At 42.9% G+C, this 144,179-nt stretch overlaps 1 long non-coding RNA gene and 1 pseudogene across 4 annotated transcripts; both read left to right on the top strand.

The window, feature by feature from the left end:
- Nucleotides 1–39,686: 39,686 nt before the first annotated feature.
- On the top strand, nucleotides 39,687–115,953 carry LOC149119791 (uncharacterized). Of its 4 annotated transcripts, none has more exons than XR_016227135.1 (3): nucleotides 39,687–39,933; nucleotides 44,514–44,715; nucleotides 115,738–115,953. It is a non-coding gene; the product is annotated as an uncharacterized LOC149119791 (long non-coding RNA). The 4 variants fall into 4 exon arrangements; XR_016227132.1 differs by lacking the exon at nucleotides 115,738–115,953 and adding an exon at nucleotides 83,517–83,857; XR_016227134.1 differs by lacking the exon at nucleotides 115,738–115,953 and adding an exon at nucleotides 55,699–55,984.
- LOC138848050 (palmitoyltransferase ZDHHC5 pseudogene) lies at nucleotides 72,892–75,754 on the top strand (annotated as a pseudogene).
- Nucleotides 115,954–144,179: the final 28,226 nt, after the last annotated feature.

Raw genomic sequence — 144,179 nt, 5'->3', positions numbered from 1 at the left:
GGCTACTAAGGATATTTGTGGGAGTGAAACAGCTGATAGGAGATCTTGGTCTCTCTTCTCTCTCTGCCTTTCAGATAAAGTTAAAATAAACAAAAAATTAAGAATAAAATAAAAATTCCGCATGCTTTAATAAAATCTAAAGTATTTAAAAAAACAAGGGCCATAAATGATGAGGAAAAAAGTAAATGTGGAACTTGTAGTGATGTGTCCAACTAACATGGATGAAAAGGCAATAACAACTACTCAAAGGAGATCTGAAAATTCTGAATGTGGTGAGAACCCTAAGCAATAAATTAATGCAGCATCACACATGTAATATAATGAATGAATCTGCATAAAATGCTTTCTCTTAAAATAAGATACAAAGCATAGACAACTACATATAAAAAACCATTGTAGATTTTAGGTCTTGGTTTTCCCAAAGAAATCTTTTATTCAAGGAATACGAGTTTCATGCATTTTGTAAATACCACTTTAGGAATATAGTGATTCTTCCCACCATACCTGCCCTCCCACCCACACTCCCAACCCTCCTCCTCTGCACTTTTCCATTCCCAGTCCCATTCTCCACTAAGATTCATTTTCAATTTAATGTTTTTTTAGAGCTTTGTCCTCATGTATGCCTATTTTTGAATGTGAATCACATACAGGACTAATCTAAAACTACTTTAAGCATACTGCCTGTTGCCTCACCCCATATTTTATTTCCTTTTTAAAAATTATTAATATATCTAATGAAAATCTTGTGCATCACTTGATTTATATCCTGATTTATGGATTTTGACAATAAATTTTGATGTAATTTTGTTTTAGACCCAGAATGGAGAGTTTAGAACAATGTGAGAAGTTCAGAGTACTCTTCTGCTTTTCAGTTTTATCTTATTTGACTAAAAAAATAAAATACAAGCAAACATTTCTTCTAAAGTGTTTTTTAATGAGTATTAGAAATCATGATTCAAACTATTTGCTACTTAAATAATTTCATTTGCCCACCTTACAGAAATGAATGTGTATGTAGTACTTCCATACAGGGTTGGTTAATAGACTTTGTAATGGCATTTAAAAAGCTTAATGACACCATTTGCCCTCATTTAAAAAATAAAATGTATAAAAACTAAAGATAATTGTGTAAGTGTGTGGATTATCCATGAAAACATCTGGAAAGTTTATTATCTGAAATCCAAATGAATGAGTTTTTCTCATTTGGAGTGCTTTGACATGTCTTTTTTCCCACTTACTATGACAAACCAGTGTATATCTTGTAGATTCCCATCTTATGTTGTTAAATGAGGTTTGGGTTAGAATAGTACTTTTCTACATAGGATTCCAGATTCTAAGTGTATATGAGAGTGCTTATGAGGATCCATGTGCTTGGGTCAGAGTATGAAAGAACTTACTTAGAATAGGGCATGCAACTAAAATATTAACATCATTGACATTAGCAGTACTGTTAAGTATATTTGAGTCTTTTTGTTTGGTGGAGGTTTATATATTGTTTATTTTACAATGAATTTCATATCTGTGCACAGTGCTGGTATTTCTTTTTCTTTTTCTTTTTCTTTTTTCTTTTTGACAGGCAGAGTGGACAGTGAGAGAGACAGAGAGAAAGGTCTTCCTTTTTCAGTTGGTTCACCCTCCAATGGCCGCCATGGCTGGCGCACTGTGGCCAGCGCACCGCGCTGATCCGATGGCAGTAGCCAGGTACTTCTCCTGGTCTCCCGCAGGTACAGGGCCCAAGCACTTGGGCCATCCTCCACTGCATTTCCCGGGCCACAGCAGAGAGCTGGCCTGGAAGAGGGGCAACCGGGACTGAATCCAGCGCCCCAACCGAGACTAGAACCCGGTGCACGCCTGCGGCACTGGTATTTCTTTTGCTTTATTTTTAAGTACAATCAAATTTCACAAGGAAGAAACATCTGTCAATGGATGCATCTCAGCATAGACAGCAATCCAAATAGTAAAGTTGGGAACTCTGGGTTTATGTGTAAACAGTGCCAGATATCTATGAGAGAATGGATGATAAAAATCTTTTTTAAAAGATTTTGTTGATTTTATTTGAGAATTAGAGTTACAGACAGTGGGAGGGAGAGACAGAGAGAAAGGTCTCCCTTCCATTGGTTCACTCCACAAATGGCTGCAATGTCCTGAGCTGTGCATATCAGAAGCCAGGAGCCAGGCACTTCTGCCTGGTTTCCCATGTGGGTGCAGGGGACCAAGGACTTGGGCCATCTTCTACTGTTTCTCCAGGCTGTTGCAGAGAGTTGGACTGGAAGTGGGGCTGTTGGGACTAGAACCAGCACCTATATGGGATGCCACACCACAGGCGGAAGATTAACCTACTGCACCACGGCGCCGGCCCTGGACTGATCAAAACCTTTAATGTCCACTCAATTAAATTTCTGATTTCAATATTCCAAATTTTGGGTCGGCAATGTGGCATGATGGTAAATCTGCAACCTGTGGTACCAACATCCTATAGGTATACTAGTTTGAATCCCAACTGCTCCACTTTTGATACAGCTCTCTGCTAATTCACTGGGGAAAGCAGTGGAAGCTGGTCCAAATACTTGGACACCTGCATTCACATGGGAGACCCAAAAGAAGTTGTTGGATTCTGGTATCAGATTGGCCAGTCTCAGGCCATTATGGGGAGTAAACCAGGGGATGGAAAATATTCTTTCTCTCTTTCTCTCTTTCTCTCTTTCTTTCTCTCTCTCTCTCTCTCTCTCCATCTCTCAACTCTGCCTTTCAGATAAATAAATCTTTAAAAACAAAAATGTACACAATTTAACAACTGCAGGTGTGATGGTTTAATTCTTTTTAGTAATAATGTACAAGCTTAGAAAAAGTAAGTTAAGAATCGCTTTGAATACTAGGTGATAAAAAAGCATCAGAAGATTGCATAACTTATATGCACAAGGGCACATTGAGACTATCCATATGGGATGCTAGTACTGCAGGTGCCCCACAAAGCATTATTATTATTAAATTGATCACATATGAAAATGCAATAGATTAATTACAAGCAAGATAAATAATTTTTAAAAATCAAGTTAAGTTTCCCAAACAATTAAGTGAAAAGGACAAAAAAAACCCACAAAATTTATGTGTTAAAAAGAACTTAATAAAACTCAGTATTTATTTATTAATTATAACTATTATTTAATAAATATAAATTTCCAAAGTACAACTTAGGATTATAGCGGCATTTCTCCCCATTACCTCCCTCCCATCTGTAACTACCCCATATCCCACTCCCTCTCCCATCCCATTCTTTATCAAGATTAATTTTCAATTATCTTTATATACAGAAGATCAACTTAGTATATACTATGTAAAGATTCAACAGACTGCACCCACACAGACACCAAAGTATAGAGTACTGTTTGAGTAGTAGTTTTACCATGAATTTGCATAGTACAACACATTAAAAAGAGAGAGTCTACATGGGGAGTAGGTGCACAGTGACTCCTGTTGTTGATTTAACAATTGACACTCTTATTTATGGTGTCAGTTTCACCCTAGGCTCTTGTCATGAGCTGCCAAGGCTATGGAAGCCCCCTGAGTTCACCGACTCTGATCATATTTAGACAAGGCCATAGTCAAAGTGGAAGTTCTCTCCTCCCTTCAGAGAAAGGTACCTCCTTCTTTGATGGCCCATTCTTTCCTCTGGGATCTCACTCACAAAGTTCTTATTTTAGATCACTTTTTGGGGGGGCACAGTGTCTTGGCTTTCCATGCCTGAAATACTCTCATGAGCTTGTTAGCCAGATCAAAATGCCTTAAGGGCTGATTCTAAGGCCAGAGTGCTGTTTAGGACATCTGCCATTCTATGAGTCTGCTGTGTATCCTGCTTCCCAAGTTGGGTCACTCTCTCCTTTTTAATTCTATCAGATATTAATAGCTGGCACTAGTCTTGTTTATGTGACCCCTTTGACTCTTAATCCTATCATTATGATCAATTATGAAAGGAAACTGATAACTTTGACTAGTGAGATGGCATTGGTACATGCCACCTTGATGGGATTGAATTGGAATCCCCAGGCACGTTTCTAAATCTACCATTAGGGGTAAGTCTGGGTGAGCATGTGCTGAACTGTATATCTCCTCCCTCTCTTATTCCCACTCTTATATTAAAAAGGGATGACTTCCTTTCAGTTAATTTTAAACACCTAAGAATAATTGTGTGTTAATTAGAGTTCAACCAATGATATTAAGTAGAACAAAAAATTATTTAAAGGAATAAAATAGTAAGTTGTTCCTCGACAGTCAGTACAAGGGTTGATCAAGTCATTGAGTCTCATAGTGAACATTTCACTTCAAAAGGTTTCCTTTTATGTGCTCAGTTAGTTGTCACAAATCAGGGAGAACATATGATATTTGTGCCTTTGGGATGGACTTATTTCACTCAGCATGATGTTTTCCAGAATCCTCCATTTTGTTGCAAAAAATGGATTTCATTTTTTACTGCTGTATAGTATTCTATAGAGTACATGTCCCATAATTTCTTTTTCCAGTCTTCTGTTGATTGGCATTTAGATTGATTCCAAGCCTTAGCTATTGTGAATTGAGCTGCAATAAACATTAATGTGCAGACAGCTTTTTATTTGCCTATTTAATTTCCTTTGGGTAAATTCCAAGGAGTGGAATGGCTGGGTTGAATGGTAGGGTTATATGCAGGTTTCTGAGGAATCTCCAAACTGTCATCCATAGTGGCTTTATCAGTTTGCATTCTCACCAACAGTGGATTAGTGAGCCTTTTTCCCCACATCCTTGCCAGCATCTGTTGTTAGTTGATTTCTGTATGTAAGCCAGTCTGACTGGGATGAGATGAAACCTCACTGTGATTTTGATTTGCATTTTCCTGATGGCTAGTGATCCTGACCATTTTTTTCATGTGTCTGTTGGCTGTTTGGATTTCTTCTTTTGAAAAATGTCTATTTAGGTCCTTGGCCCATCTCTTAAATGGGTTGTTTGTTCTCTTGGGAATTTTCTTGATCTCTTTGTAGATTCTGGTTATTAATACTTTATCAATTGCATAATTTGCAAATATTTTCCCATTCTGTTGGTTGCCTCTTCACTTTCCTGTTTCTTTTGCAGTACAGAAAAATCTCAATTTGATGTGATCCTAATTGTTAATTTTAGCTCTGACTGCCTGTGCCTCTGGGGTCTTTTCCAAGGAGTCTTTGCTTGTGCCTATATCTTGCATGGTTTCTCCAATGTTCTCTAATAATTTGATGGTGTTGGATCATAGATTTAGATCTTTAATCCATGTTGAGGGGATTTTTGTGTGAGATGTACGGTAGAGGTCTTGCTTAATGCTTCTGCATGTGGTAATCCAGTTTTACCAACACCATTTGTTGAATAGACTGTCCTTGCTCCAGGAATTGGTTCAAGATCTTTGATCAAATATAAGTTGGCTATGGATGTATGGATTGATTTCGGGTGTTTCTATTCTGTTCCATTGGTTTACCCATCTGTTTCTGTACCAGCACCATGCTGTTTTGTTCATAACTGCCCTGTAATATGTCTTGAAATATTGTATTGTGTTGCCTCCAGCTTTCTTTTCATTGTACAAGATTGCTTTAGTATTCAAGTTCTCTTGTGCCTCCATATGAATTTCAGCATCATTTTTTCCATATCTTAGTAGAATGTCTTTGGTATTTTAATTGATATCTCATTGAATCTATAAATTTTTTGGGAGAATAGACATTTTGATGATATTGATTCTTCCAATCCATAAGCATAGAAGATTTTTCCATTTTTTGGTATCCTCTTCTACTTCTTTATTTAAGATTTTGTAATTTTCATTGTAGAAACCTTGGACATCCTTGGTTAAGTATTCCAAGGTATTTGATTATTTTTGTCACTACTGTGAATGGGCTTGAACTTAGGAGTTCTTTCTCAGCCATGGCATTGTCTGTGTATAAAAAAGCTATAGATTTTTATGCATTGATTTTATATCCTGCTACTTTGCCAAAATATTCTATGAGTTCCAATAGTCTCTTTGTGGAATTCTGTGGATCCCCTAAATAAAGAATCATATCTTCTGCAGAGAGGGGTAGTTTGACTTCTTCCTTCCAATTTGTATTCCTTTAATTTTTTTTGCTTGCCTGATAGCTCTGGCTACAACTTCCAGAACTATATTGAATAGCAATGGTGAGAGTGGGCATCCCTTTCTAGTACCAGATCTCAGTGGAAATGCTTCTAACTTTTCCCCATTCAATAGGATGCTGGCCATTGGTTTTAGATAAATTGCCTTAATTTTATTGAGGAATATTCCTTCTATACCCAATTTTCTTAGAGTTTCATCATGAAAGGGTGTTGTATTTTATCAAATGCTTCCTCTGCATCTGTCCCGGTCACTCCTCTTCCAGGCCAGCTCTCTGCTGTGGCCCAGAAGTGCAGTGGAGGATGGCCCAAGTCCTTGGGCCCTGTACCCCATGGGAGACCAGGAGAAGCACCTGGCTCCTGCCTTCTGATCAGCGCAGTGCTCCAGCTGCAGTGTGCTGGCTGCAGTGGCCATTGGAGGGTGAACCAATGGCAAAGGAAGACCTTTCTCTCTGTCTCTCTCACTGTCCACTCTGCCTGTCAAAAAAAATAAAAAAAATGAAAGGTAGAGTTACAGAGAGCCAGAGGCAGAAAGATAGAGGTCTTGCATCCACTGATTCACTCCCCAGATGGTCACAGTGGCCAGAACAGCACTGAACCAAAGCCAGGAACCAGGAGCTTCTTCTGAATCTCCCACATGCATGTAGGGACCCAAGGAGTTGGGCTATCTTGTACTGATTTCCCAGGCCATAGCAGAGAGTTGGGTCAGAAGTGGAGCAGCCAAGACTTGAACCAGTGTCCATATGGGTTGCCAGCACTGCAGGTAGTAGCTCTACCTGCTATGCCACAGGGCCAGCCCCTATTTCTTTTCAGCTTCCTACTGGAGGGGTAGGCAGGGAATTAAAACATCAAAAAAGAACTATAAGGTGTAATTTTCAGTACATATGATAGAATATACTGAGATAATACATAAAATCTACAAATAAATACAACTTTAAAAATATCATGCTGCAGTGGCCTGGGGTTTGCATGTCAGCCAGGCAGGGTTAGCTGCAGTATGTGAGGCCTCTGCAAAAGAGCTAGTGGCAGGCCAGGGTGACCAAGATGTGGAGGCTTTCTGGGCTGTGTTATGTCTTGGATATTCTCTACAAGAGTAAGGGAAAGTCACTAAAACTTTTGAACATCAATGGCAAATGTGCAGTCACCCCCCAACCAGTGAGTGTCAGTCTAGTGGTGCCCCCATTCCTCCAGATATCAGAGAGAGCTCCTTGGATATTGAGAAAAACCCACACCCCTGCCCAGGTGTTCAGTGTAGGGGTACAGCTAGCCTGGGCAGCCTCACTTGCTCTGCCTTCCTGGGGCAGGGCTTAGAATTCACAGGGAATGTGTGTGTGCACCCAGTCAGCTATACCACCCCAGTGACTTCTGGCTCTGGGGTGTTTGGAGGAGGATAAGAATGGTGAAAGAAGTTGTAGGGCTGGGCAAGTACAGGAGCAAACTGGAGAGGAGAGTCTTCCTCAACAAGATAGATCTCAAAGTGAGGCAAAGTGTCCATTGTAATTCTTAACTGTAGTGTTGCACAGTATTGAAATGGTCCCCAGTGTCCTTACTCACAGGGTCCACAGTCAAGAATTCTTGGCCATCTGCCTGGTGCCCAGGTTCCCATGAGTATGGAGATCAGGGAGAGCCAGGGAGTCCAGAGGTTCAGTTGGACAAGCCAACAACATAATGAGCCTAAATTTCCTCACCTGTGAAGTGGGTCAGGTTAGCCAACAAAGTCCCTGTGAAATCAGTTTGCTTCTGATCCACCTGCCTACCCATCTCCCCTCTCCATCCCCTTCCAAGTGGGCACTGACCCTTCAAGCCCACAACTCACTTTCCAGCTCACTAATAGTTCAGACCCATTGGGGCCCAGCCACTCTCAAAGTTAGAAATTATTGAATGCAAGATCATAATTATTTTAAACACAAACACCAACCACAAACATAAGGCACCAGCAATACATATATATTTTACCCCACCTCCTAGGTCCTAAACATCTTCCTTACTGTTTCTAAAAGGCTCAGTTAAGATTCATGAGGAATTGAGAACCTGGTGTCCAGGCCTTCGTTCTCTGCTGTCTGCCATAATCTGGCCTAGTACAGCTTGGGAAACAGAAACACAGTGTCCTCTCTAACCATCTGTTTATAAGCCACTTACATCAGTCAGGGAGCAGTGTGTGTGTAACATTGCAACCCAGGTAGTACGTATATCACATTGTTCCATAGTGACATAGCTGGAAACAGACCTCACAGCACACTCATTTGTGCCATCATCTTGGATCTTTTCCCAGTTTCTCTTTGTTTTTAAATTTGAGAAATAAAACATTGAGAAATTCTATGACAATAAGTAAAAAATTCAGGTCCTGGAAAATAATGTTTTCCTTCATTTCAAAGCATTCTTTATTAGTAATAGATTTGAAAAAAGTGGCTTAATATTTTGAGTGACTGAAATAAGAAAATGCTTGCTTCAGTCTCTTTTTATGAAAAAAAGAATTAAAATTATTTTTGTGATATAAGCAGCAAAAGTAGGTTTCTTATGAAATTTGTTTTACTGTAAAGTGGTTCATCTGTTGAAAAAAAGAAAATTTTTTGAGATATAAGCAACAAAAAAAAGTTAGATTTATTATGCAGTTTCTTTTACTATAAAGTGGTTGGTCTGTTTTTTAATTTGAACAAATAAAAGAAGTTTGCCTACTTGCTGGATATGCTTCAGTATAACCAGCCATGAGTATTGGCTGCAAGGTTTTGGAAACCTGGATCTCAGAGTCACTTGGGGATTCTAAAGTGTTCCAAAATCCACTGCTTTCCAGGTACATTAGCAGAGGGCTGTATCATAAGTGGATCAGCCAGTACTCAGACTGGCACTCCTATAACAGATGCCTGAGTCCCAAGTACTGTATCACAATGCCTACAATTTTATAAAAGAAACATGTAATAGGAATTCTAAAGTAATAATGAGTATTGCAGCCAAAATACCACTTCTTTTATTATTTGGAATTGCATTAAATCTTTGGTGGATTTTTCTAAGAGCCAAAGAAAATGTCATTGATTTTTTAAATATTAGTCTTGGGATTAGTTTGCATGAGACACCTCACTGAAACAGTACATGGTGGCCATATCTGCTCTGAGGCAAGTACATCAACATTTCATAATCCTTCAAAGTAGAAAGATCCTGGCTCCTGATGGATTTGTAGGAAAATTCTATAAAATAGGGAAATGTGTACCAACTTTTTAACATTTTTCCAGAAAACTGTCAGAATACATGGTCTGAGGCTAGCCTTCCAGTACCATGAAACAACTCAGCAAGAATACAGCAAAAGAAATTACAGACCAATATCTCCTTTGAGCATACAGGCAGATATACTTAACATAATATTCTTAATTGAATCCAAAATGAATGAAAATTGTGATACTTCATATACATCTGTATTGCAGATATTCAAGATGTGAAAAAATAAAAATTTTTAATTTGATCCATCAATTACATCGACAGACCAAAAGAGAAACATAATTTGGTCAATTTAATAGATCGGTAAATAAATCCATAGATCAACAGAAAAAAAGACTTCAAAAAATGTAACACACCACTGATCTTGAAGTAAATGAAAAAATATATGAAAATTGTCAGCAGCTAGAATAGGGGAGTAATTTTTCCCTCGATTGATAAAATTTCTAAAATCAAAGGCTAATTTATATTCTATAAATTATATTAAAATGTAGATATGATGGCATTTGGTGAAAACATTAATTGCAACTAAATTGAAGTGAATGTAAAACTATAAAAAACAATGATGTATAAAAAGCAGCAATATATCTACTGGAATAGTTTTATGATAAAGTGTGAAGAATAGTACTGGAAATTTTCATTGATAACTTTGGAGTCATAAAAATCAAAGAAGGCAAAAGTTACCTTAGACAGACAGAAATTTACAAAAATTTGAATGGGCTGATGACATCACAATGAAAATGGAAACCAAGACTGCCACAGATTCACAATATCACTACTGTTTTACTAAGATGTTACTGATACACACAGGTTACAGGAGTAGACTGAAAAACAAAACAATAATAAAAAGGGATGCCCATGTTATGGAATGGGAAACACTATGAATACTGTGAGAACCAAAAAGTGTTTTTTGAAAGGAACAATGGTGGTATTAAAAGCAGATATAGGGAACTTTGTTAGTAGTTACATTAATATTGGAAAATACAAAAACATCTCAGAAACTTAAACAAAACAAAACCATGCCAGATTTTACAACATATAAAGAATAAATTCAAATGTCTAGAGTTATACTATCAAAGCTTTAAAATCAAAGGCAAACTTACAGTTCCATAAACATCCAGAGTTACCTGAATATAGTGAACGAACACAGCAGACTAACATCTCCATGAAGCTCTGCAAATGGCAGTTTCCAGGAAACCTACAGGATTCTTAGTTGCTGACTTGACAATCAAAATGCTAGCGAAGCAATCTACAGTTTCATGGCTCTGGGTTGGCTTAGATTAAGATATTGCATATATGTGCTAGTTAAAGATATAATATCAACAAAATAAGGACATGCAGTTGTGAAAAACTATTGTTATTACTGAGAAAAAGTTAATAATTGGGAGGGGAGATAATGAAAAGAGTAGATATAGGCAAATTGGCTGAAAACCACACAATTACAATTACATTACAAATGAATATAACAGAAAAAAAATTCTAGAGTTTTAGTAATCAAAGATTATGCCATCTATTACAAAGTTGAAGATGCAAAATGGCAAGTTGATATAGTCACTGTTTGAGATTCCCTTTTCCCATATTGGAGCACCTGGCTTTAGTACCATCCGTTCAGAAATAATGATCCACCTTACTGCTAATATACCTTGGAGGCACTAAGTACTTAATTTCCTGCCTTCCATATGAGAGACCCATGTGGAGTTCTGTTTACTGGCTTTGGACTGTCTCAATACCAGTAGTTATGGAATTTAGGTGGGCATCAAGTGGATGGAATACATCTCTCTCTGTGTTCTAATCTCTCATTTGTACACTCTGCCCTTAAAATTCTTTTTCATATTTCATTATTTATAACGGCTCAGGGAAACCATTTTGAATTTGTCTTTTTTTTTGTATTTTCTTATTTCAATATTATAAGGGTTTCCACAGTTGCATCCATTTTTTTGCAAAAGAAAAGATGCCATTATTTTTATGGCTGAGCAATATTCCAACACACAAATATTAAGAGAGTACAAAAATATAATGTATATGAGTAAAATTGATATTTTGAGAATTTATTCTTTTTTACAGCCTTTTTTACTGTTGTGGAACAGGTTTTTTGTGTATTTTTTTTTGGTCTTACTATCTGTTGAATTCTTTACTTAATGGAGGGTTAATGTAACTAGTATAATATAAACTAAAAATATGTCATTGTAAAATTAAAGAATAAGAAATGAAGGAGGAAGGAGGGTGAGAATGTGGGCAGGAGGTAGGGTTAAGGTGGGAAGTATCACTATGCTCTTAAAGACATTTGTCCACCTTATATAAATAAATAAAATAATAAGCTAAAATAAGATCCATAACATAGATATTAAAACAACTCATTTCCATTATCCAGAACTATCATACACTTTCAAAATTAAATGGTAAACAAGTCTTATAAAAATCAAAAACAAAATCTGTAAAATATGTTATCTGGAAAGAGTGAATGATCAGGTATTACCTAATTTTTATCTGAACAATTGCATTCATAAAAGTTGCAAACATAGGGTTACATAATTGCAGGGAGGTTACAATATATTATAATAAAGCCAACATAGATGTTCTGCAGCCTCACAGTACCAGGATTAGCTTGAACTAGATATTATGATACACAAAAGTGGTTATAATTTCAATGGCAGAAACAAAATGGTAAGTGGATGAAAATGCTGATATACATATTGTGATGACTGAAAAAATAAGTGGTTTGTTAGAAGCAACAGTCGACTGACAAGCCAGTTTCAGATAAAGTGCTGAAAAATAGTCATTTATAACTATAATAGTGCTGGTCACAGTCTCTCTCAAGCGCTCACCATACACTGCTATACACTGCTTCAGAAGCAGGAGGCATGAAGCTGTAGCAGTTTGAATATACACAGCATACTGAAATCTCTCAAGCATAAAAACTGCACCTAATTTGCCATAAAATTTTCTTTCTTCAAGTATTTGGATCTGAACTCAAGCAAAGAAAATAATGAACACCAATGATTTTCATACTATGAAAATAGAAACAGGTTAACAGTTGTAAAAATCTTGAAAAATATGGAGTTTATAAGAATGAGAAATGCATTTCATAAGAAAAGGCCATAGTGGATCTATTTCATTGGGGCTGTATTTGTTTTTTTTAATTTAAGATCTCTGTCTCTTTTTCTTCCCCCTCCCTCTTTGTAACTCTGCCTTTCAATTAAGTAAGTAAACAAATCTTTAAAAAAGATGAACAGATGTGGCTGCACATACCCAAAGGAATAGATACACAAAGGGAGAATGTTGGATACATGTAGTCTCCAAGTGCAGGATTTGACTGGTACTGAACAATCAGTGGTAGGATGACAGCTGCACTGCAGTTATTTTCAGATCAGTGGCAACCCTCAATTCCACAATCCAACTTGAAAAAGTTAGAATTTAGAATTCTCTTTTCCCACTCAAGCATTACCTGAGCCACACGTACTGAAAAGGAACTAAGAAGGAGGGTCTCAAGCACATGTAGTCATCATTCAGTTTCAAACAAAGTCAGAGCTTTAAATGCTAGGGTTAGTCTGAAAGATATCAGGCACTTTTAGCTTCTCAGGGAACACACACTATATCTTTATTTTTTGAGAAAGCTTTTATTTAATAAATGTAAATTTCATAGGTACAACTTTTGGAATATAGCAATTCTTCCCCCCGTACCCACCCTCCCAACCCCAGGTCATCCCACCTCCTACTGCCTCTCCCATCCCATTCATCAATAAGATTAATTTTGGCCGGCGCCACGGCTCACTAGGCTAATCCTCCGCCTAGCAGCGCCGGCACACTGGGTTCTAGTCCCGGTCGGGGCGCCGGATTCTGTCCCGGTTGCCCCTCTTCCAGGCCAGCTCTCTGCTGTGGCCAGGGAGTGCAGAGGAGGATGGCCCAGGTGCTTGGGTCCTGCACCCCATGGGAGACCAGGAAAAGCACCTGGCTCCTGGCTCCTGCCATCAGATCAGCGCAATGCGCCGGCCGCAGCGCACTGGCCACGGCGGCCATTGGAGGGTGAACCAACGGCAAAGGAAGACCTTTCTCTCTGTCTCTCTCTCTCACTGTCCACTCTGCCTGTCAAAAAGTTAAAAAAAAGATTAATTTTTAATTATCTTTATATACAGAAGATCAACTTCATACTAAGTAAAGATTTTAACAGTTTGCACCCACACAGACACACAAAGTACAAAGTAATGTTTGAAGACAAGTTTTACCTTTAATTCTCATAGTAAAATTCATTAAGGACAGAAGTCCTATATGTAGAGCAAATGCACAGTGACCCCTATTGTTGATTGAACAATTGGCACTTTTATTTATGATGTCAGTGATCACCCGAGACTCTTGTCATGGGAAAGCAGTAGAAGATGGCCCCCGCACCCATTGGCAGACCAGAGGAAGCTCCTGGCTCCTGGCTTCAGATTGGCACAGCTCCAGCTGCAGTGGCCATCTAGGGAGTGAACCAGTGGACGGAAGACCTTTCTCTCTGTTTCTCCTTCTCACTGTCTGTAACTCTAACTCTCAAATAAATAAAATCTTTAAAAAAGAATTATAATTCTCTATACTCAGCTGCAAGTAAAGCCAGAACAAGCCTATGACAACATCTGAGAAAATTTGTACTATGAGGTTCCTGAGTTAAAGGGATTTAAGTAAATAGATGTGGTTGATTTCCAATGAATCTTTATTTACAAAAAAAGGTGAATCTTTTTTTTTTCAGAATATCTTGCATGCATGTTATTACCCATTTTACAGAGACCAATGTGTACCACACCACAAATTTTTCAAGTGGAACTTCAAATAAAACTTTCAAATGTTTAATTACAAAATAAGATTTCTTTCTGCTTTTTTCTTTTATTTTTTAAGTAATTCAAAATCTAATTATGATTAAGAAATTTTATACTTGACTAGGGTAGAATTACCAAGTCTTTAAGATTTTCAAACATTTTATGGTATCCACAAATCTAAGCAAGATGATAAATAGTGACCAGCATTATTCAGATTCAACAGTCGAAATACAAAACCTGGGGTTCAGCAGGTGCAGCTCTTTCACCTCTATCTCTGTCGTGCTCACTGTCACAAATAAGAAGCAGTTCCAGACAGGCTTGGATTCCTGAATTGCTGCAATATGATGGTCTTAGCCTGATTTCTTCTGTGGTGAGGACTCCCTTCTCTCCTCTTTGGAGTTTCCAATCATCAGTTATCATTTTCCTTGTATCTGTTACTATTATTATTTACTTATTTGAGAGGCAGAGTTTTAGACAGAGAAAAGAGAGAGGCAGCTCTTCCATCATCTGGTCCATTTCCCAAATGGCCACAATGGCCAGAGCTGGGCCAATCCCAAGCCAGGAGCCAGGATCTCCTCTGGGTCTCCCATGAGTGCAGGGGCCCATGCACCTGAGCCATCTCCACTGCTTTTATAGGCCATTATCAGGGAGCTTGATTAGAAGTGGAGAAACCAGGACACCAACCAGTGCCCATATGAGTACCACAGGAGGAGGATTAGCTTCCTATACCATAGTGCCAGTCCCATCTCCTTGTCTCTTAATCCAGTCTATCTGCTAAATGGGAAACAGAATATTTCCAGTTTAATGTCATCTCAACAGTCATTCAAAAAATTGTCATGTAACATTATTTTTTTATTGTTACATGCCTTTTAAATCTATAGCCAGGGGGCCAGCATTGTGGCATAGTGGGTAAAGAAACTGCCTGTGACACCAGCATCCCTTATGGGTGCTGGTTCAAGACCTAGCTGCTCCAATTCCAATTCATCTCCCTGCTAATATGCCCAGAAATGCAGTGGAGGATGGTCCATGTGCTTGGGCCCCTGTACCATGTGAGGGATCTGAAACTCCTGACTCCTGGTTCCAGCCAGAACATTGTGGCCATTTGAGGCATGAAACAGTGGAAAGAAGATCTCTTGCTCTTTCTCTCTCTTTCTCTGTGTAACTCTGACTTTCAAATAAATAAATAATTCTTTTAAAAAATCTTAAATCCACAGATAAAAGTAAATAAAATACTCTTCATATATTGTATGTATTTTAAAAATATGGATAAGAGGAGCTAGCAGGTCTAGTAGTTACATGCCTAAATCCTACATTACAGTGCATAAGTTTGATATCTTCATCCAGAACCATGCTCCAGTTTCCTGTTACTGCAGGCCCTGGAAACCAATGGTGATGGTTCAACTAACTGGGTTCCTATGACCCATTTGGGAAACCTATATAAAGTCCTTACCCCACCTTAAGTATTGGCACAATCTTGACCATTGCAGATATTTGGGGAGTGGACCAGTGACAGGGAGCTTTAAGCCTAATAGTTGATTTTATTCTGCAGCCAATCTTTTCCAACTACCTTGATACACAGAAATCTTTTCAAAACCAGACCATCCCTGAAATCTTCAGTTTGCATGCTCACACGCTGATGCTTAGGTGTTCAAATATCTAATTTGGTCACAGTAGTCTGGATAACCAAGGTTACATGTTGGGGTGTGCAAATGAAAGGAACAACAGGACATGGGGTCTCTTCCTCCAGAAGGTGTGCACAGACTAACCAGGGGTGGTTTCTTTACTGATAAGGATTACAACAGCCTACTGTAGAGAATGTGCATGTGTTCATAGAACTAAGATTTCTCTGAAACACGTTTAGCAAGATATAGTAGATAAACATTGTGAGAGTCCTGAATCCACACTGGCCTGAGGTGTCTCCCCCACTCTTTCTTGGCATCAGGAAAGCAAAAACACAGAGGTGTTGTGCTTATGGAGAGCCTCATCATTGCCACAAATCAGGCCTGAGAGACTTTCTGTGCCTCACTATTCCCACAATTGCCCCCAGTTATAAATCAGGCAGACATCCTGTGCCTCCTGGTATCAGGTATCTTCTCCAGCTGCTCCAGCCCACATCCCACATCCTTTTGTTTGGCCTCTCCAACCTATCTCCCACCTCCCTTGGGAAAAGTTCCCTATAAAACCCCAGCCCTACACCTGAGCCCAGAGTGCCTCTCCCTCTGAGGATACTCCTGGCAGTTCTTCGCCCTAATAAAACTTTTTCTTTGCTCAGCATGGTCTTGGTTGTAGTTCCCAGTCATGGTTGCAAACCCTAACAAGCATGTCTGAAAAAGCAGTTGCATGTTCTTGTGAAGCCTACGTTCTCACAAGGGCTCAATGCTCTTCTTGTTAGTAGGTCATAAGCTATCCTTAATCAGTACCTGAGGTCACACTCTGTGTACTAGGAAGAAAATGTCTTCACTAAGAGTGCTCTGGCAGAAATCTTATTCTCCACAGTTACACTTTATCATCTTTACAAACCTGCCTGGGAACAACCAGGTTGACCAGATCTGAGTCCACTGTGTGTGTGAATGAACGTGACTGTTTGCTTCATATCTAATGCTGTTCCTCTATTTTGGATTGCATATATGTTTGTGTGCTTATGCTTTGATTCATAGTAATTCCTCATGTTATGGGATTTATTTGCATTGAATACAAACTGCAAATAAAATAAATGAAATGTTGAAAAAGAAAAAAAGAATTTATCCAAATATTCCTATACATCCAATAATTTTTTTAAGTTTAAATTGGTGAACACAAATGAATAACTCCATCTTGCTCTTCTATCCAACCCTCTCATTTCTCCCTCACTCAATGTTGCTCAACCTCTCCCAGTACCTCTAACACTGATTGAGCTCACTGCAGGAGTGTCTGTCTCCCCACTGCATTGTGAACTTCTGCCTTCACTCAGCTCTATCTCCTGTGGTCACCTCTGACTTAAATTCACTTCGATCACTCCAATGGTTAATGAGGGAATTATTTCCTTAGCAATCCCATGACATAGAAGAGAAAAATCACAGTCTTTCATGTTTTTTTCTCTGTAGGAAAATTCTTCATGGAGAAAGAAATGTTAATGTAAATATTGGAAAGATATTATTGATCATCCTCTGGCCTGATAAACTTGGACAAAGGTCCTACAAAAATGAAACTAGAACTATGTTTATTGGATGCATTTCCAAGTCTCAGGCCAAGATGAGAGGCTACCCATTTTCTTACAAAGGAGGATCCAATCACAGACTGAACTGCATTTGCATCATCATAAACTCAGCAGAGACTGGTGTATCTTCCTGTATTCTCACCCAAAGAGAGTGTGATAACTAAGGAGACCAAACTGGAGAGAAAGGAGACATCATTGCAGTCTTCCCAACATTCCTAGATAACACCAGTCATGAATCTCCACTCTTTTGGGAATAGCCTGCCACCAGCCCTACTCACAAGCACCCAAAGAGTGACCAAAGACCAACAGAGGGAGCCCTTTTCTTATCCAGGGTCAGGTAGAAGAGGGCTTGAGTACTGTATCTCACAAGGGCAGCTGTCATTCTAAGGTAAGCCACATATACATGTGTCTACACACACACACCAGATCTCTAGGATTTTTTTTTATCTAAAAATTCCATTTCTACTGAATAGCATATCCTTCTACCATCCATAACCACTCTTCTACTTTCTGTTTCTAGTATTCTGGCTATTTTATTTATTTTAAAGATTTATTTTATTTATTTGAAAGACAGAGTTAGAGAGTGGTAGAGCCAGAGAGAGAGGTCTTTCATCCACTGGTTCACTCCCCAAAATGCTGAGATAACCAAAGCTGAGCCAATCTGAAGCCAGGAGCTAGGAGTTTCTTCCAGGCTTCCCACTCGGGTGCAGGGGCCCAAGGTCTTGGACCATCTTCTCCTGTTTTCCCAGGCCATAGCAGAGTTCTGGATCAGAAGTGGAGCAGCCAGGACTAGAACCAGCAACAATATGGGATGCTGGCACTGTAGGCAAGAGCTTAAACCCACTGCCCCACAGTGCAGGTCCCTCTGACTACTTTATTTATTTCACATGATTAGAATCTTGCAGTATTTTTCCTTTGGGGATGATATTTGTGGCTAATTTCATTTAGTAAAATATATTCAAGGTTCATCCATGTCACAGGATTTCCTTTTCTTCTGTGCCTGCATAACTTTTCACTGAGTACAGGACACACTAGAAATCTTGGCTACAGTGAATTATGCTGTGGTGAATAATATTTATACTTTGCTTATATTGAATTTTCAATACTTTTAGATGTATACTCAGAAGTGAGAGTATCAGATCACATAAAAATTCCATTTTAATTTAATTAAGAGACACTATTTTCTGTGGTGATTGTGTCATTTTACGTTACCACAAACAATGCACATGTGGCTGAAAATCTTTGTATCTTCACCAACACAATTGGGTGTTCCATTTTTAAAAAAAAACAGGAGCAGGAGATCTTATTGGCCATTTCCAGGCCATGGTTATGAAAATCTCTTTGCATGTGCACTCAAAGTGATGCAGCATTGGGTTTCATTGTCAGTGTAGTGCAATTGCTCCTCACCCACGGAGAAGTATATGACTCTGTTAAGTACATTTTCAACTTCGTGCAATGATTCTGTTATTTAAAAAAAATATTTATTTATTTCTTTTTTTGAAAGTCAATTACACAAAGAAAGGAGAAGCAGAGAGGGAGAGAGAGGTCTTCCATCTGATGGTTCACTCCCCAATTGGCCCCAATGGCTGGAGCTGCACTGATCCAAAGCCATGAGCCAGGAGCTTCTTCCGGGTTTCCCAAGTGGGTGCAGGGGCCCAAGGACTTTGGCCATCTTCTACTGCTTTCCCAGGCCATAGCAGAGAGCTGGATGGGAAGTGGAGCAGCCAGGACTTGAGCCAGCATCCATATGGGATGCCAGCACTTGAGGCCAGGGCGTTAACCCACTGTGCCACAGCACTGGCCCCTGTGCAATGGTTCTAAAGGTAGGTCTGGTGGTATCATAACCCCATCTGGCTATCAATACTGTTTCTGTTCCAGGTAACTTTCTGTTAGCAAGGCCAAACAGATTTCTGCCTGAACATTTCTCTAGCTTAGGATTCACATAAAAGATGAGCACCTTCACATCATTCTTCCCATTCTGTCTGCCATGACCTAGACTGTAGACATAACAGGCTGACCCATATTTTAACTCTTCCAATAAATTGTTCCTATATGGGACAGAACACCCTACATGAGGCTCCCAAAAAACACACACAAAAGGGGAAGTAGTGTTGCAATGCCCAAGTGGGATCAGAGTGGTGACCTTGCCTAGAGTTTCCTTCTTTGGGACAACCCACGTCACCATGGGGTCCTTCCTGCCCAAATGTCCGAGGTATCCATAGTGAGAGCTGAGCCAATATCTGCAGGATTTCTTGAGTCTGGGCACCTGGAGAGTCAGGACAGAAGAGCAGAACAGATGGCTTTCTCCAGTGGGTCTTCAGCAAAGAAAGCTTGACAACCTGAGTTCCAGGTCCAATTATAGACTTCCATCAAAAAATTGATTTCAGTTTTTGAGATCCACTTTCATGGGATTCCTCAGCAGAAAAGACCTCTCCAAAGTCTCATCCTCCTTCTGCCTCATGCCATGTCCATAATCACACACATGTGTGCCACGTAGCCTAATCCAAAAACCTCAGGGAGTAACTGGGTACAATCAAGACCCAGCTTTGCAGAGACAGAACTGAGTTCCAACATGGTTCCCTCTACCCTCTCAGTTATATGACCCTGAAAAATCACTGTACCTCCTAAAGACTCTGTAGCCTGAGCAATGGCAAGTAGAATGGCAGTTACTTGGAGTTAGGGATGGTGGAATTACAAGAAAATTTTAAGCCAGCGCCATGGCTCAATAGGATAATCCTCCACCTTGCGGCACCAGCACACCAGATTCTAATCCCAGTCGGGGCGCTGGATTCTGTCCCGGTTGCTCCTCTTCCAGGCCAGCTCTCTGCTGTGGCCAGGGAGTGCAACAGAGGATGGCCCAAGTGCTTGGGCTCTGCACCCACATGGGAGACCAGGAGAAGCACCTGGCTCCTGCCTTTGGATCAGCGTGGTGCGCCAGCTGCACCGGCCATTAGAGGGTGAACCAATGGCAAAGGAAGACCTTTCTCTCTGTCTCTCTCTCACTGTCCACTCTGCCTGTCAAAAAAAAATTTATTCATTGGGTAGAGAATTTCAGTCTCATAAGGAAAAACAGTTCTGAATATTAGTCACACAGCAATGTGCTTATACTCAACACTACTCAACATACACTTAGAAATGCTTAAATGATAAAATTCATCAGCTGTATTTTGTTTTGTCAGTACCACACTAACAGTACATTTAAAAAGTGATCAAATAGGGGCTGGAGCTATGGCACAGCTCCAGCCTGTGATGCCTACATCTTATATGGCTGCCGGTTTGAGTCTTGGGTGCTCCACTTTCCATCCAACTCTTCACTAATGTGCCTGGGAAGACAGTGGAAAGTGTCTCAAGTGCTTTGGCCCAGCACCCACATGGGGTACCTGGAAGAAACTCCTGGCTCTTGGCTTCACATTGGCCCAGCTCAGGGCATTGTGGCCATTTGGGGAGTAACCAGTGGATGGAAGATCTCTCTGTCTCTACCTCTCTACCTCTGTTTGAAATAAATAAGACAAATCTTTAAAACAAAAAAGAACTCTTGATGTGAAAAAAGTCAAATAGACATCTCATAAAAGTTAACATGTTATGCTTTCTCAGAAGTGCAGTTAATAGTGATTATTTTTGTACCATGTCTTATATTTGCCCATTTCCACAATAACATTTCTGATTCCATTTTGCTGAGCTGCTATGTTGATTTTTTTTAAATAGGAATCAGCAGATGCCTTCTTCTCTCACTAAAGACACTGATGACAGAGTGCAGAAGCCATGCTCAATGTGAGTGAGGCCTGGGTTCCCTCCCTCCTGGCTGTGTTTGAGGGAAACATAATTTGTTCACCGCTGGGCATCTTACACTTAGGCGGAAGCAGGTGTGCCTTGTTATGAAGATAGGGACCATTTGTTCACAGCCAGGGCTAAGTCATGGAACCTGTGCATTTCCTCAAAAGATGTGCACACTTGAGCCCCAATTCCTCATGTACCAAAAATTCCACAGCAGGAAGAACAAGCATGACCCTTGCCCCTGCAGCAGGAGCTAGTTCTATCCTCACTTCACACTTGCACTGATGGGATGGATCACTCCCTGAAGAAGTCCTGGGACAATGTTCTCAGTAGAAGACATGGTTTTATGCCAGGAAAATGCATCAGAGCTTGAGGATCATACAAGCCCAACCCCATTTCTGCATAACAAAATAATTCTTCTGTTGTATTTCCTTGGAGTAGAAGTTTTTATTTTTTTTTCTTTTTATTCACCATTTTCTACATCTTGAAAATTGATTGATTCTTCTTCAGGGTTCTATGTATATTTTTAAATTCCTCATTTTGTTCCCATATTATTCTTGATATTCTTGAGTTGATCACCTGAACAAGATGTATATTCAACCTCAGAACACTACAATATATAAAGCAAATGTTGACAGCTCTGAAGAGATAAACAGCAATGGAACAAACAAAAGAGGTCAATACTGCACTTTCAAAACAAAAGAGAATATCTAGGTAGGAAGTCAATAGAGAGTGGTAGATTTATTTGAACAACACTGTAAATCAATTTTTCCTAACAGTTACACAGAGAACATTCTACCCAACAGCAGCAGAACATGTGTTCTTCTCAATAGCTGTCAAAAATTCTCCAGGTGGGATCATCTGTTAATTCAGAAAATATGGGTCATCAATTTTCAGAAAATTGAAGTCTTACCATTGTCTTTCATATCTCCATTAGAATAAAAATCAAAATCTATTCTAGAAAACTGGAAAAGTCACACATACGTGGATCTCAATCCATACTGTCAAATAGCCATTGGCTTGAAGAAGAAATGAAAAAATCAAAAATATTTCAGTGGGTTCATTTTGAAGTTTTTTTCAAAGATTTATTTATTTATTTGAAAGGCAGAGTTACACAGAGAAAGAAGGAGAGGCAGAGAGGCAGGTCTTCCATCTGCTGGATCATTTCCCAGATGGCCACAATGGCCGGAGCTGAGCCAATCCGGAACCAGGAGCCAGGAGCTTCTTCTGGATTTCCCACATGGGTACAGGGGCCCGAGAACCTGTGCCATCTTTTGCTGCTTTCTCAGGCCACAGTAGAGAGCTAGATCAGAAGTGGAGCAGCCGGGACTCGAACTGGTACCCATATGGGAAGCCAGCAATATAATTGGTGGCTTTACCCACTACACCACAGTGCCAGCCCCCATTTTGAGTTTTGAGCTGGGATCTATATCAACAAACACAATCCTTAAGTCAAGACTTAGATACAGAGAAACCAGGTGGACATGGAAGGTTACCAGTAGAAAAGATCTTTGAATACGGAGAACCATGGGGACCTTTAAGCAGAGCAGACAGAAATCTTCTTACTGCCCACAACAAATTTAGGAGACCAGGATGCTGATGCTTATGACCAAGTTCAAAGGCAGACTGCAAAGTCATATATATTTTATATAAAATATAAACGTTCCATAGTCTGCTGAGCTTTATTTTATAAATGGATTGATTATACGTGAGCTCCCTCATAACATTTAGTAAATAACTCAGTTTGCTCATTCAGCAAATGTTCTTTACATGTCACGCACTAGACACTATTCTAAGTATATGGGATGGAGCAGAAAAAAGACACACAATCAGGAAGGCTGCTTTTTAATAGGTCACAGAGTAGATACAAGAAAATGAATGAAAACACACTGATGGCATAATAAGTGCTATAAAAACATAAGTGTGGGATATAAAAAAGCTGCTTTGAGCACTCTGAACAAATCAATCCATTTCCTCCTAAAGTGTCATATCCCCAAATGCTTGATCATGATGGGAGATTTTATTTTGCTGAAAGAGTGACAGGGAAGGATATTCACATACATGAAGGAGGAGCAAAGAGAGAGAGAGAGAGAGAGATTTCCATTCGCTGGTTCCCTCCCCTAAATGGCTGCAACAGTTGGGCCTGAGCCAGACTGAAGCTAGCAGTCAGGAATCCCATCTGAGTATTTCATGTGGGTGGCAAGGAGTCAAGTAATCGAGCCATTATCTGCTAATTCCTAGGCACAGGTTTAGAGGATTGGATCAGAAAGAACACAGCTAGGATTCAAGTTGGCACTCTGATAGGGAGTGCAAGCATCATAAGTGATAGTTTAATGTGCTGTACCACAATGCCAGTCCCAGCAACTGAGTTTTATGTTTATATTCTTGATGATTATTTCTTATTCCATTTTTACATTGGAACCTGTGAACTAAACTGCAGTAGAAGGCAGAGAAAAGTTTATTTTCCTGAGAACAAATGTAGGTTTCACTCAGACTTGTTCCTGGAGGCTATTTAACACATCTCAGGTTGTTTCTTTGGTTGACTTTTCTTCTAGATGTTCCAGTGTCTCAGGGTCTTTCACATATTAGTCTCCTTGTGCTCCATCGTGACCAATAGAAATCTGTGAAAATCATGGCCAGCACTATGGTGCAAATATTAGGCCTCAACCTGCAATGCCAGCATCTTGTATGAGCATTATTTGAGTCCTTACTGCTCCTCTTCCAATCCAACACCCTATAAATACATGTTGGAAAGCAGTGGAGTCATCACCCAAGTACTTGGGCCCCTACACCCACATGGGAGACCTGAATGGAGTTCCAGGTCCTGGATTTGTTCTGGTTCAGCCTCAGCTATTGTGGCCATTTGGAGAGTAGACTAATAGATGGAATATCTCTCTGTCTCTCTTTCAACTATCTATCTTTCTCCTTCTCTGTCACTCAGCCTTCTATATTTTAAAGATTCATTTGTTTCTTTTGAAAGTCAGAGTTGTACAGAGAGAGGAAGAGACAGAGACAGAGGGAGAAATCTTCCATCTGCTTGTTCACTCTCTCCAGATGGCTACAATGGCTGGTGTTGGTTCAGGCTAAAGCCATGAGTCAGGAGATTCTTCCAGTCTCCATGCAAGTGGCTGGAGCTCAAACACTTGTGCCATCCTCTGTTGCTTTTCCCAGGCCATTAGCAGGGAGCTGGACTGGAAATGGAGCAGCCAGAACATAAACATATAAGATGGCAGCATCACAGGTGCTAACTTTACCCATTACCCCTCAAAGCCAGCCCTTCTGCCTTTCAAATAAATAAATAAATCTATTTTTTAAAAATAAATCTTTGAGTATCTTCCTGGTTGTGTCTGAAATCATCTAGCCAATGAATGCAATGGTGTGATAACATCACTACAATGAACAGGGACCCAGACGCTGGGAACTGATCCTGTGCCCAGCATGTAGAATGTTTGGTAGGTTGTTTTCTAAGTCTTTTTAAAAATCTATTTATTTGAAATAGAGCTACAGAGAGAAGAGACACAGAGAGAGAGAGAGAGAGAGAGAGAGAGAGAGAGACCTTCCTCCCACTGGTTCATTCCACAAATGCCTGCAATATCCAGAGATGGGCCGAGCTGAAGCCAGAAGCCAGGAGCTTCATCCATGCCTCCTACATGGCAGGCAGGGGCCCAAGTCCTTGGGCCAGCTTCTTTTTTTAAGATTTATTTTGCTTATTTGGAAGTCAGGGTTACACAGAGAGAAAAGGAGAGGCAGAGAGAGAGAGAGAAAGGTCTTCCATCCACTGGTTCACTCCCCAGTTGGCCACAATGGCTGGAGCTGCACCCATCTGAAACCAGGAGCCAGGAGCTTCCTGCAGGTCTTCCCATGTGGGTGCAGGAGCCCAAGGACTTAGGTCATTTTCCACTGCTTTTCCAGGCCATAGCAGAGAGCTGGATCAGAAGTGGAGCTTCTAGGACTCAAACTGGTGCCTATATGGGATGCCAGCACTGCAGGCTGTGGCTTCACCTGCTATGCCACAGCACTGGCCCCTGGGCCATCTTCTGATGCTTTCCAGGGCACACTAGTATTGAACTGGATCAGAAATGGAGCAGCCAAGTCTCAAACTGGCACCCACATGGGATGCTAGCATCACTGGAAGTGGCTTAAGCCACTATGTCACAACAGTGCCCCCCTCAATGTTTTGAGAGTGCTCCTGGGATGGCAAGTATTTGTCAAGGGGTTTGTATGTGTCAGACTCTACAGTACCTCAACATGTTATGAGTGTCCCTCATATTCAGAAACCGAGTCACCACTCCTCCAAACCTGTTTCCTCTGAGACTAAGTTTCTGAACAGGACACTGCTGCCACAAGAGCCCATCCATCCTCACAAGGGATGCTGAGATGACAGCAGCTGTCAGCTAGCAAGGGGTCATAGAACACTTCAGCACTGGCTGGGGGTGCAAAAGAACATTTCAATTTTGCAGGGACCTGAAATCTGGGGCCTGACCCTGGAGGAGAGAAGCAGCCTCTGTGCTACTGGGAGGAAACATCACAAGATTTCCCTGCTGGGACCCCAAGTTACAGAAAGATGCTGCTGCTCCCTTTTCTGAACCTCCAAATGACAGGTTTGTCAGCTGCAGTCTTTGAAGCCTTCCTGTGGCTCCCTTAACCCACATGAGTAGGCACAGGTGCCAACCAATCACTGGATTTGGAGTTTTACTGCACGTCACTATTGCTCCCTAGAGAGTCCAGTTGACACATTTCAGTAATTTCTCACTGTGGAACACTCGAAGCAAGTTTACTCATCAATGCAGTGTATAAGCCTTCTGAGAGTGGTTCTGAATTGGAGTGCTGAGGAGCCATTGATGTTTAGCTCTACCCAAAAGGTAAGGATGAACCCTGGGATGTATGTCATTTACCTGTGTGTTTACCTATTCAAATATCCCCAAGATATCAAGCATTACAGTTATTAAAAATATATCTTGGGTCCACTGTCTGCAATGATGACACCCTATATAGGCACTGCTTCATGTACTAACTGCTACACTTCTTTCTTTTTTTTAAAGATTTATTTACTTATTCAAAAGGCAGAGCTACAGAGAGGGAGAAACAGAGAAAAAGAGGTCTTCCATCCAGTGATTCACTCTCCAGATGGCTGTAATGGATGGAGCTGAGCTGATCCAAAGCCAGGAGCTAGGAACTCTCTCTGGATCTCCCACTCAAGGGTAGCTGCCTGATGACTTGGGCCATCTTCTACTGTTTTTCCAGTCAGAGAGCAGGATCAGAAGTGGAGCAGCCAGGACTCAAACTGGCATCCACATGGGATGCTGGCACTGTAGGTGGTGGCTTTACCTGCTACACCACAGTGCCAGCCCCTTCTGCACTTCTGATCTAGTTCCCTGCTAATAGGCCTGAGAATGCAGTGAAAGATGACCCAAGGCTTTGGGCCTCTGCACCCTTGTGGAAGACCCAGATGGAGTTCAAGCCTCCTGCTTCAATCTGTCCCAGACCTAGCCATCACTGATAGATTCTGTGTGTGTGTGTGTGTGTATGTTTGTAACTCTGCCTTTCAAATATATATAGGTATCTATGTATGTATATATAGAGAGTACACCAAGCTACTGCCTAAAAAAAAAAAAAAAAACACTCAAAATCAATGGCTCCCCTTGTGGCACAGTGGGTTAACCCACCAGCTGTGATGCTGGAGTCCCATATCAGAGTGCTAGATTAAATTCTGAATGATTGACATTTTGCCCAGTTCCCTGCTGTTCAACCTGGGAAAGCAGCAGAAAATGGCCCAAATACTTGAGTCTCTGACACTCATGTGTGAGATCCAGTTAGTATTTCTGTCTGATGGCTTCAGCTAAGTCCATCTTGGTTGTTGTCATCATGTGAGATGTGAACCAATGGATGAAAGTTCTCTATCAATATGCCTTTCAAATAAATCATTAAAAATAAAAGGATAAAATGCATAAATATTTAAGCTTAATGCTAGAAAGCATTTGATTAAATTCAGCATCTAAGCTTTAAAGAAACTGTTAGAAGAGAAGTAAAATATCAGAATTTTTTATTATAATTAAAATTTTATTATAATTATGAGCCGGCGCCGTGGCTCAATAGGCTAATCCTCCACCTTGCGGCGCCGGCACACCGGGTTCTAGTCCCGGTTGGGGCGCCGGATTCTGTCCCGGTTGCCCCTCTTCCAGGCCAGCTCTCTGCTGTGGCCAGGGAGTGCAGTGGAGGATGGCCCAGGTGCTTGGGCCCTGCACCCCATGGGAGACCAGGAAAAGCACCTGGCTCCTGGCTCCTGCCATCGGATCAGCGCGGTGCGCCGGCTGCAGCGGCGGCCATTGGAGGGTGATCCAACGGCAAAGGAAGACCTTTCTCTCTGTCTCTCTCTCTCACTGTCCACTCTGCCTGTCAAAAAAAAAAAAAAAAAAAAAAAAAAAAAAAAAAAAAAAAAAAAAAAAAAAATTTTATTATAATTAAAATTGTCTCTGAGGAGCCTATAACAACCAGTATCATTAAGATAAGACAATGAAAGCTCTTTTACTGGGACTTTACCCTGACAAAGCTACCTCCTCCCATTCTATTTCTGGAACATTGTACTAGAAGTGTAGTAAGGAAAATGAAACAACAAAATAGAAGCATCAGATAAATGGATCAAATTTTAAACAACAAAATTTTATTTTGTTTTTAGAAAACTTTTATTTAATAAATACAAATTTTGAAAATACAACTTTTGGATTATAGCAGTTTTTCTCCCCAAAATCACCCTCCCACCTGCAAAACATCCCATCTCCTACTCCTTCTTCCATCCCATTCTTCATTAAGATTCATTTTTAATTATCTTTATATACAGTATATACTTAGTATATACTAAGGAAAGATTTCAACAGATTGCACCCACACAGACACACAAAGTGTAAAGTATTATTTGAATACTAGTTTTACCATTAATTCACATAGTACAAAACATTAAGGACACAGATCTTACATGGGAAGTAAGTGCAGGGTGACTCCTGTTGTTGATTTAACAATTGGCACTCTTATTTATGATGTCAGTTATCACCCGAGCATTTGATTAAATTCAGCATCTAAGCTGTCATGAGCTGCCAAGGCTATGGAAATCTCTTGAGTTCACAAACTCTGACCTTATTTAGACAAGGCCATAATCAAAGTGGAAGTTTCCTCCTCCCTTCAGAGAATGGTACCTCCTTTTTTGATGGTCTCTTCTTTCCACAGGAATTTCACTCACAAAGATTGTTCATTTAGGTCATTTTTTTGCCACAGTGTCTTGGCTTTCCATGCCTAAGAAACTCTCATGGGCTTTTTAGCCAGATCTGAATGCCTTAAGGGCTGATTCTGAGGCCAGAGTGCTGTTTAGGGCATTGGTGATTCTGAGTCTGCTGTGTATCCTGCTTCCCATGTTAGATCACTCTCTCCTTTTTAATTTTTTCAATTATTTTTAGCAGGCACTTATCTCATTTATGTGATCCCTTTGACAATTAATCCCATCTTTATGATCAATTATGAGCTTAAACTGATCACTTTGACTAGTAAGATGGCATTGGTACATGCCAACTTAATAACTTAATGGGATTTGGAGCCCCATGGCATGTTTCTAGCTCTATCATTAGGGGTAAGTCCAAGTGAGCATCTGCCAAAATGTACCTTTCTTATTCCCACTCTTATTTTTGACAAGGATCAATTTTCAGTTGAATTTAAACACCTAAGAATAATTGTATGTTAATTAAAGAGTTCAATCAATGGTATTAAGTAGAAAAAGGAAATACTAAAAAGAATAAAATAGTAAGCTACTCCTCAACAGGGCTGATCAAGTCATTGTTTCTCATCGTGTCAGTTTCACTTCTACAGGCTTCCTTTTAGGTGTTCAGTTAGTTGTCACAGATCAGGGAGAACATATGATATTTGTCCCTTTGGGACTGGCTTATTTTACTCAGCATGATGTTTTCCAGATTCCTCCATTTTGTTGCAAATGACCAGATTTTTAAAAAATTGCTGTGCAATATTCTATAGAGTGCATATCCCATAATTTATTTATCCAGTCTTCTGCTGATGGGCATTTAGGTTGATTCCATGTCTTAGCTATTGTGAATTGAGCTGCAATAAACACTGAGGTACAGATAGCTCTTTTATTTACCAATTTAATTTCCCTTGGGTAAATTCCAAGGAGTGGGATGGCTGGGTCTTGTGGTAGGGCTATATTCAGATTTCTGAGGAATCTCCAAAGTGTCTTACGTAATGGCTTTACCAGTTCACCTTCCCACCAACCGTAGATTAGTGTGCTTTTTTTCCCACATCCTCACCAGCATCTGTTGTTCGTTGATGTCTGTATGAAAGCCTTTCTGACTGGGGCAAGGTGAAACCTCATTGTGGTTTTGATTTGCATTTCCCTGATGGCTAGTGATCCTGAACATTTTTTCATGTGTTGGCCATTTGGATTTCCTCTTTTGAAAAATGTCTGCTTAGGTCCTTGGCCCATCTCTTAACTGGGTTGTTTGTTTTGTTGTTGTGGAGTTTTTTGATCTCTTTATAGATTCTGGTTATTAATCCTTTATCAGTTGCATAATTTGCAAACATTTTTTCCCATTCTGTTGGTTGCCTCTTTAATTTTCTGACTGTTTCTTTTGCAGTACAGAAACTTCTCAATTTGCTGTAATCCCAATTGTTAATTTTAGCATTGATTGCCTGTGCCTCTAGGGTTTTCCCAAGAAGTCTGCCTGTGCCTATATCTTGCAGGGTTTCTCCCATGTTCTCTAATAATTTGATGGTGTCGGGTAGTAAGGTTAGATCTTTAATCTAAGTTGAGTGGATTTTTGTGTAAGGTGTAAGGTGTGGTTTTGCTTCATACTTCTGCATGTGGAAATCCAGTTTTCCTAGCACAATTTGTTGAACAAACTGTCCTTGCTCCAGGAATTGGTTTTAGCTCCTTGATCAAATATAAGTTGGCTGTACATGTTTGGATTGATTTCTGGTGTTTCTATTCTGTTCCACTGGTCTATCCATGTGTTTCTGTACCAGTACCATGCTGTTTTGATTACAACTGCCCTGTAGTATGTCATGAAATCTGGTATTGTGATGCCTCCAGCTCTGTTTTTGTGTACAAGATTGCTTTGGCTATTTTAGGTCTCCTGTGCCTCCATATGAATTTCAGCATCATTTTTTTCCAGATCTGAGAACAATGTCTTTGGTATTTTGATTGGCATCATATTGAATGCATAAATCGCTTTTGGGAGAATGGACATTTTGAAGATATTGATTCTTCTAATCCATGAACATGGAAGATTTTTTTCATTTTTTGGTATCCTATTTCTTTCTTTAAAGTTTTGTAATTCTCATCATAGAGATCTTTGACATCCATGGTTAAGTTTATTTCAAGGTATTTGATTGTTTTTGTGGCTATTGTGAGTAGTATTGATCTTAGAAGTTCTTTCACAGCCATGGCATTGCCTGTGTATACAAAGGCTGTTGATTTTTGTGCACTGATTTTATATCCTGCTACTTTGCCAAACTCTTCTATGAGTTCCAAATAGTCTCTTAGTGGAGTTCTTTGGATCCCCTAAATAAAGAATCATATTGTCTGCAAAGAGGGATAGTTTGAGTTCTTCCTTCCCAATTTGTATCCCTGTAATTTCTTTTTCTTGCCAAATGGCTCTGGCAAAAACTTCCAGTACTATATTGAATAGCAATGGTGAGAGTGGGCATTGCTGTCTGGTATCAGATCTCAGTGTGTTGTGTTCCAGATTGCCCAGATAGAAAGAACCAGTGAGACTCACCATAATGCAAAGAATGAAGGGACTTTATTTGTAGGTCCAGCATGCTGGGGCCCCAGCCTCCCATGCAATGCAGTGCTGGGAGACCAAGACCCCCTTCTCTTTGTTCTCAGGGTTTTATAGTTTCCAGGCAAACAAGTATTACATCTGCATTCCTTCCTTCCCCTGGGCCTGCAGGAGCAAGGGCGGCCCACCTTATTGGTTGCCTCCACCTGGTCCTGAGGACAGGACCAAGGACTGCCCAGTGTCAGGTTTCATCTTCTCATACCAGGGGCATCCTGGGCCTAGTCAGTTTTTTTGTCTTGTGAGAAGCCTGTCATGGCATGGCTCTGGCCTCTCACAAGTGGAAATGCTTCCAACCTTTCCCCATTCGCTATGATGCTGCCTGTGGGTTTTTCATCAATTGCCTTGATTGTATTGAGGAATGTCCCTTCTACACCCAATTAAACAACAAAAATTTCAATATATGTGGTTGACTTTACAATCTACAGAGGTAATCCAAAACAAACTATAAACTGACAAGAGAATTAAGTGATATTAGTGAGTTTAAGATCAATATATATCAAGTGGCTTTCCATGTAGCAGCAGGAAAAAATAGAAAGCCATTTTAAAGGACAAAATACAGACTAGAAAACTTCTATAGAGTATCTTTAAATATTTTTCAAATCATTAAAAAAGCAAAATGACCTAAAACAAAATTAAGTCAAAAAAATGAAGAAAATGAAAAGCTCAGAATTCATTAAATTTTGAGTAAATTTCATCTCTTGTAAAGGAGTTTATTGGAAGCTCCAGGTCATAAGATCCCAGCAGAATCACAGACATTGGAGGGTGGGAGAGATCCCCACTCTCATGTGGTTCAGTCATCAGGAAGGTGACAGCAGCCCCTGCTCTTAGGAGAGTGAGGCCCCAGGAGGGTGAGCACCTCCAGACATGAGCCCAAGACTCAAACCTCACTACCCCTACCAGCCACAGCCTGGATGAATGGCACCCCTTCTCCCCAACTGTCACAGAAGTCTAGTAGGTGTGACTCTGATTGATTGCATCTTCTCTGACATGATGCCTGCACACTGGCTCGACAAACTGTTCAATTAAACACACTGGATCAACAATGAAGAGCAACATGAGGTCTTTTTCTTTATGCTGCTAAATACAGCTTCTCCAGTCTGCTGCTTATAGGGGTTCCATGAGGCTCATTCTTTGTCATCTGTGAAGTTCTCTCACTACAAGAGCCATCAGAAGGATGCCTGGAATCTGGAATCTGGTGAGTTTGTGGGGTTAGTTGCCTCCTGCTTGCAGGATGGTATCTGGCATGGGACACTGGCTATCTTCTCATTCCTGAATGTGGTGACTGGCTCAGCCCTAGAGCTCTGTATTTTTCCAAATTGTGTGGTTAGGATGCACAGGTTCTCAGGGAGAATCCAGATTTCATGCATGAAATTTGGGGGAGAACCCATGATTTGTGGGATTCCCCTGGCCCTTGTTTTTCCTCCTGGATAGGAGGAAACAGTTTCCTCAGTTAGGAAACAGGTCACTAAATCCACAACCCAATCCTCTTGGCACAGCTCTTCCTAAGGGAGTGAGGCTCTCATATTGTGGTTGCTGGATATGAGCTGACCCTGGGGCAGAGAGCTGGATTAGAAGTGGAGCAGCCAGGTCTCAAACCGGTGCTCATATGGGATGCCAGAGCTTCAGGCCAGGGCATTAACCTGCTGTGCCACAGCACCGGCCCCTGTACTGTTTGCTTTTTAAAAATTGTAAAAGACAATGGACTTTTTTGTTTACATAAATCATTGATATAAGAGAAACCATTTTAGACTACTTTAGAATAATTTGAAATTCTACATGTTCTTTTATTAAAATACTTTGCTCTTATTTTACAGGATTTTTAGGATTATTTCAAAATGCAAATTAAGGAACCAATAGATAGGGAAGAGAAAAATGAGGATGAGAATGTGTCTTGGCACCCAAGATGTGTTCCAAATAACAAAGAGGTAGCTTTGGGATCCACAAGAGAGAAGTCCCACACTTCCAGGAACAAAAAGTGCTTGCCAAGGTCCCGCGTGCACCTAAAGGTCAACCAATGAGGATCAGAGGCACCTCAATCTTTAACCCCCATGCCCTGTATCTATAAAAGGAGCCCTCCCAACCTCTGAAGCATGACTTGCCTGGCCCCCACTCTGTTGGAACTGGTGAACCTTGCCCAGGAGGGGAATCCCAATAAATACCTGTAAACTGATTCATTTGGCTGGGAAGATTTGTTACACACTGGACACCTTGCACAAAAAATGCAAGTGATCTTTGTCCTAACATGAAATAAAACTGGTGTTTGGCAAGGAGAGAGAGGAACAAAGCAGAACAAATAACTTAAGGAATATAAGGGAATATAAGAATATTACAGATTTGTAGCAGATAACTTTGTGTGAGGTTGCTTTGGCTGAGATTAGAAAGAAATTATTCCTATGAGTTTCTCATGTTATATAAGTGCCAAGACAGAACTATGGATTTGGGCAACATGCTAAAGCAATAAAGTTATTTAGTTACAGGTATATATATATGTGTGTGTATATATATATATATCTGTAATAAGATACATATATGTGTATATGTATGTATATATCTGTAATAAGTCATATATTTACTTTATATACATATATATGTATATATATACATATAAGTCTTAATGTTTCATTTTGAAATCTATTTTTAATGCAGTTTCCCTTTTAGTAATTTCTACTTAATTGATGATTTTCTTTGTCAAATTTCTAGGCATCTCCTGTAAGTTATTTCTTCCTCCTTGGTTCTGACTGTTGTGACCTGACATTAAAACTGTTTTATTTAGAAACCTAAGGTTATGCCTACTTCACTAGGATAACTCGATTCTTCTGTCTTTTTGTTAGGCAAGAAGTCAGAAATTAACCTATGTGTGTGACAAGGGCCTAAGGAAAGGGACATCTACTGCAGTCCAGCATTCGCATTTCAAAGTCACCCAATAACATTGCAGGTGCTGTCCAGTATCTGCACTTCAAAGTCCTGCCCTCAGACCCTGATAACCTTCCAGGGGGCCCTGCCTCTTCTACCTGGCCTGATAAGCATCCTTCCTCTAAGGCAGGCACCCTAGAGAGAAACCCCTTAGCTAAGCTAGCCAGGCTTCCCCTGTCTGACTTCAGTGGGAAACTCAGAAAGGAATTTTTTGTATTTACACCCAAGAAGTCCTTTGTTCTGGAGAAGAAGGAGACAGCAAAAAGTTGGAAAGGCAAGACCCAGCCCCTTAAAAGCCCCAGCTTAAATGTGAACTAGGCACTCTCTCTGGTTTGTCTGGAGAGGTGCCCATCTGTTCTTACATACGTCCCAACCCTAATAAACTTGCTACTTTGCTTTCCACTGTTCTCTGTCTCACACCTGAGTTTTTTCTTGCACAAATACAAGGACCTTAGCTTCTTCTTCAGTGGCATTTCCTTAATGTGTTTAATTTTTCCCATGTAATCAGACAATTCCTTCAGCTTTTGTTTCTAAGGGTATTCTTCTATTGAAGACTTTCATGTTCTTCAATAATGTTTTTAGATAGGAAGATAGAAGTTAGCCTATGTGTGTGAAAGCAGCCATGGGAAACAAAACACGTGCCCCACAGAAGTTATGCAGTAGTCTTAGAAGCATGTGCAGGCCAGCAGCACCAGTCAAACAGAATCTGAAGGGGGCAGTGGGAATGAAAAGAGGGACAAGGGTCAGAGAATGGAGCCCTGACAAGACACGTTTATTCCAGTGTCTCAGCGATATTTATACATAACCAACTATAGCTCAAGGCAACACAGAGGATAACACCATACACAAGCAACTTATCGGGCTTTCTGCAACACAGTCATAACAGTTAATTTTAGCAGAATGTTCTTGTTTAATCATTCCCCTTCAACATGGGAGTATGTGACTTTTTTATCTCAGGAATTCCACAAGCTGAGATGGACCTTGACTTGTCTATGACTTCTTTATGGGCTGTCTACAGACGCAGGCCTTGGGAAACAGCCCGATATTTTATGCTACAAAGTCCTGCCTTATCCCAATAACTTCATAGGTGGTTCTAGTCTTCCCCTCCAATAAACACACACCCAGAAAACACTGTTTGCTTGGTGCAAAGAAGGCTACTGAGTCTGATAACATTACCTAATTTTGTACCTGGGAAATCTTTTGTCCAGGAGAGGAGTGTGTGTGTGTGTGTGTGTGTGTAGAAACAGTGAGAAGTAGACACCCAGCTCTTAGAAATCCCATTATTGACCAGTGCCGTGGCTCACTAGGCTAATCCTCTGCCTGCAGCACCAGCACCCCGGGTTCTAGTCCCAGTCAGGGCACTGTATTCTGTCCCAGTTGCTCCTCTTCCAGTCCTGCTCTCTGCTGTGGCCTGGGAAGGCAGTGGAGGGTGGCCCAAGTGTTTGGGTCCTGCACCCACAAGGGAGACTGTTAGGTAGAAAGTCAGTTATGAACTTATGTGTGTGTGACATAAAGGCCTAAAGAGAAAACATCTATGTCCAGCATATGCATCTGCATCTCAGTCATCCTGACAATGTTTCACTGGCAGCCTGGCCTTTGCATCCTGCCCTGCCCCCTTCTACCTGATAACCTGCCAGGTGGGGGTCCCCGCCCCTTCTGCCTGACAAATCTTCCACAATCTCCCAGATGCAGCCCAGTATCTGCATTTCAAACACCCTGCTCCCGGATCCCCATTCTCTTTGGGGTCTTGCTCGCCCTCCCTCTAAACTCAGGTTGGGGCCAGCTAGGCTTCCTCCGGTTCGATACCTTCAAGGGAAAACTCAGATAGAAGTTTTTCCATTTACATCCAAAAAGCCCTTTGTTCCAAGAGGAGTAGAGGTGGGGAAGCAAGACCTATCTCCTTAAAAACCCCCAGCCTCAACCGGACTTCGTGCTCAGCTTTCTGCCTCTCTGCTGAGCCGCCCGCCTAGTCTGGCCAGGTGTAATCTCTCCTCTCAACATGTAACCTCGCTCCCTCCCACCCCAGTCCGAGTGACTGGGCACTCTCTCAGGTCCTGTCCGGAGAGGTCCCCATCCGTCCTTACAGATGTCCCTCCTTCCCTAATAAACCTTGCTATTTTACCTCCCACTACTCTGTCTCACGCCTGAATTCTTTTCTTGCGCAAAGACAAGAACCCTGCAATTTCTCTGGTAACATTTTTGGCAACCATGAAGGGATTTTGAGAAGACATCGGAGGTCAGTATTCCTTCCCTCAAGCGGTACCAGATCTGTGGAAGTGACCGTTGAGTGTCTGGCACCCCAAAGCTCTCCAAGAACGCGGAGTCCCTCTGGCCACGGCTTAGCTACGGCCAAAACTCCAGAGGGATTGTAAGGAATGGGAGGGAAATTAGGAAGGGCAGTTGGCTGAGAGCCTGGAGACCCCCTGAGCTCGCTTTGGCTTCCCGGTGGCTGGACTGTGACCAGAGGATCAGGTCTATCTTTTGGAGGGATGCCTGGTCACACTGCCTACTGCTACGCAAGCAGGGCTTAGCTTCAGTCGAGGCTAATATTGGCCCTCCAGGTAAACTCAGACAACTAGGTAGTGGGTAATCTTGAGCGATAGGAGATTTCAAACCCCACTCAGCCCCAGACTTGAGGGCCTTTCCCTATGCTCTCCTCCAGCTGAGATTCATAGGGGAAGGTGAGGGCAGTCGCTCACATCTTGTCCTCTGTGGCTTTCTGCCTTCCTCCTCCTCCCGGGGGTCCCTCCCCGACTCTTTTGCTCTCCTCATCTCCATTCCTATACCACTGGCCAGGAGAAAGGGAGAGGGAAATTCCACAGGCCTCTCCACCTAGGGAAAAGCTGTTACCTGTTACCTGTTAACCCTTTCCAACTTGGTAGAAAGTTTTCCGTCTTTGCAGCTTATGGTAGCTCTGGTGCGTCTTAAAGTTTTTTGTGAACTATTACTGTTGCTAAGCTTTGATTGCCTGAGAACTAAATCTGGAAAGGAGCTAAAGTTAACTATCTGTTGTAATTGACTGAGTGTTTGCATCTGGCTTTGGTTGAATTATAGGAGGTTCCCAGCACTCTTGGTGAAACAGCGCACCTACCCAACCCCACAGCTAGTCCTGCCAGGCCCTGGTGTGTGTGCAGTCTTCCCTGTAAATGGGGGACCACAGCCTTTCTCTGCACTCTATTCCAGTCCTTGTGACCTGCCACACCCAGGCAGGCATAGCCAGCTATCTCTAGGGAGAGCGCCCCCACCCCAGGGCTGCTTTTTTTTCCTCTCCAGGAGGAATCTCCAATTCAATACTACTGCTGGCCTTACCTAAGGGAGCCAGAACCTGAAGCCATTAACCCTTAACAACCTGATGGGTTTTTCTCTTTGCAGTTAATGGAAACCTAAGCAATGGGTTCGTATGCTGATAATCAGCTCTTTTCTGTGCTGCTGTTCCTGACTTATCTGAGAACGTTCACCTGTCTTGAAGGTTTCGCCTTTTTCTATTGCCATTAGAGTTTTGATTGGGAAAATTGCAATGTGAAGTTGTTTACGTTGTTTATCTGTTTTTAATGTTTGAGTGATTACCCAACTGATCAGAAACGTACTAATTTTGGGTAAATGGTTTGACTCTGACAGCTTAAATTCTAAACTGAGTCTTCCAACTTTGGGCTTCCAGTCAGATCCCTGGAATTCTCAAAGGATGGGACTCTAAAATTTGTTAAAGCAACAGCTGTTTGAGTCAATTCAGATTATGTGACCTATGCTGCATTCATGTTTTTGCTTTCCAGCTAGAGTGGTCTTATGAAAATGAGAGTAAATTCTCTGCATACAAGCCTTTATGTTGTTAACTAAAGTAAGCCAATACAGATTGGTTCAGAGAATTGAGTTAATGCAAACGCCCTTAGGTTTGCTCAGTGGCTCACTTGCTCAGTTTTACATGTCTTTGATATGCTTTAAACTTGTTTCTCTTAACGAAGAAGATCTTTTCAAAGTTGTAAACGTGAACTAGTGTTTGCTGTCCAGGAGGTGCTATCCTTATGTTACTTAAAAGCATGGGAATGTAATTTTGACTTCTAATTCAGATAATGGTGTGGTATTCATTAATAACTCAGTGTCTTAAGTTATCTAGGCATCAGTGCTAAGTAAAACTTGGGGAAAATGTATTATGTGTACTTTTCACATCTTAAATTCGATAAGAGAGACTGTTTGAGTTCGTTAGCATGTATTCTCGTAGGTTGTCCATACATGACAATTCAAGACTATGTAAAAGTAACAATGGGTGTAAAGTTTCAGAAGGTGTGAGCAAGTCATGAAAAGTTTTAAAAGGTTTACAATTTTAAAATTGCTTACAGAGTTTTAAGTTGAGTGCTAATGTCAAAATTACACTGACCTAAAGTTGAAGTACAACAATGGGGATCCGGGAGCAGGGTGTTTGAAATGCAGATACTGGGCTGCATCTGGGAGATTGTGGAAGATTTGTCAGGCAGAAGGGGCGGGGACCCCCACCTGGCAGGTTATCAGGTAGAAGGGGGCAGGGCAGGATGCAAAGGCCAGGCTGCCAGTGAAACATTGTCAGGATGACTGAGATGCAGATGCATATGCTGGACATAGATGTTTTCTCTTTAGGCCTTTATGTCATACACACATAAGCTCATAATTGACTTTCTACCTAACAAGACCAGGAGGAAACATCTGGCTCCTGGCTTAGGAATGGCACTGTGCACTGGCCACAACATGCTAGCCAGAGCGGCCACTTGGGGAGTGAACCAACAGAAAAGGGAAGACTTTTCCCTCAGTCTCTCTCACTAACTCTGCCTGTCAAAAAAAAAAAGAAAAAAAGAAAAGAAATCCTATTGTTAACTTTTGCTCCTCACAACCAACTTCATAGGGGCATCTGTGGAAATTTACAGTAGGTTTTTAAGAGAGCAGGGGAGCCCCAGGTCTCTGTTCTACCATTAGGCTGAGGCAGAGCTGAAAGTCTCAGGTGCTGACCACCAGGAAGAATCAGAGAACTTAAGCCTTGTCCTCGACCTAGTGACAGGCCATGACATCTGAAACCAGAGACTGTCAACTCTTTCATGACTTCACCACACCAAAGTATTGGGGGAAAGTGGTGATGAAGGAAGGTGCCTGGGGTGCATGTCTCACAAGGAATTTCCCTGTGGACATGCAGTGAGCAAAGCAAGATTTATTTACATGAGAAACCTCTTGCCACAGCAGCCACTAGGGGGTCTCCAAGAGAGGGAGACCTGAAAAATGGAGTGGAGTCTTTTAACTGCAATTTGGATGAGCAGAATAATCACAGCTAACAATTAGTCAGAGGCTGGGGACAAAACACATCAATAATCCTGTCTAGCTTGCTCTTGTTAAAACAAAAATCCAGCTGAATAGTAGGATAGGCAAATTCTTTCTATTCTCCTGATAAAACTAGATGCTCAGAAGGGTGGATCATTGCTTCCTTGCTATTCTCATGATAAAACTAGAAACTGGGGGAGTGGGATCACCACTTCTGTCTTGCTAATAGACAGGTTCTGGGGAGAAGCATCTTGTCCACTCTTACAAGGACTCCCATTAGGTCATCTAGTCCTCACACCAGCACCCCCTGCCTTAGAACCTCTTTATAAACCCTGATCACCCTCCTCCAACAGCATGGTAGTCCTAATGAAGGCACCCTACCTTACCCTAATCTTGTGAGTAATATTTGCAGAAGAGTTTCGGAAGCCTACTGAAAAAAAGGAGATGATTTGGAAGGGCAGGCTTTTGACCCAGCTGACAGAGAACCCTCCCCCAACTGAGGTAGAAAGCACCTCCCACCTGCACCCTGGACTCCCCTGACTAGTGGGACTTCCCTCAGAACAAAGCCTGAAAATCTGCATAATTATCAATTGAATAGACTCATTGTTTTATTTCAAGCCTGGTGCTCCAATTACCCCTGTCCCTTTAAACATCCTCTGTGTTGCGCGGTTGGGTAGAAAAAGGCTTCTTTGGATTGGGAGGACTTTCTTTCCCAAGACTGCAGCTGCCTTCTGGAAATACACCCTTTCCTCTGGCCAGCACTCAGCTATGGCGAATTGAAGCGGTGAGCATCCAGAGCCGGATTATGTGTCTGGAAACAACACTGGTGAGCTAGCCCAGAAGTCCGCGATGTATTTTTGTTGTTGTTGTTGTTATTTAAAGATTTTATTTATTTATTGGAAAGTCAGAGTTACACAGAGAGGAGAGGCAGAGAGAGAGAGGGAGAGGCCTTCCATCCGATGATTCACTCCTCAATTGGCCATAATAGCTGGAGCTTCTTCCGGGTTCTCCCACACAGGTTAGGGGCCCAAGGACTTGGGCCATCTTCTACTGCTTTCCCAGCCCATTGCACCAAGCTGGATGGGAAAAAGAGCTGCCAGGACTAGAACCCGTACCCATATGGGATGCTGGCACTTCAGGCCAGGGCTTTAACCCACTGAGCCACAGCGCTGGCCCCTGGAATGTATTTTTCAAGTGGCTTAACCCTTTCACATTAGTAAGGACAGCAATGGTCACTTGTACCTCCACCCCAGAGCCACTTTTGAGCTAACATTTTGGCTGGGACTCTGGGGACATCTCCGCAGCTTCTGAGAGCACTTTCTCTCTGGGACTTTCCTTTCTGTTCCCGCTGTGACATTAGCTACCTTGCGGGGAGTCAATGGCTCCTCTTTGTGTCCGGAGTCAACAGCTCTGAGACTGGGTAAGTTGAACCAGTGGCATACCTGCAATTTCTGTCTCTGCTCTTTGGGCTCATGGCATTTGGACCTGGTTTGGGTCATTTTTTGTGGTACTGGTGTGTAGGAGATGGATTCTAAGATTTTTACTTCAGCCTCCCTGTGAGGAAACTTGGATATTTTTTGGAAGAGTACTCATTTGGTTGTTTGTATGAGGACTTCTTCCTCTTGGGTGAAATATGAGTGGTTCAATTTAATTTTCATCCAAAATCACCTTGAGTTGCATTGTGGCTGATTGGGCAGGATATAGTTAAGATCTTATGAGTAAGAAAAACATGGTGTTCTATTGTAATATTGCATGGTCTGCATATGTGTTAAATTTAAGAGAAGGTGGTTGTTAAGTGGGATTTTTAAATGTTTATTTTATTTGAAAAGCAGAGTTAGAGAGGCAGAGGTGGGGGGGGTCCTGTTAGGAAAAGAGGCACAGAATAGAGAGGAGGTAGTGTATGAATTTGTAGCCAGACCAAATTTATTCAGGGAAAATAAATCCGTAGAGATGGTAACCAACTGCAACTGTCCGCGTACCCATGATGGAACACCTGACTGAAGGCCCTGACCCCCAGGGTAGGCTGGGGATGGGGGTGAGGTAGGGGGCAGCCGGCAGAGGGGAATTCCTGGAACTGGTCTTTCAGGTGGCTGTAAGGGGTGGAGTATGAAGACAGCAGAGTGTGAGACCCAATTGAGGTGTTTTTTTTTTTTTTTTAAACATTTATTTATTTACTTGAAAGTCAGAGTTAAGCAGAGAGAGAAGGAGAGGCAGAGAGGGAGAGAGAAGGCTTCCATCCTCTGGTTCACTCCCCAGATGGCCACAATGGCTAGAGAGAGGTACATCGATCTGAAGCCAGGAGCCAGGAGCTTCTTCTGGGTCTCTCCCATGGGTGCAGGGCCCCAAGGACTTGGGCTGTCTTCCACTGCTTTCCCAGGCATAGCAGAAAGCTGGATTAGAAATGGAGCAGCCAGGACTCAAACTGGAACCCATGAGAGATTCCTGCACTGCAGACAGCAGCTTTACCTGCTATGCCACAGGGCAGGCCCTCCAATTGTGTTTCTAGGGCAAAGAATACATTCCAATGTTTATCTCTTTTGTTCAATGCAGGAGAATGGCTGAGGCTTATGTCCTTGTTCCTTGTTCCATCAGGTCCTTCATCTACTGGTTTACTTCTCAGATGGCTGCATTGGCCAGAGCTGGGCTGATTCGAATCCAGGAGCCAGGAGGTTTCTCTGGTATCCCACCTACACCCAGTGCAAGGGCCCAAGGGCCTGAGCCATCCTCCACTGCTCCCCCAGGCCACAGCAGAGACCTGGATCACAATTGGAGCACCCAGGACCAGCCCCAATGGGTACCCACATGGGATGCTGGCACTCACTGCAGGTGGCTGCTTTACCCAATATGCCACAGCATCAGTGGATTTCTAACAGTAGAGGTTTTGTGAGAGTTCTGGTAAATGGGACTGAGTAAGCATTTAAATCCCTTAAACCTTCCAGCAACTGTGTCTGTGGCTGTTGATGTCCAAGGAGACAGGTTAGGTGTCCTTGTCAATTTAGAAAATGCAGGAGCTTCAGCTCTGCCTCAGCCCAGTGGTAGAGCAGAGACCCTGGGGCTCCCTGGTCTCTTAAAAAATCCATCATAGGGGCCAGTGCCATGGCTCACTTGGTTAATCCTCCACCTGCAGCACTGGCATCCCATATGGGTGCGAGTTCTAGTCCCAGTTGCTCCTCTTCCAGTGCAACTCTGCTGTGGCCCAGGAAGGTAGTGGAGGATGGCCCAAGTGCTTGGGCCCTGCACCCGCATGGGAGACAAGAAGCACCTGGTTCCTGGCTTCAGATTGGCACAGTGCTTGCTGTAGTGGCCATTTTTGGGGGTGAACCAATGGAAGGAAGACCTTTCTTTCTGTCTCTCTCACCGACTAGCTGTCAAATAAACGAAAAAAATTTTTTTTAAATCTATTGTAAATTTCCACAAAGGCCTCTGATAAAATTGACTGTGAGGAACAAGAGTTAATAAAGCAATAAAAGATGTTTTTCCAACAGAGTAATCTGAAATGAGGATATAATTATCTTTATGTATGTTGGTGTCCAGTACCATCACTGGGACTGAAGTTGTTTTCTGAGTTAAATGCTCAAGTAAATTTTTCAGGTTTCCCCTGAGGAACAATAGGGTTAACTGAGGTTACTAACAGCAGGAAGTAATTATATTCAGTTGATTGGAGCTTTTAAAAAGGAGTTGTAACCATACTAAAGCCATCCTCCTTCCCTTTTCCTTTTCACATTTTATATAGCAAAAACCAATTACTGATATTGTATATTGCCTGAATTACTCTGGTGAATAGTAGCATTTGTATAATGGTGGACTTTTGCCCCAGCTGACAAAGAAGCCTCCACCCAACTGATGCTGAGCCCCCTGGTTAAGAGGCCTCATCAAAAAAAAGCTTGGGCATTTACATATTGTCAATTAAGGTGACTCATTGTTTTATTTACCTCCCCCTGAAGCTAACCTTGCCCTTGTCCTTTTTTTTTTTTTTTTTTTTTGACAGGCAGAGTGGACAGTGAGAGAGAGACAGAGAGAAAGGTCTTCCTTTTGCCATTGGTTCACCATCCAATGGCCACCGCCGCCAGTGCACTGCGCTGATCTGATGGCAGGAGCCAGGTACTTATCCTGGTCTCCCATGGGGTGCAGGGCCCAAGCACTTGGGCCATCCTCCACTGCACTCCCTGGCCACAGCAGAGAGCTGGCCTGGAGAAGGGGCAACCGGGACAGAATCCAGCACCCCGACCGGGACTAGGACCCGGTGTGCAGGCGCCGCAAGGTGGAGGATTAGTCTAGTGAGCCGCTGCACTGGCTGCTACCCTTGGCCTTTAAGAAACCCTTTTAGCAGTTATGGTCTGGGATAGCAGTAGAAGATGGCCCAAGTCCTTGGGCTCCTGCACCCAAGTGGGAGACCCAGAATGATCTCAGGCTCCTGGCCTCGGATTGACACAGCCCTGGCCGTCACAGCCAATTGGGGAATGAACCTTTGGATGAAAGACCTCTCTCTCTCTCTCTCTCTCTCTACCTCTCTCTCTCTCTACCTCTCCTTCTCTCTCTATGTAACTCTGACTTCCAAATAAATAAATAAATCTTTTAAATAATTAACCCTTTAACAGATATTACATTTTATATCAAGAGCTCTCTTTTGGGGCTGTACTGTGGCATATAGAGCTGGACCTCCACCTGTAGTGCCAACATCCCATGTGGTCACTGTTTCATGTCCCTGTTGATCCTCTCCTGATCTGGCTCTCTGCTTTGTGGCCTGGGAATGCGCTAGGAGATGCCTGGGGGGCTTGGGACCCAGTACCCGTGTGGGAGATATGGGGAAGGCCCTGGCTCCTGGCTTTGGATCAGCCCAGCCTCAGCCATTGTGGCCATTTTGGGGGTGGTCCAGCTGGTGGAGGACCTTTCTCTCTGGCTCTCCCACTCTCTGTTGCTCTGTCTCTCAAATGAATAAATAAAATCTTAAAAAAAGAGAGAAATTTCTTTCCCCAAGATGCCAGCTTCTAGAAATAAGCTCTTTCTTCTTACCAACATTCATCCCTGTGCAATTGGCTACCCACATGGTGAGCCATAGGGCCTGATTAAAAGATTTAAAAAGAGTTGCAGAGATTTCTATATTTTTCTGTGTCATAATGTATGCTATGCATTATATGTGTGTACTGTTATATGTGTACAAGTTGGTTGTGCTTATTTGTGTTATTTAAAATCCAAATGTAATTTTCACCTAAACACAAACAATAGATGAAAAGATGATGCAGTGTTCATTGCTTCCTATGAAGTCCAATTTAAAGTTGTTCTGTGGCAAGATCATGACTTAAGAGAATAACCATACTTATCTAATGTTAGTTTCTCAGGCAATGTAAGTATAATTGCTAAAAAATGAATTGGTGGTCTTTACTGTGGCACCTTGTGCATCATCAGGTCCCTGCAACCTAAGGGATGTCTCCCTCTCCTCACCTTCCTGAGAAATGGACTCAAGTGTACACTGACTGGAGAGGGGGTAGAGAAGATAATGCAGCAGTGCTGGGTCAGAATCCATAGTGAGGTTCAAACTGATGCTGCAAGTCTTGCTGGATTCATGGATATGTGTGAGATGGAGCAAACATCAGCATTGAGTAGACAGGTGAGCATTTCTGCCTGATCTTTGACACCACAGGGCCATCTTGCTGTTCACTACATCACAGCAGAAGCCACATGGTGGCAGACATGAGCTGGAGGTGGTATACAAACTGAACACACACTGAAGAGAATGCCCAGTACGAGCTGTGCAAGGTGAGGAGGATGACTGGGTAGAAAGGGAATCCCACCCCTGATGGCTCATGATGCTTGTGCCATGCGCAACCCAGATCCTCTCCTCAAGGTGATCACAGGATGGATTACTGATTTGGGGACCCTATGCAATTAGACCTCAGGTTTTCCTGCCCAGGGATAAGAGCATCTCTGACTTACAGTGGCTGCAGAGAGATAAAACAGTGTAATAGCTAGAGAGACTAAGGACTACTCTGCAGTAGGATGAATTTTTTTGAATTGCTAAATGTAAAAGATAGATTTTTCTAAATACATGTACTCTTGGCTTCTTAAAATATATAGAAAGCATTGGGCCTTTTGGTAAATGCTTTCATAAGTTGTTAACATATAACCATTCAAAATTACCTGCTAAGTTTTCACTAAACAGTAAGTTACCAAGGATAAGAAATAATTTTTTAAGATTTATTTACTTAAATATTTGCAAAGCAGAATAACAGAGAGAGGGAGAGGAAGAAGGAGAGAGAGAGAGAGGTCCTCCATCCACTGGTTCACTCCCCAGAGGACTGCAATGGCTGGATCTTGCAGATATCAAGGCAGAATCCAGGAGCCTCCTCCCACTCTCCCACATGGGTGCAGGGGCTAAAGGACTTTGGGCCACCTTCCACTGCTTTCCTAGGTCATTATCAGGGAGCTGGATTGGAGTAGAGCAACCAGGACTTGAACCAGTGTCCTTATGGGATGCCAGCACTCCAGCACTGTGGGTGGAGGCTTAACCTACTATGCCACAGCACCAGCCCCAATAAGAAATAATTCTAAGTCAATATCCCAAAGTTTAGAATTTTTGAAAGATTTATTTATGTATTTGAAATGCTGAGTTAGAGAGACAGAGACAGACTTCTTCCATTTATTGGTTCATCCCCAGATGTCTGTAATAATCAAGCACTGGGCCAGACTGAAGGCAGGAGCCTGGAGCTCCATTCAGGTCTCAGTAGCAGGGGCCTAAACACTTCTGCCATTTTCCTCTGATTTTCCAGGCCATTAGCAGGGAGCTTGATCTGAGGTAGAGCAGCTGCGAGTGAACCAGTGCCCATATGGGATGCCAGCATCACAGGTGGTGGCCTTACCCAAACATCACAACACTGGCCCTGACATTAAAAATTTTCAAAGTGGGGGCAGCATCATAGGTTAAGTGCAGTCTATCATACCTGCATCCCATAAGAGTGCTTCTTTGAGTCCAAGCTGCTCCACTTCTAATCCAGCACCCTGTGAATGTGCCTGGGATAGCAGAAGATGGCCCAAGTGCTGTGACCCCTGCCACAGATGTGGGAGAACCACATGGATTTTCCTGCCTCCCGGCTTCAATCTGTCCCAGCTCTGGCTGTTGTAGATGGATGGGGAGTGAACCAGATAGACAATCTCTTTCTCATTGGCTTTATTTTTCTGTAACTCTGTCTTTCAAATAAATAAAACTAGGATTTAGTCCCCTATGTTAAATCAGTAAAGTTTTTTTTATGAAATATCAATATTAATGATAAATATTTGCTAGAGGTTTTTAATATTTTATTTTAAAGTCTGCTAACTTTTTAAAAAAGATTTATTTATCTGAAAGGCAGAGATACAAAGTGAGAAAGAGGAAAAGAAAGAGCTCTTCCATCCAATGACTCACTACCCAAATGGCCTCAATGGGTGGGGGTTGGGTCAGGAAGGAGCCAGTAAGCAGGAGCCAGGAGCGCCTGCTGAGTCTCCCACACAGCTGCAGGGACTCAAGTACTTAGGCCACCTTCCTCTGCTTTTCCCAGGTGCATTAGCAGAGAGCTGGATCAGAAGTAGAGCAGCTGGGACTCAACTGAGCCGGAGTCCACATGAGATGCTGGCACTGAGGAGGAGGCTTAACCTTCTATACCACAGTGCCTAAAATTTTGAGAGAGAGAGAAAGAGAGGGAGAGGCAGAGTGAAAGGTCTTCCATCCACGGGTTCACTCCCCAAATGGCTGCAATGGCTGGAGCTGAGCCAATCCAAGAGGAGCCAGGGGCTTCTTGTTGGTCTCCCTTTTCTCAAGCACATCTTGCACTGCTTTCCTAGGATTAGCCTACGCTCCAGTGCCTGGCCCCTCTAATAACATTTTCAACCGTCTTCTCAACTGCAGCTTCTTATAATTTCCATTTGATGGACTCCTTTCCAACAACTAGCCATCTCTTATAAGCTATTTTCTCCTCCTTTATTGTTTAGTTATGGCCTGTCATGAGAAATGCTTGTCTTTACAGCTGATATTGTGGCACAGTGGGTTAAGATGTTAAGATGCTGCCTGTGATGGCAGCAACACATATGGGCACTGGTTTGATTCCTCATGGCCCACTTCTGATTCATCTCCTAGCTAATGCACCTGGGAAAACAGGAGAGGATGGCCCAAGTCCTTGGGACCCTGCACCCATGTGGGAGACCTGGATGAGTCTCCTGGCAGTGGCTTCTACCTGGCTCAGTTCTAGTTGTAGTGGCCATTTGGCTAATGAACTAGCCAATGGAAGATCTCTATCTCTCTGTAACTCTGCCTTGGAAATAAATTAATCTTGAAAGAGTAATATTTATCTTAGGATACTAGGGATAATAAGAGTACTTGATCTTTACACCTAATTTTTTAAAAAGCTTTATTTATTTGAAAGTCAGAGTTACACAGAGAGAGAAGAGGCAGAGAGAGAGAGACAGGTCTTCCATCTGCTGGTTCACTCCCCAGATGGCTGCAACAGCCAGAGCTGTGCTGATGTGAAGCCAGGAGCCAGGAGCTTCTTCCAGGTCTCCCAAGTGCATGCAGTGTCACAACACTGGCCCCTACACCTGACTTTTCTAGATGTATTTAAATTGGTCTATGGGATTTTTTTTCTGCCTTTGTTTCTAAGGTGTATTATTTTCTTTAATTTTGATGTATTTATTTGAAATGCAGAGTTACAGAGAGACAGAGAGAGAGAGAGAGGGGTCTTCCATCTGATAGTTCACTCCCCAGATGACCACAATGGCTAAAGCTGCACTGAGCTACAGCCAGGAGCTTCTTTTGGGTCTCCCACAGGGATACAGGGGCCTAAGGACTTGGGCCATCTTCTGCTGCTTTCCCAGGCCATAGCAGAGAGCTGGTTCAGAAGTGGAGCAGCCAGGACGTGAACTGATACCCATATGGGATCACAGCATTGCAGGCGGTGGCTTTACATGCTAAGCCACAGTACTGGCAACAGGTGTAATCTTTTCTAAGTTTTTTCATTCTTTTATAATGTTGAATGCTCACAGCCTCCAGTGTCTAAGGTTGGGTACCTTTCCATTGGGTTTAACTTCTAAGTAATCTGGAGGAGCTTCCCATTAGAAGAAACACAGCACAAAAGAATTTTCTTTACCTTTTGGTTATTACAGAAGGGAAAGAAATTTTGTGTTTTGTCAAGATTATCTCATGTATTCTATGACTTTGGGTTTAGAAAACTGAGTTTTAAGAGTTGAGATTTTTAATATATTTTAAATGTCTATGTCTATTAATTAAATATTCAATATACTTAATATATTTATACGTAATTTGACTTAATATTATGTAAGTGATTATTATAATGATCAGGGATCCTATGTGGTATCCCATCCACTGGTTCACTCCCCAAATGACCGCAATGGCCAGATCTGAGCTGATCAAGAGCCAGGGGCCTCTTCTGGGTCTCCCACATGGGTTCAGGGGCCCAAGGACTTGGGCCATCTTCTACTGCTTTCCCAGGCCACAGAAGAGAGCTGGGTCAGTAAAGGAGCATCTCATATGGGATGCTGGTGCCACAGGCCGTGTCTTTACCCTGCTGTGCCACAGCACCAGCCCAGAATAGCAGGCTTTGACCCAGCTAAGAAAGGAGCTTCAGCCCCATCAAAACATCTTCACCTGGTTGATGCCTTGGATATCCCCAGATGAGCACTTATTAGTGCAAAGCCTGAACAGCTGCCAAATTGTCAACTAAATAGAATCCCTTTGATTTCTAACCTCCATCTGAAGCTACCCATTTTTTTTTAAAAAAAGATTTATTTATTTTATTCAAAAGGAAGAGATAGAGAGAGAGAGAGGAAGAGATGGAGAGAGATTTTCCATCAGCTAGTTCATTCCCCACATGGCTGCAATCACCTGAGCTGAGCCAGACCAAATCCAGGAGTCAGAAGCATCTCCCAGGTCTCCCAAAGGGTGGCAGGGGCCCAAGCATGTGGGTGACCTTCCACTGATTTCCCAGCTGCATTCACAGTGAGTTGGATCAGAAGCAGAGCAGCTGGTGCCCATATGTGACAGTGGTACTGCTGGCTATGCGTTTACCCCATATACCACAGTGTCTGCCCCTCGAATATGTTCTTAGAAACAGCTCTTGCTGGCTTGTTGGGTGGAAAGAGCACATTTTAGATGAAGAGATCTCTTTCTCCCCAAGATGCCAGCTTCTTGAAATAAATGCTTTCCTCTCTGGTGAATCCAGTTGTCAAGAAGCAAGGGCCTCATTATTGTTTAGTAGCACTTATTTTCTGCTGACTTTACATAAAAATATAAACACCCACAGAATGCTTACCCAAGTGAATGAATGGGCATTTGTCAGTTCAGGTGTCTTCCTGATTTCTTCACCCGCTGTCCTTAGAAGTGACCAGGTCTAATTCTTTGTGGTTCTTTTGTAGTTTACGATCTGCTTCTTCCAAAGAAGAATTTTGCTTGTGTTTGTCTCTTGGCTTCTCAACTTTTCAGAATGCTGATACTGACTATTGATATTTTACACTAAAAAGATGTTTTCCTTTTTTGCCTTGAGTGTTTTTTCCCCAGATGTTTTTTTTTCTTTTTTTTTTATTTTTTGACAGGCACAGTGGATAGTGAGAGAGAGAGACAGAGAGAAAAGTCTTTTGCCATTGGTTCACCCTCCAATGGCCGCCGCGGCTGGTGCACTGCAGCCGGCGCACCACGCTGATCCGAAGGCAGGAGCAGGTGCTTCTCCTGGTCTCCCATGTGGGTGCAGGGCCGAAGGACTTGGACCATCCTCCACTGCACTCCCGGGCCACAGCAGAGAGCTGGCCTGGAAGTGGGGCAACTGAGACAGAATCTGGCGCCCCGACCGGGACTAGAACCTGGTGTGCCAGCACCACAAGGTGGAGGATTAGCTTATTGAGCCACGGCACTGGCCTCCCCAGATGTTTCTATTCTAGGTTGTCATTCAGGCAGTTCACGTCAATGGTTCCAGGAGTTTTGGAACGTTGCTTTCTTCTAGATTATTATTCGATGTCTGTGACTGTTACTTTTTTTAATTCCCCACCAGTGCTAATGCATGGCAAATATTTAAATAACTGAGAAAAATATTGTTAGGCTGCAGGTTGTGGATAAATTCATATTTAATATGAAGTATTCATAGAGTGGAGGGATTAACTAAATTTTCATTGATGTGTATTTTGTGACTTGTCAACACTGGGATGACCTTATTTCCTTATTCCATCTAGTGGTAACTGGCATCTCTGATTATTCATTACTAAATACCAGTTTCCAGTGACTTGGTATTTCCACTTTTATATTTATTTGTACTGATTACCACTGATGTACCTGTAATGCCCATTCAGTTGTATGGATTTTACATTGCACAGATTGATGCTAAGGAAACAGTGTACTATCCTTTTGGAAAACTGCCTTCAGTTTCATTGTGTAACACTTAAAATTCTTCTGACCTAAATCCTAATCAGAACTGAAGCTATCTTTGTGTTTATCCTACTCTTAATGTACTTATACATTTTCACTTGAAAAAAATGGAATAATTTAACACATTAGTGGTGATAAATATGTGTGTAGAAGTGAAATAAACCTCACCACCATACGCATTCTATCATGTAGTTGTTTTTGATGATGGTGGAGTCACCATGTTGTAATGCAGATCTTTCACATTTCATATGCAAGTGAAATTTATTCTTAAATATTTATTTATTTGAATGGGAGAGTGACAGAGAAAGAGATCTTCCATCCTCTGGTTCACTCTCCAAATGGCTGCAATGGGTTGGATTGGGCTGGGCTGGGCCTAAGCCAGGATCCTAACTCTTCATCTAGAGGATACCTGAGTTCCACTTGGGTTTCCCACATGGGTGGCAGGAGCCAGGTACTAGGACAATCATCACTGCTTTCTTAGACATTAGAAGGGAGCTCAATTGAAAATCGAGCAGCTGATATTTGATACTCTGCTGGATGCCAGCATCATAAGTAGGAAGTTAATCTTGATACAGCACTATAATGTTGGCATCCAATTTTTTCTTTAATTAACCCAGAATCAGATCATCTTTTAGTTTCTTGATATATATAAACATATATATATACATGTTTTCTTACAGATCACACATAGGTTGGTCTTGGTTTTATTTTGGCTGTTTCAATCTCTTTTAACTGGTATATTTAGATAATCCACATTGAACATGATAATTTATATAGTAGAATTCATTAAAATAGGATATTTTAAGCCGGTGCCTGGCTCACTAGGCTAATCCTCCACCTTGCGGCACCAGCACACTGGGTTCTAGTCCTGGTCAGGGCACCGGATTCTGTCCCGGTCGTCCCTCTTCCAGGCCAGCTCTCTGCTGTGGCCAGGGCGTGCAGTGGAGGATGGATGGCCCAAGTCCTTGGGCCCTGCACCCCATGGGAGACCAGCATAAATACATGGCTCCTGCCATCGGATCAGCACGGTGCACCGGCCACAGCGTGCTGGCCACAGTGGCCATTGGAGGGTGAACCAATGGCAAAAAGGAAGATCTTTCTCTCTCTCTCTCTCACTGTCCACTCTGCTTGTCAAAAAAAAAAAAAAGGATATTTTAATTGTTCTCTTTTGCTGTCATTTTTCTTAAATGTCTTATTTATTTTCATTTATTTGAAAGGCAGAGACAGAAAGACCTTCTCATCTGCTGGCTCACTGCCCAGGGGCCTGCAACAGCTGTGGCTAGGACAGGCTAAATCCAGCATCCAAAAACTGCATTTGCAGCTACCATGTTTATGGGGCGGGGGGGGGACTCAAGTACTTGAATCATCATCTCAGGATGAACATTAGCAGGAAGATGGATCAGGTAGGACAAGCAGGCTCCAGCAAGGCACTCCAGTATGCAATGATGTTATCACAAGTGGCATTTCTTACCCCCAAACCTCCCTGCAATGTCCACAGTAAGCAAATCTATTTTAATGCAGCACATTTGCAGTTGCTTGTGTTGCAAAGTTTAGAAATAGGGAAAAGAGCAGAAGACAGCCAAATTTTTTTTACATTTTTAAGCTTTTATTTAGTGAAAGAAATGCATAGGAGAGTGAGAACCCTATCTACAGGAGAGAAGCAAATCTGAATTCATGCTGAGTACTAGGAACCAGCCACATGGAGGAACATCTAGGCCAGGAAGCATGGGGTGGGTGGCCCAAAGGCCACGAGCCCTGGAGGTGCAGGGCCGCAGCAAGCCCCATATTGGCAAAAGGCCAAGGAAAGGGGAGAGAAGGACACCATGTTCCACACTTTTAATCCATTTCCAAAGGGGAGAGGTTAATTAACCTGATTGGCCGGTGGGTACACAGGTGTGGCCAGGTAGGGGTATGAGGTCATGCAGGGGAATGGTGAAAGTGTGGTCTTTTAGCTCACACACCGAATCAATTTTATTCTATATGCCTGCCTACAACATTCTCCCCTCAGAGACACCATTCTCTTAATCCTAAAGGACGTTGAGGGGCATAGAGTCAACATCTCTTCTGTAGCTGCATCCTGCTTATAAGGGGCATAGTATATTTCTTTAATTTAACCTTTTATTTCTTTTAGGCAGAGACACAGATACAGTGCTTTTATGTGCTGATTCCTCCAAGGCTCACAACTGAGTCTGGGCTAAATCAAAACCAGGAGCTGTGGGGCAGGGATTGTGCTGCATCAGTTTAAGCTGCTGATTGGGAGGCTCATATCAAATACCAGGGTGTGTGTCTTGTCTACTATGATTTTTTTTTTAATTATTGTTTTCCAATTAATGTGAAATGTAGTTTGTCATATTTGATATCTAGAGCTATGGTGAAGTGCATTGACAAATATCAAATGATTTGTAGATGTCACAAACTCTGGTTTATTTATTTTTGAGTAGGGTTATTTAATTTACCACATTTATTTTAAAAGTTGTATTTTGAGACCCATTTCAGAAACCACAGTTGATTTGGAACAAACACTGTTTTGGAAGACTTTTCCTTGTTCATGGTTACACTTTTTCCCTAATAATCTCTATGGATTGTATATCCAAATGTGGGCATTATACAAGTTTTTCACACTTAGTATCAGCTACTTATATGCTACAAAATTTAGTGTGAATCTATTTTCCATTACTTAACATGTGAATGATTCATGCTTTTACTGCTTGCTGGTTTGTAAAATACAAATAAATCACAGTACAGTGCTCAAATAGATGTATAAGATTAAGACAGTTTTGCAGCCTGTGTTGAGGCATAGCAGGTGAAGCCACTGCCTGTGACCCTGGCATCCTATATGGCACCAGTTAATGTCCTGGCTGCCCAAATTTTGATCCAGTCCCCTGCTAATATTCTGAGAAAAAACAGGAAGATGGTCCAAGATTCTGGGCTCTTGCACTCAAAATGGAGAAAAATTGTGCAGGTATAAAATTCAACCATTTCATTTGTTATTCTTAGTAAGCATTTTGGAGTGGCCTCTGCTAGGCCATCCATATGCTGGTGGCACCTGGAGTCACAAATCACCTGTTTTAGTTGTCTACTGCTTTAATTGAGGCTGCTGCCTTCAAGATTGCTTAACTCACACCAATATATGTTTTAAAATTTATTTATTTATTTGTTCATTTGAAAGGCAGATTCATAGAGAGACAGGGAGAGACAGATCTATCTTTCTATCTAATACCTTCTGCTGGTTCACTCTTCAAGTGGCTTCAGTGGCTAGGACTGGACCAGGCCAAAGCCAGAAAACAGGAACTCGATCCAGGTTTCCCAGGTGGATAGAAATGGTCCAAGTAGTTGGACTGTCTTCAGATATTTTCCCAGGTGCATTAGTAGGGAACTGGATTGGAAGTGGAGCAACTCTGGCTTTAACCAGTGGTGGTAGAGACCCATTGTTCCATATCACATACTGATAATTTTTTACAGATTTGTTTATTTGAAAGGCAGAGAAAAAGGTCCTCCATCCACTGGATCACTCTGCAAAAGCCCACAATAGCGAGTGTTATATCTATGAAAGCCAGGAGGTAGGAACTCTATGTGTGTTTCCCATTCAGATGGCAGGAAACCAAGTTTTTGAGCCATGATCTGTTGACTCAAGAGAACACTTTTGAGCTGGTGCTGTGCTGTAATAGGAAAGTCATGACCTGCAGTGCCAGCATCCCATGGGCACTGGTTCCAGTCCTGGCTGCCTACTTCCAATCCAGCTCTCTGCTATGGCCTGAGAAAGCAGTAGAAGATAGCTCAAGTCCTTGGGCCCCTGCACCCTCATGGGAGACCTGGAAGAAGCTCCTGGCTCCTGATTTTGGATCTGTTTAGCTCTGGCCATTATGGCCATTTGGGGAGTGAACCAGCAGGTGGAAGGCCTCTCACTCTCTGCCTCTGCCTCTCTGTAGCTCTGCCTTTCAAATAAACAAATAAATATTTTTTAAAACAAACAAACAAACAAAAAAAACCACTTGCAGGAAGCTGAGTTGGAGGTGTGGAATAGTGAGGACACAAACCAGGCACTCTGTGATGTGGTATGTCCAGAGAAGTAGGTAAACCTACTGCATCATAATGCCTTCCCTTCCAATGCCTGACTTGCACAGCCTTGACCTAGGCCCCAGGTGTCCATCAGGTAAGTCTCAGGATTCTCCACATGAATACTGTACAAGAAGGCACACTCCCAACTGTAAAATACTTTACAAACTATGTTGATATCATATTTGTGGTCATCTCATGGGCTAGAACAAGTGAACAGGAAAATGTCAGGGGTCTGTGTGGTGGAGAATTATGTTAAGATTTGGGTACAGGGAGGAGTGTCACATGGAAGTTACAGAAAGCTGTGCTAGTAGATTCTGTCAATTTTTCCTATACATATAGTTGTGGCCAAAAACTAATTTTCAAGCTGGAATTTGAAATTTAAGGAATTTGAGATACATAAAAGCAAGAGATGTTTTAAGTACTGCCTGAGTAATTTTCTGTGTATATAGATTCTAGTGAAATCATAATTTTTCTGGTGTACTGCTACTTATTTGAGCAATTGTGATGAACATTATAAATTATTTCTATACGATTTATTTATTTGAAAGGCTGAGTTACAGAGACAGGAAGAGAGAGAGGCCTTCCAGCTGCTGGTTCACTCCCACATGTCCTCAATGGCTGGGGCTGGGCTGATCTGAAGCCAGTAGCCTGGAGCTTCTTACAGGTCTGCCATGTGAGTGCACGGGGTCCAAGGACTTAGGTGTTCATCCACTGCTTTCCCAGTCCATAGCAGAGAGCTAGACCAGAAGTAAGAGTAGCTGGGACTCAAATTGGTGCCCACATGGATGCCCACACTGTAGGAGATGGCTTTACCCACCATTCCACAGTGAGAGCCCTGACAATGATTTTTTTTTTACAGAATTGGTAATAAATTAATATTTTGGTTATCTAACAATAGTTTATGTTTAATCAAAGTGATTGGTAGACTTGTGTGTGCTCTTTTGGCATCTTTTCTGTTTTTCCCATGTGTAAAGATTATATTCCCCCACAGGGAGGCTACTTCATTTTTGTCACTGAGCCAATATGCCCATTTTTCTATATACATTTCCTTCATGCTCTTGATTAGCACAGTAGAATCTAGGAAGAACCTAGACTTTTTGTCTGACCCCTCCTTCTAAGCAATTTCTCTTGCAGGTAAGATTCTAGAGACATCTACATGTGGCCAAGACCGACAAAAATAAATATATTGCTGGTAGGTTATTTACTCCTCAGCTTCTTTCACATTGTATGTTAAGAGTTTTATGAGATTTTTTAAAATAAATTGGGAAAGCATAAAGAAATATAATTCAGAATCAGGATTCATATAAGATAAAGTAAGAATGGTTTCAAGATTTAAAGCCATCTGAGCTGAATTCACATTGGTCTCAATTTTTTTTAATTGCCATAGCCACAAGACTTTTTACATGGTTTAAATTCAAACTTTGGCAAGAATTTGCTACATCAGAAAAATTAAAAAGATAATATTTTGAATTATTAAAGTAGAGTGTCTTTAAAAGCTTTTTCAGGCTGAACTTGCTTCATGGATTAGATCAGAAAATGTGTAGAGGATAGAATCTATTGCAGGTCCTTAAATAACTCTCCATAGTTTTATCACAGTGAGTCTACAAATGCAGGATTACTTCACTCCACAAAGTTATGTTTCAGGCAAATTATTCCATTTATCAATGGCATAAACTATAGTCAGAGCCCAAGATAATTCTCTAGTCTTTGACTTGAATCTTTTGCCATCTTTTTTTTTTCTTTGACAGGCAGAGTGGGCAGTGAGAGAGAGACAGAGAGAAAGGTCTTCCTTTACCATTGGTTCACCCTCCAATGGCCACTGCGGCTGGCATGCTACAGCCAGCACACCGCGCTGATCTGAAGGCAGGAGCGGGTGCTTCTCCTGGTCTCCCATGTGGGTGCAGGGCCAAAGGACTTGGGCCATCCTCCACTGCACTCCCAGGCCACAGCAGAGAGCTGGACTGGAAGAGGAGCAACTGGGACAGAATCTGGTGCTCTGATCAGGACTAGAACCCGGTGTGCCAGTGCCGCAGGCATAGGATTAGCCTAGTGAGCCATGGTGCCGGCCAATCTTTTGCCATCTTAAAGTATTTATATACTTGAGAGAGAATGAGAAGTAGATGGAAATATATAGAGACTTTTTTAAAAAAAATTTTATTTATTTATTTGGTGGGCATAGTTACAGGGAGAGGAGAGACATACAAATTTTTTATCCACTGGTTCAGTCTCCAAATGGCGAAAATAGTTGGAGATGGGCTGATCCAAAGCTAAGAGCCAGGAGCTTCCTCTGGGTCTCTCAGGTGGGTTTAGGGGCCCAAGGACTTGGGCTATCTTCCACTGCTTTCCCAGGACAAAATCAGAGAGCTGGATCCAAAGAAGAGCATCTGGGGCTCTTGCTGTGGCATAGTTGGTTAAGCCTCTGCCTGTGGTGTCGGCATCCCATATAGGCACTGATTTGAGTCCCAGTTGGTCCACTTCCAATCCAGCCCTTTGCTATGGCTTGGGAAAGTAGTTGAGGATGGCCCAACTCCTTGGGCCCCTGCACCCAAGTGGGAGACCTGGAGGGTGCTCCTGGCTTCTGGCTTTGTATCTGCCCAGCTCCAGCTATTGCAGCCATTTTGGGAGTGAACCAGCAGATGGAAGACATTTCTCTCTGTCTCTGGCTCTCTCTCTGCAACTCTACTTTCAAATAAATATTTAAAAAAGAAGAAGAGCATCTGGAACACAAATTGGTGCCCATATGGGATGCTGGCACCATGGGTGGAGGCTTAGCCTACTCTGTGTTATGGAATGAGAGAGAAAGGGAGAGAGAGACAGAGAGAGAGACAGAGACAGACACCAACACCTTCAATCCATTGGTTCACACCCACAACAACCAGGACTGAGACAGGATCATAACAGAGAACCAGGAATATAGTCCTAGCCTCTCACTTAAGTTGCAGAAGCTTAATTTCTTCAGTTGTCAACATTCACTTCTAGTGTCTAAATTTACAAAAATTGTGACATTGCAGTATATTGGGTTAAATAGCTGCCTGGGATTCGAGTATCCCTATGGGTTCTGGTTTGTTTCTTGGTTGCTCCACTTCCAATCCAGCTCCCTGCTTAGGGCACCTGTGAAAGCAGCAGAAGGTGGTCTAAGTGCTTGGGCACCTGCCACCCATGTGTGAGACCCAGATGAAGCTTCTGGCTCCTGGTTTCAGTCTGGCCCAGCTCTGGCTGTTACAGCCACTTGGGGAGTAGAGCAACAGATGGAAGATCTTCCACTGCCTTCTGCTCTCTCTCCAAAACTATGTCTTTTAAAACAAAAAAGTAAACAAAAATAAATAAGATGAAAAACACATCATTCATTCTGTGCTTTTAAATATTGCTACCAAGTAGCCTTGATGAAATCATCAAAATGAAATTTTTTCTGGAATATTCCTTTCATATCTTTTTTCCTTAGAAACCTTTTACTTAAGGAAGACAAACTTCATGCATTTCATAATTACAACTTCAAGAACATAGTGAGTCTTCCCACCATAGCCACCCTCCCACCTACACTCTTCTTCCTCTCCTATTCTCATTCCTATTTTTTACTAAGATCTATTTTCAATTAACTTTATATACATATGAGTAACTCTATACTAAGTAAAGAGTTCAACAGATAATGTGAAAAAATTGTTCCTCAATAGTCAAGACAAGGGCTGTTCAAAGTCATTGCTTCTCAAAGTGTCAATTTCATTTCTATAGGTTACCTTTAGGTGTGCTATTAGTTATCACAGATCAGGGAGAATATATGGTTTTTGTCCTTTTTAGACTGGCTTATTCACTAAGTACGATGTTTTGAGGTATCTTCATACTGTCTTCCATGGTGTCTTTACCAGTTTACATTCCCACAAACTGTGGATCAGGGTTAAGTTTTCCACACATCTTTGCCAGCATTTGTTTGCCATTCTAATGGGGGTGAGGTAAAACTACCTTGTGGTTTTGATTTACATTTCTCTGTTGAATGGTGATCCTGAGCATTTTCTCATGTATCTGCTGGCTATTTGGATTTCTTTTTAAAAATACCTATTTAACTCCTTTGCCCATTTCTGCACTGGGTTTTTCATTCTGCTGTTGTGGAATTTCTTGAGCCTTTATATATTCTGGTTATTAATTCTTTATCAGTTGCATAGTTTGCAAATAATTTCTCCCAGTTTGTCAGTTGGCTCTTCACTTTGCTAACTTTTTTTTTTTTTCAGTACAGAAGCTTCTCAATTTGATGTGATCCCATTTGTCAATTTTGGCTTCGATTGCTTGTGCCTCTGCGGTCTTTTCCAAGTAGTCTTTTTCTATGCCAATGTCTTGCAGGGTTACCCCAACTTTCTCTAATAATTTGGTATCAGGTTGTTATTTAAATCTTTTATCCATTTTAATCCATTTTGAGTGTATTTTTGTAAGGTGTAAAGTAGGAGTATTGCTTCATACTTCTGCATGAGGAAATCCAGTTTTCCCAGCACTATGTGTTTAAGAGACTATCCTCTCCAGGATTGATTTCTGCATTTATATTCTGTTCCATTGGTCTATCCATCTGTTTTTGTACAAGTACTAGGCTATTTTGATTACTGTACTATAGTATATCTTGAAACCTGGGGGCAGTGCTGTGATACAGTGGGTGATTCTCCACCTGCAGTGCTGGAATCCCATGTGGGCACCAGTTGAAGTCCTGGCTGCTCCTCTTCCAATGCAGCTCTCTGCTATAGCCTGGGAGTGCAGTAGAGGATGGCCCAAGTGCTTGAGCTCCTTCCTGTGTTCACATTGGAGACTTAGAAGAACCTCCAGGCTCCTGACTTTGGATTTCCCCAGCTCAGGCCATTGTGAACAATTGGGTAGTGAAGCAGTGGATGGAAGACCTCTCTCCCTCCCTCTCACTGTCTGCAACTCTACCTCTCAAATAAGCCTCCAGCTTTGTTTTTGTTGTTTAAGTTGCTTTAGCTATTCAGTGACTCTTGTGTTTCCATATGAATTTCAGCATCCTTTTCTATATCTGAGAAGAATGTCCTTGGTATATTGAATCAGTATATTGAATCTTGGTGTATTCAATCTTTAAATTGTTTTCAGTAGTTTGGAGTTTGATATTGATTCTAACTCCATGAACATGAACAATTTTTCATTTTTGTCTCATTTCTTTCTTTAATATTTTGTATTTCTCATCACAGAGATCTTTGACATTGCTTAAATTTATTCCAAGGTAGTTGATTGTTCTTGTATCTATTGTGAATGGGGTTGATGTTAGAAGTTCTATGTCAGCTGTGGTATTGTCTGTGTATACAGAGGCTATTGATGTCTGAGTGTTATCTTATATCCTGACCTAATCCAATCTGATATATAAAAGATTATTTATTTATTTATTTGAGAGGTAGAGTTATAGACAGCGAGAGGGAGAGACAGAGAAAGATCTTCCTTCCATTGGTTCACTTCCCAAATGGCCACAATGGCTGAAGCTGTGCCGATCTGAAGCCAGGAACCAGGAGCTTTTTCCCAGCCTCCCATGTGGGTTCAGGAGCCCAAGCATTTTGGCCATCTTCTACTGCTTTCCCAGGCCATAGCAGAGAGCTGGATTGGAAGAGGAGCACCTGGGACTCGAACCGGCATCCATATGGGATGCCAGCACCGCAGGCATGGAGGATTAACCTACTGTGCCATGGCGCTGGCCCCTCCGATCTGATTTTGAAAGAGAGTCCCTAGAGATGGGAGAAGAAACAGACTAGATCCCAAAGGTTATGTTGGAAATTTGATGATCTTGAAACAAGAGAATGTCCTCAGAAGAAATCAAAACTTCAGGCAGCATAGTGTGAAACTATGAGAAACTAAATTTCTGTTATTTTATTCATCTAGTGTTTAGTACAATGTTATGGAATTTTCTCACTCAAAATTATAAATCATATACCTCATGTACTTGTCAAGTTTTTGTACATTTGATGTGATATTTGGATTCCATTTTAGCTTTTTTCTGTATTTTTTAAGATTTATTTATTTCTGTGTCTTGATCCAAAACTTTATTATTTAATTTCTTTTTTTTAAAGATTTATTTTACTTATTTGAAAGACAGTTACAGACAGAAGAGAGGCAGAGAGAGGTCTTCCATCCGATGGTTCACTCCCCAGATGGCTGCAATGGCCAGAGCTGTACCATTCCGAAGCTGGGAGCCAGGAGCTTCTTCTGGGTATCCCACGTGGCTACAGGGGCCCAAGGACTCGGGCCATCCTCTACTGCTTTCCCAGGCCATAATGGAGATCTGGATTAGAAGAGGAGAATTCAGGATTAGAAACTGCACCCATATGGGATGCTGGCACTTCAGGCCAAGACATTAACATGCTGTGCCACACACTGGTCCCTTTTCTCTGTATTTGTGTTAAGCACTATTTATTAAAAATTCCAGAGATATAACCCATGGACTTGCAGTGCCATCTATTTATTAGTGCCATCTCCTACAGCTAATGGTCTTTTAATGGCTTTCTCAGGTAACCAATGACCCAGTTAATTCAAGTCTTCCACATTTAAGCTGTACATCAGCTGTCATTTTGACCTCAGGCTGATAGAATGGTGTCTACTGATGGTCACTGTGGCTGGATGATAAAGAACAGTGATTTTCTGTGATTTTCTCAAATGTGACAAAATTTTCTTCCACTGTATCTGGAAAGAGTCATGTGGCCTTGTCTGCATTTTTAAGTATGGGAATGGGGGTGTAAAATCCTCTCACCGGAAACAACACTGAAGATGAGTGATCCCTGGTCATCACATGCTGGAATGTCTCTTCTCCCACAGGTATCTTTTTTTATAAAATTTATTTGACAGAGTTATATACAGTGAGAGGGAGAGTCACAGAGAAAGGTCTTCCTTCAGTTGGTTCACCCCCCCAAAATGCTGGCATGGCCGCAGTACGCTGATCTGAAGCCAGGGGCCAGGTGCTTCTTCCTGGTCTCCCATGCAGGTGCAGGTGCCCAAGCACTTGTGCCATCCTCCACTGCCTTCCCAGGCCACAGCAGAGAGCTGGACTGGAAGAGGAGCAACCAGGAGTAGAACCCGGTGCCCATATGGGATGCCAGCACTGCAGGCAGAGGATTAACCAAGTGAGCCGCAGCGCAGGCCATCCCACAGGTATCAACTTTTTCTCAACCAGAGACCACAATATCCCATGTTTCCATCATTTTACCTAAAATCCAGAATCTAGAATAATGCCAGGCACCCGTGTTATCTCCAGATGTAGCCTCCCTTGATACATAGACCTGTTAACAGAGGAAACAAGTTATGTGCCTTCTGTGTACCCCATGTAGAGGGTGAAAGCATGAGTAAGATAACCAGAGTAACTCTTCAGGTTTTCAGATTCCTTTATGATCTGAAAAAAGCAGGGAGTCACGAGGGGGGGGTCATCATAGCAATTTATCTATCATGGAGGCAGAAATAGGGAGTGACCTAAGTGCACATGGCACACACTCTACTGAGGCCTTGATTATGCATCCTCACTGCACATGTCCCTGCCCTCTGCAGTATCCTTCCTCTGCAATCCACATTGTAGCTTTTGGCAAAGACTCTCGGGGCTAGATTGTTTAGGTGTTGTATTTCCTACCACCCATGGCCTCTATGGCTTAAACCCTCAGTACTTTTTCTCAGTTGGATTGCTTCTGACAATAAAAAGTGGACTTAGATATGTTTTCATAGTTTTAGATGGAGTCAACCTTTTTTTTTTTTTTTTTTTTTTTGACAGGCAGACTGGACAGTGAGAGGGAAAGACAGGGAGAAAGGTCTCCCTTTTTCTGTTGATTCACCCTCCAATAGCCACTGCGGCCAGTGTGCTGTGGCTGGTGCATCACACTGATCTGAAGCCAGGAACCAGGAGCCAGGTGCTTCTCTTGGTCTCCCATGTGGGTGCAGGGCCCAAGGACTTGGGCCATCCTCCACTGCACTCCCAGACCACAGCAGAGAGCTGGACTGGAAGAGGAGCAACCGGGACAGAATCCAGCACTCTGACCGGGACTAGAGCCCCGTGTGCCAGCGCCACAAGCAGAGGATTAGCCTAGTGAGCCATGGCGCCAGCCTGGAGTCAACTTTTTGAGATGATGTTTCAATATTTCATTTTATGATTTTTTAAACATGTTTTATATATGCTTCATTCTCTTTTCCTTTGGCAAATTTTGAGCATTTGAAAACATTTGAGGTCTATTTAACTGTTCACCTATTTAACAGTGTTGTCATGGCCATAACCTTCAGGTATCAGTTACTTTGGAGATGACAGATTGCTATCATTTCCCAAAGGATTGCTTGTACTTTTTAGAAGAACTGGAGGAGGCAGCGTTAAACAATAATATATAAAATAAGAATACTCTCTGACTCCCACTATTGTCCAGCAGTGGTCATGTTTCATCTTTTTTTTTTTTAATGCTTTATTTATTAATGTGAAAGGAAGAGTTACAGACAGAGGAGAGAGAGAGAGAGGTTCTGTCTGCTGATTCGTTACACAAATGGCTGCATTGACTGCTGCTATGACAGTCTGAAGCCAGGATCCTGGAGCTTCTTCCATATCCTACGTGGGTGGAAGAGACCACACCCTTGGGTTATCTTCTGCTTTCTGATACCTTAGCAGTGAGCTGGGTGGGAAGTGGTACAGAGAGGTTTTGTATTGGTACCTATATGGGATTCCAATGTTGCCAGCAGTGGATTAACCTGCTACACCACAATGTTGGCTCCAGTATTCTTTTTTTATTGAACCAACCAAATAGGTGTTCTCAGGAGATTGTTTGAGTCTTGCAGGTATAAATTGTGTGCAAATAATCTTTTGTTCAAGACTTAAAAGTTAAGCTATAGCCTGTAGTGCCAGCATCCCATATGGGTACAAGTCTCACTTCTTTGCATCATATTCTTGTTGATTTTTTTCCCAATTTCATCTTCCTGTGCCAGTGTCCACACAGTCTTTCATGCACACATCATGGAATTGAACTCCACTTTCAACCCTCTGTGTAACCAATTAGTACCGAATTGTTCATGCTTCCTGTCTTTTTCTTCAGTATTCTGACTACTCTATGTCTAATGGTTGGTCATCATGCCTTCTCCAATTCTTCCTCTCTATTTCTTCATTCTCCTTCCAGACGTTGACTCTCAAATTCAAATCTTCTGGGGGCCGGTGATGTTGCACCAGCATCCAATATGGGTACCCGTTTGTGTCCCGACTGCTCACCTTCTGATCCAGCTCTCTGCTTGTGGCCTGGGAACATAGTGTAAGATGGCCCAAGTGCTTGGGCTCTGGCACCCATGTGGGAGACTTTGAAGGAGCTCCTGGCTCCTGGCTTCTGAGTGACTCAACTCTGGCCATTGAGGCCATTTGGGGACTGAACCAGCAGATGGAAGAAATATTTTCTATCCCTCCCTCTCTGTGTCTGTAGTTGTACCTCTCAAATAAATCAATAAAATCTTTTTTTAAATCTTGTCCCTTTGATCTGTTATTTTTAAATATTTATTTTTATTTATTTGAAAGATAGAGTTACAGATAGAGGTAGAACTAGAGAGAGAGAAGTCTTCCTTCCACTGGTTCACTCCCCAAATGTCTGCAACAGCCAGAGGTGAGCTGAACCAAAGCCAGGAGCCAAGAGTTTCTTTTGGGTCTCCCACATGGGTACAGGGGCCCGTGTACTTGGGCCATCTTCCACTGTTTTCCTAGGCCACAGCAGAAGCTGCGTTGGCAATAAAGCAGCCAGGACTCGAACTGTTGCCTGTATGGGATGATGCCGCTGCAGGCTGGGGCTTTAACCCACTGTACCACAGTGCCAGCTCCAATAAAATCTTTAAAAAAAATGCAAATCTTCTAAGATAACTTTCCAAGTTTATGTGCCCTGTTTGAGGACATACGCAATATCTTTCATGTAAAAAATAGCAATTACATTGATTTTTGGAAGAAATGTGAAAAAGCTTATAAGTATGCTTTTGTTTATAAATAAATTTCAAAAACAGTGATTCATTCAGTTAACACTTCTTTGAACATGTTTACTGTTTTTTTCTCCTCACAGTCCAGGACCACTCACCTAGATATGGTACATTTGTAGTTCCCATCACTTGGTCTAGTTTTTTCTTTGCCTTTTTGCCAGTGTGTTTTGCAATTTTATATTCATGAGGACACATTGATGAAGAGATATGTCTTTTCTGTGAAGTGTAACCTGATGATCCAAAAAAGTTTTATTTACTACTTATTTATATATTTGAAAGAGAGTTACAGAGAGAAAGAGATAGATGTCCCGTCTGCTGGTTGTCCCAAAATTGCTACAATGGCTGGGGTTGGGCCAATACCTGCCCAGAACTTCTTCCAAGTTTCCCAGGTGGATGGCAGAAGTCTAAGTACTTCAGCCATCTTCCACTGGTTTTCCACATTTATTCACAGGGAGTGGATAAGAAATGGAGTAGGTGTGGCTCATATTGGTGCTCATGTGGGATGCTGTGGGTTCAGATGGTAGCTTAATCTGCTGTGGCACTATACCATCCCCTAAAATTTATTGTTTAATAGATTTATTTAGAAAGAGAGAGAGACCTTCCATCATTAGTTCACTCCCCAGATGGTGGCAACAGCTGGAACTGGAACAGATGGGAGCCAGGAACTTCTCTCAGGTCTCCCAGGTGGCTGCAGGAGCCCAAGGACATGGACCATCTTATGCTTTCCCAGGTGCATTAGCAGAGTGCTGGAAAGGAAGTTAGCAACTGGGTCTTAAACAGGTTCCCTGTGGTTTTACACACTGTGCCACAAGGCCATCCTTCCAAAGTTTTTTAAAACATTGTTAGCCTGATCTACTTTGAATGGACGTCTCACTTGATCTAACACTCTTCAGTTACACATTACACTTATGTCTACAGATTACACTGTGATCTTTTACTGAATAAGGGAAACTCTATCATAGTAAATTTCATAATTGAAAGTTAGTATGAAATTGATATGTTTTGATTATCATTTTCCTTTCTGTTGGCCTATAACATACAAAAATTAGCTTCATCTTATATAAGAGGCAAGATAGACATAAAGAGAAGAATGAACTCCCTGTCACCCTTCTTTGTGATCCAGAGCTGATACCATTCGGAGAAATGCACTGTTACAGGTGTGGACTGTGGACTTCACCCTGGAGGAGCAGCAGGACCTGGACACTTTAAAAGGTTTAATATTATCTGTACCGCTTGTGTAGCCCCTGCATTTCCAGGCAAAAGAAGGAAATCATTTTGCTGATGGAGCAACTGTGTTCAGCATTAAGCAGCACAATCCTTTGTCTCTGACCCAGGTGAAAATACAAAATCCCCAGGATATTCAAACATGCCGCCTTCTTACAATTGGTATGTAGTAAACCCTGCAGGGTTTTCACCCTGCCAGCCAACAGACAAGAGCATGTGGGTGGTAAATCTGAACTGGCTCTTCCTGGGCTTGGCTTACATGCACAGCAGGGGTTGTATGACTGTCCCAGAGGCATCAGCAGAGTCCAAAGAGGATCCATATGTGAGTATGGTGGTTAATAGCAAGGTTCAGAGATTGTAGGGTCTTGGTGGGGAGGCATCCTTGCCACATGCTAGCATCACAGCACTGCTTCTTTCCTACATGAAGATGGGGAGAATTACCCCTTCCTGTCTCCACCTTCTCCATTTTACTGTTTATTTCTTCTGCTTTCTTGTTTCGGCTTGAGTTTTCTCTGAAAAAATTTTTTTAGCTTCAAATGTTAGAATTATAGCTATGCCACAGTGCTGGCCCCTCAAGTTTTATCCTGCTATGGAATGCATGAAACATTTCTCTGTACTAATACAAAATAAGTTTTAAAAAAAGTTTTAATCCTATACAGATTATATTGTTCCTTATTCTTTTTTTAGTGTAACCTGATAATATTTGCCTTTATAAATATTCAACTGAAAAATAGTTGTAGATACTTTAGGGTATGATGTGATCATTTGATGAATGTTAATTCTGGGATTTTCAAATGAGAATTATTCACAGTCTCTCTCTCTCTCTCTCTCTTTTTTTTTTTTTGACAGGCAGAGTGGACAGTGAGAGAGAGAGACAGAGAGAAAGGTTTTCTTTTGCCATTGGTTCACCCTCCAATTGTCGCCGTGGCCAGCGTGCTGCAGCCGGCGCACCGCGCTGATCTGAAGGCAGGAACCAGGTACTTATCCTGGTCTCCCATGGGGTGCAGGGCCCAAGCACCTGGACCATCCTCCACTGCACTCCCGGGCCACAGCAGAGAGCTGGCCTGGAAGTGGGCAACTGGGACAGAATCCAGAGCCCCGACTGGGACTAGAACCTGCTGTGCCAGTGCCGCAAGGTGGAGGATTAGCTTATTGAGCCACTACACTGGCCCAGAATTATTCACATTCTTCACCTCATGTATTATGGTGAGAACATTTGAAAACCTCTACAAGAAATTTGAAATATGAAATGCAACATTATAATTTCATTCACGGTGTCTAGGGGAAACTTTGTGCATATTTACCAATGTGTCCCCATTCTTCTCTCTAACATGCATTCCAGATTTTTAGTGAGATAATATTTGTCCTTTTGTGTCCTTCTGGGTTTGTCACTTCACATATAATCTCTATATTCACATAAATTGTCAAAAGTGACAGAATTTCACTGTGGAAGGCTCAGTGGAACCCCATTGTGTTTATGTGGCACATTTCAAGTCTATTCATGTGTAGGTAGATATGTCCACTGTTTTTACATCTAACATTCTGAGTAATGTGTAATACACATGAGAATATAGGCAGCTCTTCATTATACTGGTTCTATGTCTTTCATTTATATACCTTAGTAGAGGATTGTTAAAACTAATGGTATTTCTGTTTAAGTTTATGCTATTTGCCAAGCTGTCTGTTTTAATACACAATTGCATATGGTACAATGAGTCTCTTAGTGGTGAAACATAATTTAGTAGGCTATTTGTAAGCTGAGGAGGGACTAACAATGACCTAATTTCATTCAAAATATCACCTCATGTCAGCTTCAGCAATTCACTCCCCAAATGTCTGAAACAGCTGTGTAGGGCCAGGCCAAAGCCAGGAGACTGGGACTCCATCCACGTCTCTACTTGGGTGGCAGAGATCCAAGAACTTGGGCCATCTTCCACTTCTTTTTTAGGAGCAGTAGCAGGGAGTAGCACCAGAAGTGGAGTAGCCAGGACCTTAACCATATGGGATGCTGGGATCACCGAAGCATCACTGCAATTTTAGTCTATCTTGCCTCCAGCTGGGGAATGTTTCCCTCACCAAAACCTTGATGGTCAACTGGTCAATGCCTGTATTGAGCTACTAGAGACCCACAAGGGGATAATTGAGATGTGACAGAGCTTAGCACAAGACATTGCCTTGCATCACACAAAGAAATAGATGTGGCATAATAAACAGACTGGGTATAGAAAAATACACATCAGCATGATCCAGGCCATAGCTAGATCACTGCTCACAGTATTCAGTCGTCTCCTCTAATATCAAGGAGATAAGGATCCCTGCCCTCATCATTTCTTTTGCTTGTAGCAGTGGAACTTCAGACTAGAGCTATTAGGCAAGAAAGACAGCAAACTGATAAAAATAAGAATGTAGTAGAATTAGTTGTCTGTTACATGGCATGTGTATTATTAACAGAGACAGCAGGGGGTTGATGCTTCAAGTCGTCCCTTTCCCTCACATGAGAAACTTAGATTGAACTCTCAGATCCCCAGCTACTGTGATCATTCGGGGCATGAACCAACATGTGGCTGCTCTCTGTCCATCCATCCCTCCCCTCTTTTGGAATTTCAAATGTCAAAAAACCCTAATGAGTCCATTACAAATGTTAGAACTCAGAAAAATTACAGAAGATAAAATCAAACCAATGCACTTGCAATGAAAATTTCAATGTTATTCTTTAGGGATGCTTTTAAGATTTATTTGAAAGCAGAGTCACAGAGAGACAAAAAGGGAGAAGTAGAGTTGTCAACTAGTATTAGGGCATATGTATTTGCCATTTTCAGTAATGGAAAGAAGTTTGCAAAGTAGCTTGCAATATATTGGAAAGGATATAGGAAATATGAACATCATGAAAAAACTTGACAGTATAGTTGGAGAAGAGAATACACTTGCTGTTCAAGTGCACATGTAATACTCTGCAGAAGAACTTTTGCTAGGTCACAAAAGAGCCTAAATAAACTGAAAAGATACAAATAAAATAATGAATGTTCTATGACCACAGGGATTTATCTTGAGTGTCAATAACAGAAGGACGTTTGAGAAGTGCACATATATATGGAAAATAGCAACATATTCCTAAATAGAGAGCTATAGAAAATAGATAACAAGTGAAAGTAAAAAATACGAGATGATAGGAAATGAAAATGAAACATAAAAATAGGATGCAGTTAAAACAGGTTACGAATATGATCCCTCTCAATTTCTATAGCTTTTTAAGTGCTAAAATGGAAAACTGGGATCACTTCAACTCTGCTATTCTTCATTGTGTAGGGTGGTCTGTAAGCAGTTTGTCAGTGTCTAACAAAAAATGTATTAGTTGCATCAGAAGTCCAGCAGAGGGCAGCAAGGAGCCACTGAACAATGATTTTGATCCTGAACTCACCCAAGAGGCCTCCTATGGTGCGCATTCTTAATCCACCAGGTGGTGTAGGTGCTGTGCCTACAGTAAATACAAGAACATTTTTCCTTCAAGACTGTGCTAAGGAAGCACCACTGCAGCTTCTGGAAGACTTGTGGCCATTTCCACATGGAGGAAATGATCCTGCACATGAGCTTTGTTGCAGTCCAGGATGTTTCTCATTTTTAAAAAATTTTTATTTGAAAGGCAAAGAGAGACAGACACATACACATAAGCAGAGAAAGAGGGAGAGATAGTGATTTTGCATGGGCTGGAACTGGCCAGGCCAAATCAGAAGCTGGTCACTCATCTGCTCTCCCATATTGGTGGCAGAGAGACAACTATTGAGCTTGCTGCTTCCGTGGTTGTGCATGTGCAGGGAGCTGGAACAGAATCAGTACTGGGACTTGAGACAGACAGCACAGTATGGAATGTGGGTCTTCAACTACCAGGCCAAGTGCTTATTCCCTGGAAGTTTCTCTTAACTAGCAACAGAGAAGCAATCATTTACTAAGATGTTCCTGGGTGGCTTATTTATTTTTTTCATATAAAGTCAATTATCCATCACTGAGTGTTTTAATCAGATGAAGCTACACTGGGCTATGTTGTTTTTATATGTATCCCGGAGTGTTTGGGAGAAGGAATCCCAACACAGATTCAGAGATTGGCAGATAATGAAAGTGTGATAACAAATTTATCAGGATTTTGCAGTACAGACTTGGGGAGCACTCACTGCTGGTTTAGTCTGAGGCAAGAGGAAAAGATGTGAGTTCCTATACTAATGCCTTCATTAATTCTCTATCACTGACTTTTTAAATCTGGGGAGGGAGTGTTGAGTAGTGGCCCCCCAAAGGCACACTGTATTTTTTTTCTATTTATTTTATTGGAAATAGGTACAGAAAGAGGTAGGGAGAGCGATAGCTAGAAAGATAGCTGTGTCTTTTATGCACTGGCTCACTCACAAGATGCCAATTGCCAGAGTTGAGCTAATCCAAAGTCAGGAGTTTGTCCTGGATCTGATCTCCTACATCAGTGTGGAGGCACAAGGACTTGGCCATCCCCCGCTACTTTCCAAGGTGCATTGCCAGGGAGCTGGATTGGAAGTGGAGCAGCCAGGCTCCCATATGGGATGCAGATGCTACAGGCTGGTACACCACAGCACAAGCCCAAATCAGTAATTTGCAGCTTCAAATTATTTCTAAATATTTTCAAAAGCAGAGTTGTGCAATATAATCATGGCTGATGCTGTGGTATAGTGGGTAAGCCACAACCTGGAGTACTGGCATCCCATATAGGAGCTGTTCCACTTTCAATTCTGCTCCCTGTTAATGCACCTGGAAAAGCAACAGAAGATGGCCCAACTGCCATCCATGAGAGACACCTAGAATGAGTTCTTGGCACCTCACTTTGGCCTCTAAGCCCCAATTATTGTGGACATTTAGGGACTGAACCAGCAGATGGGTGATCTCTGCTGTGTCCTTCAGTCTATCTGGAATTCAAAGAAAAAATTAGTTTAAAAATGTAAGGGAATGGGATTTGGCATAATGATTGGAGCACTCCTTGAGAAGCCTATCTTTTATGTCAGCATGCCTGGGTTCAAGTCCCATCTCTGCCCTTATTGCAGGACATACCTCCAATCTGGTTGGTGGTGATGCTGTAGAACCCCTAAAACCTGTATATACTTGCCCAACACACAGTAAGCCAATCACTGGCTTTGGTGTGGTGGAGTAAAGAAGCATTTATTTTAAAGACCAGATCAAGGAACTTAACTCCAGGGCTCCCCAGGAAGTTAGAGGCAAAGATTCTTATAGATTGAAATTAGAGGTGACAGATGCATGTTCAGCTTGTGTCCAGGTTCCTGATCGGTTCGTGATGCTTTTGACCTTCATCTTCCTAGTTGAAGATGCTATATTCTTTAGGGAAGTGTAATGGTGTTCAAGTGGGCGTCAGTGAATCTGGGAGTTTACATACAATTGGTAGTTATTTGCTGTCCCAGGCTGGGATGTTTCCTTACCTAGATGTGGAACTCCCCTAAATAAACCCATCCAGACAATATTGGCCAGCAGGCTTCTATCTGTTGCAGAAAAGTGACTTCTTGTGTGCAGGCCAGCTGTATCACTCCCTCAATTCACTGAATTATTTTTGGTACAATATGGATAAGGACGCCTTGGTCTAAGGGACACAGAGGAGATGCTTGGTCCTGCTTTTGTTTTATAGGGGTTTCATTTTAGATGTTTTTATTTTTTGTTACTTCTCCATCCTTAGGGAAAAGGGACAGTGATTGGTTAGACTGCTTCGTGAAATTTGTGGGGTAATGTGGGGGTATTTTTAGGATGAAAGGAGAGGAGGTTGGAGGCATTTCTTTTACTTACTCATTTGCTTACTTAATAGTTAACACAGAGAGAGAGAGATATCTTCCATCTGCTGGTTCACTTCCCCAGGTGGCTGCATCAGCCAGGGCCACAAATAATGAGTCATCTTCCAAGGCCATTAGCAAGGTGTTGGATTGGAAGTGGAGCAGCCAAGACTGAAAGCAGTACTCATAAGGGATGCTGGGGTCATAGTTGGCAATTTTACTTGCTACACCACAACATCAGCCACCATAGGCATTTCTTTAAGAAAAAAACTTGCTAGTTCTGGGTTTTGCTGTAGCAATCTTATATATAAATAGAAGGGTTACACAGCCAGTTTTTGCATAGTTTTACCTTGCAGGTATATAACCATTCTACAGCGTTAATAAAAGCAACATGGTAGTATTTCTGTACCTCAAATGAAATCAGAGAAATTAGTGATTTTTCTGCCAGAAAACTTCCAGTTTAAAACCAGGGATAGTCACTGATTAAGATTTGTGTGCATGTGGCTGGCACTTTGGTGTAGAGGGTAAAGCCACTGCTTGCCTTGCCAGTATCCTATATGGGCATGGGTTTGAGTCCCAGCTGCTCCACTTCTGATCCATCTTGCTGCTAATGCACCCAGGAAATGAGCAGAGGATGGCCCAAGTACTGGGACTCTGGAACCACTTGGGGGACCTGGAAGAAGCTCCTGGCTTTTGACATTGGATGGGTCCAGCTCTGGCTGTTGCAGCCATTTGAGGACTGAACCAGCCACTGGAAGATCTCTCTGTCTCTTTCTCTCTTTGTAACTCTGTCTTTCAAATAAATGAATATTTAAAAAACAATGAAAAAGAGACTTAGAGTAAGACCAGACATTGCATTTTAAGACATGTTGAGTTGGAAAGCAGTTCATACAGCAGACTCATGGAATGACAATCATTTTATATAGCATAGTGACCTCAGAATGAGCCCTTAAAGCATTCTTGTATGGTTGAAAAGCCCATGAAAACATTTCAGGCATTGAATTCTAAGACACTGTGGCAAAAATAAAAAAAGTCCTACATGAAGGATTGCCATGAATGATACCCCAGTGGAAAGAAGGAGCCATCCAAGAAGAATGTAGTTTTCTTTGAAGGGAGGACAGAACTTCCATTTTGCCTTTGGCTTTGCCTAAATACTGACAAAGACTGTGGTCTCAAAAGGCTTCCTTAGCCTGGGCAACTCATGGCAAGAGTCTTGGGTGATCACTGACATCATACATAAGAGATTCAATTGTTAAATTAGAGCAGGAGTTGTTGTACACTTACTCCGCATGCAAGACCTCAGTCCTAAATCAGTCATTGTATATTTATTTGAAAGTTACACAGAGGAGAGAGAGAGAGAGAGAAGTCTTCCATCTGCTGGTTCACTCCCCAATTGGCTGCAATGGCTGGAGCTGTGCCAATCCGAAGCCAGGAGCCAGGAGCTTCTTCCAGGTCTCCCATGTGGGTGCAGGGTCCCAAGGACTTGGGCCATCTTCTACTGATTTCCCAGGCCATAGCAGAGAGCTGGATCAGAAGTGGAGCATCCAGGGCTCGAGCCGGTGTCCATATAGGAGGCCGGCACTACAAGCAGCGGCTTTACTTGCTACACCACGTTGCCAGCCCCCAAGTTGTGTTTCTTAACCTCCTCTTCTGCTTTGTTCTGGGGAAGCAGTTATTTATCACTTGCAATCACCTTTCCCCCTCCCATATGCTTTCCTTCGTTTGAGATATTTTGACCTTCAGTTTTGTTTGTGGATGTGGAAGGATGATAATTCTAAATTTTTGGTTTCCCTGAAATTTTTTTGCTTGTTTTTTTGTTTGTTTGTTTGTTTTTCTATACTCTTCTCTGTTGGTTCCCTTATCCCATTGTCTTATCCATTCTGCCTCTGTGTGGGCCTGGGCTATGCAGCAGGTTAGATGTCCCTTCAGAGCTCCAACATGCCCGCAGAGTCTGGATAGAGATTCAGACCCAGAAACACATCCTGACCTCAGCAGCCGCTATCTTCTTAGTGGGAGCTACAACACTCTTCTTTGCTTGTACGTGTCCAGAACTAAGCCTGAATATGTCACCTGCAGTGCCCATCTACAATGCATTTATGTTTCTCTTTGTTCTGGCCAATTTCAGAAGGGCCACCTTCATGGACCCAGGCATTTTCCCTCAAGCTGAGGAAGATGAGGACAAGGAAGATTTTCGAGCTCCCTTGACAAAACAGTGGAGATCAAGGGCATCCAGGTGTGCATGAAAGGATGTGCCACCTGCCGCTGCTACTGTCCTCCTCAGCGTTCCCACACAGTGTCTGTGATAATTGTGTGGAGGAATTTGATCATCCCTGCCCCTGGGTGAACAACTGTATTGGCCGCCAGAACGAGCATTGTTTCTTCCTCTTCCTCCTTTCCTTGACAGCCCACTCTATGGGTATATTTGGCTTTGGCCTCCTTTATGTCCTCTGCCACATAGAGGAGCTCTCAGGGGTCTGCACACTGTTACCATGGCAGTGAAGTGTGTTGCTGGCTTATTCTTCATCCATGTAGCTGGCCTCACAGGGTTTCATGTGGTGCTGGTGGCCTGGGGACGCACAGCCAATGAACAGGTTATGGGTAAATTCTGGGGAGGCATGAGCCCCTTCACCAATGGCTGCTGTAACAATGCACTTTGCAATTCCCCAGCACCCAGATATTTGGGAAGACCAAAGAAAGAGAAGACAATTGTAATCAAACCTCCCTTCCTTCAGCCAGAAGTGTCAGATTACTGTGAAGATCATGGATAATGGCATCCAGGGAGAGCTTAGGGGAACTAAGTCTAAGGAAAGCTTGGAAACAACAGAGAGCCAGTCCACAAATGCCAAACCCCGGCCTCCTCCTGTGCCAGACCTGAGCAGCTGCATGGGACTGCGAACACACCTTTGCCTGGCTACTAATGGAGATAGCAGATTTTGGGGCCAGGACAGCCCCCCACACCAACCATGTACAAATGTCGGCCAGGTTATAGTAGCAGCAGTACTTCAGCTGCCCTGCCTCATTCCTCCAGCACCAAGTTAGTCATGGGGACAGTTTGAAGAAGCCAACCTCAACTGCAGAGAGCAGCCGTCATCCCAGTTACCACTCAGAGCCCAGCTTGGAACCCGAGAGCTTCTGTTCTCCCACCTTTGGCAAAAGCTTTCACTTCAATCCACTTTCCAATGGCTCTCGTTCCTCCAGCCTCAAGTCAGCCCAGAGAACAGGTTTTGTACTGGACGAGTTGCAGTCCATGCGTTCAGAAGGCACCACTTCCACCTCCTGCAAGAGCCTGGCCAATCAGACATGCAATGGAAGCCTGAGCCAGACCCAGCTTTCAGCTACACCTCTCCCTTCCTGTCAGTATTCCTGGTCCAGCAACAGGAAGCCAAGAGGCATCCACATTTGGTGCCAACACGAGAGCCCTCACCAGTCCGTTATGACAATCTGTGGCCTCCCTCCAGGGATGAGAGAAGCTGCTGTACCAGTCTCCCAGCTCCCAGTCCATGAGGAAGAACCAGGCTTGGGAGACTCAGGCATTCAGTCAACACCTGGCTCAGGCCATGCCCTCATAGGACTTCCTCCTTAGCTGATCCGAAGAGATCACCACCGAGCAAGACTCCACTTGGATGCCCAGCTGTCCCCCATTTGGGGAAGGCAGAAAGGCTAAGGGGCCAGGGACTAGGGTCCCCTGAACCAGGTCCAACCACCCCATAACTGGGCCATTAAACATCTTACAGCAGCCAAGAATCCCCACCTGGTGTCTCTGAGATAGAGGAAGTGGCCTTGCAGCCACTGCTGATGCCTGAAGATGAAGTACAGCTCAATACCGCCCACAGCAAATCCAACATCCTCCCCTGGCCCCACAAGGGGAGGAGTCAAGAAACTGTCATGAGTGGGTGGTACCACCTGAGATATGGTGTGAGCTGTCAGTGCCTCCCCTTCCCCACACCACTGTGTCTACACCAAAGGGCCCCGGGTGACCACCTTCCTTCCCTCAAGGGGCTCCCTTCCCCTGTATGGACATTTTTTAAAACCCCAATTCCCAGAGGATGAGTGTTTTATAAAATGCAACCGAGTTGGGGAGTTGGAGAGTTGTGGCCCTGAGGCTGGGGTAGTAGCTCCCCCCTTTTACCTTTTAAGACCTTCCTTCCCTAATCCCTGGACCAGACTCAGTGGACATTTGTGCAATTGCTTGCACTGGAGGGAACCAGATCATTTTTAAACCAGAAATAATTTTTTTATTATTGTTACAGATCCTATTTTTTAATCTTCTGTGTTACCAGGTGTGGGTATAAATATCAAAGAAATTATATATCTATCTTGGGATGGGAAAATGAGGGAGGGATATGTAAAAGAAGGAGGGTCTTACTTTTCCTGGTCCTCAGGCCAGCAGGAAAAGAGGGGAGACACCAGTCTTCCTTTCCCCCCACAGTCCCTCTCTTGTCTGTTACCAACTAAGGAAGTAGTAGAACCCCCTGTTGGTGCTAAGTGATCATGAAAGAAACCTGGGGAGAGAGGAGTCTGAGCTCTTGGTTAGAAGAGGAAAGGACTTGTGGAAAGTTAGTTTTCTAGGCTTATTGGCATTTAGCTTCCCAGGAAAGGGGTCAGAGCTCCATGACATTGGTGGTGGTGGTAGGAGGGGGATCAGGAAAAGCATCTGGCCTAATTCAAAACACTTAGAAAATCCCCCCTTTCTTGGGAGAGAGGGGTTGGGTGGCTTTCTTAAGTGAGCCCCTCAGAGCTTCCCCTAAGCTACAGTTAAGGTGATTTTAAAGTGCAAGGACAGAAGAGAAAAATCCAAAATGCAATATTTTTCATCACATGCCAAAAACAGGACAGAGGAAAGGAGTGGCAGGCCTAGGCCCCTCCAGATGTCCCCTGGGGGTTACCCCTCAGCCCACCTTAGAATGGTGCTGGGTAGAGGAGACACCTGGGTTCTAATCTCTAAATAGGGGAGACTCCAGCCTCTTCACAGAGTCCCTTTCATTTTTTATTCTGATTAGCCATTTTCAACTGACAAATGAGAGAAATCCTGATCTATCAGCAAACAAAAAAAGAGTACTTCAGTTTATATTTAGAAACATGTCATTTGCTTTACCCAGTTTATGCTTAACAGCAATACCTAGATGTCTTAAGAAACTGAGATAGTATATAACAATACCTAGATGTCTTAAGAAACTGAGATAGTATATAACTAAAGTTATAATTTCTTTTCACTACCCCAGAGTCAGTGAATGACTTGCTATGTCTCAGGCAAATGAACCCATTTGAAGTTGCTGTAGCAATTCCTCCTGGCAGTTTTGGGAGTGTTCAGCAGCAACATTTTTTTTAAAAGATTTATTTATTTATTTTAAAGGAAGAGTTATGAAGAGGCAGAGGGAAAGAGAGAGAGAGGTCTTCAATTGGCTGGTTCACCTCCCCCAAATGGTCGCAACTGCTGGAACAGGGCCAATCCAAAACCAGGAAACAGGAGCTTCTTTGGGGTCTGCTCATGGGTGCAGGGTCCCAAGGACTTGGGCCCCCTTCTACTGACTTCCCAAGCCACAGCAGAGAGCTGGGTTAGAAGTGCAGCAGTCGAGACTCAAACCAGTGCCCATATGAGATAATGGCACACCAGGCAGTGGTTTTACCAGCTATGACTCAGTGCCAGCTCCTTAAAGCTACGATTTTGAAAATTTTTCCTATGAAAGAAATCTCAAAAGGCTGATTCTGATTCATTGTACTTAATACACAGAACATACTTTTAACCTTAGTTAAAATTTTCATATTTTGGCTGACACTCACTGGCTGCTGGTGTTTTGAATGACCTATGAATAATGGTGTTTGCATGGGAGTTTCAGGAGCCCACTGAAAGGAAATGACAGAAGGCAGACCTCACTGACAGCTCATGAGGAAACATGTAACCATCGACTGTGAACAACTGAATTCTATTTCCAAGAAGCCTCCACCCAGACCATCTGTAGAGTTATAGAGGAAAGGAGAGACAGAGAGAAAGGTCTTCCATCTGGTTCACTCCTCAAATGGCCACAATGGCCATTGCTGGGCCAATCCTAAGTCAGGAACAAGAGTTCCTCCTGGGTATCCCACATGGGTGCAGAGGCCCAAGCACTTGGCAAATCTCTACTGCTTTTCCAGGTCGCAGCATAGAGCTGGATGAGAAGAGGAGCAGCCAGGACTAGAAATCATGCCCAGATGGGATGCAGACACCTGCGGTGGTAGCTTAGCCCACTACATCACAGCCCCAGCCCCATTCAGAGATCTTTTAAGTGGCCATTTCTTATTCAGTCTTAAGGAGGTCAAGCAGTATTATAGTAAAACAGCTTTTTCTTTTGTAGTTTCCAAATACAATTTATTTATTTTAGAAAATAAGTACTAAGGGGCGATAAGAATAGAGCTCTGATCACAATTGCTGTTTAGTCCAGACCTGTAAAAGAACCAAGTTAGAAAACAATTTCTTGGGCTGGCGCTGTGGCACAGTGGGTTAACACCCTCTCCTGAAGTGCCGGCATCCCATATGGGTGCTGGTTGTAGTCTGGCTGCTCCTCTTCCAATCCAGCTCTCTGCTATGGCCTGGGATAACAATAGAAAATTGCCCAAGTCCATGGGCCCCTGAACCCATGTGGGAGACTCAGAAGAATCTTGTGGCTCCTGACTTTGGATTGGAGCAGCTCCGGCTGTTGCGGCCATCTGGAGAGTGAACCAGCAGATGGAAGACTTCTCTCTCTGTCTCTAGCTCTCTGTGTAACTCTATCTTTCCAATAAATAAAATAAATCTTCAAAAAAAATAAGATCAGCTTAGTATACATTAAGATCAGCTTAGTATACATTAAGTATGGATTTCAACAGTTTGCTCCCACACAGAAACATAAAGTGAAAAATAATAGATGATTTTTTAAAATGATGATGAAATCAGAGCAGACCTATTGTCATGTTTAATCCCAGTGAGAGTCAAGTTGGGAATTGATAATTTCTTTTCTTTTTCTTTTTTTTTTTTTTTTTTTTTACAGAGGATCAGTTTAGTATGCATTAAGTAAGGATTTCAACAGTTTGCACCCCCATAGAAACACAAAGTGAAATATATTGTTTGAGTACTCGTTATAGCATTAAATCTCAATGTACAGCACATTAAGGATAGAGATCCTACATGAGGAGTAAGTGCACAGTGACTCCTGTTGTTGACTTTACCAATTGACACTCCTGTCTATGGCATCAGTAATCTCCCTATGCTCCAGTCATGAGTTTCCAAGGCTATGGAAGCCCTCTGAGTTCTCCGATTCTTATCTTGTTTAGACAAGCTCATAGTCAAAGTGGAGGTTCTCTCCTCCCTTCAGAGAAAGGTACCTCCTTCTTTGATAGCCTGTTCTTTCCACTGGGATCTCACTCGCAGAGATCTTTTGCCAGAGTGTCTTGGCTTTCCATGCCTGAAATACTCTCATGAGCTTTTCAGCCAGCTCCGAATGCCTTTAGGGCTGATTCTGAGGCCAGAGTGCTATTTAGGACATCTGCCATTCTATGAGTCTGCTGAGATTCTCACTTCCCATGTTGGATCACTCTCCCCTTTATTTACTCCATCAGTTAGCGTTAGCAGGTACTAGACTTGTCTATGTGCTCCCTTTGACTCCCAGTCCCTTCACCATGACCAACTGTGAACTGAAACTGATCACCTGGAACAGTGAGATGGCATTGGTACATGCCACCTCGATGGGATTGAATTGGAATCCCCTGGTATGCTTCCAACTCCACCACTTGGGGCAAGTCAGCCTGAGCATGTCCCAAATTATACATCTCTTCCCTCTCCCATTCCCACCACCATGTTCAACAGGGATCACATTTCAGTTAATTTTCAACACTTAAGAATAACTGTGCATCAATTACAGATCTAAACCAGTCATATTAAGTAGAACAGATAAAAAAAACTACTAAGAGGGATAATGTATTTAGTTGTTCATTAACAGTCAGGGCTATGCTGTTGAAATCCATACTTAATGTATACTAAGCTGATCTTCTGTATATTAAGATAATCGAAAATGAATCTTGATGTGAATGGAAGGGGAGAGGGAGTGGGAAAGGGGAGGGTTGTGGGTGGGAGGGACGGTATGGGGGGAAAGCCATTGTAATCCATAAGTCGTACTTTGGAAATTTATATGCATTAAATAAAAGTTTAAAAAAAAATAAAAAAAAAAGTCATGTGAGGGAGTATAACACACCCATTGGAAAAGATGAGACAGTTATATTTGTACTAATGTTAAATAATTGCCACAATGTATTGATAAGTTTTTTGAAGATTCAGGGTGTGGAATATAGAATATCTTTTATGGCACAATGTACTAGAAGCTTCAGAATAGAATAAATGTTACATGTAATGGGCATCTGGCAGTACAGCTAAATATTTATTTGTGAGTGATAATGTATCCTTTAAGAGTACTCAGCTTATAACAAAGGTTGACTCTGGGGAGAGTGATTGGTGACAAGGGGTCAACCACAGGGGGAAGACTTACTTTAACTGCATGTATTTTTTCTGTCTTTTATATTTTGTAAAGCACTTACCTATTCCTTCTCTTGAATAAATAAAAAGCAAATTAAAAAAAAAATAAGAAAGCAATTTCTCAGGGAAGAGATATCTGACTACAAAAGGGAGAGCTCTCTTTCTATTTTATTTAATTTTTTGAAAATCAGAGTTACACACAGAGAGAAGGAGAGGCAGAGGGAGAGAGACAGGTCTTCCATCCACTGGTGCACTCCCCAATTGGCCATAACAGCCAGAGCTGTGGTGATCTGAAGCCAGGATCCAGGAGCCTCTTCCAGGTCTTCCACACAGGTCAGGGGCCCAAGGACTTGGCTGATCTACTGGCTTTCCCAGGCCAGAGCAGAGACATGGATTGGAAATGGAGCAGCCAGGACTCAAACTGGCACCACACCACAGCACTGGCCCCAGGGAGAGCTCTCTTAAATGCAATGTTCAGGGGTCAGCATTGTAGCATAATGGGTAAAGTCACCTCCTATGTTGTCAGCTACTCCACTTCCAATCCAGCTTCATGCTATTGTGCTTGGGAAAGCAGCAGAAAATGATGCAGGAATTTGGGCCCCTGAACTCATGTGGGAGACTTGGAAAAAGAAGCTCCTGATACCTGGTTTTGGACCAACCCAATCCTGGTCATTATGGCCAATTGGGGAGTGACCCCATGGATGAAAATTCTTTCTCTGTCTCCCTCTCTCTCTGTACCTCTGTCATTCAAATCAATTCAATCTTTTGAAAACAAAACAAAAAAACCAATGTCCACTAACAGCTGAACAAAACATTAAAAGAGATATTACCTGGTACCACCATGTACAAGTTTGATACTTACCAAATACATTTCCCTAGATTTCAGTTGGAATTTTAATCTGGTTTGTGCCAGTCTGAAACTCCTTAGGCCAATGACACCAGGTCAACAACTAGTTGCTCAGGTTATTTCTGATTCAAAGAAATATTCAGGAAGCAGCAAGACAGCTCACAGGGGTGATTTGTACCAGGGGCTGCTTTGCCTACTCTGGACTGTGCTCCCTTCATGATTGCTGTATCTGTCTTTCAAAATGAAATAAAATAAAATAAATCTTTAAGATAAATTGAAAAAGCCAGGATCATGGAGCAAATGAACCATAAGCACCAGAACAGTGGTGCTTCTAATACAAAAGTATTAGAGGTTAAAGCATGAAATCTGGATATGCCATGTAAGGTAATTATAAAAGAGATGTATGTACTTGCTAACCATTCCAATAAGAGAAGAAACTCTAAAATGAAGGTACTACAGATAAATGACATTTTAGAGTAATAAAAGGGTCAATCAACCTGGATAAGATTAATTCTACATATGCATGTATCTAACAAATAAGCCCAACATTAAATGAAAGAAAATGACAGAAATCATAGAGAAAAGACTGGTCAAGACTAGTATTAGGAAGGGGCACTTGGCATAGGGAGTAAAGCCACCAATTGTGGCACTCGTTCTAGTTCTGGCAGTTCTAGTGATCCAGCTCCTGGCTAGCCCACCCTTTCAAAAGATTTATTTATTTATGTGAAAGAGTTACAGAGAGAGAGAGAGAGAGAGAGGTCATCCATCCACTGGCTCACTCCCCAGATTGCCAAAATGGCTGGAGTTGGGTGCAGGGGCCCAAGGACTTGGGCCATCTTCCACTGTTTTCCCAAGCCATAGCAGAGAGCTGGATCAGAATTGAAACAGCCAGGACTCAAATAAGGACCCATATGGGATGCTGGCACTGCAGGCAGTGGTTTTGCCTACTGCGCCACAACACTGGCCAGCTTTGTAGCAATTTTGAAAGAAAATCAGCAGAGGAATGCCTCTCTCTCTCTCTCTCTCTCTCTCTCTAGTCCAGCATTAGATATAATAATTCTTAAAAAATTAATATTAGGAGACAGAAATATGTCACTTAATAATGGACAGAACAGGTTTGCAATATATTGGAAAGGATAAAGCAACTTGACCATGTACTTGAACAAAAGAATACACATTCTGTTCAAGTACTCACAGAACATGGTCTGCAGAAGACCTTTTGCTAGATCACAAAAGAACCTCAACAAAATTAAAAGAATAAAAATAAAAAAGGACATCCTATGACCACAATAGATTCACCTGGAATATCAGTAACAGAAGAACATTTGAGAAGTGCACAATATGTGGAAAATAAGAACACACTCCTAGGAGCTACAGAAACAAATCACAAAGGACAATAGCAAACATTGTGAAATGATTGGAAATGAAATGCATATAAAAAAGGTAATGGGATACAGTTGAAGCTGAGATTAGAGGAGGCTCAGTCTCTCCATTCCTATAGCTTTATAAAATGGGAAGTTGTGACCACTTTAACTTTGCTATTCATCATTATGTAGGGTCTTGAAAGTTTGTAAACAATTTGTCAGTATCTGCCAAACACTTTATTAGTTCCACGAGAGGGCCAGCAGGGGGCAGCAAGCCACCGCTAAACAGTAAGCTTTGCACCAAAACTCACCCTGGAGGAGTCAAGCACAGGCTTGCTACTACCAGTGATGTACGCACAGCACCTACAGTAAAACAAGAGCATTTTTCCCTCAAGACTGAGCTAAGATATGATTGCAGCTTCTGGAAGACTTGGGCAGTTTCCACATGTAGGTAAAGATGCTGAACATGACCCTGATGGCTTAAGAAAAAATACTTTTCTTGTCCATGATGTTTCTCATTTTTAGAAAACATTTCATGGGGCAGCACTGTGGCATAGTGTTACCGGTAAAGCCACCACTTGCAGTGCCAGCATCCAGTATAGGCATCGGTTTGTGTTCTGGCTGCTCAAGTTTCGATTCAGCTTTCTGCTATGGCCTGGGAAGGCAGTAGAACATGGCCCAAGTCCTTAGGTCCCTGCAACCGTGTGGGAGACCTGGAATAGGTTCTGGCTTCTGGCTTCAGATTGGTGTGGCTCCAGCTGTTGCAGTCATCTGGGAAGCAAACCAGTGGATGGAAGACCTCTCTCTCAAACTCTCTGCCTCCTCTCTGTAACTCTCCCTTTCAAATAAACAAATCTTTAAAAAAAAATTTCATTTGAAAACAGAGATACTGATTAAGAGACCGAGGGACACACACACTCACAGAGAGAGAGAGAGACAGAGGGAGAGAGATTGTCTTTGCACCTGCTGGGACCGGCCAGGGCAGTCAGAAGCCAGAATTTTACTCTGAATCCACCACGCTGGCAACAGAGAGATAACTATTGAGCTTGCTGCTCACCTGCTTGTGTATGAACAGGAAGCTGGATCAGAATCAGTACTGGGACTTGAACCCAGGTACCATAACATGGAATGTGGGTCTTTTCACTACCATGGCAAATGCTTTTTCCCTGAATGTTTATCTCATTTTCTGAAATGCTTCCAGGTGAGTTATTCTGTGTTTCTTCATATAAAGTTTAAGGAAGAGTCATGTATCCATTATTGAGTGTTTTAATGGGATGGAGCTATATCATGCTGTGATATTTCTACAGATTCAAGAAGGCTTGGGGAAGAAATCGCAACATAGATTCAGAGAGTGTCAGACAAAAACAGTGTGAAAATATACATAGTGTATCCGAACATTGCAATACGGACTTGGTGGTCCTGCATTGAAGCCTGAGGGGAAAAGAAGAATCTGACCTCCTGCATTCCTGCTTTCATTAATTCTATATCATTCTCTTCTACACAACTTCAATGTAGTTGTAAATGTCTTCTAAAGCAGAGGTGTTAAAACTCATGTTATGCTCGGTTTAGATATATTATTTGTATCCAAACCACAATCTATTATTTTCTTACTTTCCTGAATTTATTAAAAGCAAACTTTCAAATAATATATTTAATATAATACTGAGTGTATCTCATTTACGTTTGTGAGAATCTCCCTGTTTAATTGACAATTTTTTCAAAGAAAAATCAGTTTTCCCTCTTCTAAGTAGAGAAAGAGACTTGTGAGGGAAAATACCTCAACAAAGTTATCTGGGCTGGAATTCGGCACAACAATTAAGCTGTCACTTGGGACACCCACATTTAGCTACAAGAATGCCTAGGACAGAGTCCTGGCTCTTCTAATCCCATCATCTTGCTAATGTTTGCCCTTGGAGGCTAAGCCACTCAGGTCCATGCCAGCCATGAGGGAGACCTGGAATGAGTTTTTGGATCCTGGCTTTGGCCTCACTCAACCCCAGACATTCTGGGCATTTGGGGAGTGAAACATCAGATGGATCATCTCCTCTGTCTTCTCAGTCTCTCTGGCATTCTAGTAGAAAGTTAATTTAACAAACTAAGGGAATGGGATTTAGCATAGTGATTGGAGCACTGCTTGAGATGCCTACATTCTATGTCAGCATGCCTGGGTTTCAAGCACCATCTCTGCTCCTATGCAGAATAATCCCCCCAAACTCATTGGCAATGTTGTTATAGAATCCCCTAACCAGGACCTGCCCCATGGCATAGCAGATAAAAATCACTGCCTGCAGTGCTGCCATACTATATGGGCACCACTTTGAGTCCCAGCTACTCCACTTCTGATCCAGCTCTCTGCTTTGGTCTGGGAAAGCAGTGGAAAATGCCCTAGGTCTTTGGGCCCCTGCACCCACATGGGAGACCCAGAAGAAGCTCCTGGTTTCAGATCAGTGCAGCTTCAGCCATTGCAGCCAATTAGAGAGTGAACCAGCAGATGGAAGACCTCTCTCTCTCTTACTCTCTCCCTCTCCCTCTCTGCCTCTCCTTCTCTCTCTGTGTAATTCTGAGTCTCAAATAAATAAATAAATCTTTAAAACAGAAACAAAAAATAAAACAAAAAGAACTCCCTAACCTTTATGTGCTTGCACAACACACAGTAAGCCAATCACTGACACTGAGTGATGGTAGTTTGAGGTGTTTATGGCAAAGTCCAAAGTAAGGAGATGAGAACTTTTCACTTAATTTCAGGGCTCCCCAAGAAGTTAGAGGGAAATGTTTTTATAGATTAAAATTGGGGCTGACAGGTGCATGTTGAGCTTTGTCCAAGTTCCCGATTGTTCAGTGGTGCTTGTGATCTTCCTTTTATTGGTGGCGATGACATGTTCTTTAGGGAATTTTTATGATGTACAGGTGAGCTTAATTTGTCTGGGGTTTATGTGTAAATGGTAGTTATTTACTTCCCAGACTTGGATTTTTCTTACCTGATCTGAAACTCCCCTAAATAATCCTTTCCAGACAATTTTGGCTAGCAGGGTTTTATCTATTGCAGAAACAAATGACTTCTTTTGTCCAGTGATTACTAGCTTGTCAGGCCAGCTGTATCACTCCCTTTTTTTAAAAAAAGATTTATTTATTTATTTATTTATTTCAGAGGCAGAGTTTACAGACAGGGAGGGAGAGAGATAGAGATAGAGATAGAGAGAGAGAGTGAGTCTTCCATCAGTTGGTTCATTCACCAAATGGCCACAATGGACAGAGCTGAGCTGATCTGAAGCCAGGTGCCAGGAAATTCTTTCCACATGGACGTAGAGGCATAAAGACATGGGCCATCTTCTGCTGCTTTCCAAAGCCATTAGCAGGGAGCTGGATCAAAAGTGGAGCAGCTGGGACTAGAACCATCCATATGCGATGCTGGCACTGCAGGTAGAGGCTTAGCCTACCATGCCACAGCATTGGTCCCAAATTTTTTCGATACCATACAGGCAAGAAAGCTTTGGGCTAAGAGACACAGACAAGAGGCTGAGCCCTGATTTTGTATTATGGAAGTTTTGGTTTAATTGCCCCAATTTCTTGTTATTCCTCAAACCTCAGAGAAAAGGAACAATGGCTGTCTGACTGGGGTATTGTAAGAATGAAAGGAGACAAAGTTTTAGGTATTTCTTTTATTAGTTATTTATTTACATGATAGTGAAGTTAACAGAGAAAGAAAGAGAGACAGAGTTTTTTCATTGCTGGTTCACTTCTCAGATGGTTGCATAATCCAGGGATTGATCATGACGAAGCTAGGAGCTTCTTCAGTGTGTTCCACATGAGTGGTAGGGGAACAAGTACTTGAGTCACCTTCTGCTGCTTTTGCAAGGCCATTAGCAGGGAGCTGGATCAGAAGTGGAGCAGCTGTGACTCTAACCAGCATCCATATGGGATACTGAGTAGAAGTTGGCAGTTTTACCTGGTACACTACAACACCAGCCCCTGTAGGCATTGCTTCAGATAAAGTTTCTAGTCTCGGGTTTAGCTGTAGAGATCCTCTGCATTATGAGAAGGATTGCACAGCCAGTTTCTGTGCAGCTTTTTGTTTTTTAGATTTATTTATTTATTTGAAAGGCAGAGTTACAGAGAGGCAGAGGCAGAGAGAAGTCTTCCGTCTGCTGGTTATCTGCCCAGATGGCTTCAATGGCAGAAGCTGAGCTGGTTCAAAGCCAGGAGCCTTGGAGCTTCTTCCAGGTCTCACACAGGTGTAGGAGCCCATGTACTTGGGCCATCTTCCACTCTTCTCCCAGGCCATAGCAGAGAGTGGATTAGAAGTGGAGCAGCTAGGACTTGAACCAGTGCCCATATGGGATGCTGGCACTGTGGCATAGCAGGTAAAGCCCTTGTCTACAGTGCCAGCATCCCATATGGGCACTGGTTCAAGCTCCAACTGCTCCACTTCCAATTCAGCTCTCTACTATGGCCTGGGAAAGCAGTAGAAGATGGCCCAAGTCCTGGGGCCCTGTACCTGCTCAGGATACCCAGAAGAAGTTCTTGGCTCCTGATTTGGATTGGCCCAGCTCCAGCCATTGTGGCCATTAGGGGAGTGAAACAATGGATGGAAGATCTCTCTCTCTCTCTCTCTCTCTCTCCCTCTCTCTCTCTCTCTCCTTTTCAAATAAATAAGTAAATAAATAAATCTTTTTTAAAAAAGATTTAGCCTGCTACAGGTTTATTGAATTTCAAGTCCCATTTGCAGTTGCCTTAGCAAGGTCAGACCCATGGGCTTTCTATGACATGGAATGGGTGTTCCCCCCTCTGCTAAAGGGACATTGGTCAGATCTAGCTGTTCAATATCATATAATCATTCACATATATATGTCCCAGAGCGGTCTCATGGCAAGGTGACTGGATTCAACATTATAGCTTCAAAGTAACATTTTGGTTATCAAATACTATGGCTTAATATTTCCCAGAGAGCCCAAAATGAGTCAGTAACCTTTGCTCCAGGAGTGGAAGCACACATATTGTGCTGGGTTGGCCAAAAGTGAGCTACTCTGCGTCCTGCAGTACACAAGTGACTGTTATTCTGAGACATATCAGCCAGCCTCACGTGGCAATGCCCAGATCAATCTTACAGCATTGGTAATTTTATTTTTCCAAAGTTTGAATTAGTGCTCTGCATCCTAATCCCAGCTTCTCAGGAACAACAATGTCAAAGAACTTCCTCAGAAGTTCACTGTGGGTGCTGTACAAAATTTCTAGCATTAGGTATGAGAACACTAAGTATCCCATCAAGGTAGCATCTCCCCTTCAAAATGGAATCCCTCTCCAGAGGATATAGTTCTGACAGAATGTTCTGTTATAGTTACTATCAAACAATAATTCATTAAAAATCCCTTCCTTTATAACCATCCTGCTTCATTGAACCTGATTTAGGATTGACACTAATGACTCATTGCATCTTGATTTTTGTTTCCTCTTTGTGACCAAAATCCATTTCTGAAAATGCAGCTGATCATGTTCCAATTTTTCCAGGTTTTATTTGACCTGGTTTTTGATCCAGACCCATGTCAAGAGAGAAACATTTGATGAGAAGGGGTCAGTGTGAGCACATTTTTAGCCAACTTTGAGCAACAATGAGGGTTTAGAAGGAGTGGTCTTCAGGCTAGTTTTACTTGCAATCCATTAATAAACTTAGCTATATTTGTTATGTAGCCAGAATTCACTATTTCAAAGTGCCAGGCCAGGAGTATTATGCTGGGAATTATACTTCTGAAAAATTCTGCCAGGCAAGAGGTATAAAGCTCAAAAGAAAAATATATAACAATGCTGGCCCTGTGGAGTAGTGGGTAAAGGTGCTGCCTGCAATGCTGGTATCTCATATAGACACTGGTTCATGTCCTGGCTGTTTCGCTTCTGATCCAGTTCTTTGCTATGGCCTGGGAAGATGCAGAAGATGGCCCACGTCCTTGGGACTCTGCACCCACGTGGGAGACCTGGAAGAATCTCCTGGTTCCTGGCTTTGGATTGGCACAGTTCCAGCCATTACAGCCAACTGGGGAGTGAACCAGTGTATTCAAGACCTTGCTCACTCTCTCTGCCTCTCCTTCTCTCTCTATGTAACTCAGACATACCAAGAAATAAATATTTTAAAAAAGAAAAACATGTAACAAAACCAAAGAAGATAACAAATTGTGTTGTCATCCTAAACAATGAACAGAGTTAAAAGTTAATAGCAGAATAATATACTATAATTGATATTATATAAGGAAACTAGAAATGTTGATTAATCATACATTAATAAGCCCCATAAAACATTTTTTAAAAAAGGATTTATTTATTTGAAAAGCAGAGTGACATAGAGGCAAAGGCAGAGAGAAAGTCTTCCATCCACTAGTTCATTCCCCAAATAATTGTAACAGCCAGAGATGGGCCAATCCAAAGCCAGGAGCCTTGGAGCTTCTTCCAGTTCTCCCCTGTGGGTGCAGGGACCCAAGCACAGGGGCCATCTTCCACTGCTTTCCCAGGCCATAGCAGAGCTGGATCAAAAGTAGAGCTGCTGAGACTTGAACCAGTGCCTGAATGGGATGCTAGCACTGTAGGCAATGGGCTTGGAGATGTGAGCTAATGCTGGGCTGATGAGAAAGAGGGAGAGTTTGGGCTAGATTTCAGGGTCCTTTGAGATAACAGTGTGAGCTGGGAGAGGTTCAGGCTGAGACTGGACTCTGAGGCTGAGCAGCTGAGATATGGGGAGATAGCTTGAGAGGAGGAGTGAGAGAGATCTCGGGCTGACAGCAGGAGTCTTCTGATAGTAATGTGTCCAAAAGTCAAGGCAGGACAGGCCTGGTTAAAGTAGGGTGGCACTGTATTGGCAAGGCCGAAAAACAGGGGCCTGCTTGTTGCTATGTAAGAGGTCATCATGGATCCAAGGCTTTTGTCCTTGCTCCATCACTGTGTATGATAAAGTCAGAACAAAACATGCTTTGATGAAGGTGATTTCTGGTAGAAATTGTACAATAAAAATCTATCCAATCACAATCTGCTGCAGTTCAGACAGATTTCACTCTTTAGCTAAAGGCATTCATGTTTGGTGCCTTTCAGCTGGGAATGTGAGGAAATGTCCAACCAGGGTAAATGCCATAAGAGTGGCCATGGACTCTAGTAGAGACAACAGTGTGCACTACCAGTGACAAAATCCAGCTCTAATTACAGAACTCCAAATCCCCAGTGAGGGGCCACACAGTCAGCATCTTTCAAGTTCACAAGGTGTACTTATATTTTGCAAGAACTCTCAGTCAGGCCTCAAGCTATGTGTATGTTTTAAGTAGATATCACTTGCTGTACCTTTTACAGGAAAGACAAACAGAAAATTAGCCACATTGGGCCCTTCACTCACAATTTCCAACATCACTACTACCATCAATTCTGATTTAAGAAGAGGTCAATTGTGCATCTTGGGGAAGGGGCAACAAGGATGTATTATTTTGCTGTCTCTTTGCTCTGTTTCTAGCCTGCAAATCTCTCCTCTTCTCTAGTTGTGCCAGGTAAGAAGTCAGATTGCTTCACTTGCTCATCTGTCTGCCTTGCAAATCCCATGCCCCACTCTCCCTCTGTCAGAGCCTCATTCACGTTGTAGGTCAGAGGAGCATAAAGGGAAAGACATGGGGTCAAGAGACTGGTTCATCTTCCCAGGGCTGTCCCTGTCACATCAACCCCTAAAAGTGTTGTTGCTATGGCAACTCTCCAACCTTGAAGCTAGTGCTTCAAACTTCCTCTGACTGCAGGTCCCCATGTATCCCCTGGCCTCAGCAGGCACTCCAGATGCAGATTTGGTCCATGCATACTGAAGTGGTGGCCAGGCAGAGGCAGGGCTAGCTCGAACGCCTGCCTATCACCCATTCTTTGTGTGTCAACAGCTGGAGCCAGCACCATGAGGCCACAAATATCTTCACGCCTTCTGTGCCCTGCCTACCCTGTTGGCAAATGTGCAGTGAGGCCAGCCTCTGAGGCTTCTGCTGTATCCTTGGATGAATGGGTTCTAGTGGGGTGGGGCTTTTTCTCCTCACATGGCTTTAAAAGTGTCAAGATAGTGCTTGCCCACCTCTAGTCTTAGGGGATTTCTCATTTTCTGGGAGCATATACTCAAGAGGTTGGCAGCTGGGTACTTCTGAGTTGTGAAAGGGATTGTTTATTTATTTTGCTTTTTTAAAAAAATATTTAATTTATTTGAAAGACAGAGTTACAGAGAGAGGTAGAAACAGAGAGAGAGGTCTTCCATCCAGATGGCCTTCACTCCCCAGATGGCCTCAATTGCTGGAGTTGTACCAGCTGGTGCTGCACTGATCTGAAGCCAGGAGCCAAGAGCTTCTTCCAGGTCTCCCCGATGGGTGCAGGAGCCCAAGGACTTAGGCTATCTTCTACTGCTTTTCCAGGCCATAGCAGAGAGCTGGATCAGAAGAGGAGCAGCTGGGACTCAAACCAGTGCCCATATGGGATGCCGGTGCTTCAGCCCAGAACTTTAACCCGCTGTACCACAGCACCAGCTCCTATTTATTTTGATTTTTAAGAAGGACTCTTAGGTTGAGTGTGACCAAAATCCCCTGCCTCAATTTTCTCATATTGCAGTACACCCATAAGGCAAGTATTGACTCATGAGTCTTCTATTTAGTTGACACCTCAAGATTCTGTTCATTCAATAAGTCATTATCATCTGCCCTCTGTGGGTATGTGGGAGATCTGGTGGCAGGAGAGTTTAATGCAAAAAAGAAAATATCCATCTGCGGCTCCGGTACTCTAACTTCTAGCCCCAGTTGGGGCACCGGATTCTGCCTTGGTTGCTCCTCTTCCAGTCCAGCTCTCTGTTGTGGCCCAGGAGTGCAGTGGAGGATGGTCCAAGTGCTTGGGCCCTACACCCACATGGGAGACCAGGAGGAAGCACCTGGCTCCTGGCTTTGGATCAGCACAGCTCACCAGCAATAGCGGCCATTTAGGGGGTGAACCAATGGAAGGAAGACCTGTCTCTGTGTCTCTCTCTCTCACTCTCTAACTCTGCCTGTCAAATGAAAAAAAGAAAAGAAAAAAGAAAAGAAAAGAAAAGAAAAGAGAAAAGAAAAGAAAGAAAAGAAAAGAAAAGAAAAGAAAAGAAAAGATAAAAGAGCCTTCCCATGAATGAGGAAACCTCAGGGTAAAATGATTCTGGCCTCAAATGGAGGACCTCCCACAGTCCCTTTGGTCTACCACAGCCAGAGGTGAGTTTCTCTTTCTTGTTATGCCTCTCTACAGACATGAGCACCAGGATAGAAGCTAGGACATCTCAGCCCGGTACAGGTTAATGATAGTTTGACAGCCTCCAGTCAGTCAGGATCCATGCTCTGGCCCCAGCTTCAGTTACCAAGCATCTGCCTATCACCTGCCTATTTTCTTTTCAGACAACTGTCATTTCTGGGCTCTCATCCCTCTGAGATTTGACCTTAGCCCAGTTGTTCTTACCTGACATGGACATGAAATCCACAAATGATGTAGGTGATTCTGTTGTGCACCTACACCTTTTATCACACTGTTTTGTAATTGTCTATGTCCTTGTCACCTGTCCCCGAGGACTGAAGTGTCTTTAGGGTAAGCACTATATTCACATCATTCATGTTGTATCAACTATACCCAGGAGGGTACCGGGCATAATGCAGACAAGTCATCCTGTCTCCCTTCCTCCTCTGCTCCTTATGCCCCTAGTGTTAGATGCTCTTGGTTCTCTCCTCCTCCACACCTCCCTCTGCACACTGCTGCCACATTTAGACCCCCACACACCATGCTCCTCTACCCCCTACGACCCCACATGCTCTCCAGTTACAGTGGCTCCAAAGATATAGCAAGGGAGTGAGTCTTAGTTGTACCCATAAAGCCAAGCTCCTGTGCTCCATTATCACTAGATGAATTGTGGATGTTGGCCTTGAATGTGTTGATTCTGCTCAGTTCTGATGGCCCCATGACAACTCAGAGCATGGTAGTCTCCCAGAAATCAAAATGCCTGCCTGCATATTACATCCAGCTAGGGGCCACAGAGCTCTGCATCACTGTTCTTGGAGCCCTTTCCACTTACTCACAGTTCACACCGACTGCTTTCTTCTTCTCTTTGTGCCCACTCACGCCTGCCAGAGGAGCCAGTTTATGAACCATTTTAAGAGCCATGATGCAGAGCCAGTGGCAGGACACCTCACTTGGACTTTATAATGCATATTTTGACTATTCTGGGAACGTTTTTACTTATGTCCTGCTCATTGTACTTTGAGTACCTGAGATTGCTGGGCACATGAACTGTGACTTAGTGAGGTGTTCCAAATTCAGCTATGAATTATGTAATTTGAAATTTCATTTTTATTTACGTTGTTCATATAGCCACTGATTATGTCTTCTAGTTTCTTTTCTTTAAAAATAGTTTCTCATCAGCATTTTTTTAGATTTTATTTATTTATTTGAAAGGCAGAACTTCAGAGAGGCAGAGGGAGAGAGAGAGAGAGAGAGAGAGAAAGAGAGAGAAAATCTTCGATGTGTTGGTTCACTCCCCAGATGGCTGCAATGGCTAGAGCTAAGCTGATCTGAAGCCAGGTGTCAGGAGCTTCTTCTGGATCTCCAATGTGGGTGCAGGGGCTCAAGGACTTGGGCCATCTTCTTCTGCTTTCCCAGGTCACAGCAGAGAGCTGGATCAGAAGTGGAGAAGCTGGGACTTAAACTGGTTCCCATATGGGATGCTGGCACTGCAGGCAGAAGCTTTACCCACTACAGCACAGCGCTGACCCCATGTCTTCTAATTTCTAAGTAACTGCATCATAGTGAGGACCATTGTATATGGTAGCAGTTTGCATAATAGGCTTGATGATTTACATAGGGCTTATACATAACATTTACCCATGAGATTGTGTTCTAGATTTATGCCAACTTTGTAAGTTGATTGGAGGTAGCCTTTTGTTACTGATGAACATTAATGTAGTAAGAACATCTTGTCCTTTAAAAATAAAATCCAAATTAAGATTTACACATGAGTTTCATCTGCCTTCATCCACCATATTAAAGCATTGAACTCCCGTTGATTCTACATGTAGATCTCAATGTAATATTTGCCTTTTCTTCATTCTCACTGCCACAGTACCTCTGCGTGGATCCTACTAAATTATCTTTAATAGACTAATTTACCCCCTGTCTTTTATTTTCCTTACCTTTGTGTGCAAAGCCTTTTGTGATTCAGCCCAGTCTCTCTGCTTCTATCTGGTTGTTCAGTGTCTCTTATTTCAATTCCTAGGGAAATCAAGTGGCTGGTAGTTCTTTCCACACACAACACAGAAGGTTGCTCAATAAACACTTATTAAATAAATGAATGGAATGCCTTCCATAGCAAGGGTGAACATTTGACCTGTTGGCCTGGATGGTTCCTGTTTATACACTTCAACCCTAATTGTGACAGTCTCCAAATAGATTTCTATTTCCTTGTCTCCCCTACTAGGCAGTTCTTGGGGGTCACAACTCTTATTTGCTTGTTTCTATATCCTCATTTATTCATTGAACTAAGAGACTTACTCTGTCCAGATGCTGAGTTAATTTCAAGGCAAACATGTTTCTTGTCCCCATGACATTTTCAATTTGGCAAGAAAGAGCAGTCTACCCAAAGAATATTGCCTGACAGTAAATAGTGCGAAAGCAATGGATAAGTATTTAAGCATTCCTAATCCAGCAACAACTCTAATCCCATGAACTAGAATTGACAGAAGCAATCATAAACATAGACCTCCATGTCATCCAGTTATCCATTTGCATTTCTACTTAAACATTTTAAAAATCATATGTATACCTAAGATTGCATAATATATATGCTATCTTGATATTAAACATAGGAAAAAATGAAAATGACAATGGAATAATAGCAATTTTGAATTGTCTTCCTTTATAGACAAGTTAGAATCCTATGTTCTCTACAGTGTAGATTATTGTTGTAGGTACTCTTGCTCTCTCTCACTTTTTTTTAAAAAGATTTATTTATTTATTTGAAAGTCAGAGCTACACAGAGAGAAGGAGAGAAAGAGAGAGCTTTTATCTGCTGGTTCACTCCCCAACTGGCTGTAATGACTGGAGCTGTGCCCATCTGAAGTCAGGAGCCAGGAGTTTCTTCCAGGTCTCCCACATGGGTGCAGGGAGCCAAGGACTTGGGCCATCTTCTACTGCTTTCTCAGATCATAGCAGAGAGCTGGGTCCAAAGTGGAGCAGCTGGGACTCAAACCAGCACCCACATGGGATGCCAGCACTGCAGGAGGCAGCTTTACTTGCTTCACCATGGCACCAGCCTCCCTCTCTCTCACTTTTTTTCCCCAGATGACAAATCTGGGGTTTTAGAAACTGAGCCCCAAGACAAAAGAATTTAGTTTAACCTAGACATTTTAATGATATTGCCATGGGCAAGTTCTAAACTCTTTGCACCTCAGTTTCCCCTTTGTGAACTCCTGATTATACTGTCTCCAGAATTAATCCAAGGTATAAATGCTATGAGGTAAGGCATGCAGTCCCTTAATCTTGCTCCTAGAAGATACTTAGCAATGTTAGTTCAGTATCCAGTTCCCTTCTTTGTTTCTATGCTTGAGGAATTAAAAGATGGTGTAAAATGATTTGAGAACTATAAACATCAATAAGACACAAATAAAATTGTATTATCAAATCTGCATGTTAAACTCTACCCTCTACACCTCTGCTAAAAGGTATATTGCTTTCATAATCATTTATTATGTGAGAGAAGTTTCCAGGAACAATGCAACCCATAAGATGTTTCTGGAAGAAGGCAGAGGTTATGAAGGAGCCAGGATTTGGGATCAGTTACAAAAGAGAGTGCCATGCTTTAAGATTTGATTCAGGAAAGAACACCAACTCCAACTGATCCTTGAGATTTTGGGGTGGGAAGGAAAAGAGGGGATGTGAACAGAGCGGATGCCCCCTTCTGGCAGTATTTCTCCATCCACTCCACACTGAAGCCCTTGGGGATCACCCGCTGGTCTCTAGAAATGCATGGCCTGGACTCCATTTCCCAGAGTTGCCAGGTGCCCTGACGTATTCTGTGTTCCAATTGCCTGTGCTTGTGGACGTGGGAGTACCTGCGCCTGCGTACGTGCATGTCGGTGCCTGCTCTCTGGCACAGAGTTGAGAACAGAGCAAGTTCATTCATGGGGAGTCAGCCTGAGAGGCCACGCTGCTCCTTCTCCCACATTCACTGTGGCTCTTGCCCTGCACGTACAATCCCAGGAAGTCTGCGGAGACACCCTGAGCCGCCACCCGCTGCTTCTGTGCCTCTTCAGCTGCCGCCTGTGGGTCCCACATGCCAGGGACTTTTTCTGTCCCACACTCTCTGCTTTGCTCCCTGAGTGTCCTGAAGCAGGGGGATGGGCTCCCGGGACTTTCAGGCAAGTATGGAGAACAGAAGGGGGAACAGATGTGAGTGTGGGAGAGGGATGGACGAGAGGGCGGGTGGCGGCTCCGCCACGTGGCTCACTTCTCAGTGATCCTGGTGGCTTCCCGGGGCAGGGTCAGGGCTGGGACCTTGGCTCTCCTGTCTCCCACCGCCACTGCCCAGCCTCCCAGTGCCCGGCCGGCCCGCGTGTTACCTTGCTCAAATTTTCCTCATTGTGCTTTATGTGGTGGTTATGAAACAGAGAGCACCGGTCAGGACAACTGCACAAGCAGGGCAGGTGAGGGGGGGGGGAAGGAAGGCCGTGAGGCTGCCAGTTCGCTCTATTTAAATAAGCTGGGCTCCCACTTCGGGTGGGTCACAGAATGCCTTCTGGCTGCTGCTTCTGCGGGGTGGGGCTCAGTGGCCTTCAGAGGAGTGCGGGAGGCTGCAGGGGTGGGAAGGAGGGTCAGAATAAGAGCTGCTCCATGGCCCCCATTCTGCACCTCATCGGGCATTGGATTCCCCACGGACACACCTGGCAGCGGTGGCCCTGCTGCTGAGCTTTTCGCCAGAGGGAGCAGCGTGAAGGGTGAGCAGTAACTTTGCGGGTTGATCCTTCTTCCGTGTTTAGTTAACAGACTTTTCAATCTGGAGTTTGAGGCCACAGAATCTTAGCTGATGACTTAATTGCTGCTTTTCAATTTCTGTCATCAGCCCTTCTTCCTTCTCCTGTTAGGAAGGATGTCAACTACTATTGCCTGCCGCTGACCCCTTTACAAAGTGAGAGCGAACTGTGCAGTCAACAACTGGAGCTATTTTAGTCTGGATTTGCATGAAGTGGAGAACTATAAACACAAATACAGAAAAGTAGCACTTTCTCTGCCCAGTTCTGCAGTCACCCAGTGCTCCACCAGGCTGATTATGTTACAGTCCATACTTTTTTTAAAAAAGATTTATTTATTTATCTGAAAGTCAGAGATACAGAGGGGCAGAGGCAGAGAGAGAGGGAGAGGTCTTCCATCTGCTGGTTCATTCCCCAAATGCCTGCAATGGTCAGAGCTGGGCTGACCTGAAGCCAGGAGCCAGGAGCCAGGAGCTTCTTCTGGGTCTCCCACTGGGTCCAGGGCCCAAGGACCTGGGCCATCATCTACTGCTTTCCCCGGCCATAGCAGAGAGCTAGATTGAAGTGGGGTAGCTGGGACTTAGAAAAAATTCCCCCCTCCCTTTGAAAACAATCCACCTGGCATGGCCCATATGGGATGCGGGCACTGAAGGGGGCAGCTTTACTCACTCTGCCACAGCCCTGGACCCCACACTGAATTAACTAAGAAGTCCAGATACTTGTCTTATTTTGGGTTCTGTGTTTAACCCATGACATTTTTTGGCATAGGACGATATTAGTTCTACATTTTCATAAAGACTGTGGTCTGTGGAAGCATCTATACAAGTTGTTAATGGGAGGAGGGGTCAAAAAGAAGAGGGGAAAGAAAAAAGTTCACCTCTCCCCCCACAGAGATGTAGAGTAGATGTGACCTTGAAAACTATTGCTGAGTGAGTTTCAGTGTAATGCAGTTTTCACATGAAGAACTGAGTGATTCCAGTGTCCTGATAGAATGTCATTGTCACCAGATTACCAGTTTATGAAACTCATTTAGCATAATGAGGCCATCTAGGAAGTGAACACAGAAAGTGATTTCTGGATAGAGGGTGTTAGGGTGACAGCATTTCTCCTCTCAGCCCCAGTGTGTTGTTTTTGACCTTTTCTCCAGTGCCCTCCCTATCACAGTGCTTGTGAGTGGACCAGCATTTTCGTGCTTCCGGTGGGAAGCAGCTCTTGTAACAACTGTAAGAGCACTTTCTGAGCAACTGTGTTGTTTACCTGTTAATACGACTTGGAAAAAGCTGAGAACAGGATGCTTAGACTCATCAGGCTAACTGGCTGTCCTTGGCACATCCTTCCCCTCATGGCTATAGGTTTCTGGCAAGTTTTATAAAATGTGTAAGAGAGAAATATTTTTTTATATGTTCTTTTTTTTTTTTTTTTTTTTTTGGACAGGCAGAGTGGACAGTGAGAGAGAGAGACAGAGAGAAAGGTCTTCCTTTGCCATTGGTTCACCCTCCAATGGCCGCCATGGCCAGTGTGCTGCAGCCAGCACACCGCACTGATCCGATGGAAGGAGCCAGGTACTTCTCCTGGTCTCCCATGCGGGTGCAGGGCCCAAGCACTTGGGCCATCCTCCACTGCACTCCCTGGCCACAGCAGAGAGCTGGCCTGGAAGAGGGGCAACCGGGACAGAATCCAGCACCCCGACCAGGACTAGAACCCGGTGTGCCGGTGCTGCAAGGCGGAGGATTAGCCTGTTGAGCTGCAGTGCTGGCCTAAGAGAGAAATATTTTGTATGAGATACATAAGCTGGTAACGAAGTAACACCTGGACAGTAGGGACTCCATTTTGGAGCACCTGAGACTCCCATCTTGAGAAAGCACCCACCCCCCAACCATGAGATTCTGGTCTGAAACTATGATCTAAAGCACCATGCATTTGTGTCCCTTCCTCCTTCTTTCCTTCAATGCTGGAGCAGCCTTAACAGAGTTAAGCTGGGTAGCACTGGTCATTTTGGCTTTGGGTGCTTGGAAAGCAAGAGGAATTGTTTTTTCTGCAGAAAGGGATTGAGGAGGCATAGACAAAGTCAGCAGTAGCTTTCTTGGCTCCATCGTATGTAAAATTGAGTCAGAATATTTGTGGTCAGTTTTCTCTAAACAGAAAGGCAGAATGAGAGAGGGGCTTTTTTTATTTGTTCTCCTTAATTTTAATCTATTTTCTATTTTTTTAAAAAAGTTTTTTTGTTTATTTGAGAGGTAGAGTTATCAGCAGAGAGATAGAGAGAAAGGTCTTCCATCTGCTGGTTCACTCCCCAGTTGGCTGCAATGTTCGGAGCTTTGCTGATCTGAAGCCAGGGGCCAGGAGCTTCTCCTGGATCTCCCACATGGGTGCATGGGCCCAAGGACTTGGGCTATCTTCTACTACTTTCCCAGGCCACAGCTGAGAGCTGGATTGGAAGAGGAGCAACTGGGACTAGAACCAGCACCCATATGTGATGCCAGCACAGAAGGTGGAGGATTAACCTACTGCGCCACAGTGCTGACCCCTCTTTTTTTTATTCTAAGAGAGAGATCTTCATCTTCTGGTTCACTCCCCAAATAGCCACAACAGCCTCTGCTGTGCTAGACTGAGGCCAGGAGCCAGGAGTCAGATCTCCTACTTGGGTGTAGGGACCCAAGTACTTGATCCCAGACCATTGGCAGGGAGCTGGATGTGAAATGGAGCCACCAGGACTGGTACCTATATGGGATGCCAGTATTACAAGGGATGTTTTCAACTAGCTGAACCATAGGGTGGACCCCTTTCTAAAACTTTTTAAAAGAAATTTATTTATTTGTGGCCGGCGCCGTGGCTCAACAGGCTAATCCTCCACCTAGCGGAGCCAGCACACTGGGTTCTAGTCCTGGTTGGGGTGCCGGATTCTGTCCCTGTTGCCCCTCTTCCAGGCCAGCTCTCTGCTGTGGCCAGGGAGTGCAGTGGAGGATGGTCCAGGTGCTTGGGCCCTGCACCCCATGGGAGACCAGGAGAAGCACCTGGCTTCTGCCTTTGGATCAGTGTGGTGCACTGACCACGCGCGCCGGCCGCGGCGGCCATTGGAGGGTGAACCAATGGCAAAAGGAAGACCCTTCTCTCTGTCTCTCTCTCTCTCTCACTGTCCACTCTGTCAAAAAAAAAAAAAAAGGAATTTATTTATTTGATAGGCAGAGTTAGAGGAAAAGATAAACACACACACACACACACGCAGATATCAATCTTCCATCTACTGGTTCACATCCTCAGTGGCTACAACAGCCAGCGCTGGACTGGATCAAAGCAGGAGCCAGGAGATTCATCCACGTCTCCCATGAAGAAGCAGTGACGCAAGCACTTGGGCTATCCTCTGATACTTTCTCAGGCACCTTACCAGGGAGCTGGATGAGAAGTAGGGTAGCTGCGACATGAACCACAGCCCATGTGGGATGTCAGTGTCACAGGCAGTGGTTTTACATATTATGCCTCAATACTGGCCCCATGTATGCTGGAAACATATTTAAGGGTTATTAGAAGGCCAGTTGATTGCCATCAGATGCCATTCAGGCCTGTCCTACAGAACCATTTTGAAATAAGTAACATTTCTCACATGATTGAATGTCAGTCTACAAGACTGCTTCCAAAGGGAGAGAGCTTCAGGGGCAAAGGGGGCAGTGGTGTAGAAAGGGAGTAGGAATGAAGGAGGAGGGAGGAGGTGGAGGTCAGTAGAGAGGTTGGGAAGTACTCAAAAGCAAAAAGTAATAGGACACAGGTCATTTGTGCAGATTGCCAAAATTAACCATGTATATTATAGCTTTTTAAAATTCAGAGTTAATTTCTGACATAATTTCTGATATAGTTAACTCTCATTTCTGTTTTTTCATATGATAATGTTTATGAGCAGTAGAGAATGGGTGTAATTAAATGCAAAACCATACTCCTATAGAAGAAATTTGTATTAGATGCCAGCACCACAGGCAGTGTTATTTCCTATGAAATTATTCCCATGTTTCCTGATTAACATTCTCTGTTGGTTGAAGAGGATGGCAGGGTGGGAGACCAGGGAAAGAGTGAGCACCTGTTTTCTGTTCAGTTGTGCCGAGCAGCAGGGAAACTATCAGGGAAGTTTGTGAGCAGGAAAAGTGAGGTTGGAGGGTGAGAGAAGGCAGTGTAGAAGGTAAGTAGAGAGTAAATAATTGCAGAACATATTCACAGATTAGTTTGGCAAAAGCCAAGTGTGATCAGAGACCTAAAAAGAGGGAAAGAAAAGTTAAGACAGAGAGCAGAAGAAATGGGAAATTGGAAGCATCGGAAGGGATTTTGATTCTAATCACACACACTTTTGGAAGGTGTGGGGAAACAGGCCCTTGCACTCATTTTGGCAGGAGAATAACACAGTACTCTCTTTGGAGGATAATTTAGCAGATCAAAGTTCTTTAAATGTAAATGTCCTTTGCTAGGATTCAACTGCAAATTTATCTAACATGTATTTGGTCAAATACATAAAGACCAAGTCAGGTCTTTGTAGTATTGTTGAAGATGGGAATAAATCAGAAGCAACCTAAATGTATATTGACAGAGAAGTGGTAAAATGCATTATGCTATATCTGTACAGTCAAATACTAAATATGTAATAGGTCTGAAAAATGGTGTAGGGACAGAGTACTTATGTAAAACAAGGTACAGAAAAAATGCCCCTTTGTAAAAAAAAGGACACATGCATATGTATCTCTTTATAAAGTGCTATTTACTCATTGTCATTTCATTCAGAAGGCAGAGAGACAGGCAAGGAGAGCTGTTCCATCTCTCCCTGTGAATCTGCTGATTTGCTCCCCAAGTGGCTGCAATGGCTGGGGCTGAGCCAGGCCAAATCCAAGAGCCAGGAGCCAGGGGCCAGGGGCCAGGAGCCAAGAGCTTCCACCAGGTCATCTTTCACTGTTTTCCCAGGCACATAAACAGGGATTTGGATCAGAAGTGGAGCAGCTGGGACACAAACTAGTGCCCATAAGTGATGTCAGCATTAAAGGTGGTGGTTTCACCCATTTATGCCACAATGCCAGCCCTCTGCACAAATATCTTTATGAAGGCACTTCAAAAAGTTCATGAGAAATAGAATTAAAGATGACATTATTTTGGTGCAAAACTTGTAATCCATTCACCTCTTTTCATAATACACACTACACAAATGGTTTTGAAACCTTCTTGTATGCATGGACTTTGGAATTAGTTATAAGGGCCGACATTGTGCTGCAGCAGGTAAAGCTGTCACCTGCTGTGCCCATTGGGCACTTGTTTAAGTCCCAGCTGCCCCACTTCTGATCTAGCTCTCTGCTATGACCCAGGAAAGCAGTGGAAGACGGCCCAAGTCCTTGGACCTCTGTGCCCATATGGGAGACCTGAAGAAGCTCCTGGCTTTGGATCTGCTCAGCTCTAGCCATTGTGGCCATCTGGGGAGTGAACCAACAGATGGAAGACCTCGCTTTCACTCTCACTCTCTCTGTCTCTGCCTCTCTGTAACTGCTTTTCAAATAAATAAAAATAAAAATTTAAAAAGAAATTAATTACAGCAAATTAGACTTAATCATTTGATTACATTTTCATGATACTTTAAAGTACTCTTGTATATATGCATATAGAAATCTCAGAAGATAATGTAGGAATTAGTTAAGAGTAGTTTGTTCTGGGAAATATGACTAGTATAGGATGCAGGGAGTCATGTTTTCATTTTATACTCTTCTGCAGTCTTTAATAGCTAATATGTGTGTTGTTATGAAGATGTACTTTTAAAGGTAGAGAGAGAGAGAGAGAGGGAGAAGTTGAGGGAGTGAAGGAGAGAGAGAGCTTCCATCTACTGTTTTCTTCCAGAAATGGCTTCAATATCTAGGGTGGGCTAGGATAAAGCCAGAGACCAGGAATCCCATGTGGGTCTGCCACGTAGGTGATAGGGATCAATGTGGTGGAACGAGAAAATGAGAAGGTCATGCCAAGATGGTCACTGGCAACAGAAACTGCCTGGCAACAGGCCATGATTGGATGGCTTCGGAAACCACATGACAACAGAGCCTGACTGACAACAGGCTGTGATTGGATGGTTTCAGAAACTGCCTGGCAACAGAGCCTGGCTGGCAACAGGCTGTGATAGGATGGCTTTGGAAACTGCCTGGCAACAGGCTGTGATTGGTTAGGGCATAGACCACCCCTTGACTGGATTGGCTGCCTTACTATATAAGCAGCTGTAGCAACTGCTTGCCTCAGGCCTGCTTTCACCCGACTCCTGGGGTCTGTGTGGTGACTCTGCACCTCTTTCCCCCACCACGCTCTTCCTCTCAGAAACGAATCCCAGCAACAGGGATCTAGGCACTTGGGTCACTGTCTGTCCTTCCAGGTGCATTACCAGGAAACTGGATTATCAGGGAGCTGGAACAGAAGAGCAGGCAGGACTCATATCAGGCTTTCTGTTATGGGATACTGGTATTCTAAGCAACAGCTCAACCTGCAGAATCACAATGCCACCCCATGTATTATTTTTATAATTAAAATGTCTAGATTTTGATTTTAAAATGATAATTTGTGGTTACTAAGACAGAAAAAGTATATTATGCAATAACTGAGGAATTGAAAATGAAATAAAGACTTTAGTTAATGATATGTCCATATCAGGGCCAGTGTTGTGGCACTATGGGTTACGCCACCTCTACATGCAAGCAATCCCACCTGCATGTTGGTTGCAGTCTCAGCTGCTCCACTTCCAATCCAGCTCCCTGCTCATGAAGTGGAAAAACTAAGGTAGATAGATAGTTCATGAGCTGAAAGCCATACCTCCTCCACCCCCAGGTAATCCTATCACCCACATGTCAAGCAGACTATGTAACCACTGCCCTTTTGGAAGCTCATAAGAAGCTTGGTGAAGGGGACTGCATGCTTGCTCTCTCTCCCCTCGTGCATACAGAAGAGCCTGGTATGGAAGTCTGTCTTTCCCCTTCCTGCCACACTCTGCTTTAATAAAGGCTATTTATTCCTATGTATTCTTACTATAAATAAACCTCATCATGCTGCATGTTGTATTTGTGCCTGAACTTAGAATTCTTCTTTAAGTAAAAGGCAAGAGCATGAAATTGAAGTTTGAGCCTAAGCTAGCCCACAACACTAGTGCACCTGGGAAAGCAGCCCAAGTGCTTGTGTCTCTGCCATCCATGTGGGAACTCAGATGGAGTTCCAGGCTCTTGGCTTTGGCTTATGATGGGACAAGAACATAAGTGTCAGTCATTTTAGGTTCTTGTTACCCCTGCCTTCTTTCAAGAGACCAGTTCAGTCTCACATCCTATATTGTTCCCACCTCACCCCGTACTTTCTTCTCCAGGTTTGGAAGCCCTTGAAAAACTTGGAAAACCTATATGGAGAAGCTCATCTCCACCTACTATTCCCCACCTTTACCCTAACCCACCTAAGATATAATAAGGCCCAGGTTGCTGGTGTCTGGGACTTCAGCCACATGTTTGGTCTTTGTGCACACTAGCAGCTGGTCAACTTCCGCAAGTTTATTTTCTTTGAATAAATTCAGTCTGACTGTGAGTTCGTATCATCTCCTTATGTGTGGTGTGTCATGTGAGGGGGGAGTGAGGGAATGGCAACTGGCCCCAGTCAGCCACTCCTGTATCCTTTTGGTAAGAGCTGTGCATATTAACATTTCTCCAGACTTTCTTCTCCTTTCTGAACTCTTTTCCCTTTTTACTGTCTCTGCCCCCCCCTTCTCTTTCCCACCATGTCCTTTTCCCTTCTGACTCAGATGGCCCTGAGAGATGCTCTCCAGATCACTTTCTCATCTGCTTGCACTTTCTCATTTCTCAATGCATTTACAGAGCTTTTGCCAGATCTCATCACTGCAGGCCACAGCGAACCTAATTCTCAACCCACTGGCTTGGTAAGAGAGGTCTCTGCCACCTCAAGCATATTGGGACGATGCTCATGAGGCTTCTTCCTCCCTTTAGGGCCTGGGTATTTGGTTGGGCCAGTTCATGCCCCTCTTAGGGCCTGGCATGTTTAGTCAGTTTCCTGCTCTTGGGGGAAATGCTTATCTGTAACAGCTTAAAATTGGGACACCGGTCCGAGCTTGGTCCGATTCTTGTGGTCTCCTCTTAGAGAACTCAGAACTTAGGTTCTCATTTGGGGTGACTTTCCTGTGAAAGGACCTTCTTCCCTCAGGCCATATTTTGCTTAATTCATGGGTTCTAAATCTCAATTCCCCTCTAGCCTGCCTCTTTTTTTTTTTCAAGATTTTATTTATTGGCAAGTGCCATGGCTCACTTGGCTAATCCTCTGCCTACAGTGCTGGCACCCCGGGTTTCTAGTCCCTGATGGGGCATCCGTTCTGTCCCAGTTGCTCCTCTTCCAGTCCAGCTCTCTGCTGTGGCCTGGGAAGGCAGTGGAGGATGGCCCAAGTGCTTGGGCCCTGCAACTGCATGGGAGTCCAGGAGGATGCACCTGGCTCCTGGCTTCAGATCAGCACAGTGCACCAGCTGTAGCAGCCATTTAGGGGGGTGAACCAACGGAAGGAAGACCCATCTCTGTGTCTCTCTGTCTCACTGTCTAACTCTGCCTCTCAAAAAAGAAAAAAAAGATTTTACTTATTTTATTTGAGAGTATTGGGCATTGCCTAAAATCTCCACCCCAATATGGTGCCTGGTGGATGTTTGAGGGGTGTGTCTGTGGCTGCTGCCATTAAGCTACATATGATCATCAGACCACTGGCAGGGATAGGTCTGCTTTAGTTCCAGACATGTGGACAGTGCATGATCTCTATACTTTGCTTAAGGTGCCCCTGTGTGTGGTCCACCCATGCCTGCATGACCTTTTCACTGATTGGCTCCCCTACTGTGCATGTCTTTCATAAGCTTTATACCTGCACACTTCCTCAATAAAGTGGTTCCTGCTTCAACAGAACTCATGGGTGCTTGTGGTGTGTTCACCTGTCAACCTTACCCTTCCCGTTCACCTTTTTGGGGAGGGCTTGTGCTGCCCCTGCTGGTCAGGGGCTAGCATCGGGCTTGAGACCCCAACATGAGAGTTATAATTACAGAAAGAGAGAGGGAGAGACAGAGAAAGGTCTTCCTTCCATTGGTTCACTCTCCAAATGGCTGCAATGGCCGGAGCTCTGCTGATCAGAAGCCAGAAGCCAGGAACCTCTTCCTGGTCTCCCACATGGATTCAGGGACCCAAGGACTTGGGCCATCTTCTGCTCCTTTCCCAGGCCATAGCAGACAGCTGGATTGGAAGTGGAGCAGCCAGGACACGAACCAGTACCCACATGGGATGCTGGCACTGCAGGTGGAGGCTTTATTCCCTATGCCACAGCAGTGGCCCATAAAGACATTTAACTAGCTACTTCCTATCCTTCTATGAGTCCTAAAATCCTAAAACCTAACATAATGCAGCCACATCTCGCACTGCTACTCTATATCACATCTAGATTCTCTCTCACATGAAGACAAACATCTCTGTTCCAGCCATCTGCAGTAATATATTTGGCAGTGCTGGCAAAGAAATCTCAAGAACTGTGGCAAGTCCTGAGCAACTTCACTTGAAAGAATGCCCCATGCCTAGCCTTCTTCTATCTTTTCCCCTGCTTTGTCTAGTGGCAGCCAAAATCTCTTCGCTAATATTTCATGGAGACAAAGTCTTGCCTGTTATTTTAACCTGGCCACCTTGGAATTTCTCATGACCACCACCAAGTGGGCCACCAAGTCCTTTGTAAAGTCCTGGTAGGATTTCAGGAATGCCACACCCATGAAGCCCTCTATCCAGCAATGTTCCACACAAGGGGTGGAAAGGAAATAAAGGGCCCCTCCCATGGAAACATTACCCTGGGAGATAGCTCTCCTAACCTATGTGGAATAATGCTCGAACCAACTGGCTCACTGGGTTCATTACTATTTCCAGGTATAACTTTCTCTGCACAGTAGCACTTCATTCTGTCACCTATTACATTGTCCTCATTGGGAATCTCTTCAACAAGAAGGTGCCCATCTGCTCTGATGAATGTCCTCCTTCATGAAATTGAATGTGATGTTGAACAATCACTAGTGAGTAACTCATCTGTGGCACCCTGGCCACTGGGCACAGTCAACCTTGGGGTCATGGAGCTGCCTGAAGATGTAGTTGTTTCAGACAGTTCCAAGTAGCTGATGGTTGACCAGACATTATTAGCCCAAGGTGTTTTCTGGATGAAAAACTAGGCTCAAATTCAGTTTAAAATCCAAAAAGATGTCTTTGGTAAATAACGATCTCGTGCATGAAATTTTGGTTCAGTTGTAAAATTCAACTGGATATTGGGTTTGAGGGAATTTCTGTCTTGAATCTAGGAAGATTATTTAAAGAATTATTTTATTTAGTTGAAAGAGTTACAGAGAGAGGTACAGCCAGAGAGAGAGATTGCCCATTCCACTGGTTTACTCCCCAAATAACAGCAATGGCCAGAGCTGATCTGATCTGATCCCAAGCCAGGAACCAGGAGCTTTTTACAGATCTCCATGGGTGCAGGGGCCCAAGGACGTAGGCAATCTTCTACTGCTTTCCCAGGCCATAACAGAGAGCTAGATCAGAAGTGGAGCAGCCGGGACTTGAACCATCGCCCATATGGGATGCTGGTGCCACAGGCTGGGACTTTAACCCACTGCGCCACAGTGCTGGCCCCTATTTTGTAATCTCTGATTTACAGTCTATAAAATAATTTACATTTGTTAACAAATATATTTTTACAAATGTTCATATATGAAAAATTATTCAAGACCGCTTGAGATTAAGGTTGAAATTTGCTATATTCTTTTATTTAGAAAATCTCTTGATTTGGAGATTTTTAAAGGATCAATTCAAAATGTAACTCAAGGAAATCAGAACTATTTGGTGATAGTCTTAATTGCTAATTCTGAAATAGATTAAAAGCATCTCCTTTTAATAGTTTTTTTGTTTAATTGGTGACTGTCAGTTTTCTACCAACTCCAGTAAGCTCTCTTTTCTTCTCTATTTCTCTGTTAAAATTGCTTCAAATTATGAGATGATTCTGTGTGCTAACTCATTTAAGGTTTTACTTATCCATTTTAGAGAAAGACCAAAGAGATCAATTGTTTAAAAACACCTGAGTCTTTATTAATAAGAGTTGTGGTTTGATTATATGCTCATTTTAAAGCATTTGAGGGATCACTTTTGAACAATGATCAAGTCTGGCCTATATTGCATTAAGATGTTAAGGGATCCTATTTCTACCAGACATTTTAAGCCTTCTTGGACTAAAATCTTTGCAGGCATTCAAAAAATAAAGTTCCAAATTCTTTGGACTTTGATATTTCCAGTTGGGCCCTGGAAATGTCAAAGGATATTTCTTTCATCTTGTAGAGACATCAACTAATTAGGCTAATTGGGTTATATTAAAGGTAGTGTCAAGATGTGAAATGGTACTAAATGTTATGATGATGTAAAATGCTATCAATACAAATGTCCAAATGCTACAAAAGTCCTATCATCTTGTTGTGTTGCTATCAGTCATGATGGTTATCTTCATGAAAAGGTCCTAGAGGCCTAAAAGAGATAAATGTTTTATAAAATCTTGCAGATGCTTTCGAAAATACTGTCTAGAGTAGGCAATCACCTCTTCTTTTTATTTAATGAGTTTATAAATTTAACCATTTACAATTTTACCTATTTAAAGTCTTTCATCATTCACATTTTGTACTAAAAATCAGATTTACTGCTCATGGAAATTGAAACATTGTGGGCTCTATGTTTAAAATGTGTCCTCTTCAAGGTTCTGAAAGACTTTTTGTACAGCAAACATTTGAAACCTTCCTTTTCAAACCAAACTAAGGGAGAGAGGGTCTTAATAATTACTTCAAAATGCATGACAATTTAGATAAGATGGTCTTAATGTTTGATCTTACCTAGAGGGACATACCTTTCCTTATGGGCATAATCTTATCTTTCTTTTTTTATTTTTATTTATTCTAAAGGTTTATTTTTATTTTATTTATCTGAAAGAATTACAAAGAGAGAGAGAAGTCTCCCATCTTCTGGTTCACTCTGCAAACAGCCACATGAGCAGAACTATTCCAAAGTCAGGAGCCAGGAGCTTCTTCCTAGTTCTCCCGCATGGATCCAGGGGCCCAAGGAATTGTGCCATCCTCTGCTGCTTTCCCAGGTGCATTAGCAGGGAGCTGGATCAAAAGTGAAGCATCTGGGACTTGAACTGGCATCCGTATGGTGAGCCAGCACTGCATGCTGGGGCTTTAACCTGCTGTGCCACAGTACCAGCCCTGAAAAACACTGTGATAACATGCCTGTGACTATAGATTTGTAGCCCTGGCCACCAAGGATTAGGGATGGGATTGAGCACCCCCTTGGCTGACCTTCCCAAAGGCTGCCTCTGTAGTCCACTTTAACAGAGACTAGGAGGAAGAGGAGTTATTTAGGCAGCCAATGTACAGGAGCAATGTAAGGATAGATGGCAGGCCAATTAATGGCTGCCTTACATAGGAGTCTTCCACCAAGGAGACCCAACAAAGCCAGTCTACCTCAAATGGCACTGATTGGCAATATGAGCAATCTGGGCATTGGGCAAGCAGCAGTCATGCTAGAAGATGGCTCCTGAAGGGGCCTGACAACTCTACGAAGAGCGACACTACTGGAAATGGAACTGCCCTGGAGGTTGAAGGACTCCTGGGTCAGAGCTGCAGACCCTGTTGGCCCTCCCTAAACTGAAAAAGCCCTTCATTCTTCCCAACTTCCAAAGTAACCAGCATGGTTGAAGGGATGATCTAGGATCAGTAACATTGCAGGCAGAGCTCTAAATTTCTTTTAGAGATGTCACCTATTAAAACTAATCTATTCAGGCCAGCTCTCCTCCCAGGACCAGAAGCAGGCCAGACTAACTACCCCACAGCTCCTTGACTGCATGTACACACTAAACAAAACAGGAGCACTCAGGCGTACATCTGTCTTCACATTAACTGGCAGGACTCTTTTGCTCTCCTATATCCCTCTTTGTTCTCCTCATTTTGGCCATCGGCAATGTTTCTAATTTCTCCTTTTATCCTCATAGTCATAATGCTTCCATTATTACCATGTACAATTAACATATTTCAAAAGTCTTTACAGGAGCATATGACTACTAAATCCCCAGCAATTATGCAGGAAAAACCCAAGACTGCTCTTCAATCAATCCAATCCAGAGTACAGATACTCACTCCATGTCAATGGTTCATATCAGCAAGAAGTAGCCAGAAAGAAACTGGAACCCCATGTCCTTATCTATACTCAGAGTTGGGACTGATGGAACAAGGACATAAGCCTCAGTCATTTCAGGTTCTTGTTACCCCTTCACCCCTTCTGCTTTCTTTCTTTCCTTTTCTGTCTGCCTTCCTTCCTCCCTTCCTCCCTCCCTCCCTTCCTTTCATTTATTCATTCATTTCAGATTCTTCTGTTTCCTTCCTTCCTTCCTTCCTTCCTTCCTTCCTTCCTTCCTTCCTTCCTTCCTTCCTTCCCTCCCTCCTTCTTTCCTTCCTTTGTCCCTTTCAAGATTTAATTTGAAAGAGTTACACACAGAGAGAAAGAGAGGCAGAGAGAGAGAGAAAGAGGTCTTCCATTTGCTGCTTCACTCCTCAAATGTCTGCAATGGCCAGAGCTGAGCTGATCTGAAGCCAGGAGCCAGGGTTTTCCTCTGGGTTTCCCCATGGGTACAGGGGCCCAAGGACCTGGGCCATCTTCTACTGCTTTCCCAGGCCATAGCAGAGAACTGGATCAGAAGTGGAGCAGCCAAGTCTCAAACCAGTGCCCATATGGGGTGCTGGCACTGCAGGCGGTGCTTTACTCGCTATGCCACAGTGCCAGCCCCTATATTTTATAAGAAGGTATTTCAAAAGTTTCATGGACAATACACATCATTATTTCATTTTATAACCATGAAATTTTGAGTGCTTTTATATAAAGCATTGCTAAAGAACTAAAAATCATTAGGATGATAGAATGTATGTAAATTCCACAGAAGAGAAAAATCTACCCAACTTGGACCTCCGTATCTGTTCAAGCTGATGTACTAAGACTTTTAAATTGGTATAATGATTGAAAATGTTAGAGATTCCCAAAACAAATGTACCTATTTTTAGTCTATTTGATTGTAAGTAAAATATGCAACTTATTTTTTTATTATTTTTAAAATAAAATTGAGGCCCAGAACTGTGAAAATAGTGGGTAAAGCCAGCGACTATGATGCTGGCATCCCATATGGCCACCAATTCATGTCTCAGATGGTCGAAGTATTTGGGGTCCTGCACCTATGTGGGCAGCCCAGAAGGAGCTCCTGGTTTCTGGATTTGGATCAACCCAGCCCTGGCCATTGTGGCCATTTGGGATGTGAACCAACAAATGGAACCAACATCTCTCTCTTTCTCTCTCTATCTCTCTCTCCCTCTCTTTCTCTATATTTCTCTATATCTCTATCTCTATAGCTATCTCTATAATTCTTTCAAATAAATTTTAAAAATCTCTATCAAAATGGGTTTAAATATTTTCAGCTATTTCCTACAATATAGAAGAATACAGGACCTTTGAAGAAACATTAAAGAATTCATTTTAACGTTGGATAAAATCACCTATTTTTTCTCTTTTTAAAGATATATTGCACTCATTTGAAAGGCAGATTTGTAAGGATGGAGAAACAGAGTCAGAGATTTTCCATCTGCTGCTTCACTACCCAGATGGCTGCAATGGCCAGAGCTGGGTAAAACCAAAGCCAGGAGAAAGAAGCTTCCTCCTCGTCTTCCATGTAGATGGCAGGGACCCAATCATGTGGGTCATTTCAGCTGCTTTCCCTGGCCATTAGCTGGGAGCTGGATAGGAAGTGGAGCATCAGGACCTGAACAGGTACCCATATGAGATGCCAGCCTTGCAGATAGGACATAACCTCCTCAGCCACATTGATGAGCTCCTAAAATCACCTATTTCTAAAGAGTTTATTTTCATTTATATTCTTTTTATGAAAGACTTATTTGTGTATTTGAAAGTCAAAGTTACGGAGAAGAGAGAAAGACAGATCTTCCATCATCTGGTTCATTCCCCAAATGGCTACAAAGACAGGGGTTGGGTTAGGTCAAAGCCAGGAACTTCGTCCATGCCTGCCACATGGATGAAGGAGCCCAAGCACTTGGCCAATTCTCTAATGTTTCCTCAGGCCATCATCAAGGAGCTGTAGAAGTGTAGCAGTCAGAACTTGAACTGGCACCCATATAGGATTTCATTCTCACAAATGGTGGCTTAAATGCTAGTCCCTCCTTATATTCTTTATAAAATTACTTTTAAAAGTCTCCTTCTAAATAAGCAAAAGATATCTCTATTATTTACCAAGGTTATTGTGCAATTTATTAATTGTCTCTATTTACAAGTCAAGCTAACACCAGGATTTGTTAGAAGACCCAAATGGGGGCAGTGCTATGGTGCAGTGGGTTAAAGTCCTAGCCTGCAGCACCAGCATCCTTTATGGGCACCAGTTCAAGTCTTGCCTGCTCCTTTTCTGATCCAGCTCTCTGCTATGGCCTGGGAAAGCAGTGGAAGATGGCCCAGGTCCTTGGGCCCCTAACCTACATGAGACACTTGGAAGAAGCTCCTGGCTCCTGGCTTGGATCAGTTCAGCTCTGGCCATTGCAGTCATTGGGGAGAGAACCAGTGGAATGGAAGACATCTTCTCTCTCTCTCTCTCTTGCTCTCGCTCTTGCTTTCACTTTGGCTCTGGCTCTGGCTCTCTCTGTAACTCTGTCTTTCAAGTAAATAAAACATATCTTTAAAAAAAGAAACTTAAATGAGTCCTACCCCTTGGGCATAAACTCAGCTAAATCTACAGTGTCTGTCATCTATCCATAGTAAAACTCAAGTCTGGTACATATCTCTTCAGCTAGACATTACTGTGTCCTTCCTTTAAGAATCAAGAACAGGGGCCAGCATTTGGTGCAGATTAAGCAGCTGCTCACAATGCTGGCATCCCAGATGAACTCAGGTTCCAGTCCCAGTTCTGATCCAGTTCACTACTAATGTGTGTAGGAAAGCAGCAGAACATTGCTGAAATACTTTGGCACTTCCCACTTTTATGGAAGAACCGTTGGAGTTCCATGCTCCTGGTTTTGGCATGGCGCAGTCATTTGGGGAGTGAACCAGCAGGTGGAAGGTCTCTCTCTCTCTCATAAATAAATATTTTAATAGAGTCCAGGACAGACTATAAATGTGCTACTACTCTACATTTGTCACTATGATGTGCTGAATAAAAAATAATTAATGTATATTATCATGTACTTATTTGGATGATTGATTACTGGTAATTAGTATTTAGTTTTAAAGAAAAAATTTCAAGGGACAGTATTCATCAATAGGAAAAAGTTGAAACAAAGCACTCTCTTTTTTTTTTTTTTTTCCTACAGGCAGAGTGGACAGTGAGAGAGAGACAGAGAGAGAAAGGTCTTCCTTTTCCATTGGTTCAACCCCCAATGGCCGCTGCACCCGCAATTGGGACAGAATCCGGCGCTCCATCCAGCACTACAACCTGGTGTGCCAGCGCCACAGGTGGAGGATTAGCCTATTGAGCCATGGCACCGGCCAAAGCACTTTCTTAATCTCACAAAGTCATGTGGCTAGGAAAAGGCATATCTGATTTTTTCTAATCAGCCTTCCTAAAATTTACAAATTTTTTTCTGGCAACAGTGAATTTGGCTCATCATAGAAAGTTCTTTGAAGGCTCTTATTAAACTTCTTCCTCTTTGAAAAAGTCAATTTTACTGCATGCTACTGCAAGAGGTAAATTTTTGATTTATAGGAAATTTGAAAACCAATTATGCTTAGTCTCTAATTTCTGATTTACTTATAGGACAGAAATTACACAGATAAATGTTACTTTGTCTAATTTTTAAAAATATTTACTTATTTATTTGACAAGCAGTCATAGATAGACAAGGGGAAAGACCAAGAGAGAGGTCTTCCATTTGCTAGTTCAATCCCCAAATGGACACAATGGCCAGAGCTGGACCAACTCAAAGCCAGGAACCATGAGTTTCTTCACACATGGGTACAGGGGTCCAAGCACTTGGGCCACCATCCACTGCTTTCCCAGGTCATTAGCACAGAGCTGGATTGGAAGTGGCGCAGCTGAGACATGAACCAGCACCTGTATGGGATACCAGTGCCACAGGCAGAGGCTTAATGATTATGGCACAGCACCAGCCCCCACTTTATTTAAATTTATGGTAAACTCATGAGTTGCACCACAATGCTATTTTCTTTTCCTTCCTTCCTTCCTTCCTTCCTTCCTTCCTTCCTTCCTTCCTTCCTTCCTTCCTTCCTTCCTTCCTTCCTTCCTTTCTTTCTCTCTTCCTTCCTTTCTTTCTTTCTTTCTCTCTTCCTTCCTTTCTTTGTTTCTCTCTTCCTTCCTTTCTTTCTTTCTCCCTTCCTTCCTTATTTTTCTGTGTCATGAAGCTTGCACATTGCATCCAGGGACATGGACCAGGGAGAGAGGCTTATGATTACTCTGTGCAAGAACTCTCCTCTTGGGGGTCAAAGCATCTGACAAGGAAGCTCTCCTAGATTAAGTCCTCAAGCGCCTCTCTCAATAACAAGCCAGAGAAGGTGTGCTAACTGGAGAGCATCTTTGGTTTAATTAACTCTGGGAGGTCTGAGTGTTGCTGGGGTCCTCATTGGGCTATAATAATGGGTCATGAATCATTGGAATGTGACTATTCACCACTAGAGGGCTCTGTAGGGTCAATTACATTTTCACAATCATTGACACCTGATTCCCCACTGTTGTCCCCAGCTGCTCTTCTGGGGAAGAAAATCTGCTTCACTTGCAGGATACTTAAGTCCAGCACTGGACGAAAGATAATTGAAAGAGCCCACAGCTGAGATAAAGGCATAAAGACCTTTGCTTCCATGTGAGAATGACTAAGAATACTGTCTTGGTTGGGTTGGGTAAAAGTCATCATGAAGAGGATCAGGGACCTCTGCATCTCCAAGTGTATTTCTACCTCCCAGCTGTGAACCCAGAATAGGGTATCCATTGATTAAACAATGATTCCATACTTCCATGTGGTGCTTCTCTGCTTAACACTGCCTGCTGAATTCTTGTTCCCATATATTTTTACCCAGCATGATTAATTTTCTCACTTCTGCCTGACAATACTCAACAATTTACACACTGTGCTCTACATTTGCACACACTGCCAGCACTTTCACTTGATGTACATTATAAACCTGATAAATTGCTCTAATGATTTTTATTATTCCATCATTGTAAAAAAATCCCAGTATCATGTTCTTTAATAAGTTTGGCATAATACTGAAAGTTGGATGTTTGCCATTGAAGACACTGTATTTTGGCTCACTGGTATTACCTAGATTAGGAGTAGTGATATCCTCTGGTTACACCTTCAATTTGAACTAAATTCTAAAACATAAATAAAATTGCTGATAATGGAGATGAAGTTAAAGAGGTAGAAGACAAAATTGGGCACTCTGATGGTGTGAGTGAGCTGTTTATGGTGATCAGTTTCTTATATAAAACCTGCTGCTGTGGGTTTGCCAAGTTATGTACCACTCAATAACCTTCTTCATGCATCTTTAAGAATTCTGTCCCAAATCTCGTCCCTTAATTTCACTTTCACAGTTACAGAAAATGAAATTTTGAACAAAGCTGCTGATTATGGATTTCAATTATTTGCAGAAAATCTGTCTTGCTAATGCATGAGTCAGTGATGCTAAAAGATTCCTCTTATCTCTCCCAGCAAGAATCTTTCATTGCCCACACTGCTGCTTGTGCTGTAGAAACTTAGAGCACTGAAGGTGTATCCAAAATGGAGGCTGTCATGATGAAATTATTGTAATATGCATTTTAAATAATCACCATATTTTTGTGTTGCTATTGACTAACTCACAGTATCATGTTATCCTTTGTTCAGCTGAGCTATATTGCAATCTTCTTTATGGACATGATCATCACTTTTTATCCAGAGATTAGCATTCCTTACATATCTCATCTGAGTTAGGCCACTCTCAAGGAATGAGGTTGTGTTGGTAAATAATTTAGTTATACTGTGTGTCCTGTGGAATGTAAAATTTAAAAGAGATAATTTATCATAACCATCTCAAAGGTCCTTTGGTACATCTTTCTGAATCACTTAGAGATGAGAACTCCTTTGAAAGAAGAAATGAAGTAGCTGACACATGGAGCCACTGCCTGTAATGCCAGCATCTCATGTGAGCACTGGTTTGAGTCCCAGCTGCTCCATTATGAGCCATCTCCCTGTTACTGCATCTATTTGGGGAATGAACCAGCAGATGAAGATCTCTGTCTCCACTGCAACCTTCTCTCTCTGTATCTCTGCCTTTCAAACAAATACTGTAAATCTTATTTTAAAAGAGTTTAGGGTCCAGCACTGCGGTGTAGTGGGCTAAGCCTCTGCCTGTGGTGCCAGTTTGAGTTCCAGCTGTTCTTCTTCCAATCCAGCTCTCTGCTTTGGCCTGGAAAAGCAGTTGAAGATGGCCCAAATGCTTGGGCTCCTGCACCCATGTGGGAGAGAAGAGTGAAGCTCCAGGCTTCTGGCCCCTGGCTTCAGATCAACCCAACTCAGTCTGTTGTGTCTACTGAGAAGTAAACCAGTGGATAGAAGATTTTTCTCTCTGTCTCTCCCTTTGTCTGTAACTCTACCTCTCAAATAAAACAATAATTTTTTTTTATTAAAAACAGAGTTTAGCCTCACCTTTGGAACTTCTAGTAATTTTGATGGGTTGAGAGGAAATTTGTAAAGTCTATGATACAACTGAGAGCCTTCCGAGTCCTAGCATGTAAGAAGAGAATAGCGAGCAGACAGCTGGTAGACAAGACCTAACAGGGTACAACCCATACATAGCATTGTCTTTCTGAAGACCACAGTAAGTCCTATGGTCCCTGTTCAAAGGTCATGGGAAACCATCCACACAGTTGAAAGAGGAGTGTGACTTGATGAGATTTTGGTTTGTAAAATGACCTTAGTATTAAAGAACATCTCCAGAGCAAACATAGAAGAGTACTGCTGAATGGTAAATCTTCATTAATAGTAACAAGACTTGATGAAAGAAATGGCACCTTTAAGGGAAATGTAATTCAGGGAAGGGAGATAAGAATTAGTGAATCTTTTCTCCTAAGATGGTACTTACACCAACTGTAGATATTGGGGCCCTAATTTGGTGTGTTGAAGAGGATTCCTCTAGGATCTGGAATAACTTGAGCATCAGAACACATAATTTCAGACTATAATACCTTTAACAAGATAAGAATCTATGAACTCATAATGATATAGTACATAATGACACACTAACTAGGACAGAAGAGTGAGCCCTTAGCTTTGATGCTAGATCAAATTATAAATGGAGAAACAATATTGGGAATTAAAACACCAGCATTTCATGTAGTATTGATGATTAAAAATACTATTAAAGGTAGTGGATGAAAATGTGATAGGAAATAGGATACTGGCATAAAATTGGAATAATTTTGTATTTTTTTTTATTTATTTTTTATTTTTTATTTTTTGACAGGCAGAGTCGACAGTGAGAGAGAGAGACAGAGAGAAAGGTCTTCCTTTGCCATTGGTTCACCCTCCAATGGCCGCCGCGGCCGGCGCGCTGCGGCCAGCACACTGCACTGATCCGATGGCAGGAGCCAGGTACTTATCCTGGTCTCCCATGGGGTGCAGGGCCCAAGGACTTGGGCCATCCTCCACTGCACTCCCTGGCCACAGCAGAGAGCTGGCCTAGGAAGAGGTGCAACCGGGACAGAATCCGGTGCCCCGACCAGGACTAGAACGCGGGGTGCCGGCCCCGCAAGGCGGAGGATTAGCCTAGTGAGCCGAGCGCTGGCAAATTGGAATAATTTTTAATAAAAGTCCACACATTCCAAAAAGGAATAAAAATGTGTATATAGCACAGCATATACAAATGCTGTGGTGCAGCAAGTTTTGCCACTGCCTGCCACACCAGCATTCCACATCAGAGTGCTGTGGTGCTGCCTCAAGTCCCAGCTTCTCTGCTTTTGATCAAGCACAATGTGAATGCACCTGGGAAGGCTTCAGAACATGGCCCAAGTCCTTGGGCCCTGCCACCCATGTGGAAGACCGGGAAATAGTCATTCATCCTAGCTTCAGCTTGACAAAGAACTTAACATTGCAACTCTTTGGAAATGAACCAGCAGAGAGAGAGACAGACAGAGAGAGAGAGATCCAGCTCTCTGCTATGGCCTGGGAAAGCAGTAGAAGATGGCCCAAGTGCTTGGACCTCTGCACCTGCATGGGAGACCCAGAAGAAGCTCTTGGCTCCTGGCTGTGGATTGATGCAGCTCTGGCTGTTGCAGCCAATTGGGGAGTTAACCAGTAGACGGGAGACCTGTCTCTCTCACTGCCTCTCTTTCTCTCAAATAAATAAATAAATCCTTTTAAAAGATATAGATGTAGACATAGATATAGGTATCGATCACTCATTGTAATTCTGCATTCAAAATGGATAAATAAATACTTAAAAGGTTGCATGTGAATTAATCTGGCAGAAATTCACTAAGTACCAAGTTGATAGCATCCATCATAGCACAGATGGGAGACTGAGCAGAGCCCAGCATCGAACCATGGTGCTTCTGATGAGAATACAGGGCCCACATTTTCTCAGAAAGGAACACTGGAGGGACCCATCTTGAGTCATCTCTGCTCTTGATATCTATTAAGGGTTTTCATATTAGAATTTCATATTAGAATTCCAGAAATATAACATGGAATCACAGTGGGAGAAACAATATTTTAACATGGTTGGAAAAAGATGTGATAGTTCTGTGGATTGGGTTGTGTTGGATTAATGTTGGTTTCTTAAATTGGGGTTCATATGCTATTTATCAGGGGACCACCCTATAGTTAGCAGAAACATCTTGGGTCAGGGGCAAAAGTGCTAAAAGGATACTAACTGGGCATTCTCAATGAATGGGACTCACTCATGGTATTTCTGTAAGTTTGAAATAATTTCAAAATTAACTACTCTTAAAATGACCAAATTGTAAGATGACAATATCCACATCATGTTAGTAAAACAGGGACATAATCAAATACTATAAAGGCTAAACCTTACCCAATTCCCATTAGGCCAACGTTATAAAACTGGACCCCCTCTAAGCATCTACATGCCTGTATGGAGACTGCAGAAATAATACAATAATATTCACAATGTGTTTCCTGTTCTGAACACATTTGTGATAGTTTTGAAACAGCTTGATCTTTTTATTTTAAAGCTTTTGAGAACTCTCTTGATCTTTAAAAATAATTATTTTATTTTTGTACTGAAAAGAAAATATGTGGATATGTCTCAAATCTGTTGGTTCACTCCCCAACTTTATGCCACAGCTGGGGCAGGACCAAGCCCAAACCAGCAACCTGAAACACAATCTGGGTCTCTACAAGGGTGGCACGGACTCAACTCCTTTAACCCTCATCACTGTCTCTCAGAATGCACACCAACATGAAGCTGGAGTCAGAAGCAGAGCTGGGACTTTACCCAGGCTCTCTGACATGGGATGCAGGCATCCCAAGCAGTGGTCACACCACTATGTCAAATGGCCACTCCTTCATTTTTAAATTAATTTTTTTATTTGAAAGAGACTGAGAAAGACAAGCAGCAGAAATCACTCATCTGTTGGCTTACTGCACAATGCCCACCACAATCAGGACTGAATTAGATGAAAGACAGGAGCCAGGAGCTTCATCCAGGTCTTCCATATGGTTGACAGAAATGCTTGGGCCATTATTCACTGCCTTCTCCACAGACTAGCAAAAATCTAGAATGGAAGAGGAGTTGCCAGGACTCAAAGCTGCACTCCAGTATGAGATGCCAATGTCAGAAGAGCAGCTTGACCTATTGAATCACATGCTAGTCCCTGCATCAATTCAAACCAGTGCACTCACCCTACCCTGTATATATTCAAAGAATGCAAAGCTGGACATCCTCTCCCTTTCCTTATTATTATTATATTAGTTCCTCAGCAGAACCATTGTTCAGTTTAAACTGAGAGAACAGAGCAGCTCTGATTAGTACAGTGATATGCTTTTTGGGTTTTGGACACTTTTTTTAAGATTTATTTATTTATTTATTTGAAAGTCAGAGTTACACAGAGGAGAGATGAGAGAGAAAGAGTTCTTCCATCCACTGGTTGACTCCTCAAATGGCTGCAATGGCCAGCACTGTACCAATCTGAAGCCAGGATCCAGGGGCTTCTTCCTTGTCTCCCACACAGGTGCAGGGGCCCAAGGACTTGGGCCATCTTCTTACTGCCATAGCAGGCCATAGTAGAGAGCTGATTTCTATGCCACTGGTCCAGACCCTGGACACTTTTTTGAAGGTTGAGTAACTGATTTTGGCAATGACAGAAAGTTTCTTTTACAATGACTTTAATGGGGCTGGTGCTGTAGCATAACAGTTAAAGCTGCTGCCTGGAGTGCCAGCATCCCATAAGGGTGCTGGTTCAAGTGTCAGCTGCCCCACTTCCAATCCAGCTCTCTGCGATGGCCTGGGAAAGCAGTAGAGGATGGCCCGAGTCCTTGGGCCCCTGCACCTACTTGGGAGACTCACAAGAAGCTCCTGGCTCCTGGATTTGGATCAGCACAGCTGCAGCCATTGCAGCCATCTAGGGAGTGAACCAGCCAATGGAAGCCCTCTCCCCCTCTCTCTCTGCCGCTGCCTCTCTAACTCTGCCTTTCAAGTAAATAACTAAATCTTTTTAAAAAAGTGAAAGAAAAAGAAATAATAAAATGACCATGCTTCCCACAACTAAAGTATTTTATGTTATCAGGATGTTTAAGGGCAGCAGCCAGTAAATTAGTTTTGTAAGTCTCAGTCTGTACTGTTTGAAGAAATTTATTCATTTCTGCCATCGTAGTTTCAGGTTTTGGAGACAACAGCTTTTAAAACATTTTTTAATCCTGATTTGCATTTTCATAAGCCATTTGTTTTAGTAATATTTTGCCACTTCCTGATTATCTACCTGATGTCCAATAGCTTTTTCTAGCCTATCCACAAGGACATATAGCCCTCAGTCAGCCCCTGATGGACTGTAGAAAAGGAAGTGGACAGGTCTTTAACATCAAGAATCTTTTTCCATACTTTTAATGAATGTTAGAAATTTTTACATAAGCCTTCGTCCAAGGATAAGCAACTTGTCGACCAAGATCTGAATACACTCCCTCTCTCAGCAACTGCTCAAAAGTGGTAGGGACATTGTTATTTAGTTAAGCTATGGCTTGTACAGAAGCCCAGTCTCTATTCCTGAGCCCAAACAGTGTACTGGGCTGGAGTAACCAAGATTTTAATTAAAGTTTTCCAGTTCCATGGCACCATCTCACATCCTTCTCCAATTCCCTCCAGTATGCCCACTGTACCAGAACTCTGCATCTTGTACTCCGTTAAGCCCCTTTTTAGCCCTCTGTAAACATTATAAGGAAGATGTCATGCCAGGGAACTGCATTTTCGGGTCAAGCTACAGGACAAACAGTTAACACTGGTGATTTCCCTTGCTCCTTGGCTTGCGGAAGCATACTTAGTACCGCTGACACACCTGAAGGGGACTCAGATATCACCACCACAACAGCAGATGCTGAGAGTGCAGAGGTCTCTGTGAGGCAGTGGGGACAAGCCCATTGACCGACCTTCCTGGCTGGGGACAGTGGCCAAGGGAATTGTAACCTTACTAATGGCATCCCAGCAGAGATATCACATGTGCAAAAACAGAATAGGAGCTCAAGGCTCCTGATGTTATTTTTGACCAACTTTCTCTCAATCAGTTACTGTTTTTTTAGATTTATTTATTTCAAAGTTAGAGTTACACAGAGAGAGGAGAGGTGAGAAAGAGAAAAAGGTCTTCCATCCACTGGTTGACTCCTCAAATGGCTGCAATGGCCAGTGCTGTACCAATCTGAAGCCAGGAGCTAGGAACTTCTTCCTTGTCACCCACATGGGTGCAGGGGCCCAAGGACTTGGGCCATCTTTTACTGCCATAGCAGGCCATAGCAGAGAGCTGGATCAGAAGTGGAGCAACCAGGACTTCAACCACTGCCCACCACTGCAGGTGGTGGCTTTTACCCATTAGACCACAGTGCTGACCCAACAATCAGTTATTTTTAAAGTGCCTTCATCAGGATTCCAAGGATAGCAACTATTAACTTTTTACAGCAAGCATCCAATTACTTTTTGGTAAAGAGTGTCCCTCTTCGGGCCAGAACTGTGGCTCACTTGGCTACTCCTCTGCCTGCAGCAGCGGCATCCAATATGAGCACCAGGAGCTAGTCCCAGTTGCCTCTCTTCTAGTCCAGCTCTCTGCTGTGGCCAGGGAAGGCAGTGGAGGATGGCCCAAGTGCTTGGGCCCCTGCACCCACATGGGAGACCAGGAGGAAGCACCTGGCTCTTGGCTATGGATCGGTGCAGTGACAGCCGTAGTGGCCATCTGGGGAGTGAACCAATGGATGGAAGACATTTCTCTCTCTCTCTCTCACTGTCTATAACTCTACCTGTGAAATTTAAAAAAAAAAAAGTGTCCCTCTTTCTAAAGGAGATAAAGCAGCCCAACTTTATGTTTCCATTACACCAGCTATGGGATTCCCCATCTTTATGACTCACCAGGATCTTGAAGAGATGAGTGTGCAAGTGAAAGGAGAGACAGGAGAGACAGGACATGAAAACAGTTCCTCTGCAAAGTGCTGCCAAACTAACCCGGGGTGTTTTCTTTATTGATAATGATTACAACAGCGTATTGTACAGCTCATGCATGTGCTCATCTAACTCCAAGGTTTCTCTGGAACATGTTTAGCAAGACATATTAGATAAACAAGTCTAGGGCAGCTGCTGCATGTCTTTGGGAAGCCAACATTCCCACAAGGCTCAGTGCTCTTCTTCTTAGTGGACCATAAACTATACTTAGTCCCTGCAGCTACACACTGTGTACTAGGAAGAAAATGTCTTTGCTTTGGCAGAAATCTTATTCTTCACAGTCACATTTGACCATCTTTACAAACCTTCCTATGAGCAACCAGGTTGACCAGATCTGAGTCCACTCTGTGTGTGAATGACCATGACTTTGCTTTATATCTAAATACTGTTATTCTATTTTGGATTATATATGTGTTTTTTTTTTAACTTTTATTTAATGAATATAAATTTCCAAAGTACAGAATATGGATTACAATGGCTTCCCCCCCATAACGTCCCTCCCCTTTCCCACTCCCTCTCCCCTTCCATTCACATCAAGATTCATTTTTGATTCTCTGTATATACAGAAGATCAGTTTAGCATACATCAAGTAAAGATTTCAACAGTTTGCTCCCACACAGAAACATAAAGTGAAAAATACTGTTTGAGTACTAGTTATAGCATTAAATCTCAATGTACAGCACACTAAGGACAAAGATCCTACATGAGGAGTAAGTGCACAGTGACTCCTGTTGTTGACTTAACAAATTGACACTCTTGTTTATGGCATCAGTAATCACCCTAGGCTCTTGTCATGAGCTGCCAAGGCTTTGGAAGCCCCCTGAGTTCACTGACTCTGATGATATTTAGACAAGGCCATGGTCAAAGTGGAAGTTCTCTCCTCCCTTCAGAGAAAGGTACCTCCTTCTTTGATGACCCATTCTTTCCACTGGGATTTCACTCGTGGAGATCTTTCATTTAGTTTTTTTTTTTCCCAAAGTGTCTTGGCTTTCCATGCCTGAAATACTCTCATATATATGTGTTTTGTAACTGTGCTTTGATTCATAGTAACTCAACTTTTTATGGAATTGATTATCATTGAATGGAAACTGAAAATATAAACAAAATATTGAAAGAGAAAAAAAGAATTTATCCAAATATTACAGTGTATCCCAGAAAATTTTTTAAGTATAAAATGGTGACCACAAATGAATAACTCCCTCTTGCTCGTGTATCCAACCCTCTCATTTATCTCTCACTCAATGCTGCTCAACCTCTCCCAGTACCTCTAGTACTGATTGAGCTCACTGCAGGAGTGTCTGTCTCCCCACTGCACTGTGAACTTCTGCCTTCACTCAGCTCTATCTCCTGTGTTCACCATTCACGTAAATTCACTTTGATCACTCCAATGGTTAATGAGGGAATTATTTCCTTAGCAACTCCATGATATAGAAGAGAAATATCAAGTCTTTCATGTTGCTTCTCTGTAGGAAAATCTTTCATGGAGAAAGAAATGTTAATGTAAATGTTGGAAAGACATTATTTTATTTATTTATTTTTATTTTATTATTATTTTTTTACTTTTATTTAATGAATATAAATTTCCAAAGTACAGTTTATGGATTACAATGGCTTCCCCCCCATAACATCCCTCCCACCCACAACCCTCTCCTTTCCCACTCCCTCTCCCCTTCCATTCACATCAAGACTCATTTTCAATTCTCTTTATATACAGAAGATCAGTTTACCATACATGAAGTAAAGATTTCAACAGTTTGCTCCCACACAGAAACATAAAGTGAAAAAAATAAAAGATGATTTTTTAAATGATGATGAAATCAGATCAGACCTATTGTCATGTTTAATCCCAGTGAGAGTCAAGTTGGGAATTGGTAATTTCTTTTTTTTTTTTTTTTTACAAAAGATCAGGTTAGTATACATTAAGTAAAGATTTCAACAGTTTGCACCCCCATAGAAACACAAAGTGAAATATACTGTTTGAGTACTCGTTATAGCATTAAGTCTCAATGTACAGCACATTAAGGACAGAGATCCTACATGAGGAGTAAGTGCACAGTGACTACTGTTGTTGACTTTACCAATTGACACTCCTGTCTATGGCATCAGTAATCTCCGTATGCTCCAGTCATGAGTTTCCAAGGCTATGGAAGCCCCTTGAGTTCTCCGACTCTTATCTTGTTTAGACAAGGTCATAGTCAAAGTGGAGGTTCTCTCCTCCCTTCAGAGAAAGGTACCTCCTTCTTTGAAGATCTGTTCTTTCCACTGGGATCTCACTCACAGAGATCTTTCATTTAAGTTTTGTTTTGTTTTGTTTTGTTTTGTTTTTGCCAGAGTGTCTTGGCTTTCCATGCCTGAAATACTCTCATGGGCTTTTCAGCCAGATTGGAATGCCTTTAGGGCTGATTCTGAGGCCAGAGTGCTGTTTAGGACATCCGCCATTCTATGAGTCTGCTGAGTATCTCGCTTCCCCTGTTGGATCACTCTCCCCTTTATTTATTCTATCGGTTAGTGTTAGCAGGTACTAGACTTGCTTGTGTGCTCCCTTTGACTCTTAGTCCTTTCATTATGATCAATTGTGAACTGAAATTGATCACTTGGACTAGTGAGATGGCATTGGTACATGCCACCTTGATGGGATTAAATTGGAGTCCCCTGGTATGTTTCTAACTCTACCATTTGGGGCAAGTCAGCTTGAGCATGTCCCAAATTGTACATCTCTTCCCTCTCTTATTCCCACTCTTATGTTTAAAAGGGATCACACTTCAGTTAAATTTCAACACTTAAGAATAACTGTGTATTAATTACAGAATTAAACCAGTAGTATTAAGTAGAACAGACAAAAAAAATACTATGAGGGATAATGTATTAAGTTGTTCATTAACAGTCAGGGCTATGCAGATCAAGTCACCATTTCTCATAGTGTCGATTTCACTTCAACAGGTTTCCTTTTTGGTGCTGAGTTAGTTGTCACCAATCAGGGAGAACATATGGTATTTGTCCCTTTGGGACTGGCTTATTTCACTCAGCATGATGTGTTCCAGATTCCTCCATTTTGGTGCAAATGACTGGATTTCGTTGTTTCTTACTGCGGTATAGTATTCTAAAGAGTACGTATCCCATAATTTCTTTATTCAGTCTACCATTGATGGGCATTTAGGTTGGTTCCAGCAGAAGAGACCTTGAATAGCTAAAGCAATCTTGTACAACAAAAACAAAGCCGGAGGCATCACAATACCAGATTTCAGGACATACTACAGCGCAGTTGCAATCAAAACAGCATGGTACTGGTACAGAAACAGATGGATAGACCAATGGAACAGAATTGAAACACCAGAAATCAACCAAACATCTACAGCCAACTTATATTTGATGAAGGATCTAAAACCATTTCCTGGAGCAAGGACAGTCTATTCAAGAAATGGTGCTGGGAAAACTGGATTTCCACGTGCAGAAGCATGAACCAAGACCCCTACCTTACACCTTACACAAAAATCCACTCAACATGGATTAAAGACCTAAATCTACGACCTGACACCATCAAGTTATTAGAGAGCATTGGAGAAACCCTTCAAGATATTGGCATGGGCAAAGAGTTTCTGGAAAAGACCCAGGAGGCACAGGCAGTCAAAGCCAAAATCAACTATTGGGATTGCATCAAATTGAGAAGTTTCTGTATTGCTAAAGAAACAGTCAGGAGAGTGAAGAGACAACCGACAGAATGGGAAAAAATATTTGCAAACTATGCAACAGATAAAGGGTTAATAACCAGAATCTACAAAGAGATCAAGAAACTCCACAAAAACAAAACCAACAACCCACTTAAGAGATGGGCCAAGGACCTCAATAGACATTTTTCAAAAGAGGAAATCCAAATGGCCAACAGGCACATGAAAAAATGTTCAAGATCACTAGCAATCAGGGAAATGCAAATCAAAACCACAATGAGGTTTCACCTCACCCCAGTTAGAATGGCTCACATACAGAAATCTACCAACAACAGATGCTGGCGAGGATGTGGGGAAAAAGGGACACTAACCCACTGTTGGTGGGAATGTAAACTGGTTAAGCCACTATGGAAGTCAGTCTGGAGATTCCTCAGAAACCTGAAGATAACCCTACCGTTCGACCCAGCCATCCCACTCCTTGGAATTTACCCAAAGGAATTTAAATTGGCAAACAAAAAAGCGGTCTGCACCCTAATGTTTATTGCAGCACAATTCACAATAACGAAGACCTGGAACCAACCTATTATTTATTTATTTTTTGCCAGACAGAGTTAGACAGAGAGAGTTATAGACAGTGAGAGAGAGAGAGACAGATAGAAAGGTCTTCCTTCCATTGGTTCACCCCCCAAAATGGACGTTATGGCCAGCACACTGTGGTGATCCGAAGCCCGGAGCCAGGTGCTTCCTCCTGGTCTCCCATGCAGGTTCAGAGCCCAAGCACTTGGGCCATCTTCAACTGCCTTCGTGGGTCACAGCAGAGAGCTGGACTGGAAGAGGAGCAATTGAGACAGAATCCGGTGCCCCAAACGGGACTAGAACCCGGAGTACTAGCACCATAGGTGGAGGATTAACCTAGTGAGCCACAGCGCTGGCAGGAAAGACATTATTGATTATTCTCTGGCCTGATATACTTGGACAAGGGTCCTACCAAAATAAAACTGGAGGGACCGGCACTGTGGCACAGGGGGTTAATGCCCTGGCCTGAAACACCGACATTCCATATGGGTGCCAGTTCAAGACCTGGCTGCTCCACTTCTGATTTAGTTCTCTGCTATGGCCTAGGAAAGCAGTAGAAGATGGCCCAAGTCCTTGTGCCCCTGTGCCCATGTGGGAGACCCAGAGAAAGCTCCTGGCTCCTGGCTTTGGATCAGCACAATTCTGGCCATTGCAGCCAATTGGGTGTGAACCATCAGATGGAAGACCTCTCTCTCTCTCTCTCTCTCTCTCTCTCTCTGCCTCTTCTTTCTCTGTGTAACTTTGACTTTCAAATAATTCAATAAATCTTTAAAAAATAAAATAAAATAAATAAAACTGGAAATAATATTGTTGGATGCATTTAGAAGTCTCAGGCCAAGATGAGAGGCTGCTGATTTTCTTATAAAGGAAGATCCATTCATAGGATTCAATTGCAATTGCATTGTCATAAATTCAGCAGAGACTGGTGTATCTTCCTGCATTGTCACCCAAATACAGTGTGGTAACTAAGGAGACCAAGCTGGGGAGAGAAAAGAGATATGGCATTGCAGTCTTTCCCAACATTCCTAGATGACACCAGTCATGACTCTCTACTCACTTGGGAATAGCCTGCCACCAGCCCTACTCAACAAACACCTGAAGAGTGACCAACGACCAACAGAGGGATGCCTTTTCTTATACAAGGTCAGGTAGAAGAGGGCTTGAGTACTGTATCTCACAAGGGCAGTTGTCACTGTAAGGTAAGTGATGTATACATGTGTGTACATACACATACACACACACACACACACACCAGATTTCTAGGATTGTTTTCATCTAAAAATTCTATTTCCACTGAATAGCATACCTTTTCTACCATCCATAACTACCCTTCTAATTTATGCTTCTCATATTCTATTTTTTAAAGATTTATTTATTTTATTTGAAAGTCAGAGTTACACAGAGAGAGGAGAGGAAAAGAGAAAGTGAGGTCTTCCATCTGATGGTTCACCCCCCAGTTGGCTGCAATGGCCAGAACTGCATCAGCCCAAAGCCAAAAGCCAGGAGCTTACTCTGAATCTCCTACATGGGTACAGGGGCACAAGGGCTTGAGCCATCTTCTACTGCTTTTCCAGGCCATAGCAGAGAGTTGTATCGAAAGGGGAGCAGCCAGGACTAGAACTGATGCCCATATGGGATGCCGACGCTTCAGGCCAGGGTGTTAACCTGCTGAGCCACAGTGCTGGACCCTCGTATTCTATTTTTTAAAATAGATTTATTTAATTGAAAGAGTTACAGAGATAGGTAGAGCCAGAGAAAGATCTTCCATCCACCGGTTCACTCCCCAAATGACCACAACGGCCAGAGCTGAGCCAATCTGAAGCCAGGAGACACGAGCTTCTTCCAGATCTCCCACAGAGGTGCAGGAGCCTAAAGACTTGGGCCATCTTCTACTGCTTTTCCAGGCCATAACAGAGAGCTGGGTCAGAAGTGGAGTAGCCAGGAATTGAAGAGGCACCCATATGGATTGCCGACATGGCAGGTGGGGCTTTAAACCACTGCACTACAGCGCTGACCCCTCTGACTACTTTAAATACTTCATATGTTGGAATCTTACAGTATTTGTCTTTGGGGACTGATACTTGTGGTTAATTTCACTTAGGAAAATAACCTTACTGTTCATCCATGGCACAGGATTTTCTTTTCTCTGTGCCTGCATAACTTTGCACTGTGAGTGCAGGCCACACTAAAAGTCTTGGCTACAGTGAATTATGCTGTGGCAAACAGTGCCAATACTTTATTTATATTGAACTTTCAATGCTTTTAGATATTTAATAAGAATTGAGATTATCAGATCATATAAAAATTTTATTTTCAATGTAATGAAGAACATTCATACTGTTTTCTGTGGTGGTTGCATCATTTTACATTACCACTGACACTGTACATGTAGCTGAAAATATATATCTTCATCAAATTATGCACCTGGGTTTTTTGTTTGTTTTTAAAGAACAGGAGCAGGAGGTCACATTGGCCATTACTGGCCATGGTTATGAAGATCCCTCTGCACAGTTATGAAGATCCCTCTGTACTTGCACTCAAGGTGAATCAGCATTGGGCTTCATTGTCAGTGTGGTGAAATTGCCCATCACCCAGGGAGAAGTGTATGACTGTTAAGTACATTTTCAACTTCCTGCAGTGGTTCTAAAGCCAGGTCTATAGGTATCATAACACCATCTGGCTTTCAATACTGTTTCTGTTCCAGGTAACTTTCTGTTAGCAAGGTCAAGCACAGATTTCCGTCTGAACATTTCTCTAGCTTGGGATTCACATTAAAGATGAGTGCCAGCACAACATTCCTCTACCCATTCTGCCTGCCATGACCTAGAGTGTAGACCTAACAGGCTAACCCAGATTTTAACTCTTCCAATAAATTGTTCCTACATGGGACAGGACAGCCTACATGAAGCTCCCAAAAATACCCACAAAAGGGGAAGTAGTGTTGCAATGCCCAAGTAGGATCAGTGTGGTGACCTTGCCTAGAGTTTCCTTCTTTGGGACAACCCATGTCGCCATGGAGTCCTTCCTGCCCAAATGCCTGAGGTATCAAAAGCAAGAGTTGAGTCAATATCTGCAAAGTTATAAAGTATTCAAATCCTAGATTTCTTGAGTCTGGGCCCCTAGAAAGTCAGGACAGAACAGAACAGATGGCTTTCTCCAATGGGGCTTCAGCAAAGAAAGCTTAGACACCCTGAGTTCCAGGTTCTATTGTAGACTTTCATCAAGAAATTGATTTCATTTCTTGGGATTCTCTTTCATGGGATTCCTCAGCAGAAAAGACCTCTCCAAAGACTCATCCTCCATCTGCCTCATGCCATGTCAATAATCACACACATTTATGACACATAGCTCAATCTGAAAACCCCAGGGAGTGCCTCGGTACAATCAGGACCCAGCTTTGCAGACAAACTGAGTTCCAAGAGGGTTCCCTCTACCCTCTCAGTTATGTGACCCTGAAATATCACTATCTCCTAAAGACTCCATAGTCTGGGCAATGGCAAGTAGAATGGCAGTTACTGGGAGTTGGTGGTGGTGGAATTGTAAAAACTTTCCTTCAATGGGTAGAGAGTTTCAGTCTCATAAGGAAAAACAGTTCCTAATATTCATCCCACAACAATGTGCATATCCTCAACACTACTCAACTATACACTTCGAAATGCTTAAGATGATAAAATTCATCAGCTATATTTTGTTTTCTCAGAACCACAATAATAGTACATTTTAAAAGCGGTCAAATAGGAGCTAGACCTGTGGCACAGCAGGTTAAAACCCTGGCCTGTAATGTCAGCATCCAACAAGGGTGCCAGTTCAAGTCCTGGGTGCTCCACTTCCCATCCAACTTTCTGCAAATGTGCCTGGAAAAGCAGTAGATGATGGCCCAAATACTTGGATCCCTGCACCCACATTGGGGACCTGGAAGAAACTCCTGGCTCCTGAATTCAGATTGGCCCGGCTTGGCCCATTGTGGACATTTGGGGAGTGAACCAACTAATGGAAATTTCTCTCTGTCTCTACCTGTCTTTCTCTAACTCTGCCTTTCAAATAAATAACACAGATCTTTAAAAAAAAAAAAAGTTGATATGAAAAAAGTGGCCAAATACACATCTCATAAAAATTAACATATTCTCTCAGAAGTGCAGTTAATACTTACTAATTTTGTACAATCTCTTATATTTGCCCATTTTCACAATAACATTCCTAATTCCATTTTGTTGAGTTTTATGTCATCAATTTTTTTTGAAATAGGAATCCGATGCCATCCTCTCTCACTAAAGACACTGATGACAGAGTGGAGAAGCCGAAGCTGTGTTCAGTGTGGGTGTGGCCTGGGTTCCCTCCCTTCTGGCTGTGTTTGGGGGAGACATAATTTGGTCATCCCTGGGCATCTTACACTAGGTGGAAGCAGGTGTACCTTCTGCTGAACAGAGATGTGTTGTGTCCACAGCCAGGGCTAAATCCTGGGGCCTGTGCATTCCCTCAAAATGTGCACACCTGAGCCCCAACTCCTCATGCACCAACACTGCCACAGCAGGAAGAACAAGCATGACCCTTGCCCCTGCAGCAGGAGCTAGTTTTATGGTCACTTAATGTGGGGAGCAACTGGGACTAGACTAAATTACTGGAATTAAGACTTATTCTATGCATCTGCTCTCCCACAATATGGCGCTGAGGGAGCAAACAACTACGCAGCTGCCTCATCAGTCTGATAAGCTGCAGGAGCTGATCCTGCTCCTGATTGGAGGAGAGCAGCATTCTCGGCATGTGGGTAGCAGAGTTGGGATTGGTGGAAGAGGACTATAAAGGAGGAGAGAGACAACATGCACCAGGAACATCTGAAGGAACACCTGAGCAGCCCCCGAGAGAGCCGGCCGGCGGTGTGCCGCTCCTCCACAGAAGTGGGGAAAGTGGCAGGGGGAGCCGCCCCTCCACGGAGGTGGAGGGGTTGGCAGCCATCCCGGGAAGGACCAGCAGCAAACCTGCGAAGGGCTGAGCAGACAAAAAACAGCGCAGGGTCTAGTGTCATTCCTCTGCGAATGGGGGAGCAACATAATGGTGCCATGACTCAGATAGGAAGCCTAGGAGGGAAGAAGTGGGAAAATACCAGAGAGAGAGACTAGGGAAGAGCCTAGGGAAAAGCCAGACGGAAAAAGTGCCGGGAGAAATCTAAGGTTGAAAGTGAAAGTGAAAGCTAGAAGAAACAGACTCAGATATGGACTGTGGGGAGAAGCCAGGAGAAATGAGAGAAATATTGTTGGAAGAAAGCTAGGAAATGTACCGGGTAGAGAAAAATATAAGCTAGGGAAAATGAAGCCGCGGGGGTAGGCCGAAGCGGAGACGCAAGCTAGGTTGGGATTTGTCAAGTCAGGCTGGGGAGCAAAAGACGGGAAGCCAAACCGGGAGAGGAGACGTAAGCTAGGTTGGAATTCATCAGGTTAGCCCAGGGAACTTAGACTGAAAACTAAACCGAAAAGTGGAAACGTGAGCTAGGCCGTGATTTGCGGAAGCCACCTAGCACAGAGAGCGTGCAGGGCAAAAGCAGAGAGAGCGCACGGGGCGTGAGTAGATAGGAGAGTGCGGGGCTGGCGCGGAGGCCATGGTGCAGGCGTGGAGACCTCAGAGCGCCCGTGAAGCTGGGAAGCCACGCAGATGAGAGAAGCACAGGCTGAAGCTGCGCAGAGCCAGGAAGCCACCTCGGGGCGGGCGCTGGGAAGCCACGGGGATAAGAGAAACAGAAGTATAGAAGTAAAATGAGAGAAATAGGAATGCTGGCAGATAGAAGTAAAATAGGAGAGATAGGAATGCCCGGAGATAGAGAAAAATAAGGCCTCCCCACAACACGGCAATGAGAGGGCTTGGATTCGGTCTGCTTGATTAGTAAGGCGATAAGCACCTGCAGGCAGAGTATGTACCGCAGGTCACTGAAGATAGGCACGAATCAACATCAATAAGTCTCCCCACAATACGGCAATGAGAAGGCTCGGATTCGGTCTGCCTGATTGGTAGGGCTTGTAAGCACCTGCAGGCAGTTCTAGCAGAGCAGAGCATGCGTTGCAGGGCACCGAACACAGGCATGCATCAGCGCCCAAAAACCTCCTCACAACATGGTGAAGAGAGGACCCGGATTTGGTTTGCCTGATTGGGAGGGCTTGTAAACACCTGTGGGCATCTTGAGCAGAGCAGAGTGTGCACCGCGGGGCACCGAAGACAGGAGCATATCAACGCCAAAGAATAAAAAGAAAGTGGGAACTGTGGGGAGCAACTGAAACTAGACTAAATTACTGGAATTAAGACTTATTCTATGTATCTGCTCTCCCACAATATGGCGCTGAGGGAGCAAACAACTACGCAGCTGCCTCATCAGTCTGATAAGCTGCAGGAGCTGATCCTGCTCCTGATTGGAGGAGAGCAGCATTCTCGGCATGTGGGTAGCAGAGTTGGGATTGGTGGAAGAGGACTATAAAGGAGGAGAGAGACAACATGCACCAGGAACATCTGAAGGAACACCTGAGCAGCCCCCGAGAGAGCCAGCCGGCGGTGTGCCACTCCTCCGCGGAAGTGGGGAAAGTGGCAGAGGGATCCACCCCTCCACGGAGGTGGAGGGGTTGGCAGCCAACCTGGGAAGGACCAGCAGCAAACCTGCGAAGGGCTGAGCAGACAAAAAACAGCGCAGGGTCTAGTGTCGTTCCTCCGCGAATGGGGGAGCAACAACTTAACACTTGCACTGACAGGTGGGATGGATCACTCTGAAGAAATCATTGGATGATGCTCTCAGTAGAAGACATGGACTTGTGCCAGGGAAAAGCATCAGAGTTTGAGGATCATGCAAGTCCAATCCCATTTCTCCATAACAAAATGTTTTTTCTATTGTGTGTTTCTTTGGAGTAGAAGTTTTCTATTTATTTTTATTTCTTTTTATTCACCATTTTCTACATCTTGAAAATTGATTCTTCTTCATTGTTCTATGTGTTTTTTGAATTCCTCATTTTGTTCCTATATTATTATTGATATTCTTGAGTGTTCCTCTGTGTACTTTTTGAGGTTGAACAACATGCATACACAACCTCAGAACACCAGAATATATAAGCAATGTTGACAGCTCTGAAGGGATAAAGAGCAATGGAACAAACAGAATGTATTACTACTCCACTTTCAAGAGTGGTAGATTTGAACAATATTATAAGTCAACTTTTCCTAACAGTTATACAGAGAGCATTCTACCTGACAGCAGCAGAACATGTGTTCTTCTCAACAGCTGTCAAAAATTCTCCAGGTGGGATCATCTAATTCAGAAAAAAATATGTCAACAATTTTTAGAAAATTGGAGTCATATCATTGCTTTCATGACTCCAATGGAATTAAAATAGAAATCAATTCCAGAAAAATGGGAAAAGTCGCACGTATGTGGATGTCAATCCACACTGTGTCAAACAGCCATTGGCTTGAAGAGGAAATCAGAAAATATTTCAGTGGGTACATTTTGAGTTTTGAACTGGGATCCATAGCCACAATCACAATCCTCAAGTCCAGGCTTGGTACAAAGAGAAACCAAGTGGACATGGAAGGTCACCAGCAGAAAAGCTCTCTGAACACTGAGAACCATGGGGATCTTTAAACAGAGCAGACAGAAGTCTTCTTACTGCCCACAACAATTAAGGAGACAAGGATACTGATGCTCATGACCGAGTTCAAAGGCAGACTGCAAATTGATATATATTTTATATACAATATAAACATTTCATAGTCAGCTGAGCTTTATTTTATAAATGGACTGATTGAACATAAGCTCCTTCATTAACATTTAGTAAATAGTTCAGTTTGTTCATTCAACAAATGATCTTCGCATGTCAGGCACTAGACACTATTCTAAGTATTTGGGATGGAGAAGCAAAAGACATACAATCAGGAAGGTTGCTTTGTAATAGGTCACACACTACATATGAGAAAATGAATGAAAACTCACACTGATTTTGTCATAAGTGCTATAAAAACATAAGTGTGGACAGAGAAAGAACTGAGATATATACAGAAGCTGCTTTGAGTACTCTGAACAAATCAATCCATTTCCTCCTAAAGTGTAGTATCCCCCAGATGCTTGATCCTGAAGGGAGATTTTTTAGAGATTTATTTATTTTGCTGAAAGGCAGAGTGAGAGGGAAGGAGATACACACACATAGGGGAGGAATAAAGAGAGAGAGAGAGATTTCCATTCACTGGTTCCCTCCCCTAAATGGCTGCAACAGTTGGGCCTGAGCCAGACTGAAGCCAGGAGTCAGGAACCTCATCTGAGTATTTCATGTGGGTGGCAAGGAGTCAAGTAATCAGGCCATTATCTGCTAATTCCTAGGTACAGTTAGGAGATTGGATCAGAAAGAACACAGCTAGGATTCAAGTTGGCACTCTGATAGGGGATGCAGGCATCATAAGTGATAGTTTAATGTGCTGTACCACAATGCCAGTCCCAGCAAGTGAGTTTTATGTTCATGTTCTTGATGATTGTTTCCTATTCCATATTTGCACTGGAACCTGTGAACTAAACTGCAGTAGAAGGTGAAGAAAAGTCTATTTTCCTGAGAACAAATGTTGGTTTCACTCAGATTTGTTCTTGGAGGATATTTAACACATATCACGTTGTTTCTTTGCTCTGGAACCTGTGAACTAAACTGCAGTGGAAGGTGAAGAGAAGTTGGAGAGGTCCCCTGCTCAGAGGCCTGGTCTGCCTCTGTGGTCTACTCTGGCAGTAGGCTGATAGGGACTCCAGGCAAGGTGGTGAGGTGGCATCTTGGCTGGAGCATCTTGTAGTCTCCTTGTGTCACTTAGCAAGGGGGCTAGGGAGATGGCGCTTCAGCTCCACATGTGAGGAGATCCAGAGGTTTGCACACACTGGGCCCATGCACACACACACTCACACAGACAGTGGGGTTACAGCTCAGGGACAGCTCTGAAGGTTGGCTTGTGCCACTACCTGCTCCATGCAGAGTAGTGAGCTGCCTCTTCAGCTCCGGATGTGAGGAGATCCAGAGGTTCACACACACCAATTTGGAAGAGTATTCATTTGGTGAAATATGAGTGGTTCAATTTAATTTCCATCCAAAAGCACCTTGAGTTGCATTGTGGCTGATTGAGCAGCTTATAGTTACACTCCTATTACTAAGAAGAAAGTGGTGTTCTATTGTAATACTGCATGTCCTGTATGTGTGTTACATTTAAGAGAAGTTGGCTGTTAAGTGGATTTTTTAAAATGTTTATTTTATTTGAAAGGCAGAGTTACAGAGAAGCAGAGAGAGAGAGAGAGAGAGAGAGAGAGGTCCTCCATCCACTGGTTCACTTCCCAGGTAGCTGCAATGGCCTGAGCTGGGCTGATCTGAATCTAGGAGTCAGGAGATTCCTCCCAGACCCCCTCCACCATGGATGCATGCCCAAGCACCTGAGCCATCCTCCACTGTTCTCCCAGGCCACAGCAGAGAGCTAGATCACAACTGAAGCAGTAGGGGGTGGCCCTAACTGGCACCCAAATGTGATGCTGGCACTGTGGGTGGCTGCTTTACCCAATATGCCACAGCATCAGCCCCTGTTAAGTGGGTTTCCTATAGTAGAGGTTTTGTGAGAGATCTGGTAAATGCAATGGAGTAAACATTTAAATCACTTAAACTATCCAGCAACTGTGTCTGTGGCTGTTGATGCCCAAGGAGACAGGAGTCCTTGTCAATTTAGAAAATGCAGGAGCTTTAGGGATATTTGTCCCATTCTTGGCTCTTTTTTTTCCTTCCCTCCCCTCCCCTCCCCTCCCATTCCCTTCCTTTCCCTTCCCTTCCTTCCCCTTCCCTTCCCCTTCCCCTCCCCTTCCCTTCCCCTTCCCCTCCCCTTCCCCTTCCCCTCCCCTTCCCCTCCCCTTCCCCTCCCCTTCCCCTCCCCTTCCCCTCCCCTTCCCCTCCTCCTCTCCTCTCCTCTCCTCTCCTCTCCTCTCCTCTCCTCTCCTCTCCTCTCCTCTCCTCTCCTCTCCTCTCCTCTCCTCTCCTTTCCTTTCCTTTTATAAAGCATTTACTTAATGAATACAAATTTCATGGATACAGTTTTAGGAATACAACAGTTCTTCCCCCATACCCACCCTCCCACCCCCACTTCTCCCTGTCCCACCTTCTACTCCCTCTCCAATCCCATTCTTCATAAGGATTCATTTTTAATTATCTTTATATACCAAAGACCAACTCTACACTAAGTAAAGATTTCAACAGTTTGCTCGTACACAGACACACAATGTATAAAGTACTTTTGAAGATGACAAGTTTTACCATTAATTCTCATAGTACAACTCATTAAGGACAGAGGTCCTACATGGTAAGCAAGTGCACAGTGACCCCTGTTGTTGATTTAACAATTGACACTCTTAATTATGAAGTCAGTGATCACCTGAGGCTCTTCTCATGTGCTGCCAAGGCTATGGAAGCTTTTTGAGTCCACAAACTCTGTCGGTATTCAGACAGGGCCATAAGCAAAGTTCTCTTCTCCCTTCAGAGAAAGGTACATCCTTTGATGGCCCCTTCTTTCCACTGAGGTCTAACTCACAGAGATTCTTCATGTAGATTTTTTTTTTTTTTTTTTTTTTTTTTTTTTTTTTTTTTTTGCCACGGTGTCTTAGCTTTTCTTGCCTGAAATGATGTCATGGGCTTTTCAGCTAGATCCAAAGGTCTTATGGGCTGATTCCTTTGTCAATATGCTGCTTAGGATATTTGTCATCAGCTCCCCATCAAATTTCTCTCAGCTGTGGCCCAGACAAGCTATGCAGGGTGGGTACGGATCATGGATGGGTGAGGGTGTATAGTGCAGGAAGATGAATAGGGTTAGGACTCATGGGAAGCCAGCCTTTATCATGTTGCTGTTTTTCCTTTTAATAAATTTTGGGGAATTATTAAAATCCCTTAAATGTCTCACCACCCTGGTAGGTAGATTTGCAACCTCTACAGACTGCCACTATTTCTAAAGTATACTAACTAAATACAATGTTTGGAGTTCTCTCATCTTACACTCTCACATTATGCTAGAATCTATATACAGCACCCATACTGGGGTTTTCAGATCTGAGATAGGTCTTGGAATTCCTGGTAATCAAGAAGCAAGAAGTAGGACTCAGAATACTGACTCAAATTTAAAAATTTAAATATTTAAAAATCTGGACATTGCTAGCCAAGACTGCCTAATGCATGTAAGAATAACAGCCACTGATGATGTACTATGGAGAGGCAGAGCAGTTCACTCTTGGACAGCCCATCTCACTATTGCAACCTCATAAACAACAGGGAGGTTCCCAGCTCACAGTCACACGACCTGCTCATTAATCTAAAAACGATGAGTGTCAGCCACCTTTCTTCTAAAGCCTTCCGAGGAACATGTGCATGGATGCTTGGAACACTATAGTCCAGCAAGCCTGTATGTGATTGACATCCCCTTTAGAAATTCGGATCTGGAACTCATTTTTTTTTAAAGATTGATTTTCTTTATTTAAACAGCAGGGTTATATAGAGAGAAAGCGGTAGGAAACTATGCTTTTTCTTATTATGCAGGTGCCTATTGGATGGTGAAGGAGAGATAGAACTGAGCTTAAATTTCCCTACTGAGGAAGGCAATCCCCCAAAGCCAAATGGCTTGAAACACCCTCATGGCCATCCAAAGAAGAAATTTGTGCCTCCATCAAAACAAGATATTGTGTATAAAATCCCAATAGCTCTGGGATCATTTTCCTAGCTAACATGCCCATCCAGTTTAATACTATGTCTGACCTACAAACTGAGCCCTAGTCAATGGCTTTACTTACTTGAGGTTAAAAATTCTTAGTGAAAGCTGCCAACAGTTTTATGATTTGCTGTTTAGGTAGAGTAATGTTAATATGTTGTTGCTTTTATTATTACTGTGAAATGATAAGGCACCTTCAAGGTAAAACGTGGAAACTACCTGTGTGGCTCCCCTTTCCCAAGGAGGTAGAGACTGGCTTTCAAATTCATTTCCTGGATACCATCTGGAACCAGGTCTATTTTAGGAGGAATTTTAAATGAGGACTAACATTCTAATAATGTTATTGGGAATTTACTTAGGGTTTAAAGTCACTATGTTACAGAAACTTTACAAATGAACATATGAGCCAGAAGCTAAACAAATGTTCTTGCCTTTATCTCTCTTCAAAGGGAGAAAGCAAGGGTCAAAACAATGTCAATTTTCCATTCCAAAAATTCCCCTACATTACTTTCATTCAGCAGAAAGTAGCCAGAATGGAGTCAATTCCCCTATTCCATACATATGGATCAGAAAACTTGACAGTGAGGAATTATTAGCCATAATAAAGGCACCTTCCCTTCCCACATTTTACCTTCATGAAGGCATCTACTCTAACCCTAGTTTTGTGAATATTGTTTTCATAAGAATTTTAGGAGTCCACTGAAAGGGGATGATTTGGAATGGCAGACTTTTGACCCAGCTACAGAAAGTCTCCTCCCAACTGATGTTGAGCTCTCCCAACTGATGTTGAGCTCCGTATCAAGAACTGCCAGCTGAGGGATCCATGCTACACTCCTCTGCCAAGGTAGGACCCTCATCAGAACAAAGCATGAAAATCTGCATAATTGTTAATCAAATAGACTCATTGTTCTATTTCCAACCTCACTCTGCAACTGTCCTGTTGGCTTGTTGGGAAAGAGCTCACTTTGGATTGGGGGATCTCTTTCCCTCAAGAGTACTGGATTTTTTAAATTAACCCTTTCCTTTTACCAACACTCTGATGAATTGACCATCTGAGCAGCAAGCAGCAAGGGCCTGATTATTTGGTAACTATCATTGAGATTTGATAGACTTCTGTGTCCTCGTTTGCAAAGGATTAACTGCTCTGTTTTATTCTCCCCAAAACCATGTCCTCATTATTTTAATTGGCACTTGCTGTGGGGAGATGGGCCCTGCTCCCCACAGCTCCCCCTTCTTTTTATTCTTTGTGGTGTTCATACACGCCTGTCTTCGGTGCCCCGCGGCACATACTCTGCTCTGCTAGAGTTGCCCACAGGTGCTTATCACCCTAGGCAGTCCGAATCCAAGCCCTCTCATCGCCATGTTGTGGGGAGACTTTCTTATTTTTTTTTTTCTATTTCCTGACTCTCTTATCCCCCCACAGCTTTTTTTCCCTCAGCTTTCTTTCTCTCCCTGCGGTTTTCTTCCTGCGGCTTTTTCTTATTTTCCTTTCTCCAGCTTTCTTATTTCTCTATTTTTCCCCCGCGGCTTTTTGTCTCTTGCTCCCCGCGGCTTTTTGTCCCTGCCGCTTTTTATCTCTCTCCCTGCGGCTTTTTCCCCCATCTGTATCTGAGTCATGGAACCACTTGTCGCTCCCCCGCGGGCTCACGGGGGGAGCTACACCAGACTGGACACTGTTGTTTAAGCGAATGACTCTGCATTGTGTGCTCAAGTTTGCTCCGGTGCTAACCACATTCTAACCGCATTCCAGTTGGTGTGTGTCTGCATTCTTGTTATTCTTTCAGTGCATTTTGTGAGATGTCTGTGGCGCATAAGCGAATCCCTCCATGCCGCTTCTATCTTGCCTTTATAGTCCTCTTCCACCAATCCGTGCTCTGCTGCCCACGCGCTGAGCATGCTGTTCTCCTCCAATCAGAGGTTGGATCAGGAATCAGCTAATTGACGAAGCAGCTGTGTAAGATTTGTTTACTTCCTCAGAGCGTCATATGGTGGGAGATCAGGCGCATAGAGTTAGTCTCAATAGTGTCAGTAGTCTAGTCTAGTCTTGGTAGTCTCAGTACTTATTTCACCATGTTGCAGGAGATGGGCCCTGCTCCCCACAGGGACCCACTCCCCACACTTGGGACAGAGTCCAAGCCTTTGGAAACAACATTATTCTAATTTCTAATTAAATTTTAGTACTTTATCATCAGGTTTGATTTCCAAGTTATCTGGTTGAGCAGCTTGTTAAAATAAACAGACTACAAGAGAATATTTTACATTTCTGATTATTAAATGAGGAAAAGACATTTTATGTTTTGTCAAAATCTCATTTTCTACTTTTTTTACTTTTGAAGATTTATTTATTTATTTATTTGAAAGTCAGAGTTACACACAGAGAGAGAAGGAGAGGCAGAGAGAGAGATCTTCCGTCCACTGGTTCACTCGCCAATTGGCTGCAATGGCCGGAGCTGTGCCAATCCAAAGCCAGGAGCCAAGAGCTTCTTCCAGGTCCCCCATGTGGGGGCAGGGGACCAAGGGCTTGGGTCATTTTCTACTGATTTCTCAGGCCACAGCAGAGAGCTGGATCAAAAGTGGAGCAGCCGGCACTCAAAGTGGTGCTCATAAGGGATACTGGCACTACAGGTGGAAGCCCTACCTGCTACACCACAGTGCTGGCCCCCAATATGTATTGTTTTTATAAGCAGATCATACAGGGGCCAGTGCTGTGGCACAGAAGTTTAATCTCCACCTGTGGCACCGGCATCCCATATGGGCACCAGTTATAGTCCCAGCTGCTCCTCTTCCTATCCAGCTCTCTGCTGATGGCCTGGGAAAGCAGTACAAGATAGTCCAAGTCCTTGGGCCCCTGCACCCATGTGGGAGACTTGGAGGAAGCTCCTGACTTGTGGCTTTGGATCATCCCAGCTCCTGCTGTTGCCAACATTTGGGGAGTCAACCAGCAGATGGAAGATCTTTATCTCTGTCTCTGCTTCTCATTGTCTGTAACTCTACCTGTCAAAAAAATAAAATATTAAAAAAAATAAAGCCATATGAGGACACACAGAAAGGAGATGTCATGACAACAGGGGCAGAAATTAGAGAGATACGCTTCTAGCCACTGAATATCAATGATTGCAGGCAATCATCAAAAGCCAGGTAAAGGCAAGGTGGCATTCTTCTCCAGAGCCATTAGAAGAAACATGGCACTGCCAACACCCTGATATCAGACTTCCGGCCTCAAGAACAGAAAAAGAATATATATTTATTCCACATTTTTATATGCCTATCCCATTTTAGTTGTTTTAAGTCACCTATTTTGTCATGATTTTATGGCAGCCTAGGAAACAATACACGTTCATAATGCTTGTATCTTTTACTCTGTAACATCAGATTCTGCATTTATTCACTAGCAAGGCATTAATTTTTTTTATAGGCAAAGTGAACATTGAGAGAGAGAGACAGAGAGAAAGGTCTTCCTTTTGCCATTGGTTCACCCTCCAATGGCCGCTGCAGCTGGTGCACTGTGGCCGGTGCACCACGCTGATCCAATGGCAGGAGCCAGGTGCTTCTCCTGGTCTCCCATGGGGTGCAGGGCCCAAGCACTTAGGCCATCCTCCACTGCACTCCCAGGCCACAGCAGAGAGCTGGACTGGAAGAGGGGCAACTGGAACAGAACCCGGCACCTCGACCAGGACTAGAACCTTGTGTACCAGTGCTGCAGGTGGAGGATTAGCCTATTGAGCTGCGGCACCAGTTGGCATTAATCTTTCAGTCTGTCCTTCTCCAAGATAAATCTGCATTGCTTCAAACATTTTTGATGTAGCACAATTACTACAACCTGGTTGATTCTGTATCCTGCAACTTTATGGAATGCATTTTTGGATTTAATAGTTTTTTTTTAATTTTCCTTTTTAAAGATATATCTATTTTAGTCCAGCAACCACCTGCCATTCCGCTATACCACGTGTGCACTGATTAGAGTCCTGGCTCTTCTACTTCCTATCCAGCTTCTTGCTAATGCACTGGAAAATCAGGGAAAGATGGTTCAGGTGCTTGGGCCTCTGCAACCTATGCTTCTGGCTCCCCAGCCATGCCACTGTAGACGTGGGCAGTGAACCAAGATCAAAAATCTCTCTATCTCCCTGTAACTCTGCCTTTCAAATAAATGAAAGAAATCTTGAAAAATATTTATTTGCTATGTTTGCTTGCTATAATATTTATTTACTTGAAAGGCAGTTACAGAGAGAGAAAGAGAGAGAGGATCAGTTTTTCCATCTGCTGGTTCACTTCTGCAATAACCAGGGCTGGGACAGGTCAAAGCCAGGAGCCAGGAGCTTCTTTCCAGGTCTCCCATGTGGTTGCAGGGGCCCAGGCACTTGGACCTTGGACCCAGGTGTATTACCTGAGAACTGGAATGGAAGTTGAGCAGATGGAACCCACACTGGTATCCCTATGAGATGCTGTTATTACAGGAGGCCACTTAACCTCCTCTGCCACAGTGCTGGTCCCTATTTGTCTTAAAAGCAGGAGACCCTGAGATAGGCAGAGACAGATGGGGAGAGAGAGTAAGAATGACAGTTTATTTCTTGAATGGCTACAACAGGCAGATCTTTGGCAGGCTGAAGCCAGCAGCCATCATTGTCTCTTACATTGGGTAACAGGCACATAAGGCTTGGACCATCCTCTGCTGCTTTCCCAGGCATATTAGCAAGAAACTGGATCAGAAGCAAAGTAGCTGGGATTAGAGCTGGTGCTCTGATAGGGAATGCTGGCAACACAAACAATGGCTTGACATGCTGCACAATTCAGGACAATGAATAGCCTCTCATGGAATCATTAGGGTTTTCTAAATAGCTAAGGTCCAGTTTTATTTCTTTTTCTCACTAATTGCTCCCACTAGATGTTTCAGTCCTATACACAATTGAGGTGATGAGAGTAGACATCCTTGTATATTTTGTTGTTATAGGAAATGTTTTTCTTTTCTTTTTTTAAGATTTATTTATTTATTTCAAAGTTAGAGTTACACAGAAAGAGGAAAGGCAGAGAGAGATAGAGGGGTCTTCCATCTGCTGGTTCACTCCCCAGATGGCTGTAACAGCTAGAGCTATGCCATCAGAGGCCAGGAGCCAGGAGCTTCCGCCAGGTCTCCCACATGGGTGCAGGGGCCCAAAGACTTGGGACATCTTCTACTGCTTTCTCAGGCCACAGCAGAGAGCTGGATCAGAAGAGAAACAGCTGGACTAGAACCAGCACCAATATGGGATGCTGACACTTCAGGCCAGGGCTTAATCCACTGCACCAAGTGCTGGCCCTGGAAATGTTTATATTTTCAAGGAGTCAGGAGAGACAGAGAGAAATCTTCCATGCTCTGGTTCATTCCTGATGGCTGCAATGGCCAGCCTTGGGCCAGCTGAAAGACAGGGGCTTCTTTTGGGGCTCACATGGGTTACAAGGGCCCAAGCATTTGGAGAATCTTCTTTTGACATTTCCTGGTCATTAAAAGGGAGCTTCATCAGAAGTGGAGCATCTGGGACACAAACCAATGCCATATGAGAGGTTGGCATTAGATGGTGACTTTTCCCAGTATTCCACGATGTCTGCCTAAGAGGAAAAGTTTTCAAATTTTCACTGTTGACTGTGGTGTTAGCTGTGAGCTTGTCATTTATGGCCTTTATTTTATTGAGATGCATTTCTTTTTTTAAAAGATTTATTTAGTATTTGAAAGTCAGAGTTACAAAGACAGAGCAGAGGCAGAGATCTTCCATTCACTAGTTCAACTCCCCAAATGAATGCCCAACTGATGGCAGGGCTGGGCCAGGTCAAAGCCAGGAGCCAGGAGCTTCATCCAAGTCTCCAACATAGGTGCAAGCAGTTGGGCCATCCACTGCTGCTTTCCCTGGCACAGTAGCAGAGACCTGGATCAGAAGTGAAGCAGCTGGGACTTGAATCAGTGACCATGTGGGATGCTGGTGCTGTAGACAGTGGCCTAACCATCTGTACTGCAACACTGGCCCTGTCTCTCTCTCTTTTTTAAAGATTTATTTATTTAATAGAGTTACACAGAGAGAAGAGAGGCAGAGAGAGAGAGAGAAAGAGGGAGAGAGAGAGAGAGAAAGAGAGAAAGAGGTCTTCCATCCAGTGGTTCACTCCCCAGATGGTGAGAGAGAGAGAGAGAGAGAGAGAGAGAGGTCTTCCATCCAATGGTTCACTCCCCAGATGGCCGCAACAG

Source organism: Oryctolagus cuniculus, chromosome 21 (genome assembly GCF_051225735.1).
Source record: "Oryctolagus cuniculus isolate XC-2025 breed Fujian yellow rabbit chromosome 21, ASM5122573v1, whole genome shotgun sequence".
In the NCBI taxonomy this organism is placed as follows: domain Eukaryota; kingdom Metazoa; phylum Chordata; class Mammalia; order Lagomorpha; family Leporidae; genus Oryctolagus; species Oryctolagus cuniculus.
The sequence above is the reverse complement of the archived record's forward strand: the minus strand, read 5'-3'. Positions and strand labels throughout refer to the sequence as shown.